Source organism: Pinus tabuliformis, chromosome 1_1, assembly GCF_031772625.1.
Source record: "Pinus tabuliformis cultivar Carrire ecotype Pingquan chromosome 1_1, CPIR1, whole genome shotgun sequence".
NCBI classification, from domain to species: domain Eukaryota; kingdom Viridiplantae; phylum Streptophyta; class Pinopsida; order Pinales; family Pinaceae; genus Pinus; species Pinus tabuliformis.
Window position 1 is genome coordinate 713,872,395 of NC_142297.1, and position 144,179 is coordinate 714,016,573.

The window sequence follows — 144,179 nt, forward strand, 5'->3', positions numbered from 1 at the left end:
CCTTGCGCAGTTTTCCTTGGGGTCTAGTGTTGTCACCTGTGTGAATTGGCCTCTTCAGACACTCACTAACCTCTTATCTAACTGCGCAATCCTGAAGGAGATAATTCCTTCTGCATGGATGAGTTTCCTATATAGGAAAAATCATCCAACTGATAGTACACTGTCCCTTCCTCTGATCTCAACTGAGTCTCTGACTAAACTAACATGCATGAGTTATTTATGAGAGAACATTCAGTTATCTAGAGAGCAGCAGTTACATGCATGCAAGCATTAACTAACTGAACTCACAATTAATTCCACAAACTATTGGAACTAATCTAACTGGACTTAACTCAGTTAACTGATCTAACTAATTACAACTCATCCTTATTTCTTTAACTGAAGGATAAATTCCTCAATCAATGGAGAAACTATTGCATGTCCCCACACAGACTTCATGTTTGATTTTCTACAACTAATTAACTCATGATGAATTAATTAATTATTTTACAAACAGCTGCTAAGATCAAATTCGAATTTTACTTCTCTATTTTAGTTCAAGTACTAACTAAAATAGGAATCCATCCCGAAATGTTATTTATAGCAATGCTATTTTTAACATTTCTATTTTTTGCTATTTCCAACAGAGTTGGTGTATATCCTAAAATGCTATTTATAGCAATGATATTTTTATCATTTCTTGTTTCCATTTTCAACACTCCCTCTCAACAAGAAAGGCATTCAACTCGAACCCGATCCTGAACCTTTGGAATGTTCTGCATGCAACACTTTTCTCAAGTGTTGTTGCTCCAGCAACTCTAGAAACAAAAAATATCCAACCTGAATCAGAATGATGCCTCTGTCATCAAAGTCTCTGACTGTTATTGCCTCTGTCGACTGAAAACTCTGCACCTCTGTGCCCTTCAATATCTGACTACTCTAGCCTCTGTCACTTTGATCTCTGACTGCATCAATCACACTGATTCCTCCTATTGCATCCGTGTTATTGCTGGTCCTATCTCCCAGCACTGCATCCGCACTACACCTCCTCTCATCATGTTGCATCGTGCTGCCCACTGCTGCACTGCAACTCATCTACTGAGAAGTAAGTAACTGATCTCTCAACTGACCTCCCTGTTGGGCTAGAAACACCCTCTATGTTGAAGCTCCCTCTACCGTTGCACACCTCTCTATGCCATACTGCACTGGTGCAACACTCCTGTGCCTCTCGCATTACTGCAGCCTGCTAGCTCTGCACTGTCTTGGGACTCCTGCATTGTAGCTCTCTAATATCTTACTATTCTAGCCTCTGTCACTTTGATCTCTGACTGCATCAATCACACTGATTCCTCTTGTTGCATCCGTGCTGTTGCTGGTCCTATCTCCCAACACTACATCTGCACTGCACCTCCTCTCATCATGTTGCATCGTGCCGCCCACTGCTGCACTGCAACTCAGTTACTGAGAAGTAAGTAACTGATCTCCCAACTGACCTCCTTATTGGGCTAGAAACACCCTCTGATACTAAAGCTCCCTCTGCCGCTAACAAGTACTCCCTCTCTGACCTCTGTGTTGTTGCAACAACTCCCTGCATCTCGCACCGTTGCACACCTCTCTGTGCCATACTACACTGGTGCAACACTCATGTGCCTCTCGCATTACTGCAGCCTACTAGCTCTGCATTGTCTTGGGACTCCTGCATTGTAGCTCTCTCTGTCGCTCCATCCGCATTCATCTCTACCCAATCAGCTAGTCCTGCTACTCCTTGTCGGGGCTCCCATAGCAAGGTCTAATCAAAGAGGTTGGGTACCCCAATGATCCTACCCCTATTCCAACCTTCTTGGGACTACCACTCCACATCGCCCCACCTCTGACCTGGAGGTATGGATACATAAGATCCCTCTGTCCACTTGGCTCGAAATTTCCCCCTACTGGAGGTCTCTACATAAGTAGATGCCTCCACTCGATCTCCTCTCAGCTTCTCTAATTGTGGCTACTCCACAACCTCTTGAAGTTTCTTCACCAATTGTGGCTCCTCCACAATTGTCTGAGATCCCTCTCAACCACCAAGTCTCCAATAGTTGCCTTGCTCCTCAAGGCTTTGCATGCATCTTGAACCTCAAGAGCATACAGGTTCTTGACTCGTGAACCGATCTGCTTCGCCTGTCTAGTGGTGATGTGTCGAAGGAAAACCTTTCCCTTACTAAAGACTACATCATAGCCTTTGTCTTCTAGGATTGTGATTGACACCCAATTTCTCTTCAGTCCTGGTAGATACTTAACATCGGTCAAGGTAATGCGAGCTCCATGCTCCCTCTGAAAAACAACCATGCCTACACCTGAGATACTATACTTTTCATCATTACCCATCGCTATGAGTATCTGGAGATCTTTCTCCTCTAAGGTACTGAACAAACTCTTGTCGCCGGTCATGTGGAAATAAGATCCACTATCAAGAAACCAACCACATCCCACCATGGACGAAACCATGCATGTGAAGAGGGTGAAATCCAACTCGAACTATGAGGTCAATGCCTCACCTTTAGATCCTTCCTTGGATCCCATCTTGGATTTCTTCAGTGGAAAATTTGTAGCGAAATGGCCCACTTCATGACAATGAAAGCATCACACTTTCGATTTGTCAAACTTCTTCCCACCATGGGAAGAACCGAATTTGGGATGGGACGCCTTCCCTTTTCCTTTCCTCGCCTTACTCGCTAAGCCTAGATTTTCCTCATCATCTTGCTTTGATGAGGATCCATCTCTGGTGCTTCTTCTTATCTCCTCCTACATTAGATCCGACCAAAGTCATTCCCAATTTGGCAGTTTTTCTCTTCCATTAATCGAGTCTTAGTAGCTATGCTAGCTCTTAGGAAGATCGAGGAGTGCAAGACTCACCATGTCATCATCAGTAATCATGAACCCTACGCTTCCAAGCTCATCCCTATAGGTGGTGAGCTTGTTCAGATACGTAGAGATCGTGTCGCCCTTTTCACACTTGATTTTCCAAAGCTTGTCTTTCAGCGCCAAATTCCTCTGATCGCTGCTATTCTTATATAGATCTTTCAATGTTTTCCACATCAAAAATAGTGTCTCCTTCCCATGGATACTTGAGACTATGTGGTCTCGAACTCCCTCTAGAAGGATCTCCTTGCTCTAGCCACACATTTCTTCCATTCCGCCAATTCAGTAGCATCAGTCAGCTTGGGGACTTCTTGATCAATGAATTCCTTTAGATCGTTATCCTATAATACTACTTCCATGCGATCCTTCCAGGCTATATAATTCGAACTACCATCAAGAGCATATTCGAGTCTTAAATTGTTGAACGCCATTAGTGAAATTGAGATGTGATAAGAACTCGATTTCTATATCCAGGAACCTCAAACTTCGAGCTTCTCCCTTCTTGTATATTGGTCTTCGCCTTGATCACCTTTGCTTTGATACCATGTAGAAATTTCACCGTAGATTAAACTGATTATGCAATGTACTAAAGCAAAATATTTAATCTACTTCTACAATCAAACTTGCGGAAGCTTCATCGATTTTGCGCAAGATCAAATAGAACACATATAACAAAGAAGAAGATTCAATCACACATAACACAGAAGAAATAACCCGAGGAAAGCCTCAGCCTAAAACCCCAATCTCTGTATTATCATACAAGTGGAAATATGTTCAGATTACAAAAAGAATCAGCTCACAAGTTATCCTGCTCTCTCTCCAATCCAATTGTTGCTCATAGACAGTCAAAGGCTTCTCAGAAACCTTCTCCTCTGCCCTCCAAGCCTCCTGTTTCCTTGCGCAGTTTTCCTTGGGGTCCAGTGCTGCCACCTGTGTGAATTGGCCTCTTCACACACTCACTAACCTATGATATAACTGCGCAATCCTGAATGAGATAATTCCTTCTGCATCGATGAGTTTCCTATATAGGAAAAATCCTCCAACTGATAGTACATTGTCCCTTCCTCTGATCTCAACTGAGTCTCTGACTGAACTGACATGCATGAGTTATTTATGAGAGAATATTCAGTTATTTGGAGAGCAACAGTTACATGCATGCAAGCATTAACTAACTGAACTCACAATTAATTCCACAAACTGTTGGAACTAATCTCATTGGACTTAACTTAGTTAATTGATCTAACTAATTACAACTCATCCTTATATCTTTAACTGGCGGATAAATTCCTCAATCAATGGAGAAACTGTTGCATGTCCCCACATAGACTTCATGTTTGATTTTCTACAACTAATTAACTCATGATGAATTAATTAATTATTTTACAAATAGGTGCTAAGATCAAATTCGAATTTTACTTCTCTATTTTAGTTCAGGGACTAATTAAAATAGGAATCCATCCCGAAATGCTATTTATAGCAATGTTGTTTTTACCATTTCTATTTTTTGTTATTTCCAACAGAGTTGGAGTATATCCTGAAATGCTATTTATAGCAATGCTATTTTTAGCATTTCTTGTTGCCATTTTCAACATTTATTGTAGTATTAAAATATCTTGCTTTCTCATATAAATATTTTTTTATTGAATCAAAAATTTAAAATATCTATTTAAAATAATTCAATTTAACATATTAATTTGGTAAAATAAAAATCATAATCATTTAGAAGAGATTTTTTCTTTCTGAGAGATCACATCAAATAATTTTTTGGAACCAATGTTTCGAACCCTCTACTGTGGTTGATAATCAAGGCAAAAGTGGAGTACCTGATCTAACATTAACTATATATATATATATATATATATATATATATATATATATATATATATATATATATAGGTGTAAATGCTTCAAGAAAACAAATTCATCCGTTAGAAAGTCAAAAAAATAAAAAATTAATTACTTTTTTTTTAAATATATTTAAAGTCAAAGTAAAAAGAAATCAAATGCTCAAAACAATCCTTATGTATTAAAGAAAAAATAAAATAAAATAAATAAATAAAAATATAAAACTTAAAACTTAAAAAATAAAAATAAAAATATTTGGAGAAAATAAAGGAAGTCAAAAGCAAGATCAATTCAAATTACTAAAAACAGGATCAATGAAAAAAAAAAATTATAATAATACAAATAAATAAATAAATAATCAAATTAAATATAAAGGAGACTAAAGAAATAGGCAATTTCCAAAACAAAAAAAACTAGGAATGGAGAGCAGGGATCCAGTTGCCGCTAATTTTCCAACCTTCATACCTATTCAAATTGTTATCCATCTTCTCAATACATATGTGGTGTTTATTATTTATTCATTTATTTGTATTATTATAATTTGTTTTTATTTATTTATTTATTTATATTATATTTCTTTATTTTTATTTTTATTTTTCCAAGAAAAATCGTAATTTTATTCATATTGAGTAAAATTACATGTTGTAGATGCTGTAATAGCATATGCTGTATCAAAACTTGTCCTGCTGAAAACAGGATCTAATAATAATTTAACTGTCTATCTATGCTTTCCTACCTTTCTTTTTTTCCACTTTCCGCCAGCCTTCATTGTTGGGCGTGGCTGTTACAATAGTCATTTGTGCTTCGTTTGTGGCAGCCAAGATTTCTTTTTCAGAATCTGAGCTTGTTGTAGAGTATGCTCGCTTGCTGCCTCCAATTTCTTGCCCTGGGGTGTGTTTCTCACATTGCTGTTGTGGGTTGCTTGTCTTTGGATCTATTGCATATTCAATCAGATTTTCATCATTCTGTAGGTTGTGTGGAAAGCTTTCTTTGCTGATTTCTGGATTATTTCTTCCATCTTCTGCTTCTTGAAGTATACTGGTGGTTTCTGTGTTCTTTTCCTCTTCTATATCCTCTGCCCATGTGGCTGAAAACTGCCATCCTTTCGGCTTTGGTGGCTGTCTTCTTTTCCTATTTTTTTTGTTTTGTGGGCATGCACTCTGAAGATGACCAGTTTGTCGGCATATGCGGCAGCGGAAGGCAGTGTTTTCATAATCAAGTGGCTGTGCCCATTGCTTTTCATTATGGAGTAAGAGAATGTGATCTGGTAAACCTTGACTGAGATCAACCTCCACACAGATCCTGGCAAAAGTATAGATATCCTTGGATAGGCGCTCATTGTCTACTTTTAAGAATGTCCCCAAGGCGTTGTCGATGCCTTCCAATACTTTGTAGTGCCAAAAGTGTAGAGGTAAGTTATATAATTTTACCCACACTGGCATTTTGGAAACCACCATGCTGTTTGGGTTGAAATCCGGGAACCAAGATGTCATAAAAAGGCCAGCATTACCCCAGAACCATGGTCCCTCGTTCAATGCATATTCCTTGTCCTTTATGGTGTCGAATTTGACAATAAAAAATCCCTTTGAACAGAGATGGATATCGCAGTTTGCTGTCCACGTGGAGTAAATCCATTGATGAAGGGCTTCCGGTTTGGGCCAAAAACCATTAAACCTACATATCACTGCTTTAGTTAAATAATCAGCATGTATTTCATTTACCTCAGGTATGGCGATTGTTAATGCAGGGTTCTGTGTTGTCTGCTCAACAATGTAGGCCCCTAGGATTGCAGCTTGTTGTTCTATTTTCCCTTGAGGTTCCATCTTCTCCTTTATTGCATCTTTGAAGGAAGAAAGTCCTTTTGAGCTTGTGCCGGAACAGCCTCCTCGGAGTCTTGTGCTAAGACAGATGGTTGAGTCATTGCCTATACCGTATTCTTTTAGCTTGCGCTCCTCCTACAGTACTTTCCCTGTGTAGAGCAGGAGTTGTTTGCATGGTGGGATTCCAGTCCTTTCTTGTATCCTCTGTTTGAGTGTTTTTGTCGCCTCCCATTTCCCTATCTTGATGCATATTGTGTTCCCTCCCATGGATCTGATAAAGAGAGTACTTTTTCTTCCTTCGAGCATATCCGATGCAGGTGCTTCAGGCTCCAATGTTGGGATGTTTTGTTGATCCGGCACAATCATCACATCTCTCTATTGCCAGCTCCGTTCTATGATCTGAGGCTGTGATCCAGAGCTGAGTGGAGACTTTTTGTTATCAGGCATCCAGATCTGGGTTTGGTGTAGACTGATTTGTTTATTGAGCATCAAATCCATTTGATCAGTGTTGTATCTGAGGTTTTTACCTGCATTTTGTTTGCCGTTTTGTTCTTCTTCAGCACATTTGGCCTGTAGTTCAGGCCAGAGGGGTATCTTGGCAGTTGCATGCCCCCAAATCTGTGCTGTATGCTGCGATCCATGGCCAAAAGGAGGCTGTTGGTGAATGTGCCTCCCGATCTGGTTTTGGTACAGGCTGTTCCGTCTGTTGTGTGCCAGATCTTTTGGATCCTTGACAGATTTGTGATTAAAGTGCCCTTTCGTAGTGAGAGGGATCATTCCAGGTCCTTGCAAAAGCCGTTCAAGATCTGCACTAGTGAAGGCGGGATCCAGTCGCCGCACTCCAGTTTGCTCAGGTCGAGTCGGTGTTAGAGTGCTACAAACTAAAAAGGACTGCCTGCAACCAATGTGGGCTATTACAGGGCTGGATCTGATTGCCATGATCACCATTGTTCGGAACCCTCGTTCTGGCAATCCAGTGATTGGATACCTCAGATCTGGTAGAAAGAAACTCCATTCCATCAAGCTGAACCACAGATCTGTCTCCACTCCTCCCCTTCAGTTGCTCGGTTCCCACAGCGAGTTGTTAATCTCCTCATGCGCCGAATTTGTCCGTGGATCTGCTTCTGGGATGCAACCAGAGAGAGAAACCCCTACTGCGTTTGTGGCAGATCGATATACTTTGCTTGAGGAGAGAGGTAACCCAGAGTGTGATTTCTAATCTTGTTGCTCTGATTTCCATTTCCATTTTAGATCCAACATAGATCTGATGCTCTTTTGATTTTTGATTGCTTCATCCTACATTGCAGTGGCCCGCGGATCCAAAACCCACTCAAATCTGTGCCTCTGTTTACCTTCGCTCGATCCATTTGGTGATGCTATGCCCCTTCTCTCCTCGGCGGCATCGATCAGGGAGAAATCTGAGGTCTCTGTCACTGCCATTTGCTCTCGGCCCATCTCTTTTTTGTTGCATGATGGCGCTGGTGCACTTCAAACCAACGCAGATCTCGCCGAGATAGGAACCATCGAAAGCAGCGATCTGAGTTATGGTCCTCTCCCTTTATTTTTTTCATTGATCCCATTTTTAGTAATTTGTATTGATCCTCCTTTTGACTTCCTTTATTTTCTCCATATAATTTTTTTATTTTTTTATTTTTTTCAATACATAACGATTATTTCTTTTTATTTTGATTATATATATATTATTTTTTTGACTTTCTAACAGATGAATTTGTTTATCTGATCTAACATTAACAATATCTATATATATATATATATATATATATATATATATATATATACATAGATATATTGTTAATGTTAGATCAGATACTTCACATTTGCCCTGATGATGAACCACAGTAGAGGGTTTGAAACGTTGGCTCCAAGAAATTATTCGATGTGATCTATCCAAAAGAAAAAATCTCTTCTAAACATTATGGATCACAGAAGTCTAAACTTAGAAAAAATCATAATCATTTTAATAAAAAATATAAAAGCGTTCTCACAATTAGAAAAAGTGGACACGAAAAAAGATATAATAAGTGGCATGTTTTGAGTTCTAAATTAGGAAAAACGCACACTAAAAAAAATTAATAATAGAAAAGTGCACACAAAAACAAGCCCTAAGAAGTGGAAGTGGAAGTCTTCAATTCTAGATTAGGCCAAAACTAAACAAAACAAAACGATCTTAGTAAAAAATATAACAACTTTTTATTGTTAGAAAAGTGATCACTTAGAAGTTATACTAAGCAATAAGTCTTGAATTCTAAATTAGACAAACAATAAACAAATATAAATTTTTCAACACACAAGAAGGTGTGAAGAGAGATTTATAAATTTTTCACACAAAGGAAGTGTAAAAAGATTCTGAGAAGAGGAGTAAGATAACTCTATTGGTAGCAAGGGTGTGACAACTACAAGGAGCCAAGGAAGGTGCATGAAAGGTTATAACACAAAAGGGTTGAGGTGAGTGCGCTCCTTGAAAACCTGTGATAGCACGCAATTAAGAAGGGAACACACGAGCAAAGATACATCACAACATGGAAGGAAAGTTAGCAAGCAATCCAAAGTGATGGTTAAACTAACAACACATTACAGAAAGATTCATACGTACATACACAGATAGCTATACATTCATGCGTAAGAAAACCAATACATATCTCATTTAGAGTAAACCAGATAGGATAGAATACAATACAACATATGCATAAAACGTGTTGGCTCTTGTTATATTAAGAAGTCTAAGTTCCAGTCATACAATACATCCATGTCCAACAACTAATTCTGATAGCGGAATGTTACAGCCACAACTGCCTACTCCTCCAAAGATATGTACTAGCTCTGTGAAGTGCAGAAGCCAAGGCTCGTTACAATACTGTCCAAGCTATCTCCAAGATAGTCTTATTGGAAGCTTGGCTAACCAAAAGCCTCTATAATGAGTTATGAGGGACTATTTATAGCAAAAGGTACGGTGACCCTTAACATTCCCCTTTGTGACAGTTCAACTACCCTCATGACTCTTCATCTACTCTATGACTGTAACATCCTACTATCAACACTTGACTTACACTTGACAAGACATTACACTACAATTCACATGTACCCATGTGAGAGAAATGGCTTGAGCAAGCCATGCTAGACATCACTGTGACTTAGACAACCATGGAAGTCCAACTCCTCAACATCCTCGCACTGATCAACAGTAACATACTGATGCCAAGATTGGTAGTCTGCGATCGTGTCCGGGTGCTCCAAGGTGACATCTTTCTATAACCTGACTCTTGCCTCCATAGCATCCCAGTACATTGCTTGGGCTCCTCTATCCAACTCGCCTGTAAGCATGTACATCATTGTCTTCAATGCAGTCAAACCAGAAACATACTTGCACACAATGTCTGCACTGATGGGCAAGTCTAGGCTGCTAGAAATGTGCATCAACTCGTCGAGGAACGAGTCAAGCTCTAGTCAGACCTGTGCCTTTGTCTTCGCCTGGGTGAGAGTCCCAACTGATGGGATCGCATGTGCATCACCAGAACATCCACACTCTTGAACACACGTGCATGGGAAGCCTGTATACTAGTGATGAGTTGTGGGAGCTCTTCATAGTTCTGGATCAAACTCCAGATATGTGCCTTTAGCTTGATTGCATTGGCCTTTATCATCTTAGGCAAGTGAAGTGGGGCTCCCTTGTATCTCATTGTAAATGTTTGCATGTAATCAATAGCAGCATGCAAGTTTGTCAAGATACGTGCTCTTCTAGCACATCATTGTTGCCATCCATTGAGATGGACGACTGCCTTATGCACAGTGCTAAACTTGGAGTACAATGCCCGTATCACTGTGTCAAGGGACAATACTTCATCTAGTATTGCCTTCTTCAGTTCAGCTCGGGTGAACGTTGTCACCAACTCTCCTCCTTGCTTGGTCATCTGAAGTTCTTTAGCCATTCGCTCATTTTCAGCTATCAGAAAGTGAACACTTGAGCTAGTGGCTTCAGCGTACACTCTAGTTGCATCAGCCAAGGCTATTGGATGTTTGCACACGTCAGACACGATCACTCGTTCCTAAACTTGCGCAGGAGATGTATGATCCTCCAGATTTGACACTCTGTGAGACTGCACAACCCTATGTTGAGACTCGTCGAATGAGATGTTGTGCATCTCTCTTTCCGGATGATCTCCAAGGATCTCAGTGCCTCCTTGGTCACTTGAGACTTGCTCATCATCTGAATGCGGTGAAGCGGGTAAGTTGACCTCTTAGTGGTGAGCAATGAGGTCGATGTCTTGTTCCAATTCCCGTTGCTCCATATCCGTATCCAACTGTTGAAGTGCTTCTTCTATCTCATGGGTGAAGTCCTGCTCCTACGATGGTTCACCATGTCTGCCTGATGCCAGTTGTTTTGATGAATCCACTACCTGTACGGGCATTGTTTCATATGTTTGCACATGTTGTGCCCCTTGTTGTACTTGTTGTTGTTGAGCTTCTCACTCCTCTTTGCGCAGCTCTTGTTCCTTCCAAAGTTGATCCTTCAACTCATGCAACTCCTTCTCTGCTTCTTCCATTCTTCTATTATTCCTCTGCCTTTGCGCGATTCGCTTGTCGCATTGTTGCCTCTTCACCTCTATAGCCATAGCTTCTTTATCCATAAGTGGATCTGCTCGGAACTTGCAGCTTTGCTCTTCCTCCATGCGATCGAAAATCTTCCTCTTGCCCTTGTCATGCACTGGTATGCTTGTCTCTGCTGCTAGTGCTGCTGGTGCTGGTGCTCTCTGAGATGTTGCCTAATGTTACTTCGCTAACCACTCCACAGCGAATCCAACCTGTTCATTGGGTCTGGAGAAACTATAGCAATATCTCCATGGGTCCTCCTTAACCCAATGAAATGCCCTGTGGATCTAGTTGAATTGTACTCTCATGAAGTGATCTTTCACAATATAATGTGGGTCATACGGATTGTAGCTTCAAAGGTCGAATGGATACTTCTTCATTAGTTCTGCTTCGACATTCGCTTGCTTGATACTCCAAATCTCGTATAACCCAATCCGCAATGGAAGAGTGGGCGAAGGTGCCTTCTTCTTCCGGTGCAATCTGGCTATCAATCCCATCGAGATGTGATATGCTATTTCCTACATGATTACTATGTCCAAGGCAAACTTTGGTAGAACATGCGAAGGCTTCTCCATGCTGAACATTCGTATGAAGATGTTGAACGGTGATGCATACCAGTCAGCAATGTCTATCAGTGCCTCCATTGCTTCCTTCGACATGTAGAGCGCATCCTGTTCAAATATCATCTTGTAAAATGGGATAACAAAATGATCAGACAGCCATGTAATTACTCCTCTCAAGCTGCAATCGAACAGCAACTTACAATATGTGTTCATAGCAGTCTCCATCGGTGACCATGCCCACTCCAAGCCTGGGAACTCCTGTTGGGCACAGATTGCATCTAAGATGTAGGAGGACATGTAGATTTTTTTGCATACCTCTGGGTGACTGTCGAGCTTCCGATACATGTTCCTTCAGCTGATGAGCCAACATGTCAGACTAGTTACATGGTTTACACTTTCTGGCCAGTTGGTCCAGCGCAATCACCCAAGTCTGCAGGAAGGTTTCCATGCTTTCTTGGCCACATAGTCGACATGAAAATATGACCAGTATTGATACACCTTCCACAGCATCTTCTTCTTATAGATCTGGTTGGGTGTCATCCTGAATCTAGTCAACTCCTTTACCCAGTTCTTCATAATGTCCCTGTAATTAGCACTGCTACTGGGTAAGCTGAAAGGAGTCTCCATGATAGTCACAAGTTTCGACGTCTGATACATCTCATCATAATGCTATGCCCAGAAGGTGGAAAGCTTTGTCCCGCTGGAACTGCTTAGAGCCATCATCTCAGGATCAGTGTGCAAGACCACCCAGTGTATCATGTTCACGCATGGGAACGCGAGGTATCCTCATGCAATCTGGTACAAGCCAGACTTGTGAATGTTCACATACACCTAACCATCTTCGAGGTCTTATGCAAAAGTGCCTGCAAACGCTTCATTGACCTCTTGCCATTTCAGCTTGATGTCTTTCTCTAGAACAACTTTGTATCTTCATATATTGGTAGACATGTGGACACCTCCTCAACTGCTGCTCCAGTTGCACTTCCGTCTGTGTCCTTTGATCCTGCTCTCTTGGAGACCATTGATCCTATGCTACTGAGAGGCAGATGAACACCTGAAATTTCTAGAGACAAAGCAACATGCATGGTAAGAAATCTGTCAGTGAAAACCAAATCAAATTCAGGGAATGGCTTAACACATACCTGGGGAATGATAGGCAAAGATTGTGAAATTTCTTCTGGGAGGCTGGGTAACTAGCTGCCAGAACTGCGCAAAAGGAAGTCTGAGCTTGTCTGGGAGGCAAGACTGGTTGTTGGATTTGCGCAATACACAATCCATGCTGACTGCTGGGATTGTGCAAAGCGTAATTCCAGCTAGCAATGACTGCAGGCTCAGGGACTACATTGCACAATATTTTGGGCCATAAGTCACTATCCTTCAGAAATGCGCAAAAAAGTCTTGGAGTATAGTGTCTTTGCAAAAATGCACATTTCTGGAGAGGAAGATAGAGCTTTCCTTCTCCAGATTGTGCGATGTTGTCTGGTGAGGTAGAGTCCGAGCCAAGGCTACCCAGACCCGCTGATGAGCAACTGAAAGCAAATCTGAAAGTGAATGCATGGCGAAACTAAGTGAAAGTAGAAGTGATTGGTCATGCATGCAAACATTGAATGAAATATTTAGTAAATAGATCAACATGCGTGTGGGTGAAGCAAGTCGCCGAATCGGCGACCGTTTGTGCAAAACAGTTTCATGCATGTGACAACAATGAGATAGCAACAAAACATGAAACATTGCTAGTACAAGATAGTATGCATGTAAATGACATCAAGTGTTCAAGGAAATCAATCAAACAACACTCACACAAGCAAAAACACAAAAAGCAACAAAAATGTTGAAAAAGACAAGTTGAGACCACTTACCCATGAATAGCTGAGCCAGATGTGTCGAAGAGTCTTGGATGTGTTGTGGGATGTCAGAGCTCCAAGATTGATGTGAAAGAATGAGCTTTGATGCATCGAATAAATAAGTTTGATCTCATGACGCGCATGCCACAAATCTAGGAAAAAGCGACACTTGGAGGAAAGTTTCTAAAATGAACTTTGCATGTAACCTCTAGCTGCTAAAAATAGCTCCCTGAATCAAGGGATGATTTTTGCATGTTGCCTTTTGTTATTCTGAGAAAAATCAAGCCATGCATGCAAGTCAAGTTTCCTTGGTCCCGGGTGGAACTGGTCAACCCAACTACTCATGCATGAGGCTGCTCAATTGTTGGGAGAAATGTGAATTTCAGAGTGGGAGTTGGGCTGGCTGCCTAGGAGATTTGCACAATTTCTGGGAAAAGCAGCTGACTGCTACCCAGGATTGCACAATTCATGGGCTGAGCAGGCCTGCTAGGAAGGATTGCACAGTTTTCTGGGTGAAGCCTGACTAGAAGGATTGCGCAATTCTGGAGCCAAGTAGGTTGCCAGACAGAATTGCGTAATTTCTCGAGGGAAGGTTGGTTTCCCTCCAGAATTTCGGAATTTATTGGGGGAGCTACTTAGTATGCAGTTGGACCAAGTCTAGATGAAAAGCTTGTGATGGGAATGCATCAAGCTTTGATCGACATGCTATCTTTGTACCAGAAAAACATTGAAGCTTATGTACTTGATGAATCAAGACAAGGTGCTATGAAACATTGGTAGGGAGGCTCCAAAACAAAGTTAAGGCAAAATTCTTGAGGCTGGTTGTAGCCGCCACAACACTTGGTGACACACTAGCAGAACTCCAACTCTCTGAATGGACCTTGTTCATGAAAAGCAAGTCTAACACCTTCGGAAGTATTGTTCAGTTCTCAGTTCATCTTGGTTTCACACTAGCTTGATTGTAAGATGTAGCATATGTCAAGCTCTTGGCTGATTGACACACATTCCGAGCTAAGGCAACACAGTTGTTTCAATTGGGGTTGAGGGGTATATTGGTGCACAAGCAGTATAGTCATCGGAGTCCTAGTTTCATCTCTGGTGTTGCTCCACTGCCAGCAGGCCTAGATAGTACCCCGGCGGAGTCATATAGGAACACAAGCATGGCTCCGCTGTCAGCGAGACTGGTTAGTACCCTGGTGGAGTTACTCGCATCACCTCTCTACGCAAGAATCCTTTCTCTTCTTTCGCCTTATTCATTTTTTATTTTGATTTTTTTCACTTTTGATTTTTTCTTTTTTCATATTTTCAATTGTGCATAGCACTTATTCATTTTAGAGGTAGAAGAGGGATCCTGAATTATTGAGAGCAGAAGAGGTTGTTCCAGAAGAGAATTAGTTTATTATATCTTTGACGTGCCTATTAAGCTTTTCCCCCTCACCTTACTCTACTTGACTGAGCTGACAAGGGTTAACCCAAAAACAACCGACTAGAGTAGGTGACACTAGTTAGCGCGCAAGTGTTGTGTTTTCACCAAGGTTCACTTCGAACAGTACGTATTTTCCATCAACGTATCATGGACTAAAAGTAACAAGTTCTTCATACAGAGGCAGGATGACAGATAACCAAGTAGTGATAGTTGTACAAGGCCTCTTGTACTTTACCCAGCTTGTTTCAAGAGTCATACATGGTTTCATGCGAAACTAACCTACGAACGAGACAAGTAAACAATAAAAGACAAAGCAAAGAAGAAGCAGAAGTGAAAGAGAAAACAAAGCGAGTAAGAAAACAAGCAAGGAAACAAACCAACAAACAAAGCAAGTAAGAAAACAAGCATGAAAGAAAACCAGCTGAAAGCAAACACTACTCCTACTCCTAAACTAACGGTGCATGGGCCTAATCACGTGAAGTGATATTTCCAATGTTGCCACTGGCTCATTGGTTGAGCCATGTTGGTGAAGGCTTGGTCCGCGATCAACCCAGTTGTGCGAACCAGCAGGAAAGAAAGATATAACAATGAATAGAAACGCACTTCATGTTTCAAAGTGCCCACAGGACATAAGTGAGTGCAAGCGCATGAGAAGCAGTTCATGGACTTATCATGGTGCTATGTGACACTACGTGCAACTTTGAGGCGTATGCACACTCTTGACTGTGCCATGCAAGCAAACGAAATAAACAAAGACAACTAGCGTCACGCACGTGTTCTTACAATGTAGGATTCCTCCAATGCATGAGCGATAGGATCGTGTAGTTCGAGTGGAGGAAGTATGATCTGTGTGTGAAATTGATCTTCAATGCATACAAATGAGTGATGAGGAGTCGTGGGTGGTTGAATAGTTTCCTGATTGGAAGTAAGACTAATCTCAAGAGAGCAAGGACTTGACATAACCATTAGCTTGCGCTGAAGTGCCTCGAAAGTCTTGGGTGTTTCAACTTCATCGTCAGATAAATCATCATAAACCGGTGGCTTCGAAAAATCAATTGCAATAGGATCGTGATCATGATAGAATATAGGGGTAAATGGATCACGACAACCATGATCAGGATAATCAATGATTTCATTGGCATCCTCATGATCTGATGAATCAAACAGAGGGGTAGATGAAAAGCAGACAAAATCATCCTCTGTGTTTCCGAAAAAGACAGATGAAAGATCAAGTGGATTTTCAATGAATAACTTATCCTCTCCATTGTTGAATGATGGACTGACATCCAATGTGTCCTACAACTGATCAACAATGGGTACATCCATGGATGAAGATACACATGCAAAATCATGGATGGCAGGTTCACCAAAGATGTCAGGAAATAATGGAGGGGGCTCAGACAGAAGGGAGTCATCCTTCACCGAGTGTTGATGCTCAAGCTCCCACTCACATTCTTCATGAACGACAATGCATGTTGGTTATGCAACACCAAATCTGTTAGTGGCTTGCTCCTCATTCACAACAAGTGTAGAGTCCGGAATGGAAGAACACAAGACAATATCATCTGTAGGAATAGCCGAGTGCGAAGACGGAGGTTGTGGAACAAAATGCATGTGACAACTCGATGGACTCACAACCAAATCTTCGCAAAAATTAAGTGAAGTGATGTTGGGAGGATGTAACAGCTGAACAAGTGTGTGAGCATGATCCTCAACATCACTTTGCAGTGGTGGAGCTGTTTGATGAGGGGATGGCAGACAGTCACTTGTGACAGTGACCATCTCTGTCTGGGATTGCCCAGCTCCATCACTGAAGAATGTTGAATGAGGCTTGATTTCAAACTTCTTCTTGCGATGATCAAGTTTCTTAAGGCAATACTCGAACAAGTTGCAAAGATAGAAAAATTTCAACTGGCTCTTTGGAGCTTGAAACTGCAAGTCACGAAAGCGCTGCCAAAAATCCATAGTTGGTTCATGAGGAGCCTTCCGTTGTTGTAACAATTTTTGGTCAAGATGGTCTGCATCAAATGATAGAAAGCTTCTTCAATAAGATCACAGAAGTGCTCAAGTGAGTGCATGTTGTCAGCCGGTAGGCTGCACAGCCATCGAAGTGGAGATTCGTGAAGTTTGTATGCAAGCAACAAGCTGGCCTGTTCGTCAAAACACCCATCTTCCTCATGAAGCATGGAAAGAAAGTCATGTAAGAACTCAAGCCAGGCCACTTCGCCTTCACCATAATACGTGTAAGTGGACAAGAGATCAAAGAACTCCCTCGTGATGGTGACATCTTCATGATTCAAAAAACAACGTGGAGGGAGAAGAGTGAAAGAATCCATGATAGAAATGCAAAGGTTCAAAACAAGATGAGAGGACACATCTTATCATCTAGCCCTTCTTATAGCACTAGAAATGTTGACAGTGCTAGACCTGCCAACGTGTCAGGGGATCTCCCCAGTAAGAAGTCCCAATTTGACCTCAGACTGTTTGGTGTAGGAGTCCCAGCAGTGGGTCGTATTGTAATGCCTTGACCATGATTTCACATAGAGGTAAGTAAGATAACTCTATTGGTAGCAAGGGTGTGACAATTGTAGCGAGCCAAGGAAGGTGCATGAGAGGTTCTAACACACAGAGTTGAGGTGAGTGCGCCCCTTGGAAACCTGTGATAGCATGCAATTAAGAAGGGAACACACAAGCAAAGATACATCACAACATGGAAGGATAGTTAGCAAGCAATCAAAAGTGATGGTTAAACCGACAACACATTTCAGAATGATTCGTACATACATACATACACAAATATCTATATCTATACATGCGTGTGTAAGCAAACCAATACATATATCATTTAGAGTAAACTAGATAGCATAGAATGCAATACAACATATGCATGAAACGTGTTGGCTCTTGTTATATTAAGAAGTGTAAGTTCCGGTCATATAATACATCCATGTCCAACCACTAGTTCTGATAGCGGAACGTTAGAGCCACAACCGCCTGCTCCTCCAAAGAGATGTACTAGCTCTACACAGTGGAGAAGCCAAGGCTCGTTACAATAATATCCAAGCTCTCTCCAAGATAGTCTTATCGGAAGCCTGTCTGACCAAAAGCCTCTACAATGAGTTATGAGAGACTATTTATAGCAAAGGGTCAGGTGACCCTTAACATTCCCCTTTGTGACAATTCAACTACCCTCATGACTCTTCATCTACTCTATTACTGTTACATCCCACTATCAACACTTGACTTACACTTGTCAAGGCATTACATTACAATTCACATGTACCCATGTGAGAGAAATGGCTTGAGAAAGCCATGCTATACATCACTATGACTTAGAAAACCATGGAAGTCCAACTCCTCAACATCCTCGCGCTAATCAACAGTAACATACTGATGCTAAGATCAGTAGTCCATGATGCTATCCGTGTGCTCCAAGGTGACATCTTTCTAGAACCTGACTCTTGCCTCCATAGCATCTGGGTACATTGATTAGGCTCCTTTGTCCAACTCATATGTAAGCATGTGCATCATTGTCTTCAATGCAGTCGGACCAGCAACATACTTGTGCATGATGTCTGCATTGATGGGCATGTCTGGGCTGGTAGCAATGCGCATCAACTCGTTGAAGTACGAGTCAAGCTCTATTTAGACCTGTGCCTTTATGTTAGGTCCCTATACTACTAGTGTAACCCCTTATTGTTATTAGGACAACCCCCTTATTATATTGTTATGGCCATGTAGTCCCCATATTGTTATTATTGTGCCCCATAAAAGCCCACTATTGTTATTATTGTGCCCTTACATTATTATTGTTATGTCAGCTCTAATTATATTATGATCCCTTAGACTCCTACATATAGAATGGAGGCCTTGTCATTTGTATCATCCAAGAATTGTTCATCTATGTAATGTAAAGGAGGTTTCCCCCTCGAAGAGGCTTATTTCTAAGGCGTTCATCTATCTTTCCTATCTTTTTGTGAGCTGGTTTTATAAAATTTGTTATCAGAGCTTTGGATTCTACGGTTTCGCTGCTCCAAACAGGTCATTGTGGCCTTTTCGCTATAACTGTTTTTCTGCAACGTTTCAGAAGCTAAAAAAAAACCCATTTGAGGTGAAATCGCACTGAACCTTGGGTCCAAATTTTAGATCTTGTATCGCTATAATTTTGGAGATATGATCTGAGGAAGTTAGGGTTTTTCCAAGTTCCAAAATTTCATCTAAAATAGGTCATTGTCGAATTTGCGCTATAAATTTGTTGAGACGAAGTTTCAGAAGCTAAAAAAGAAACCCATTTGAGAATACATCGATCTGAATTTCGGGCCCAAATTTCACATCATGTATCACTATATTTGCGGATATATGATCTAAGGAAGTTAGGCTTTTGGAAGACGCCCGAATTACAACCTAAGCAAGTGACCTAGGGAAAATTGTCATAACTATCTCTCTGAGCATCAGATTGAAAGTTCGTAAGAAGTTATAGAAATAGGACAGACTGTAGTTTTCTGTGTATATTTTTCAGATCCGAAGGTCAAAACAGTGACACATGGAACTCATACAAGTTCACTCTTTTGAAAAAGTATATAATCAAGTCATCTTGGGAGATTGTGTATAACTCTTTCTTGGAGAATTCAATTTCGATCAGACCGGTAGCATTGGAAGAAGGAAATAGAGGGCTACTGCAGGTCGTGATTTCAGCACTAGAAGATTAGATATTACAAAGTTACAATCATTTCAAGATCAAGCTCCGAAAATTAAGATAAAAGGAGATGAGGAAGTTTGATGGCAAGGATCCAGTAAATTGGATATTACAGATGGAGAAATATTTTGATCGACATGGTGTACCACTATTACAAAAGGTATGTATTGCATCTAATTATTTAGAAACAAATCAATTTTTATGGTATAAAGGGCTTTGTTCTCATAAACCACTTGTCACGTGGTCAATTTTCACGGAGGAAATGATAGCACATTATGAGGATACAAAGAGAAACACCTTCTTTAGCCTATTGATAAATCTCAAACAAAAGGGTTCAATGGAAAAGCACATTGAGGGCTTTCAAAAATTGAATATAAGGGTAAATTATATTCCAAAGAAGCAAAGGATTGATGTATTCATAGGGACTTTAAAGGATAGCATTCAACATGAAGTTCGTCTTTGGGAACCTGATTCATTGGAGAAGGCATTCAGGTTGGCAAGAAAAATTGAAAGAGAAATTATGGAAACAAGGAATTCTACCCCTCACAACTATAAAGATGGAAGTGTTGTTTCTCCTAGCCTTCCACAACCTACAAGGGTGACACCACAACAATTGGAAGAAAAAAGAGCAAAAGGACTTTGTTACAATTGTGATAACAAATACATTAAAGGTCATAAGTGTGCTAAGAAGAAATTATTTTACATTGATTGTGAAGAGGAGGAAGAAAAGGATCAAGAAACATCAAAAGAAGAGGATATACACCAGGAACCAACCCTGGAGAAAGAAGAAATGAATCCGACCATACCTTGTAAAGCATTGGAAATATTTACCACTCCTCAAACTCTCAAGATAGAAGGACATATCAAGAAGAAAAAGGTTCAAGAAGTGAAAGATCACATCGAGAAAGAAGAAATGAATTCGACCATATCTTGTAATGCATTGGCCGGAATTACCACTCCTCAAACTATCAAGATAGAAGGACATATCAAGAAGAAAAATGTTCAAGAAGTGAAAGATCACATCAATCATTAAGAAATTAATCCGACCATATCTTGTAATGCATTGGAAGAAATTATCACTCCTCAAACTCTCAAGATAGAAGGACATATCAAGAAGAAAAAGATTCAAGCAGTGAAAGATCACATCAAGTATCAACAACAAGTTCTCCAACTTTTAAAGGATAACACTACTTTGGTGCAGAATCGAATGAAACAATAGGCAAATCAAGATCGCAGTGAAAGAAGTTTTGATGTAGGCGATTGGGTATTTTTACCACTACATCTGAAGCAAGTTATTTATGAGAACGAAATGTTGGCAATACTACATGCACTTAAGAAATGGCGACCTTGCCTAATGGGAAGACACTTCAAGGTAAAAATGGAACATGATAGTCTTAAATACTTTTTAGAACAAAGATTATCTTTAGAGGAACAGAAAAAATGGGTCACAAATATGTTGGGTTATGAATTTGAAATCATCTACAAAAAAGGGAAGAAAAATGTTGTTGCATATGCACTCTCAAGAAAGGATGAGGACATGGAAGCATTTTTTGTGCTATTTCTATTATCCAACCAGATTGGATAAACGAAGCAAGGGATGAATGGAAGAAGGACGAAGAAGTGTGGCCACTCATTCAAAAGTTGCAGAAGATCCCAGTTCAAACAATATTGCCAAAACTTAACGAGTAAGGAAAAATAATATTGGAACCTAGAGTAGTCACAGGAACAAGAACCCGACAGCGACGAAATTGATCAATTTTAGAGTATCTCATCAAGTGGAAGAACTTGCCCACTAAATATTCCACATGGGAGGACAAGAATTTTATACAGAAGCATCAAGAACTACTCAAGTGTTGAGGACAACACTTTTTGAAGGAGAGGGGCATGTTAGGTCCCTATACTACTAGTGTAACCCCTTATTGTTATTAGTACAACCCCCTTATTATATTGTTGTGCCCATGTAGTCCCCATATTGTTGTTATTGTGCCCCATAGAAGCCCACTATTGTTATTATTGTGCCCTTACATTATTATTGTTATGTCGGCTCTGATTATATTATGACCCCTTAGACTCCTATATATAGAAAGGAGGCTTTGTCATTTGTATCATCTAATAATTGTTCATTTGTGTAATGTAAAGGAGGTTGCCCCCTCGAAGAGGCTTATTTCTAAGGCGTTCATCTATCTTTTCTATCTTTTTTTGAGTTGGTTTCATAATGCTTTATCTTTTCCTGTGTGAGAGTCCCAACATATGGGATCACATGTGCGCGCACCACAACATCCATACTCTTAAACACACATGCATGGGAAGCCTGTATACTAGTGATGAGCAGCGGGAGCTCTTCATAGTTCTGGATCTGACTCTGAATACGTGCTTTCAGCTCGACCGCATTGGCCTTCATCATCTTAGCCAAGTGAAGCAGGGCTCCCTTGTATCTCATCGTCCATGTTTGCATGTAATCAACAACAGCATGAAAGTTTGTCAAGGTATGTGCTCTTCTAGCACATCATTGCCATTCGTTGAGATGGAAGACTACCTTATGCAAGGTGCCAAACTTGGATTACAACGCTCGCATAATTCTGTCAAGGGACAATATTTCATCTAGTATTTCCTTCTTCAGTTCAGCTCAGGCGGACGCTATCATCAACTCTCCTCCTTCTTGGTCGTCTGAAGTTCTTTACCCATTCACTCATTTTCAGCTATCAGAAAGTGAACACTTGAGCTAGTGGCTTTGGCATACACTCTCATTGCATCGGCCAATGCTATTGGATGTTTGTGCACATCAGACAGGATCACTCGTCCCTCAACTTGCGCAGGAGATGTATGATCCTCCGAAGTTGACACTCTGTGAGACTGCATAGCTCTATCTTGAGACTCATCGAATTAGATGTTGTGCATCTCTCTTTCTGGGTAATATCCAAGGAGCTCAGTGCCTCCTTGGTCACTTGAGACTTGCTCATCATCTGGATGCAATGAAGCGGGTAAGTCGACCTTTTGGTAATGAGGCATGAGGTCGATGTCCTATTCCAATTCCCATTGCTCCATATCCGTATCCAACTGTTGAAGTTCTTGTTCTATCTCATGGGCAAATTCTTGCTCCTGCGATGGTTCACCATGTCTGCCTAATGCCAGATGTTCTAATGAATCCACTACATGTATGAGTGTTGTTTCATTTGTTTGCACATGTTTCACCCCTTGTTGTACCTATTGTTGTTACGCTTCCCTCTCCTACTTGTGCATCTCTTGTTCCTTTCAGAGTTGCTCCTTCAACTCATGCAACTCCTTCTATGCTTCTTCCATTCTTCTCTTATCCCTCTGCCTTTGCGCAATTCACTTGTCGTGTTGTTGCCTCTTAGCCTCTATAGCCATAGTTTCTTTCTCCACAAGTGGATCTGCTCAGAACTTGCAACTTTTCTCTTCCTCCATGCGATCGACAATCTTCCTCTTGCCCTTTTTGCGCATTAGTATGCTTGCCTCTGCTGCTGCTACTACTAGTGCTGATGCTCTCTAGTATGTTGGTTCATGTTGCTTCGTTAACCACTCCACAGCGAAGCCGACTTGTTCATTGGGTCTCGAGAAACTGTAGCAATATATCCATGGGGCCTCCTCGGCCCAATGAAGTGCCCCGTGGATCCAATTGAATAGCACTCTCGTGCAATGATATTTCACAATACAATGTGGGTCATACGGATTGTAGCTTCGGAGGTCGAATGGATAATTCTTCATCAGTTTTGATTTGACATCTGCTTGCTTGATACTTCGGATCTCATATAACCCAATCTACAAAAAAAGAGCAGGCCAAGGTGCCTTCTTCTTCCGGTGCAGTCTAGTTGTCAATCCTATCGAGGTGTGATATGCTACTTCTTGCATGACGAGTATGTCCAAAGCAAACTTTGGTAGCACATGCGGAGGCTTCTTTGCGTTGAACATTCATATGAAGGCGTTGGATGGTGAGGCAAACCAATTAGCAATGTCTATCAGTGCCTCCATTGCTTCCTTCAACATGCAGGGTGGATATTGTTCGAATATCATCTTGTAAACTGGGGTAACAAAATGATCGGGCAACTATGTGATTACTCCTCTGATGTTGCATTCAGACAACAATTTACAATATGTGTTCACATCAATCTCTGTTAGTGACCATGCCCACTCCAAGCCCCGGAACTCCTATCGAGCATAGATTGCATCTAAGATGTAGGCAGACAAGTAGATCTCTGCTTTCATTCCTCCAAGTGACTGTCGAGCCTTAAGTACCTATTCATTCAGCTGATGAGCCAACATGCCGGACCAGTTACATGGTTTACCCTCTCTAGCCAGTTGGTCCAACCCGATCACCCAAGTCTGCGGAAAGGTTTTCGTGCTTTCTTGGCCACATAGTCGACATTAAAATATGACCAAGTATTAATACGCCTTCCGCAGTATCCTTGACTTATAGATTTGGTTGGGTGTTGTCTTGAATCTAGCCAACTCCTTTACCTAGTTCTTCAGAATATCCCTGGAATTGGCACTGCTGCTGGGTAAGCTGAAAGGAGTCTCCATGTTAGTCATGGCTTTGACATCTGATACATCTCATCATAATCATGTGCCATAAGGTGGCAAGCTTCTTCCCGCTGACACTTCTTAAAGTCATCGTCTCAGGATCAGTGTACGAGACAATCTAGTGTATCATTTCCACGCATGGGAACACGGGGTATCTGCATGAAATCTGGTACAAGGCAGACTTGTGAATGTTCACATACACTTGACCGTCTTCGAGGTCTTCCAAAAAAGTGCTTGCAGATGCTTCATTGACCTCTTAACATTTCAGCTTGATGTCCTTGTCTATAAATAGCTTGGTATCTTCATAGATTGGTAGACACACGGACACCTGCTCAACTACTACTCTAGTTGCACTTCCGTCTGTGTCGTTTTCTCATGCTCTCTTGGAGGCCATTGATCATGTCCTACTAAGAGGTGGATGAACACCTAAAAGATATGGATATAAAGCAGCATGCATGGTAATAAATCAGTGAGCGAAAACCAAAGCGAATTTGGGGAATGACTTAACACATACTTGGGGAATGATAGGTAAAGATTGCACAATTTCTTATGGGAGGTTGGGTTACTGGCTGCCATAACTATGCAAAAGGAAGTCTGGGCTATCTGGGAGGCAAGACTGGCTATTGGATTTGTGCAATGTACAATCCAGGCTGACTGTTGACTGTTGGGATTGCGCAATGCGCAATTCCAGCGGGCAATGACTGTAGGCTCAGGGACTGCATTGCACAATTTTCTGGGTCAGCAGTCACTGTCCTTCATAAATGTGCAAAATAGTCCTAGAGGACAGTGTCTCAGAAAAAATGCACATTTTTGGAGAGGAAGACAGAGCCTTCCTTCTCCAGATTGCGCAATGTTGTCTGGTGAGGTAGAGTCCAGGCCAAGGCTGCCCAGACCCGTCGGCGGGCAACTGAAAGAAAATCTGAAAGTGCATGCATGGTGACATTAAGTGAAAGCAGAAGTTATTGATCGTGAATTCAAACATTGAATGAAAGATTCAGTAAACAGATCAACATGCATGTGGGTGAAGCAAGTCACCAAATCGGTGACCATTCGTGCAAAATAGTTTCATGCATGTGACAATAGTGAGATAGCAACGAAAACTGAAACAATGCTAGTACAAGCTAGTATGCATGTAAACAACAGCAAGCATTCAAAGAAATCAAGAAAACAACACCCACACAAGCGAAAACACAAAAAGCGACAGAAATGCTGAAAAAGACAAGTTGAGACCACTTACCCGTGAATAGCTGAGTCAGATGTGTTGAAGAGTCTTGGATGCGTTTTGGGATTTCAGAGCTCCAAGATCGATGTGAAAGAATGAGCTTTGATGTGTCGAATAAATAAGTTTGATCTTATGACGCACATGCCACAAATCTAGGAAAAAGTGACACTCAAAGGGAAGTTTCTAAAATGAACGTTGCATGTAACCTTCGGTTGCTAAAAATAGCTCCCTAAATCAAGGGATGCATTTTTCATGTTGCCTTTTGCTATTCCAATAAAAAAGAAAGCCATGCATACAAGTCAATTTTCCTTGGTCCCGAGTGGAGTTGGTCAACCCAACTACTCATGCATGAGGTTGCTCAACTACTGGGAGAAAATGTACATTTCTGGATGGGAGTTGGGCTAGCTGCCCAGGAGATTTGCACAATTTCTGAGCAGAGCATATGATTGTTACCTAGGATTGTGCAATTCCTAGGCTGAGCAGGCATGCTGGGAAGGATTGCGTAGTTTTCTAGGTGAAGCGTCACTGGCAGGATTGCGCAATTCTGGAGCCCAATAGGCTGCCAGATAGAATTGCGCAATTTCTGGAGGGAAGGCTTGTTTCCCTCCATAATTTCACAATTTATTGGGGGAGCTGCTCAGCCTTCAGTTAGACCAAGTTTGGATGAACAACCTATGAGGGGAATACATCAGGCTTTGATCGACAGGCTCTCTTTGTACTAGAAAAACACAGAAGCTTGTGTACTTGTCGAATCAATACAAGGTCCTGTGAAAGGTTGGTAGGGAGGCTCCAAAACGAAGCTAAGGAAAAATTTTAGAGGGTGGTTGTTACCGCTACGACACAATGACAACCCCATTGAGCCTTGGAAGGGCATTGAATGAGTGTGGGATGAAGGAGGGCTAGTAATAGCCATGTGTTTATAGTATTATGAAGTTATGAAGAGTGGCTTTGTAGCAAATCTCAATGGCTGAATGGAGAAGAAATGGAGGGATGATTTGCTAAAATAATTGTTTGGGGAGAGAGTCACAATGGTCTGGTGAGAATTCAAGAAGATTATAAAAAATAAAATAAAGTTGAAGATCAACACTCCCTTTCAATTAATGAAATGACCTATGTTTCAAGTATAGACCTCTCTCTATTTTCTTCAATGCGGCAATTCATTCATCTTTATCTAATGTTATAATGTGGTTCTTTCAAGTAATCTTAAAAATTATATTGTTGCTTATATTGCCTATATATATATATATATATATATATATATATATATATATATATATATATATATATATATATATAGATATAGATATAGATATAAAATTGTGTGTTGGGGTTCACATAATGTTGTAATGCATTTCTCTCAAGTAATTTGACGGTTCTCTCAAGTAATTTGGAAAAAGATTTTGTCACGCCTTATATTGTGCATATATATATGTGTGTGTGTGTTGGGGGGGGGGGTATTGGGGGTCCTCCTTGAAGGAGGATTTCATGAGATTCTTCTCCCCAAACAAGAAAGATGACATAGCCATGATGATCCATTCATAACTAGAAAATATTATTAAAAAAAAATGTTGCAGACTATCAATGCCCTTCCAAGTACACAAACCACATCTGTTATAAGAACCTGATATTCTATGTTACAAGGCATTCGAGCCCATTCTTCTATTGGGACGTCATCGCTTCGCTAGTGTGGATATGAGAATTAGAGTGAAATGAGGAGGGCACACTTGTAGATCTACGCCATTATGCAGAGCATTGCGAAGGCCCTAGTTTCCTTCTACCAGAAATACATGGACGAGCAGTCGAAGAAGGATATAAAGGATACCCTTATCAGGTATGACAAGACTATGCTGGTGGTTGATCCAAGGCACTATGATCCCAAGAAGTTCAGAGGTCGAGGTGCTCATGCTCCTTTCCATAAGTCCTACCATTTAAGTCCTATATGTCATGGTATTTTTGTTAGTGTTGTTGAGTCAGTTTTTCATATTATGGAATTCAACTTGATTGTTTTTATTTAAGGTCATCATAAAGTTTAGGGTTTTGGGATATTTGCATGTTTTCTACAACTTTTGCAAGCATAACAATTTTTGAACTTATGAGAGCCGAAAGAAATGCTTAGCTTTGTTTAAAAAAAATCCTGATGTTGTTTTCATGACCTTAAAAGGGATTTGCGGATCTAGAAGAAAATGGGGAGATAGATAGGTTCCGGGCAGGGTTATGTTGATTATCAATGGAGAAAAATGCAAGGAAAAATTTTGGCCTAATGTTGTAACCATGTATCTAGACTATTTTACTCACAAAAATGCCCATGAAATTGAAAAATATCACTATAGGTGCCCCCAAGAAGAGGGGTAACCAGTCTCATAAGCATTCATGATCTTGTTGTAGGCTTCAGTAGGAACCACAAATTAAGCAAAGTCTTTCGGTAGAAATCACATAAGAGAATTTATTATTTTTTTGCCGATGCGTTTCAAACCAAGACTTTGCTTAATTCATTATGGATCACAGAAGCTTGAATACAGAAAGGAACCACAAATGTTAAAACTAATTAATTGATTTGTGTGAAACTTAATTTTATTATTAAAATAATTTTAGTTTCAACATTATTTAATTTTGAAAATAAATATTAAAATACTACTAAAATAAAATTTATATTTGATTACCAATTTTTTTTATTTGGAGACTTGGAACGAGGCTATGATCATTTCTAGTACCATGATAATATAACATGTTAAGTCATGAGAAAATAGATATTATTATACACCAAAATTGTATTGAGATTTTTATATTAATGTAAAATAAAATTGAAACAAATAAAAAAAATTTATTAATTCCATTAATAAAAAATAATAATCTAGTGATCCAACAAATTTAATATACATTTATTTAATATAAAATAAAATTTAATAATAAAATTAAAAAACAACTTAAACTTCCTATAAACTAAAATGCCAAAAACAAAATTTAATAATAAAATTAAAAAACAACTTAAACTTCTTATAAACTAAAATACCAAAAACACATGCCTTAACATAGTGTTAGACTTCTTGTTTTTCACTAGAATAAAAATTAATATAAATATGTTAAATAAATTTAATATTTTTCAATTGAAATTTAAGATAACTATATTAAATAAAATAAATATGAATTTTTTATTTTTCACATAAAAATAAATTTTCAAATAAATGATAAATATATTATTATTTTTTTAATATAAAGTATACTTGGTTTAATATACATAAAACATTCCAGTTTTTCATTTTATCAATAATTAAGAACAATGATAGAGACGTTCCGTTAGTGGCAGTCTTTGATACGGAAAAGCCAGGCATAAAATCTAAACTAGCTAGAAGCAGGCCTGGAATTTCAAAATTTTTTTGCCTCTCAAATTAAAATTTGACGACGATTTTGTATTTTTTTTACCTTTCATTTTACGTTTTAACTAAATATGTGAGTGTCACGGAAAACTCTATTTTAACAATTTTTGTAAATTGATTCCACAAAAAATAAGTCATGAAATGGAAACTGATAATGATGGCTGATAATGACTGTTATTTATAATGATTCTTGTTAGATTGAAATTGCAGATTTGTACTCTATCAGATTTATAACTCATATTTATAAAATTTTTGCATGATTTAATGTGTAGATTACTTGAAATGAAGATAAAATGTGATGTGATTGATTTTTTTGGTAATGTAGCAGGTTTTGTCGAAGTAATTGTTAAAATTTGCGATGTGAAGGAAATTTGTAAATTTTAGTAAGATTTAGCTCAAATATTTGCTAAAGAGACGAAAATTTCTGCAAATGAAGGCAATTCACAGTAGCTATTACGAGATACGGTGGCAAGATAGCTAAATAAAATTAAAACTTGGTCATTTTCTTCGATTTGAGGCCATTGTTGTCCCTAGGGCTTAAAATTGACTATTGACCATGTTGTAATGTAGTCGAAAATTTGTGAGCTTCTGCTATAATTGTTATTGTTGGGAACATATTTTCGTGGATCTAAGTACCATATCTTCTTTTTGGAAATAAAACAGAACACGATGATAAATGTTCTCGTGGAGGAAAAATATTTTATTTACTGTGCCTATCTTCAAGTTTTGAAAGTTGAGAACATAGATTTACCTAAGTTCAATTTTGGTCATTTTATTTCTGGGATCTTGGTCTTGTATCGCGTGTATATTCCTAAAAATAGTGTCGTAAAACCTGCAAATCGCTTTCCAGTTGCCTCTCATAGGGCTTTTCAACTGTGAATACTAGACCTTTTAAAAGCCTAACCCTTTCTCTGAGAATGGAACTTCATTGAACCAGAGATTTCAAGGGGAACCACTGGTAGAAGAAGAGCATTTATTATTATATAGAAAAGTTAGTTTAAATTTGGAGATGGATTTCCTTCCTGTTGTTTCACCTTGTATTTTTAGGAGTCGCCACTATAATTTCAATGAAAAAATACAACCAATATGTCACTAACAACCTAAAATGTGCAGACCATGAACATTAGACCTGTATAATTCAACGTCAATCACAAGTAGACTTGTATTTCAACGCCTACCACAATTACAGAAGAAAAGCTCTGGCCAAGGCATGTCTGACTACTCGCTGGGGTTGTTGTCTATTGCTTAGACAGCGTTTCAACTAATTATTTGGTAAATGCCAAACTTACAGAACATTCTAAAAGATTTCTCTTTAAGTAAAAACGCCTTCAAGAAAAGACCACGAGGCACGATAAAAAAATCTTTAATATGACAAAGGAACTAATTATTTGGTAAAAGCCAAACTTACAGAACATTTTAAAAGAATTCTCAAGTAAAAACGCCTTCAAGAAAAGACCACGAGGCACGATAAAAAAATCTTTAATATGACAAAGGCTATCTGGTCAACTTACAGAAATTGGATTTTCATTGCCATCAGACACAAAGAACTACGATTAATACACAACTATTTCATATATATATATAACATTTAGCAATTTTTTCAACATATTTATTACAGAGACAATGGGTTGGCCATTCAGTGATTTGTTCACAATTCATATTGCGAAAAGACAGACAAAACAACATGTATTCAATCCAAGCACGTATTCAATCCAACCATTGCTCTGGTAAGAAATCGACTCAGGCTAAAAACGGAGCAAGAAAATAGATAAGGATTAATGCAATCTATTCATTGCATTAATTGAGTGCAAACAACACACCTTTATCCCAAAATTTGACAAGCAAAATAAATATCTACCCCAAAATTAAACCCGGATTTAAACTCTAGAAACAAAACAAATGAGTTCAATGTTAACCGCCAAAGCGGTAGAGGATTTTGCGCCCTGCCCAGGCTGCCCTACCTCTTGAGGGCATAGACAACATCCATGGCGCCGCTGTGACATGCGAACATACCACTTGGCACTATCGATAAAAAAAAGCCAGTGAGTGATTGACATACCTGCAAATAGTGACCGGTAGCAGATTCTGGGTCGCGTCCAAACAGCAACTATATCGAAACAGCTCATCTAAAATAGTAACAACACAGTAAGGACTCAGGACTCCAGGAGCATTACTGTATAGTGTGGGCAAGTTCAAAAACAAACATAAAAATACCATCTGCGGGAAGAGATATACTGGTATCATGTATGGCCGCGGCCCGCAAGTTGCAACCCAAACACAAACCTTTAACCAAGCGATGAAATTAATGAAAATTCATAGCGTTTTCGAATTTGAGAACACTCCAGAATCCTGATAAGATTAACTCGTACGCTTGACTTGACAAGAACTGCAGAATTTTACGTTAATGAAACCTAAAGCACTTAATTTCAGTAAACGTGGCCGAATGAGGATAAAGGCTGAACGGCGAAAAGAAAAACAATTAATTTGGAGAACGCATCGTATACTCCAGGCTGGTATGCACACAAGGGATTAATTAAGCCATAGCCCGTATGACTCAACCTAGTACAATAGTCACAGACTTCAAGAGATAGGTATTACAGGTATTATAAATTTTTACGTTTTTTTAATGAAGTTAAACGTCAAAACAACGGGTTGGGAAGGTATACCACGCGTCTAACTTGACGTGGAAAATTTTCTCTGTGCCGTCAAATACGTTCTAAAATGGAAATACGTCAAATTCCAGGCCTGGCTAGAAGTTCTTTTATATTTTTATAGGGAGAGGGGATAATAATCACTCTATGTAAAGGTATAAATTAATTTAAAGGTTTAAAAATAAATTATAGATGATTTTTATGGTATAAAATTTATTTAATATATTTTTTGAATTAAAAAATGTTAAAATATTTAAAAACAAAAATTAAATTTTTATTATAATAAAAAGTTAATTTATTATAGTATTAAATGATTTCACTTTTCTTCTATAAATATATTTTTATCTAATAAAAATATAAAATATAGCTCTTAAAATAATGCAACTAATTTATTGGTAAAATGAAAATGACACTACAGTTTTTTTACTAAAAAAATATAAAAATTTTCTAACCATGGAAAAGTGTATATAGAAAAGTTATAATAAGTGTTAGAATTCTAAATTAAGTAAACACTCAACACAATTACTATACTAGAAAATATAGCAAAAATTCTAATAATAGAAAAGTGTACATGAAAAATCTATAATAAGTCTTGAATTCTAAATTAGGTAAACACTAAACAAAATGACCTTGGTATCCCACATATAAACTATGCGCAAAAAAGAAAGTGTGAATAGAGATTCAGACACTAAAAAGTATGGAAAATATGTGGGCTAAACGGATGTTCAATTTATGGTTCTCGAAAGACTTTCTCCCACGGATTTCTGACACTGCAATTTTCATGTAACTATTTTAGCCATGTAACTATTTTAGTTCTCTGCTCTCAAACTTAGTGTTTGTGACTGAGTATGAGAAAAATTACCTGTGAACTTTGGATCTTTATCACTTACTATTACCTTAGGAAAGCCATGAAACCTATGTTTTTATTTTATCTATATACCAAAGTTGCATATATAACACCCAATGAAAAGGAACCTTTTTTATTAATAATATTCACCTAAGAAGAAGAATGTAAATATGGGTCTCTAAAGCCCTCATCCATGAGAGGGTTCTTTTGATATCCCTACACTTTATTGGGCTATTTTTCTCTCTTGATTATAGAAAAAGACAATGGAAGCTGAACATGACAGCTAGAAAGTAAAAATATCAGATTAACGATGATGATAATGAATGATCATATGTAAAGAGTGAAGGAAAACTTTTCTATTTATAAGAAAATGCTAGGGTGGGTCTAGATTTAATCAAACAATAAAATATTATTAAACCAAATCAAGGTCTATCAGCTATGAGTATTTTATTATATTTAGGATAGGAAAAGATTGATGAAATGGTAAAAAACCTTTATTTAGTGAACAAACTAAAAAATATTGATTAATTAAGTTAAATAAGAAAAGTTGTTAAACTAATTAATAAATAAAAATGACTTATTAATTATTTTAAGAGGATATGGTCAAAGCAAGTTAGTTTATTTAATTATTTATGGGTAATGCGGTCAAAATGTGTTAGAAATAGTCAATCAATCTGAATATCAATATATCATATCGAACCTAGCTCCCTCGAGCTACTGTGTTGCGCTAGCACTGCACATGCCCGTAGTTGAGCAGCTGCGTGCCCTCCCAGGCAGCCATTACCAGCGATGGGGGCTCAGAGACCCCCCCCCTCCTGAAGTCCTCGATTTCCATAAGATAGTGGTTGCATGCGGCAAACGGCCCCCTTCAGCACAACAACAGAAATTTGTAAAAAAGAAGGACTACATTCCCACGGTGGCCCTCCCTATGGAAGAAACTTGCCACTCAACATTGAATCTTGCTGATCGAGGCCTCATAGGGCAGTTTATTGGCCTCTGGCCCTCGCCCAGATCAGTTGAAGACTGGATCAAGAGAAACTGGTCCTCGTTGATCAAGGAAGGTATCAAATCTTATTTTGTAGGCAAGGGCTTCTTCGTGTTCATGTTTGAATCTGCCGAGGATCGGAGCCTCATCTTTAGGAACAAGCCTTATTTCATGGGGCCACAATGCTTATATCTAAACAAATGGTCTCCAGACTTTGATCCGACCCAGGATGTTCCCACTGCAGTCCCAGTACGAGTGCGACTTCCCCACCTTCCCCTGCACTGCTGGAATTAGAAATCTCTCCAGATCATTGGAAACTCCCTTGGTAAATACATCGATTAGGCTGCCAGGAAAGACCAGTACTCCTGTGCCCGAATATGCGTGGAAGTAGATCTAGAATAAGGACTACCAAAAGCAATAAAACTCACAGTCGTCAGATGGTCTCACATTCAAGAGCCGGACTACGAGCAGATTCCTTTTAAATGTAGACATTGCCATGGCTATGGACACTTTGCGTGATACTGCAAGAAAAAAGTTGAATAACTGAGTGATAAATCAAAGGGAGAATAGTGGACCTCAGTTCAGAAAAATGGACATGCAAAAGAAACTGGGAAAGGACCCAACAAGGGGAATAACTCGGAAGAACATGGAAATGAAAGAAGGAACCCCCAGGCCCTAGATGGGAACCCAAGTCTCAAAGGAAGCTCTTCACCAAATCCTCCACAAGTAGATTTGATTACTCCGCTTATATTGAAGATCCTCAAGCTAACAAAGATGGAGGTGGAGCTGCCTTTCCTGGTGTCTCTCAGGGTAGCCCCTCCATCCCCTCGTATGCAGATATAATAAAGAAAAAAGTGGCAAAACCCTCTGACTCCTCAGAGGAAGAGATCTATGAGAGGCCCTCGAAGAGAGCAGGCAGGAAGCCTCACAAAGTAGACAGGGAAGAGGAGGAAAAACACCTAAAAATGCAAGGCAACCAATCCACAATAGAAATGACAATCGGGAGAAACACTAGAGCAAGACCTTGCAAGGGAGGAATCCCAAATCCCTCGCCATGTAAATAATGCATATAGTCTCTTGGAACTACAGAGGTTTGGGGACCCAACCAAAAGTCGAAGCCATCAAAGATCTGCTAAAAATAGAGCCCTCAGATATCCTCCTACTCCAAGAGACTAAAATCGAAGGGCAAGCCCTTATGGATATCAGCAAGTCTAAACGGAAGAAGAATGCAGGCAAAGCAGTCAGCTCGAGGGGAACTTCAGGAGGTGTTGCAACTCTCTAGTCTGAAGATCATTTCCACCTGCTTAACTCTCATGAGACCCAGCATTGGATCTTTACCGAGCTCAAGCATCTAGAAAGTAAGTTAACTATAGCCCTATTCAATCTCTATGTTCCTATCATTTATGTTGAAAAACGAGAATGCCGGAATTCTCTCTCCGAATTTTTAGACCTCCACTCCCCCAACAACATCATCCTGGGTGGAGATCTCAACATAGTCATGAAGCTAAAAGAAAAAAGGGGGGAAACAACACCAAAGACCAACTGCTGCCTTTGGTGGAAGATTTAATGCAGCAAAGGGACCTTCTAGATTTTTCCCCTGTAAGAGGCAAATATACTTGGACCAATAAGAGAACTGGGATTGACCGCATATCTGCCCAGTTGGATAGATTCGTGCTACAAAGCTCCTTGTTACTGGAAAATCTTCTTATCTCTACAAAAATTCTTCCCAAACTCACCTCGAACCATCAACCAATTCTACTCCTCATGGCTCCTGAGGATGATCTTGGACCAATCCCCTTTAAATTCAGTCCTCTTTGGATTGAAAAAGAAGGCTTTCTAGACACAGTTCAATCTGCATGGGACACCCCTATTAATGGATCCCCAAACTATGTTTGGGAGAAAAAATTAAAAGCCACCAAAAAAGCCTTAAAAGAGTGGCTAAGAAACCTCCCCAAATCCCTCTCCCATCAAAGAAATGAAGAAGTTCAATTATTGGAAACTACGCAAATGGGAATGGAAGGTCTTTACATCACCACTGAAATTCTAAATAAAGAGGCTGCTCAACAAAGAAATACCCACCACTCATTCAGACAGAAGAAGAGTTCTGGAGACTCAAATCCTGTAGTCTGTGGCTCAAGGCAGGAGGTCGAAACACTTCGTTCTTCCATCGCCAGTACAAAGCCCGCCTATGAAACCATATCTCTGAGATCAAGAATGAAGAAGGATATATTTGTAATAAGATTGACTAAATTAAAATAGCAGCTAAAAATCATTTCAAAAATCTATATGGGCTTGGGAATGAAGGCAGTTTAGAAGATATCGAAGATCTCCTCTCCAACATCCCCCATCTCATCAATCAAGAGGACAATCAAACTCTCTTTGAACCTCTATCTGAAGAAGAAATCATCAAAGTTATATGGTCACTGGAATCAGACAAGGCACCCAGGCCAGATGGCTTCACAATTCACTTCTACAAAGTCTACTGAAAGATCATCAAAACAGATCTGCTAAAAATGATACATGGATTTTTTAGCAAAGCAAGGTTGGGGGAGGCATCAACTCAACCTTCCTAGCATTAATCCCAAAAGAGGTCAATCCAGAAACTTTTGGTAGGTTTAGGCCTATCTCCCTATAATGCCTCCTACAAAATCTTAGCCAAAATCCTTGCAAACAGAATCAAACCCCTGCTAGACAAATTAATATCCAGTCCCCAAAGGGGGTTTGTCAAAGACAGACACATCTTGGATAACGTCATTCAAGTTCAGGAAGCTATACATTCATGTAAAAAAAGGAAAGAAAAGGGGATGTTGATCAAGCTTGAATGGTCAATGCCTTCGACAGGGTCAATCACTCCTTCCTCCTCCAAGTTCTCTGATCCTTCGGCTTCCCTTCTCAATTTATCAATCTCATCAAAGCCTGCATCACAAATCCTTGGATTTCTCCCCTGGTCAATGGCCGCCCAGCATCCTTCTTCTAAGTCTAACCTGGCTTGAGGCAAGGTTGTCTGTTATCCCCATTCTTGTATATTCTTATGGCGGATTCTCCAGTAGGAAGTTTGCTGCGGAAATGAACACTGGTGGACTCCCCAAAATTCGGACTTCGAATTTTCTAAAGCTTATAAACCATGCACTCGTTGTAGATGACTCTCTCCTATTAGGCGGAGCCTCTATCAAAATAGCTACCTCCTTTGACACGGTTCTAAAAAAATTCTTCAGAGCCTCAGGAGCACTGATAAATGATAGAAAGAGTTCGATCTACGGATGGAATGTGAACCAACACAGTCTTAACAACATAGCCCAGATTCTTGGCTTTGAGTGTTTTGCTCATTGGGATAGCATCAAATGTCTTAGCTTACCTCTCACATCTGGAGTCAACAATAGAAATTTGTGGCATGGCATCATCAACAGCATTAAAGCTAAGATCATCTCCTAGGGAGGTTATTGGCTTACCAAGGGAGGGAAAACTATCTTATTAAAATCAGTTTTATCTGCCTTCCCCATCTACCAAGCCTTATTCCTTCTTGCACCGAAACATATCATGGAACAAATTTCTGGTCTTTTGAGAGATTTTCTTTGGAAAGGAGGCAAAGGCAATCATAGAAAACTGCATTTGGCAAATTGGGATCTGTTAAGCGCCCAACAGTGGACGAAGGACTCTAGATCAGAGACCTAGCCCTCTCTAATCTCACACTTGGCTATAAGCTCCTTTGGAAAATCTACTCTGACCCTTCACATCCTGTCAGTGAAATGCTCAGGACCAAATATGCACAGGGGATCTCTCTCAGGCATTTATCAGTGGAAGATACTCCCACAGGCACTCAAACATGGAATCTTTGTAGAAATAGTATTAGCAACTTCAGGGATCATCTGTACCGCATACCTGGTAATGGAAAAAAAAAATTATTGTGGGAAGACCGCATAATGAATTATGCTCCTCTCAATTCCCATGACGAGAACTGAGAGCTAAGTGGCTGGCTCCTCAACGCATGCTTTCATAAGTTGTTTAACATCTCTTCGTGGGACAACAGTGGGAATTGGTTTAACTGGGACTTCCCAATCGTGCCAGGGCATCTACACAGTCAACTTGAATTGCTCAAACCGCTTCTTATCAACGTTGCCCCTGTTCATCGTGACAGCCCAGACTGATGGGGATGGAGTGGCTCCAAATCTTACACCTCAGCAATGGGATATATTTCCCTACAGCCAAAAAAAGACAGACTTTTCTCTCCCACCATTTGGAAACAGGTTTGGAACATCACCGGGCTTCCCAAAGTAAAAAAAAAAAAATTGGATCCTCATGCACAACAAACAGCTAAAAGGAGATAATTTGTTAAAAGGAAATATAGCAGGACCACACAGATGCGTGATGTGCAGAAATGCTGGAGAAACAGCCTCTCATTTGTTCATAGATTGTGATTTTGCCAAAGAGATTTGGAATTTAATTCTTCTCGGATTGCAAGTTCACCCTCCCCAGCATAGCTCTGTGGCTAATCTCTAATCCTCTTGGTTCCAAAGCTATCCTCATAATATCCCTATCAATTCACTCTGGTACCACATTTGGCTCTCCATCCCCAAATTTATGTGTTGGGAAATCTGGCTTGCCCGGAACGACTTCACCTTCAACAACTCTCCTTGCAATCCTGCAAAATCAGCTACCAAGGCAAAAGCACTTCTCCTTGAATCTGTTCTACTGCAATCTCATAAATCAGACTCCTCTCTCCTCACTTTGAAAAGAACTGGTTGAATCTCCATAGCTCTCACCCTAAAGGCAATGCCCAGATCCTTCCCCTTCCCAAAATAAAACTACTATCTTCTTTGACGGCGCCTCCAAGGGTAACCCTGGGGCTGCGGGGGCTGGTGGAGTCATCTACTCCCTAGACAACTCCATAAAAGACTGCTTCTGTTGGGGGCTTGGTCCTCGTACAAACAACCAGGCAGAACTTCTTGGACTCACAAAAGCCTGCCAAATTGTCTGTGATAGAGGCATTAAAGAATGTCAAGTGTTCGGAGATTCAGAAATTCTCATCAAGAAGATCAACTCAAAGGACCAGTTCAACAACGCCATCCTAAACAGGTCTTTGAAAAGGTTAAATATCATTCTGCAGGACTTCACTTCCTTCAAAATTTTCCACATTCTCATAATCTTGAATAGTGAAGTGGATGTAATGGCAAACAAAGGACACCTCCTAGCACCGGGAGATCTCAATATTAACGACAATAGCCCTATCTTATCATGCATTCCTTAATTCAAGTTAAAGAGTAGATCAAGCTTAATTAAGATGTATGGAAATGTTGTATAATGTTAGTTGTTTAGGCTCTGGCCCAACCAAACCCCTTATAATAAAATATACCCATTTCAGTATATTAAAAAAAAAAGTGTTAGAAATAATTAATAAATAATAATTTAATAATTATTTCAAGGGATAAAGGTTAAATGATTAAGGAATAATAAATAAATATTGATTTATTTAATCATTCCTATGGATACCCACAAGGTCTTAGATAGATGGTGATCGGGTGCATTGTTAAGACACTCCTAGATGTTAAATCACTGGTTCAATTCCCCCGCCCTATTCGCATGTTATTCTTGGACATGGACATAATGTAGCCTCATGAATGCCAAACATAAACTAAAATAAATCCTTTGGATGGATGAAAATATGTTAATTATTTTCACAAAAATAGGTAAATATGAGAATAACATGAAATTAATTAAATGGATTCCTCTGTTAATTTCAAGTAGTTAAGCAAAAATAATTTAGGAAAAGTGGTTCTCTAAATTATTTATGACGGTGAAAGTGGGTTTCAATGTGTAAAACCCATACTACATGGCGTATTTCGAACATCCTAGTGGAAAATGGCTAGCTGATCACTTTAAAGGTGATAATAGATAGTTCCCCAGTGTACGAGTCTTAAGAGCACATCGTATGACCAAAATACATTGCACATTCACATTCACAAGAAACCAAAGGGGTAGTCAAATGGAGAAAGCATGAGAGAGCCACTGCAGCATAGGGAAGAAATATAACCAAAGGAGGAAAAACCTATTGGCTAGAGAAAGTCTCATTTATTATTTGTACATGACCTCGATGAGGCGGGGGAGGCATACTCATACCCACTGAGACAACTCAGTACAAATAATAATAGTGCATCCAAAAATGTGTGTGAGAGAAATATAGTACATGATACATTATGTGCATGCATCAATGAGTTAGAAAGTAATACAATGATACAAACGAGTCCCATATACATACGTGCTTGAAATACGAAGTCCATGGCTAATAGAATGAGTGTTATTGAATGGAGTACATGGGACCAAATGTCCCCAAGTTGATGTCAGGGGGAGATCTCAACTAAAGAAGCCCTACTGAATTAGAAGGGGCTCTGAAGATATGAATGGGCCAACTGAAGGAGGGGCTCGTGTAGTGGGCTCTGCGATTCGCATACAACCTTTGATATTTCATGACATCTGAAAAGATTTTTTTTTGTAAGCTTGGGAGTACCTTTATATTAATCATATGTAAAGGATGTTACAAAGTATATGCTCAATGGCCTCAACCTGCCCGAAGGAAACTAGGTCTATTGACCACCAATCAACATCATAAGCCATCCAAAACATAAACAATTTGAGTATGTCCATCCAATATTTATAAGCTACCATATCTATCACCCATCTATATTTACTACTGACAATGTAAATGTTATCTGACCAGATCATAAAAACAAAAGACATAAGAAACTTTAAGAAATATCATGACTTCCCGGTATTCAATCATCAGACGATGCTACCAGAGCACGGTCCTTTGCACTCATCCCTGGAATTTCATTTTTTTGCAGACTTTGTAGCTGTTTTTCCATGTGGCCAATGCCAACATTCTGATGGTACAATTGGACCTGTACTTACTGTATTTCCCATTAAATGTCCTTGATACTTGGCTCAACTTGTTGGGTTTGGTGGGGGCCTTCCAAGTTCTGGGTTTCCAATATGGCTCTCACTAGTAAGCTCTTCATTATCCAATATAGTTGGAATGACTGTTTGAATAGAGTCAGCCTTCCGCAGGTCTGTCCAAGGTCCATTACCAAAAGTGCCCATTCCTCTGTTGGAATCGATTATTCTGCCGCCTTGGCATTCAATTCTGCCTACCATTTCGAAATTTTGGACTTCACTTGCATTGGGGATCCAACACTGTAAGCATGCAAGAGATTTTCCATGTTCTCCTCCCCTGTTTTCTTGCCTCTTCTATGTTTGGGTTTACTAGATGAAGCCATCGACGCTTTCCCTTTCCTACTATTCTGATTGTTGTCACAACAGCACCCACGTGCCAGGCTCTACCTTCACCATGTTGTCTTAGACTGGGTCTCCAATGGCTGTAGTACCTCCTGCGCCCTCACATTAGTGAGGACTAGCAGTGTAGGAGTTGGAGGAGTTTGAAGTTTAGGTAGACCTGAAAGGGTGGTGCACACAGATGGTTGATTCAAATATTTCAGCCAAATGCAAACTTTACTGTCCATATATTTCTTGTGCGTGACAATTTTGGTTTCACATTTCCTATTCTGAGGAATGAAAACACTTAGAACCCCACCACCCTCAACCTTTGCCTTTGGTATGGCAGAAGACTCGACTTTCACCATATCATTGAAATGGCTCAGATACATTATGTCGCCTAGACTCTCTAATAGACCCCAGGCCCATCCAAGCCTCAGACACCAAGAATTAAATCAAGCATTTATAGAATTGACAGATCGGATGCTAGTTGATGAACCTGACTCCCCATACATGCCCCTCTGGGTCGGAATATTTCCAAAAAATGTCAGACTCTCTAATCAACCCTAGACCCCTCCAAGCCTCAAACGCCTAGAGTTAAATGATTCATTAACAGAATTTACAAACAGAGTACTAGTTATAGACCCCAACTCCCCATACATGCCCATCAGGGCCAGTAGATTTCCATAAAAGACTAAAATCAGCATACCATATGTTAACAATGACAGACTTAACCCAATCCCAATTAGCCCATGCAATAACATCACCAAACCCTACCATTATGGCTTCATTCCTTGCAGCAAGACCACCATTTCATGAACTAAGAAGGCATGTGATACATACATGTAGCCATGCCTTGTCGTCATGTCATTAACGTCGCCTTGGATGCTCAGGTTGTGTCCCAGGTTTCCAATCCCATAAGAAACCTTTACCACTGCTCAACAGCTCCAGAGGTGAAACCACAATAACGTTTGCATGCAAAAAGCCAAACTCACCACTTGTAAAACTAATGTTACCATGCCCGAGGTTTGATCTACCACTTGGTTACAAGACGTCATGTCCTTTAATGCCTTGAGCGTGTAGAGGCGTTGGGTGGGTCGCCCAGTTGCCCTACCCCACAACCATTCAATTATTACTTCGATCCTTGGGAGGGTCTTTCCTCCCTTCACACCCCGATTGGGGGCCTTGATTGTCACTCATGTCTCTTTTCAGAATCTCCAGCAAGGTCGCCATCCCTTCATCTTGGGTTTCCCTATCCCCGGAGACGTCTAGATCCTTTCTAGAGTTGTTGCACCCCCAGTTAGCCATAAAATCAACAGCTATATTAACTGAGCATCGTACATGTACAAGAATGATGTATTCTATGTCTGAGATAATGTCTCCTATTTCCTGGATTAACCTCATTGTTCTCCAACTCTTACTTATCTTTTCCTAGTGTATTCCTTGATGAAGCTTTTTTATGGTGTTTATAACCAGGGTGGAATCTCCTTCAATGACCAGTTTTTGTATTTGTTCCCTTCTTGCGATTAATAATCCATGATTAATTGCATTGAATTCTGCCTCATTGTTAATCACAATGCCATAGTTTGATGCAAACAGTCAGACTACCTGGCCCTGGTAGTCTCTAAAGATACCTCTGAATCCCACCTCTCGAGGGTTACCTTTGGATACGCCATCAAAGTTCATTTTTATTAACTCCTCTGAGGGGCATATAAATTTCGAAGGTGATTGGATGACATCTAAAAATATAAAAATAGAGATAAGATTTTATTTATTTATGGGTGTAAATTAATTAATTTGTATGAAAAATAATATATATATATATATATATATATATATATATATATATATATATAATTAAAAAAAATTATATTTGATAAGCAATTATTTTATTTATTTTTAAAATATCATTTTCATTAAATAATTTGAGAAAAATTCATATAATATCATTATTATTTTAAATTTATTTGTATGTCCAAGTACGTTTTACTTTTGATTTCTCTTTCCATAACAACTCTCTAAATCATGGAGATTTTGTACTCCATTATGTTAACATATCTCAATACATTGAGGTTATATTTTGCGTTCAAATAAATAAAAACACTATGATTACACAAAAATTATGGAATGTGAAGAAACATTTTTGTTATGGTTTTGGCAATAAAAGTTAAATGTTACATTATACTATATTATTGTGGCTAATACTAATAATAGTTACTTGTAATATTATAGCCAATTGATTTGAATAATATTATCATATTATTTTTCACCTATAACAATATATTTTGGAACCAAACCAACAAATGCTTAAGGAATTTAGTGATCTAATTTAACTATATTTATAATATATAAACATAATCTTCCAATGAGTCAGAAACATCATGGTAATTGACACATTTTATATCATTGATATGTTACAATGATAATAGTCCCATGCTCTAGAAGTTAATTGGGTTGTACATATTTCTGTCTCTATGTAAACAATAATAATGGTGACGGTAGTGAGGTTTGTATAACAAACAAAGTTTGTATCAAACAACAACAAAGTTGCAACCCATCCTTCATAATAATAGTTCATTCACTCTCCATTTTATGAAATGTATCAAGCCTCATGAGATTCAAACAAGAATGGACTTATTTGCATAGAAGTTGCTCCATCACATGTCATTTACACTTCAATTGGTAGCTTCCAAACCACATGCAAGAAAATTTGTAGCAAATTGGAGACTTGCTACGAAACCATGATCATTTCTAACACCATGTTAATGTAACATGTTAATACATGGGAAAGTAGATATTATTTCATAAAAAAATTGTGGTAAGTTTTTATATTAATTAAAATAAAATTGAAATAATTAAAAAATAAATTATCTATTCTAATAATGTATTGCTCTAACCAACTTGATATTGAAGAATTGAATAATAAATTAGATATACATTTATTTGATATAAAATGGAATTTGATAATAAATTTAAAAAACAATTAAAACTACCTATAAACTTAAATGCATAAAACAAATGTCTGCAAACATTAGTGTTAGACTGTTAGACTTCTAGTTTATCAGTAATAATAAATTAAATGTTAATATAAATATGTTTAAAAAGAAGTATAAATAAAATAGGTTGAAGTTTAAGATAAATTAACTAGATAACTATGTTAAATAAAATAAATATTAAATTTTCATTTTATCACGTGAAAGTAAATTTTAAAATGCATATTAATTTTTTTATTATTTTGTTATATTTTATTTTGAATCATAATTTACGGTTAATAAACCTAAAGTATGTTTGATTTTAGACTTTTGTGATTCATACTGATTTTGATAATGAGTTTTAGGTCGATGTTTCGAACCATGGTTTATCCTAAAGACAAAAGAGAAAAAAACACTTAGTCAGAATGTTTAAATAGCAAGAATGCATATGGTTCCAGAGTTACCTATTAAGAATTCGCTGTTAAGAATTAGTCGTTAAAATTAGTTGAATATATTTATTATTATTTTGTTATGTTTTATTTTAGTTTATTAATATTTTAGTTAAAATAATATTGAATTTAGATGATTTAGATTAATATAATAAGAATTGAATATTTGTAAATATATAATTAAAAATAAATTTAATATGGTTATTAAAAAATGAATAATATTTCACAATTATATTTAAATATTAGATAATATTTTAATATTAGATAATGTTTTAATAGAGTTGAAAAAATATATATTACAATATATATATATATATAGATATATATAATACAATTTACTAAAACATTCAAGTTTGTTTATCCATAATTAGAAACAATTATGGAGTCACGGTTTAAACTTTGAACCCAGCGCGTTTCACGGTTTAACCATATAGGCGGTTATCTCGACAAATATTACTCTATAAGGATCAAAACCTTGAAGACTTTAATGATTTTTCATCAAATGTTTGGTATTTTCTTTACAGGCTTGGGTGACTTTTGATGAAATGTTTGGTATGAAAATAACAGAAAGTGGGAAAAGGAAAAACCCTTTGACATCTTTATATGGATTACAGTAACCACAGTACTGTTAATGGCATATGGAGTATGGAGGTGTAATTTTTGTTTCCTACTAATAAGATCATTAGATTTTTTTTTAAACAAATATACATAGTTTAAATCAACACAGTTATTAAAGTAATTTATTTATAATTTTTTTTTATATTATTTAATATTGTATATTAAAATATTTTATTTAAAGTGTTTTTTATTACATAAAGAATAGAACTAATTATACATTTTTTTATGAGGAAGTATTTGAAATGTTTTATATTTAAAAAAAAATTGATTGATATAAAATTATTTTATTTGAGATGGATATTGAAATATTTTATTTATAGTTAGCGATAATATATATTTATATATCTCTTTTATATCAAATTGAAAATGTAATTTTTTTTCTTAATATTAGAATTTAAATATTTATCTTTAAGTGAGAATGAAATATCTTTATTATTATTATTTAATATAAACATTGAATTTTTTTTTAATTTAAAAATTACACACTAAACTAAAAATATAAGATTTGTATTTTTTCTATTAAAGTCACAATTACCTTCCCGGCTGCGGGTGTTAATTAGCGCAATGAATGAGGAGGCGGCCTTATTAAATGGCAAGTGGCCGCTCGCTCCAGCCAAATGGACCGAAGCCTCGAGAAGCCATCACCTCGGTCCGGCCAACAGTTATGCGAGCATTAATGGTAGGGGGAGAACAGCTGGTTGCAGAGGTATATTGGTCGTTTGCCTTGGTTTGCCGATGAGAGGTGTTCCGTTGGAAGGTGCGGGAAGCGCCATTGTCTGTTGGAAGCTCTGTATGGTCTCAATTGTGAATGGTGCGTTCGGCTCTTGGATGACTGCACCGTGGGTGCATGAGCCAAGACTCAGACCTCGGCCCTCGGCTACGGAGGCCCTGGTCTCAACCCTGGATTGTCAGAGAATTTACGGCTCTATGCTATGGTTCAGTGTATTGAGTGTCATTCTGCTCTTTTTAAGCAAAGTCTCTGAGCGCCTTCGACCTCTAGAAGCTCTGAGTGTCGCGGTGTTTCAGTTCCTCTGCGCCCTTGTTAGAGATTTGGCCCTTCGGCGCTTTGGTCATACCTGGTTCTGGTCTGCTCAGCTCTCTGGGAGTAATTTACCCCGTGCAGCTCCTGAAAAGGCTCGGCTTTCGACCTGTGTGGTAAGCATTGCTATTCGAATTCGTGTTCCATTACCTATTTCTCATCTGTTGTATAAGTTGTCGCACGGGTTTAGAATCCTCGGTGGCGCAAAGCACTCGCGGCCTCTGGGCAGAATTGGTTATTTGTTGATTACAGGATGCCGCATGAGAGGTTACGTGGCACTTGCAGGCGGGGAGGTTCAAGAGGCTGTGCCAGAGGTCGGGCTTCATCGCCACGTTCCTCGGCATCCTTCGACTCTCCGTCGGAGGAGATTAGCTCACCAGGAGCTCGAAGAGGGCGCGGAAGAGGCAGAGGGCGGGGAAGAGCCGCGGTGTGTCCGTTTGGTTCGCACCCATCAACCCACTTCAGGTTCCCGTGTGCTCTGGACAACGCAATCTACTATGTTTCAGTGCGCATTGAAAAATGCGACCATGCAGATAGACCAGAAGCCCCAGCAGAGCCTCGGCCACCCTCGCCTGTTCAGGGTCCGCGATTACAGCCTGCGGAAGCCTCGGGTGCGGTGGCGAGGAATAGAGCGGGAACAAGCGAGCCTGCGAAGGACGACGCGCCATACACAGACTCGAGTGCTTCAGACCCATATGCCTGTACAGTGGTGGAGGAGCAACCAGATCCATATGCCTGTCCAGTGGTGGAGAAGCAACCATCCACCTCCGTGGATGCCTAGGCACGTTGCATGGTCGTTCTGTGTGTTATGGAAACACTTTGTTCAGTTTCAGGATGTCGAAGTAGCAGCTACAGTAAATAATGGGAGTCAGTCTGTGATAGTTTTCGGGTCGCACCACTCAGTTTTTTGTATGTCGATTATAATGTCTGTGTCTGTCATGTCAGGTTTTTTGAATGTGGGATTTGCAAGGTCTGTAAACTCCTCCCTCGCCTCGGCAGGGAGTGGAAGTATAGCACCTAGGTCCAGTTCTCTATTGGTTCTAGCTTGGGGTCAGCGGACAGTTTCATAGTCCCTCTTTTTCTCCGGCTCAGTTTCAGTCTCAGAATGTCAAACTGTTCATGTAGCCAACTCTTTGTGGCGGATGTAACTCTCTCTGTAATCTTTTTTGTACTATAATAGAATTAGCATGATTTACAAAAAAAAAAGTCACAATTACCTTATTTTTAAATAAAAAAATCATACTGTTTAATATAAATATTGAAATATTTTATTTATTATTGAAAATAAAATAATTTTATTATTTATAAAACTACATATTTCTCTTTTTTATTTATTAAAAAATTTATTTTTATTTAAAAAAACATATCTATTATAAACTAAAGTAATTATTATACATCTCCCTTATATTAAAATTAAAATACACCTCTGGATACAATAAATTAAATAAATATTTTAAAGAATCAAATAAATATTATACTACCTTAAAATATAGGTTGTAATAAAAAATTCAATGTTACTAAACAAAACAAGATTTGGGGCCTCAGGGTGGGGTCGTGGCATTGACTACCAGTTAAAGGGGCAGGGAGTGGTGGTACCCAAGTGAAAAGGCATTGTGTATGGCTGACAAAATGCTTTGTCCTCATAAAATAGTTTGGATTTAATAAAACCAGTAGAATTGTCCTGCTTACAACCATATTAGATCTCAATTTCATAATCTTTGTTCCAATAGTGACCTTCCTAGCCTTTTATGAAATCAAAATTATAGTGAGCTCGGAAGGCTTCTCTCCAAGCTTTTTGAGTATAGGAATAAAATCTTAAATCAAACTAAATAATTTGTTTCTTAGGTCTGGACGTTAATAATCATCATCATCATCATCAATAATTTATTTATTTTTATATTTTTCATATATATTTTTTATATCAATATATAAATTTTAATGGTTAAAGATGGAGGTTAAAAATATCATAAGTATTATATTTTTCTAAATTTTAATAATCAAAATTTGAAAATTAATATTAAAAAATCTTATATAAAAAATTTAAATAATAAAAATTTTAATTTTTAAATAATACATTTCCCTAATGACCTATCTATTAAGAATCAACAACTAAGAAGAACCAACAATGAATATTTAATTGTGGGACCCCTCCCATAATTGTGCCCATGACTTCAGTCTAGATGTTGTCATACCCATCATGTAGCCTCCTCTAAGTGTGCCCTTTGTCACTCATTTTTGTCCTAGTTGGTCATTTCAAATGGTCAAATTTGGGTGCCATGTGTCACACCAAAATAACATCACGTCAACCTTTGGTCCACACCATTACCATGTTGGTTGCGGACCCGATCATTGGCTTTAACCCCACACAATTTAGATTTTCCCCATTTTAATTATTTCGAAGTAATCCAACATTCCTATGCACCTAGGGAATTCAATAGTTGTCATCAAAACGTGGACCCCCTCCCATTGTTGACCTAGAGAGGGGAGTCTGTTATCACTATTTCTACTCCAAGTTCCACAGTATCCCATCAATGGCCACTATGCTCTCCATGATTCCAATGATTGTGATTGAAATGTGAACTCCCTCCCCCCACCTCTTGCTAACTTGGCAAGGGGTTTTCCTCTATTGGATCTTCATTTTTCAATAAGCGAGAACCCTCCACCATTGATTCATTTAAGGGTCCACTCCCGATGCTCATGCATACACTCCTCAGCCCTAGTCATAGCGTGAAGTCATATGGCTTAATGAGGGTTAAGCCCTTTTCCTCCATAGCCATAGAATTTATCCCTATGGAATTATATATGTGTATGTATAAATTTAGAGTTAGGCCTCTACCCTTAGCACTTAACTATAGTGCTTGACCACATGGGTTATGGGATTAAGTCTCGTCCTTCAACTCTCAAGGATTTCAGCCTCACAATATATATATATATATATATATATATATATATATATATATATATATATATATATATGTTCATATACATGCCTATGCATGTATATGAACATAGTGTTAATTTCTTCTAAGCTTTCGACCATGTTGACATTTACATATAAATTAAAATTAACAGGTCTGCAGCTCAACCTTGGTCATCCTTCCAGAGCTCTTACACACGATACCAAGACCTAGTATCAATATATTCATGATAGATTTTGATAGTTATTTATATTCAAACAGGGATTTAACAACCCTTTCAAATTCAGACCATTTAGGCCATCTACTAGCACATAACAATCAGGAATTCATATGCCATTCAAAAAAAGAAATTAGCATAAAAAATCTCAGTATTATTTACTAGCATTCACCCATTATTTCATTAAAACACAAGTAAAGACCCTCGCTAATACCTTCTTCTTTTTTAAATAACAAATACATTTTCATTTACCTATGTATATTAATGTTATAGAATTCAACTCCCGGATGTGGTTGTTTAGGCACGCAGGTACTATGCAGCGACCTTGGGTTGGCAAGTGGCGAGGCCACCTAGCCACCCACGCTTCCACTCAGAAGCATATACAGAAAGCCACCGCCGATATTAATGGCACATTAATGAACTGTGCGAGTCGAGGCTTCATCAATTTGGTTTTTAAGATGGCCTCTTCAAACCGTCTTCCCCCCGATCCACCTCCTCTGAACTACAATTGTCTCCCTGCTGCTGCAAAGCCAAACTCGTGCATGACAATGGGGAGACGCTGCCAAGTTCTGCGCTGCACTGAGATGGTGGTTGGTGCACATTTATCATAGAGTCTTCTATGCTGCCTACAGACCGGTTCTTCAGTCTTGAATCTTAGGAACTGGTTCTTCGGTCTTGAATCTCTGCTTTGAACCGTTGATTATAGGTCCTTCTGTTCCCATTGACCACTCATTCTTTGGCACTACTCCTTCTTGTCCTCGTTCGCTCAATTTTGCCCAAGTGAGCATGCCTCATCTGTGTCATCGAATGTGCTGCAGGAAAGGTAGTAGTAGAGGAATATCTCCCCCCTCCTTGTCCCTCTCTAACTCGTCCCCCTCTGACTCATCCTCCCCTTCGACGGCTCATTTCTTTGGACGCTACCCAGCCACTCACAGCGGTCGAGGGTGGGCTCAGACTGCAGGTCCTCAGCCTATTGATGCTACTCCCCAGCCTCATGTTGCCTCTGTATCATCTCTGCAGCCCAGTCATTCTGCAAAATTTCAATTTCGCTACACGCTGGAACGTCCCTGCATAATAGCGACTATCTTGGTGGCAATTAGAGAGGAGCCACAAAACTCTGAAGACCCAACCCACAATACTCAGGTGCAGAACACCACCAGCAAGAGAAAAACCCTTGGAAGTAGCTCAAGGATGCACAGAAGCAAGGAAACAACGAAGGGACGCACAAAAGCAACGAAGGGACGCACCAATCCAGGTTGCTTCAAGAACATGGAAGAAACTCTGAGAGACAAACAAGATGCAGAAGATGACATGGAGACATGCAGGTGTCTGAGAGTGGAAGAACCTCCTCCTCCTAACAACACCTAGCTGGTCAATGTTTTTCAGGTTCTGGGTTCCCGGCTCCCTACTATGGGTCTATTTTGGTGTTTTTTTTATATAATGTTATTAATTTTGATGATTGTTCAAAAAACTATTCCACTCTAGCACTACAGGCTGTTACCCCTACATGGGCAGCAAACTCTTATAGTTTTGGACTAGTTTCATTGTGCAAACAGTCTCTTTCCAGTCTTTTGTTGTTAAACATGGCATAATTTGGGGCTTGCTCTGCAGAGGTCGATGCCTCCTTGTACTACTTTTGTTACATTAATAGAATTAGTCCAATTTAGAAAAGAAAAAAAATTATTATAGAATTATATATATATATATATATATATATATATATATATATACACACACACACCATATGTGGGCTAAACATCATTGAGATGTTCAATTTATTGTGCTTAAAAGGCTTTCCCTCGCGGATTTTCTCAAACTGCAATTTTCATGTAATTATTTTAGTTCTCTGCTCTAAGACTTAGAGTTTGTGACTGAGTATGAGAAAAAATTCCTGTGAACTTTGGATCTCTATCACTTACCATTACCTTATGAAAGCCATGAAGGTTATGGCTTTATTTTATAAACACTTTTTCCACTTGTATTGTTCGATGTAAATTTCTAGGCAGAAGAGTAAAAAATATAATTTTATATGGTTGGTGATGTATTCTCCTAACAAGAAGAAAAGAGTAGAAAAAGATGTTAAAATCGTATAATCTTTAGCTTCAATCCTTAGATCTGCATAAAACACTTATAAACTTGCAAAAGAAACTAAGAAGATCAAAAGATCTATATAGAAAAGTTGCATATATAACACCCAATGGAAAGGAACTTTTTTTATTAATAATATTCACATAGGAAGAAGAATGTAGACACGGGTCTCTAAAGCCCTCATCCACAGGAAGATCAAAAGATCTATATACCAAAGTTGCATATATAACACCTAATGGAACCTTTTTTATTAATAATATTCACATAGGAAGAAGAATGTAGACATGGGTCTCTAAAGCCCTCATCCACAAGAGGGTTCTTTTGATATCCCTACACTTTAGTTGGCTATTTCTCTCTCTTGAAAATGGAAGTTGAACTCATGGAGGGGAGCTCGAAAGTAAAAATATTAGATTAATGATGATGATAATGATCATATGTAGAGAGTGAAGGAAAACTTCTCTATTTATAATAAAATGCTAGGATGGGTCTAGATTTAATCAAATAATAGAATATTATTAGACCAAATCAAGATTTATCAGTATATTTAGGATAGGAAAATATTGATGAAATGGTGAAAAACCTTTATTTATTGAAGAAACTAAAAAAATGATGATTAATTAAGTTAATTAAGAAAAGTTGTTAAAGTAATTAATAAATAAAAATGACTTATTAATTACTTTAAGAAAATATGGTCAAAGCAAGTTAGAAATAATTATTAAATATTCATTTAATAATTATTTCACGAAGAAATGAAGAATAATAAATAAATAATATTTAATTTAATTATTTATGGGTAATGTGGTCAAAATGTGTTAGAAATAATTAATAAATAATTATTTAATAATTATTTCAAGGGATAAAGGTCAAATGTTTAAGGAATAATAAATAAACATTGGTTTATTTAGTCATTCCTATGGATATCCACGGGGTCTTAGATAGACGGCGATCGGGTGCATTTTTAAGACACTCCTAGAAGTTAAATCAGTGATTCAATTCCACACCCTATTCGGGTATTATTCTTGGACATGGACATAATGTAGCCTCATCAATGCTAAACATAAAATAAAATAAATATTCCTTTGTATGGGTGAAAATATGTTAATTATTTTCACAAAAATAGGTAAATACGAGAATAAAATGAAATTAATTAAATTCATTCCTCAATTATTTTCAAGTGGTTAAGCAAATATAATTTGGGTTCCTAAGTTATTTTCAAGTGGTTAAGCAAAAATAATTGGAGTTGTCTTTAGTGCGACTTTTTGGGAGTCTTTCTGCTGGGTTTTTTCCGTTCTAGTTTCTCTAAAATATGGCAGGAATTTATTGAAATCACAAGCTTGATGGGTAATCCCTGTACAATCGAAGTTCCCTAGGGGTTTTTCAAGGTGTTGAATCCATATATATAGTTAAAAAATCAGATTAAATAACACAAATCAAAATTTCACTTCAAAATTGTTCCGCCAAATTTTGGCACTGGAAAGTCCAAAAAGTCGTACTAAAGACAAATTTTTAGGAAAAATGGTTCTCTATATTATTTCTGAAGGTGAAAGTGGGTTTAATGCATAAAACTCATAGTACATGGTGTATTTGGATCATCCTAGTGGAAAATGGCTAGTTGGTCACTTTAAAGGTGATAACAGATAGTTCCCCAATGTACGAGTGTTAGGAGCACATCGTATGACCAAAATACATTGTAAATTCACATTCACCAGAAACCAAAGGGGGAGTCAAATGGAGAAAGAATGAGAGAACCATTGTTTCATAGGTTAGAAATATAACCAGAGGAAGCAAAACGTATTGGTCAAAGAAAATTCTCCTTTATTATTTGTACGTGACCTCAATGAGGCAAGGGAGGCATACTCATACCGCCTAAGATAACTCAGTACAATAATAATAGTGCGTCCAACAATTTGGGTGCGAGAAAAATAGTACATGATACATTATGTGCATGCATCAATGGGCTAGAAAGTAATACAATGATATAAAAGAGTCTCATATACATATGTGCTTGAAATACAAAGGTCATGGCTAATACAATGAGTGTTATTGAAGGGAGTACATGGGACCAAATGTCCCCAAGTTGATGTCACAGGGAGATCTCAACTAAAGAAGCCTTACTAAACTAAAAAGGCCTCTGAAGATATGAATGGGCCAACTAAAGAAGGGCCTCATGCAGTGGCCTCTACGATCGACATACAACCTAACCTTTGATATTTTGTGACATCTGAAAATATAAAAATAGAGATAAGATTTTATTTATTTATGGGTGTAAATTAATTAATTTGTATGGGGAGATCTCAACTAAAGAAGCCTTACTAAACTAGAAAGGGCTCTAAAGATATGAATGGGCCAACTAAAATGGGCTCATGCAGTGGCCTCTACGATCGACATACAACCTAACCTTTGGTATTTCGTGACATTTGGAAATATAAAAATAGAGATAAGATTTTATTTTTTATTTTTTTACAGAAACGGTTATGATATTTCATTAAATGTTTGGCAAAAATCCATAATTCCGGTTACAAATAGCGAAGCTTGTTTCTAGGCATCTCTTTAACAAGCGGGACATAGCACCTATGCTTGTGAATCGCCTCTTTTTACAATTTATCAAATGAACTCTTGCTGCTGATTTCCCGAGCTTATGAATGCATACAAACTGATTCAATAAAAATCAGAAGAACATAGAAGTTTAGGGAACTGGGTCCCAAGAGGTTTCATTATCTCTGAGAATTGTTTTGGAAGCTAACTAGACTGCCTTATTTGCCTCCATGCCTGCTTCTTTGTTGTTGTTTCTCAAGATATGAAAAAATTTCAAATTTAGGAGCTTTGTCATGCCTTTAATTCTTGTGATTGTCCTTGCAAGTCGTAGATCTGCTAAAGATGTGTTGGTCGCCATTGCTTTGATGATGACCTGGGAATCACCGAAAACTATTGCCTCCATGTGTCCCAGCTCTTTGAGCAGTTTGATCCCTTGAAAAAGGGCCATCGCTTCAGCTTGTATGCTTGAGGAGTGGCCCAGTCCCCACGCAAATCTATGTATAGATGTTTTTTTTGGATTTATAATGAGCCCTCCTGCGCCAGCCATTCCTGGATTTCCTTTGGCTGCCCCATCAAAGAAGAGAGAAGGGAGTGTTTGTTTGGACATCCAAGATTGGAATTCTTCTTCGTTTTTCTTGATTTGCCAATTTTGGAGAGATATAGATGAGGTTTTTGAAAATTGAGATTGAGGGTTACTCCCAACTCAATATCCTGCTGGCTTAGATTTGTGTCATCACTTTTGTCTCTTATCCACTAATTTAACTGACCTTTCACTGTATTTGCTACTAGTCTAAAATCTTGTTCCTTGTTTCTGAAAATCCTTCTATTCCTCTCCAACCAGGTTTGCCAACTGATGAATTTAGGTAGAGCAGTCCATGCTACCTTAACTATCTTGTTTTTTGGATTTGGGCCTGGATACCTGGCCATCCACCCAACAAACAGGTCCGGGACAGAGTGGGGGAAGGTGAACATAAAATTCGATGATCCAAGAAGCTCATGCCAGATTAGTCCTGTGAATTTGCATTCTAACGTGAGATGAAGAGCAGATTCCGAACTTTCCTTGCATAGTGTGCATCTTGATGGCCCTAGAATGCCCCTTTTCTGTAGCCTGTCGTCTGTTAGAATTTTTGATTGCATATCAGCCAGCAGAAGTGGTTAATTTTTGGAATAGTAGGGAACTTCCAAATGCCAATCCAGGGGGAAGGATTAGGAGGCACGTGAGGTCTCTCCATGCATTTGGCATAGCCCCGAGCCACCGTATAGCCTATCTGTTTCTGTCTCCAGCCTCTCGTATCTTTCCTTCTTGCGTGCGACGGAGCCAACCCATGCAACATCATTAACAGGGCATCAAACTCTGAGTGCAACGCAGGTGGGATTGCGATCTGTTTCCAGCCCGACCAGCTATCTCCACTCCAGTTCGATATGTCCCAGAGCATTTTGATATTGGCTTTGTCCATCCACGTCCTCAGCTTGATCTTGAGACCCGAGTCTACCAGCGGAAGCCTGTTCATGATGCTATCATCCCACAGACTGATGTTTTTACCGTTTCTTGGTATCAAGTAAGTGTGGTTTCTTATAAGAGGGCAAATTTTAATGCTTAGAGTGCTAAAGGGGGTTCTGATTTGATTTTTGGGCTGCTCCAGACACTGGAGTCTTTTTCCTCTGTAATATTTCCTCCACAGAGCTAATTGAAACCATCATGGATTTGGAACTATGATTTTCCAAATCAATTTGGCTCCCATAGCTAAGTTTTGCATACTAATATTTTTGAAGTTCAATCCTCCCTCCTGAAGCGGTCTGGAGACTATTTCCCAATCGATAAGAGGAATTCTCATCTCATTATGTTTACCTCCTTTCCAGAAAAATTTCCTAATTAGCTCCTCCATCCTCTTAATGATTCCCACAGGCACCAAAAGAACAGAGAATTGGAATAACGGCAGGCTGCTAAGCACGGATTTGATGAGCACTAATTTTCCAGCAATGTTGAGCCAGGAGGATCCCCAGGCCTACATTTTTTCTTTAAATTATTCTATCTGTGGAAGCCAATCCTTGCTCAAAGCCCTCTTATGAAAAATAGGCAGCCCAAGGTATTTAAAGGAGTTCCAAGATGCAGAAGCTACAAAGCTTAGACATCTGGCTATAGAACTTGCAGAAGCAGCAGAGATATTCCTGAAGTATATATGACATTTACTCTTGTTTAATTCACTACCAAAAACTTTACAGTAGTCCTCCAGCACTTCTTTAAATTTTATTGTAGAAGGATGAGTTGCAGCCCCCAACAGAAAGGTGTCATCTGCAAAGAGGGCGTGGTTGATACTCTTAACCCCTCTTGCTATGCACAGGCCAGCTATATCTTGGTCTTGTTGCTTCTTATCTAAATAGAAGTTGAGGACAGAGGCCTGCAGCACAAAGAGGAGTGGTGAGAGGGGGCACCCCTGCCTCAGCCCTCTGGACGCTTTGAAGAAGTTAGCAGCCCTGCCATTCACTAAAGGAGCAATCCAGGGTTTCGAAAGCTCTGATCCACTTGATAAAATTTTGACCAAACCCAAGCTTGTGCAAAACATCAAACAGAAAGTTATGTCTTACACGATCAAATGCATTAGCTAGATCTATTTTAATAACCATACCTTTTTATTTTCAATGGAGGCTGGAATGGATTGCCTCTTGGACCAGGATGAAATTATCTACTAGCTGTCTGCCATGTATAAATCCACCTTGATTCTCCGAGATGATTTTGGGGAGAATTTTCCTCAGCCTGTTTGTTATTACCTTGGTAATCACTTTATATCCAATGTTACATAAGGATATAGGGAAAAATATATTAAATGAGTTTGCACCTTTTTCTTTAGGAATGAGGGCGAGAAAAGCTGAGTTTATGCAGCCTCCAATTTTTTGACAGTCTTGGGACTTCTGGATCATTTTAAAGAGCTCCTTCTCAACGATCTGCCAGCAGGTCTGAAGAAATCTGGGTGTGAAACCATCAGGTCTCGGGGCTTTGTCAGGATCCATTACAAAGAGGGCTTCCCTAACTTCATTTTTGCTGATTTTGCCTTCAAGGGCCTGATTCATTTTAGTGGTGATGAGGTTGGGAACAACATCTAGCAGATTGTCATTTTGGCTAGCCTCCATGTCTTCGCTGTACATCTTCTCAAAGTGATTTGAAGCTACCTTCTTAATGTTTCCAAAATCCTTTAAGGTGCAGTTATCTTTTTTGATTTTAGAGATAGAATTTCGGCTTTTCCTGGCTTGAGCTTGCTTGTGGAAAAAAGAAGAGTTTCTATCGCCAGCTTTGAGCCATAAACTCCTGGACTTGAGCCTCCAGAATTCTTCTTCTGCCAGACAAGCCTTATGGAATTTATGTTGTAACTGATACTCCTTGTCCAGCTCTTCTTTGGTGATTTCAACAGCTTCTAGATGGAGGTGTTGCTTTTCTAGAACGCTTTGAATTTTTTTTCTTTCATCAACAGGATTAGGTAAGGTCTTAACCCAACCTTTCAACATAGCTTTTACTCTTCGAAGTTTTTCCTCCCAAACAAAAAAAGGGGAACCCTTGACTGGATCTTTCCAACAATCTCTGACCTTTTGCATGAAGTCTGTCTCTTTAGTCCATAGAGAGCTAAATCTGAAAGGGATAGGCCCCAGGTCTTTAGAAGTCAATAGCTCTAGGCTAATGGGCTTGTGATCTAATACATTGCTATGGAGAATACACATTCTTGCCTCTAACCCAAGAAGCAGGAAGGAACTTTGAACAAAAAATGCATCAAGTCTTGCCGCTATGTGACCCAGCCCAACTCTCTTATTTGACCATGTGAACGTGCCAGTAACTGGCTTGATATCTAGTAGGTCCCAGTCTTGCATGAGGTCTTCCACCCATTCTCTTGCCGGATCTCTAACGATGCTACCTCCTCTTTTTTCTGTTGAGAGGAGGGTGAGGTTTAGATCTCTGGCTATGATTATGTTTTCCAGATTCTCTAGATCTGCCAAGCTTTTGATGGAGTCCCAGCAGTTTTTTTCTCACCTGCATTGTTAGGAGCATACACATTGAATAGACAAATAATCTCCTTAGATTCTAAATGCTGCATTTTTAAAAAATCCAATGGGTATTCAAGGACTCAGAGATTAATGAAAACTTATTGGTGTTCCAGAGCAACCCAAGCCCTCCCGATGCTCCATGGGCAGAAATTGCATGCGCTCCACTTTTATTCCAAAATTTTTTGCTTGCTTGGAGGAAATTTGTGTCCTCCAATTTAGTCTCCTGGATGAGGAGGATATCTGGGGCTTCCAATCTTATTAAACTATTCATTGCTTCTTCCTTAGTTGTGGTGCCCATTCCCCTACAATTGCAGGAGACTATCTTCATCATTTATTTTTGCTATGGTGAGCTCCCTTGGAGCCCGGGATTGAATCCTCGTCATCTTCGGGGTTTTTGCCAGGAGTTTCTCTAACGTTGGCTGGCTGCCCTGAAGCTTGTCCTTATAAGTTTATTGTTTTCTTTTTTCCTTAGCAGACTTGTGTCCCCTTGTAGATCTTCTAGGAAAAGACTGTGATCCACCTATTTCCCCTTCTTCCTCCAATTCCTCGGACTCTTGGGTTTCCTCCTCCTCTTCTGATATCCTCCCTTTGGATCTCTCTGATGCACTTTTGGTGAGGGGGGAGGCTTTAGCTGGAGAGGCCTCCTTTGGAATTTTTGTCTCCTGAGTGGTCATGATTTCAGATCCAAGAATCTTGAATTTATTCCCTTGGCTTTCCATGGGTGGTTTCTGGGTAAGATCTGCTTGAGGAGCTTTAGCTTTTATATTTGAATTCTTCTTGTGAGAAGTTTTGGAGTGCTTTGCCTGATTCCATCTATCTTCCCTCCCTTTTTCTTCCACCCCTTTGGACGGGCAGTCTATGGCAAAGTGTCCATAGATGTGGCACTTCCGGCATTTAAATGGCAGCTGTTCATAATCCAGTTTCTGTAAATGAATCAAGGGACCTACAATTATTTTGAGGACTTCCGGTAGTCCGACCTCCAGATCTACCTCCACACAGATTTTGGCACAGTCATACTGATCTTTGCTATTAGCCTTGTCTATAAATTTGCCAAGGGTATGTCCTATGTGCTTCAGAGAGTCCCAGTTCCAGCAGTGAACTGGAAGGTTGGGGAGTCTCACCCACATTGGTACCGTTGTAGGCACATCCACCGCCGGATCGAAGTCTGGCGTCCATTTATTTAAATACAGACCTTGAGGGCCCATGAAGTAAGGGCCATTCCGGAAAATGAGATCTTTGTCCTCTTTTGCAGAGAACTCAAACAAAAAATATCCTCTTCCGAGGAAGTAAGAGGTTACCTTGTCTTTTATCAAAGGTGCCCAGTTCCTGGCAACCCAGTTCTCAGTTGATTTCGGGGAAGGCCAAAGTCCTGTAAACTGACCAACCAGAGCTCGATCTGCCAGAGACAAGGCTACTTGGATCGGTCCTTCTGGCGGAAGAGCGATCTCAGGGATATCTTCTAGTTTTTTCACAAACTTTGCAGCTTCCATGCATTTCTTCTTGGGCAGAGAGGCCAACAAGGTTTTGAAGGCCTCAGCGGCAGAAGGCGGAGGAGGAGAGGGAGGCCCCTATGGGGGAGTCAGCGCCTCCATGGTGGGCTAGCAGACCTAGCCAGGCCGGCCGCGGCCTGCACCAAAGCCTTCAGCAAATGCGCGCGCAGGTTTCAGAACCTGCAGAAAGCGGATCCTGCAGGTTTCAGTGCGCGCAGATTGCGGATCTCGCAGAAAGCTTACTTAGCGAATTGAGATAAGATTTTATTTATTTATGGGTGTAAATTAATTAATTTGTATGATATATATATATGAAAGAACAATTATATTTGATAATCAATTATTTTATTTATTTTAAAAATATCATTTTCTATAAATAATTTGAGGAAAATTCATATAATATCATTATATATTTTAAATTTATTTGTATCTCCGCCATTATGTTATACTTTTCATTTTTCTTTCCCTAACAACTCTCTAAATCATGGAGATTTTTTTACTCCATTAAGTTAAAACACATCGATATATTGAGTTTATATTTTGCATTCAAATACGTAAAAATGTTATGATTACATAAAAAAGTTCATTTTTCTTTCCATAACAACTCTCTAAATCATGGAGATTTTTTTACTCCATTAAGTTAAAACACCACCTAGATATATTGAGTTTATAATTTGCATTCAAATACATAAAAATGCTATGATTACATAATTTTTTATGGAATTATTTTTGTCAAAGATTTAGCGATAAAAATTAAATGTTACATTATGCTATATTACTGCAGCTAATATTAATAATAGTTATTTGCAATATTATAGCCAATTGATTTAAATAATATCATCATATTATTTCTCGCTTATAACAATATCTTTTGAAACGACACCAACAAATGCATAAGGAATTTGGTGATGTAATTTAACTATATTTATAATACATAAACATAACCTCGAATCAGCCAAAAACCACATGGCAAATGACACATTTTATATTTTTAACATGTTACAATGATAATAGCCCCATGCTCTAGAATTCAATTGGGTTGCACATATTTCTATCTCTATGTAAACTAGAACAATGGTGGTGGCAGAGAGGTTTGTATCACAAACAAAGTTTGTATCAAACAAGAACAAAACTACAACTCATCCTTCATAATAACAGTTCATTTACTCTCCATTTAATGAAATGTGTTAATCTCATGAGATTCAACCAGGAAATGGCTTATTTGCATAGAAGTTGTTTGATCACATGTCATTTACATTTCAATTGATAGCTTCCAAATTAGTTGCAAGAAAAATTGTACTTGCTATGAAACCATGATCATTTCTAGTACCGTGTTAATCTAACATGTTAAGACATAGGAAAGTAGATATTATGGCATACCAAAATTGTGTTGATCTTTTAATTTATTAATCCTACCAACTTGATATAGAAAAATTAAGTAATAAATTAGATATACATTTATTTAATATAAAATAAAATTTGGTAATAAATTTAAAAAACAACTAAACTACCTATAAATTTAAATATTTAAAACAAATCCCTATAAACATTGACATAGTGTTAGACTTAGACTTCTTGTTTCTCACTAGTAATAGATTAAATATTAATATAAATATATTAAATTTTTTTTAATAAAACTTAGTTTAAAATAAACTAACTAGTAATATATTGAAGTTTAAAATAACTATGTTAAATAAAATAAATATTAAATTTGTATTGAAGTTTAAGATACTTATGTTAAATAAAATAAACAGTAAATTTGTATTTTATCATGTAAAGATAAATTCTAAAATAAATGATAAATTTATTAATAGAGTTTAGGCTTCTGTGATCCATATTAGGTTAGAGAAAGATTTCGGCGAAAATCACATGGAATGTCATTTGTCGACGCGTTTCGAACCAACCAGTGTGGTTCATCGTCAGAACAAGTTGAAGAAACAGATCTAGCTTAGCATGTTATATAGACCGAGCAGAGCCTCCAACGGCTAGTTTGACCAACCGCTAATATTGACCAAAGGACCAGGATCAAAATAATAGTTTATTAATAAATAATCAAAACTTAAAGGTCAATTATTTTTAAAAGAAAATTAGTTGCAACGGACCGCTTCTAAGAATAAATTAAGTGAGAATAAGAGTTAAAAGTGAATGAAATAACTAACTGAATAAAAATAAAATAATAATAACAAATTAAATAAATAAATAGATATAAAAAACCCGAAATAAAAATAATAAAAATAAAATAAATACACAAACAAATAAAATAAAAATAAATAAAATAAAAATGAAATAAAATAATAATAATAAAAATAATAAAAATAAATAACTAGATATGAATAAGAGTTAAACGTGAAGAAAAAAAAAATAAAAATGAATAATAATAATAATAATAAAAGTAAAAATAAAAATAAATAATAAAATAAAAAGAATAACAATAATAAAAATAAAATAAAAATAAGAATAAAAATAAATAAAAATAAAGTAATAATAAATAAATTAATTAATTAATTAATAATAATTAATAATTAATAATTAATAATAATACTAATAATAATAATAGTTAAAAGTGAATAAAAATAACTAACTGAATAAAAATAAAATAATAATAAAACACGAAATAATAATAAAAAATAAAAATGAAATAAAATAGTAATAATTAAAATAATAAATAAATAAAATTAAATAACTAAATGGGAATAAAACATAACTAAATGAATAAAAATAATAATAAAAATAAATAAATGAATAAAATAAATAAAAATAATAAAAATAAAAAATAAAATAAAACTAAGAATAAAAATAAAAATAAATTAATTAATTAATTAATAAAAATTAATAATAATAATAATAATAATAAATAAAATAACTAAATAAGAATAAAAATAAAAGGGAAAAAATTAGATGTATAGAGTAATGTATACAGCTAAATAACATAAAAATTGCGTGTTAAATAATAGAGGTAATAAAGAAAAACAATATAGGCAGAAAGGAAATAAGTTACACTGAGGCCCTTAAATAAAATAATCAAAAAAATAGGAAAGGCGATTAGAAAAATATAAATAAATAATAATGACAATAAAATAAATAAATAAGTGAAAATAACAATAAAAACCAAAGAGGACGGAAAAAACGACTAGGAGGAGAGGGCTGGGACCCAACACCTACTGACTTTCCAACCATCCTCTCTATTGAGATTGCTAGGTCTCTTTTCGATCTCCAGCGCTTCCCTGAATTTTCGATGATGGAAATGTGGAACCTTAGCAATAACACTCGCTTCTTCGATACAAACATGATGATTGGTTTTCTCCGCATGTTCAGACAAAGCGGAAGACTTAAATCTCCTATGCTTCAGATCCGCTGCGTGCTCACTAATCCTCTGATTAATGGAACGACCAGTCTCCCCAATACAGGGGGTCCCACAAGAACAAGGGATCAAATAAACACCTTTCATATCTTTAGGGTCGATGGGATCCTTCACTGATCTAAGAGACGAACGAATGGTGTTCAGGGGCCTGAAGGACACCGGGATACTATGTCTCTTGAGAATCCTACCAATTTTATCAGTGGTCCCTTGAACATAAGGTAGAAGGACACCAGGAACACGATCTTTTGGCTCTCTTTTCACCAGAGAATTCTTGGAAGCTTTAAGGAAAGCCCTATGACCTATGTATCTACTGTAACCATTCTCCACAAAGACATCCAGCAAATGGGATTTTTCCTTCTCAAAGCTCTTCTTGTCCGAGATCCTCAGGGCCCGAGTAGCAAGGGTACTAAGAACCCCCATCTTTGACAAGAAGAGCTCACACTGAACAGTAAGTCTTGAATTCTAAATTAAACAATAAATAAACAAAACGAGCATGGTACGCCACATATAAATTCTGCGACACACATGAAGGTGTGGGGAGAAATTTATAAATTCTGCACACAAGGGAAGGATGTAAAAATATATTCAGAAGAAGAGTAGGAGCAAGAGAAAGCATGGAAAATACGTGGGCTAAACTTCATTGGGATGTTCAACTTATGGTGCTCAAAAGCCTTTCTCCCAAGGATGTTCAACTTATGGTGCTCAAAAGCCTTTCTCTCAGATTTAGAGTTTGTGATTCAGTATGAGAAAAACCGCCCATCTCACACGCCCTTCTACCACCAAACCAGACGCACGTTCTGGCAGTTTGGCGTTATCGGCCATCTGTGGACGTTAACTGCTTATGGTGACGGGTTCTTGTGCTACCAGACTTTCCTACGGCCTTCAACTACTGAGAGGATATTTCTGGTGTTCAATCCTCTCTCTCACAACGATCGATGGATGGTGACGGCGCCGGACAATGACTGCAGCGGGGGAAGTCTCTCGGAGATTGCCGGAATCGCGTTCGATCAGAAAAACGTTGTACCCAAGCTCGTCCTGTGCCAGAAGTCGATTCCGTTCGATTATCATTCTGAAAGAACCACTTATGTTTACAACTTCAAAGAGTCAAGGGAAATTAGCAGTAAGTTAAAAATTGGCCCACCCTTAGATTGTAATGGTCAAATTGTGAATGGGCGTCTATTGTGTTGGGTGATGGACTGTGTGCAGATTTGGTCCATTCCATACATGGTGTTGCTGTTTGACTTGGAAGAAGAGGCGTGGTTGGCGCCAATCACGGTGCGCCACGAGTTGTCCGCTCCAGTGTGTATTGCAGAGCATGAAAATGAGGTGTGTCTGGTAGGCGGCGGCAGCACAAATGGGAGGATGGATTTAAGGGTTTGGAAAATGGATAAGCTCCTCAAAATTTTCAGAGCAGAGGAATTCATTCCAGCCCCACCTTCTAATTCGTTGTGGAAACGTCATGATCATTGTGTAAATTTAGAATTATATAATATTAGGGGGGAATCATTATCCATCATTAAGGACAGAGCTAACTATAGTGGATTAGAAAAGAGTATTAAAAGTGTTATGAAGAATGTGAGAGGTGTTGATAATAGCGATGTGAATGTTAAAATCAACTTAGTGAATTAGAAAACAGTATCAAAAGTGTTATGAAGAATGTGAAAGGTGTTGATAACAGTGTTGTGAATGTTAAAATCAACTTAGATCCATCTTAACTCTAAATCTACCAAGCATGGCAGGATACATTCCTTTGCTTTGGCAGAGCTCGCAGATAAATCTAAGCATCACATCTGTATTGATGAGGCCTGATGCAGGAGCATCTGGTCGACAGGGCGCAGACCGAGAAGAGGCAGACAAGGTTTCTGAAGAAGATTGGGAGAAGTGAATATTTCGACAAATGGACAGCAAGACTGTCAGAGTTTTTTATTTATTTATTTTGTTCTTCAAAGGTTAACTACAGCATTTAGTTTATTAGCTTAAATTTCTTTTTTAACTTGTTCTGTTTCAATTGTAGTAACAGGTCCTAACTAGAGTTGTTAAGGGCCTGTAGTTATAGGTTTTAAACTTGGATTGTTAAGAAATTAGATAAAAAGTCCATAAATCAATGTAAGCATTAAACCCTTACGGGACAGAAGAAACAGACAAACTAACAAATAGCCAAGTCACGTAACTGGAAGTAACTGTCAAGTAAACTGTAATATGGAACTAACAAACAGTTGTCTAACTGCTGAGCTATTGTATAAGAAGACAGAAAAGATAAACGAGAGGGGTTCTGGAGTGTAACATTTGAAAAGAGTAATAGCAGAATACATTTCATTCCTTCATATATTGTTCAGTGCACATATAAATTTCCAGATTATGAATTTTGTGTCCTCGAAGATAAAACATGCATGCACAGTAAATCCTATTCATTCCATTTAGCACAAACAAGAACCGTGACAGAGTTTCACGAATCCACGCATATTCATCCATATCCAATTCTGTTTACATCCACATATTGCAAGTAGCTATTATAACCAAGTCTCGTTACTCCGAAAGGCAAACACACATATATATATACTTCTGTTCATGTAAATACATTGCAGGTCGACACAGTAACAGAGAAATCCAGCTCCAAACGTTTCACGACCAGCCGAAGCCGAGGTCAAGTGGAAAACGAAAGGAGTCAGGCAAACAAAGCAAGAAACAACGGTCCTCAAACCACTGGTAAGCAACAACACCGAGTCCCAAGTTATTACATTTACTGTGTGAACATATTGCCGGGTATAAAACTACCAACGGCCAAGCAAACGAGAACCCAGAAAACTTCCTAACCACTGCTACAGATTGACCGAGCAACGAAAGAACAAAGGACCGAGTCATTAACCGAAAGCAACCATAGAAACCCTCTAAATTACAGAAGTGGGTTGATACATTACGCAGACCTGACTCATTATCAAATACAGACAACCATAACAAACAAATACAGTGAAGGCTAAGAGCCACAGAAGAGGGTAGATTAGGAACAGAGCTACCCGGAGGATAGACGGTCGAACTTCCTGCAAGGCCACGGGACCGGTTACCTGCAACCACCACAACACAAAATTGTTAGGGTCATGGTCATATCCAAGATCATGCAACAGAAACAGTTCAGTGAAATCATATAGAAAGAACAGAGAGTAGAGACCCGTGTATGGCCGACGGGGTGGAGCCATACCTGCTGTAACCAGACCCATAAGTCGCAGAAGCACAGTGACAACCTGACCACAGAGGAGCTGTGAAGGGTTAGCAGAAATTCGAGCCGAGAACAGAAGCATTTAGCATGGAACAAAACCCTCACCTGAACAAACGGAGCTGAATGTTGGGTTGGAACCAGAGACGGAGTTGAATCCCTGAGTTTATCACCGAGACGGAGCCGAACACCTGAACAAAACCCAGATACAGAGCCGAATACCAGAGCAGAGCCACAGAGAGCAAAACCATACCGTGAAAATGACCAAATGAGCGCGAACTAGCCGAGGAAAAGGGCAAAGGATAGAGTTAGGGTTTGACAAATCCCGAGACGGACAGGTGTAGCGTGGAGAGGCGGAGAAGTACAGTGGGTTGATTAAATATCACCTAACTCATGGAATCACAATCAAACCATATTCATTAACCAAATAATAGCGCAGGTCCACATAGGATTTGGGAGTGTGGGACACGTGGGCTGGGTCCCCATCAAGGCCCAAGTTGTTGCTAGGGTTAGTCATTTCCATCATTGTAAATTGAGGGAAGTCTTAGAAATTGAAAAAAGACCAATAATTTGAATAGAGACAATGGTTGGAATATTACTAGAAGTTGGGTCCCTCTCATGTCCTCCTAGTTTTTTAGTTTTTTTTTTTTGTATTTATTTTATTTACTTGTTTATCTATGTAGGTATTGGTGTCCTTTTTATAGTATTTGTTGTTGATTTATTCTTCATTAGAGTTTGTTTTCTTGACCCTTCCTGTTTTCTTAAGAATTTTATCATGTGATTTATTCTTAACTCCTTTTAATATATATATATATATATATATATATATATATATATATATATATATATATATATATTATTTATTTATTTATTTATTTATTTTTACTTGTGTATATTTTTGTTTTATTTTATTTCCATTAATTATTTTTATTTATTAAAGGATCTTGTCTTTTTAATTCATTTTTATAATTCTTGACTTCCCTTTTTGATATGGACTCTGATTGTTTTTAATATTTGATTTAATAAATTAATTTAAATATTATTTTTCAAAAATTAGTCGTTTAATATAGCCGTTACTTATTAGTATTTGTTTTTAATAATTAATAAACTAATATCATAATTTAAATATTATTTTTCAAAAACTAGTTGTTTAATATAGTCGTTACTTATTAATATTTGTTTTTAATAAATTAATAAACTAATATCATAATTTAAATATTATTTGTTTTTAATAAATTAATAAACTAATATCATAATTTAAATATTATTTATTCAAAAACTAGCCGATTAATATACCCATTACTTATTAATATTTGTTTTTAATAAATTAATAAACTAATATCATAATTTAAATATTATTTTTCAAAAATTAACCGTTTAATATAATCGTTACTTAATAATATTTGTTTTTAATATATTAATAAATTAATATCATAATTTAAATATTATTGTTCAAATATAGTCGTTACTTGAAAAAAAATTGTTTCCACATTGCTAGCCTTTGCCATAGTCTACTTCTTCATCTGGTCTTGATGATGAACCATAGTCGTTGGTTCGAAACGTATCACCAAAAATTTCTCTTATGTGATTTCTACTGAAAAAAATTTGCTTAATTCATTATGTGATCCTTGATGATGAACCACAGTCGTTGGTTCGAAACGTATCACCAAAAATTTCTCTTATGTGATTTCTACTGAAAAACTTTGCTTAATTCATTATGGATCATAGAACCCTGAATACATAAACATGAAATTAATTAAATGGGTTCCTCGGTTATTTTCAAGTGGTTAAGCAAAAAATTTTTAGGAAAAGTGGTTCTCTAAATTATTTCCGAATGTGAAAGTGGGTTTTAATGTGTAAAACACATACTACATGATGTATTTCGATCATCCTAGTGGAAAATAGCTAGCTAATCTGATGCGGGTGCATCTAACCTGGGTCAATTGTTTATTAGAGGAGTTAGTTTGTAAAGTTAGGATTTAATTAATTAATGTATTTTTCTAATAGTTTTAAGAGAGAATGATGATTATTGTAAATAGGAGAAGATTCGATAATATTGTGGAAGGTTGGAGAAGATTATGGATTAGTTAGCTCTTATCTAGGGATAAGAGATTAAATGAGAAATGTTAGGGATCATGAGAGATATTTTGGGAGTTAGTTTAGGGATCTAGAACCCACCTATGAGGCATGTATTATGTGAGTGAGTGTGAAGAATGAAGAAGTTAGTTTAGGGATCTAGAACCCACCTATGAGGCATGGAATTATTTCTGAATGTGAAAGTGGGTTTTAATGTGTAAAACACATACTACATGATGTATTTCGATCATCCTAGTGGAAAATAGCTAGCTAGTCAGTTGTTTATTAGAGGAGTTAGTTTGTAAAGTTAGGATTTAATTAATTAATGTATTTTTCTAATAGTTTTAAGAGAGAATGATGATTATTGTAAATAGGAGAAGATTCGATAATATTGTGGAAGGTTGGAGAAGATTATGGATTAGTTAGCTCTTATCTAGGGATAAGAGATTAAATGAGAAATGTTAGGGATCATGAGAGATATTTTGGGAGTCAGTTTAGGGATCTAGAACCCACCTATGAGGCATGTATTATGTGAGTGAGTGTGAAGAATGAAGAAGTTAGTTTAGGGATCTAGAACCCACCTATGAGGCATGTATTATGTGAGTGAGTGTGAAGAATGAAGAGACATTATTATTTTGTTTATTAATTAATTATTTTTAAGTTTATATGCCTACCTACTGTGTTTGGTAGTTTGGTTTTCAGTTTGATGTGTGTGTTTGAAATATGGATGTTTGGTACTACTGTGTTTGGTAGTTTGGTTTTCAGTTTGATGTGTGTTTGAAATATGGTTATTTGTACCTGCATCATAACTTTGGTATCAAAGAGAGTTATGAAGCTCAGAGATTTGATGGCGTGATTGTTCGTATGGATAACTGCGAGTTGTGCACATCACATTGTTGCATATCGAATGGATGTGATAATTGTGCAAATAATTCTGGGATCAAAACTCGCATATCACATGTGGGATTGATTGTTTGAATTTATCATATTCCAGTGATATGATAATTCATATATTTGAAGAAAATCCTTTCAACGTATTCCGAAAATGAAGATGCGTTTAATATGAATCTCACGAAATCGCTTAAAGGCTATGAGATCGTGTCGGATGGAGTTGTTCATAGATAGAGATTCTATGTCAGGGTTTGTAGAGAGACCAATAGTTCTCCTAGCCAAAGGACTGTAATAGGATCGTGACAAAGGAGATTGAAAATCAAATTAAGTGCACCGAATCTGAGGTTGTTGTAGATCAGCAGAGAAGCTCGAGGCCTTCAATTTGAGCCTTTAGTTGACTATTATCGCTTGATATTTTCGAAAAAAAAAATTCTGAAGAGGAGGTTAAAGTTGTTGGCACTCAATTGCGCCTTCGCTAGCTGGAAATGAATGAGCAGTGTTTGAATCATGGGAAAATCATTACCAGGAAATCGTTGTTCATCTATTCAAAGATCGTTGAGGGAATATGCCTGCGTGTTAAGAGCCATGGGGTTATTTAAAAGCGTGACTAGATTAAGATACCAATGATTCGTTGTTGTCCAAGATCTATTTTTTAGCCAATTCTTTGTTGTGTGTGCATAAACAAGAATCTTGTTTATTGGACGTCCGGTCACTCTAGCAAATATTGTTCTGGATACGTGTCATTACACAACATCGCCATCCTTGTGCAATTGTGTTTCCTGCATCACAATTTGGAGGAAATCAGGTTGATCTAAAAATATCTGTCGAGAAGGAAGTAATAACAGACACGCGTTGCATGGTATTTATATGTTGCGAATAACCACATAGGTTATTGGCCAACTCATTGTTTGATATCCTTTCTCTTGGTTTTGTCTATGCCCAATTGAACGTTGGAAGCGTTATTACTGAGATCGCTTGCAGGCTTCATATCTTTTTATAGCGATAGTTTGAGATCACCTCAATATCCTTGCCTTTATAAGCGTGACACATTTTCCATCTCATTGCACGCTCAGAGAAAGTGTGTGTGAGACTTTGTTGCTTCACATCACTGATGGAGACTGAGAGGAGGACAATAATGAGTCCTTGAGCTTTATCTTCTCTATCATCGTAAACTGTGTCAGGCTTGTAGATTGAAACTACCACATTAAAGAAACATCTACAACAGAAGGCCAAACAGGGAACTAGAGAATATAAAGTTTAAGAAGCAAGATAGAACCTAACGAGCAGTCGATCTGTCGAAAGAGAAGAAACCGATTTAATGAATTTTTGCTTTAAATAATTGAAAATATATCAGTATATTGGTAGTAAGTAGGAATTCAATTTTCCATGAAAATTGGAGATTGTATTATTTCATGTAGTTGTAGAAAAATTTTCCAAGAGGAGTAAACAAAAATCTCAATCTTTGATGTTATGAGTGCTTACTAGGAATAAGTGCTTTATTAAAGTGGATTTTTATGGTGGGTCTATAGGTAATGAAGTAAAAAGAGTCAAAGTACACCAAGGTCCATTGATGTAAAAGTTAATTAAAATTTTGGAGTCAAAAGTGTCATTGATTGTAATGGGTGCATGATCAGCGGAGCCTGACACCCAATGTCGGGTCATTGTAAAGACGATTTGAAGAGTTACTACAGTTGTTGTTGCAGCAAAAATGAGCAAGAAGTGTTCAAGAATAACGTTCAAGTGAAGTGAACCATTTTCCAAGTTCAAAAGAGATAACTTGGTAAAGTGATTCAATTGCAGATTATAGTGAACAAGGTGAAGTTCATGAAAGGAGAAGCATATGAAGATGTAGATTCCAAAGAAAAGCCATGATGATGCCATAGCAATTGGCATTCGTGATGACAAGAAACAGATTTTTGAATTCAAGGTATGGCTTGATGTGTTGCTAAAGCTATTACAAAGACAAATACATGGATGGGTAATAAAACGATCAGTTAAATGACCAATTAAACAATTGATGGAAAGAAGACAGAAGTGTAAACTGAAAGTTTTGGAATCAGAGAAACTCTAGACAATATATATATATATATATATATATATATATATATATATATTTGTGAACCAGAGAAAGGATCATTGCTTGGTGACAGCGATGATGAAATGAATGTGGATTCGATTCCCATAAATGGAACCATAAATTATTCTGAAAAAACAACGATTGAAAATTATTGTGCAGATTGAAAAGAGGCCAGAACAACCTAAGTATGATGAATGTATGGATATGGAAACCAAGAAGCAAATTGAAAATATGAGGAAGAGTCAATGGACAACTTGAAGGATTGTATGCTACATAAGGAAGGGATGCTGGAAGGCATAAGAGAGACCTCCAAGTCTCATGATTTTGAAACTAATACTTGTTTTATGTTTGCAAGTAGTGGAGAATCACAATAAACTGAGAGTACACTGGAAATTAAGGATACTCATGAACCATTGGAGGAACCTATGCAAGTCTACAAAGGCATAGATATGGAGTTTTTTGCAGCAAAAATGAATTTTTTAGAGGATTGGTTGGACAATCCAAAGAACAGTTGTGAAGCAAATGAAATGATGGTGGACTATAACAATTTCATAGAGGATGAGGACGAGGTTTCAATGAATAAAATCCAATAGCAAAGTGACAACAATGATGACGACTTCCAACAGAAGAGGCATAGAATGATAGAAGATGAATGGTATCCTAGTGAATTCATGGAGGACGAGAGTCATTTTCAACAAAGAATCGGTGATTTTTACCATCAATAAGATATGCTGGACATGGAAATTGAAGAGATTAGAAGATTGATGGTGAAAGTGTCCCAAAAGAGACATATTGCACGAAGAAAAGAAGATTGAAGAAGCTTGTTGATAACAACAGAACAAGCATATCTCAGCAAGGAGAAGGGATAATTGAAACATAAAGTTTGGAATCCTGGAAGACAAGGAAGGACAGCCACAGAACACATCAACAACATAACAAAGTACATGATCAGCGACAAACTAAAGTTTGGGCTCCATGAGGATTTTTTATCATCTTATAACAAGTTATGGTCAGGAGACCATGAATTCTTTTTACCTAGGGAATCTGATGCAGACGCATCTAACCTGGGTCAATCGCTTATTAGAGGAGTTAGTTTGTGAAGTTAGGATTTAATTAATTAATGTATTTTTCTAATAGTTTTAAGAGATAATGATGATTATTGTAAATAGGAGAAGATTCGAGATTAATGTGGAAGGTTTGAGAAGATTATGGATTAGTTAGCTCTTATCTAGGGATAAGAGATTAGATAAGAGATGTTAGGGATCATGAGAGATATTTTGGGAGTTAGTTTAGGTCTCTAGAACCTACTTGGATTCTAATCCATTTGTATAAATTGAGGTGAGCCTATGAGGCATGAAGGCATGTACTGTGTGAGTGAGTGTGAGCAATGAAGAGGCCAATAATTGGGCCAATAGTTCTCCTATAATTATTTTGTTTAATAATTAATTATTTATGAGTTTATATGCCTACCTACCGTGTTTGGTTTTTAGTTTTATGTGTGTGTTTGAAATATGGTTATTTGTACCTGCATCATGATCGCTTTAAAGGTGATAACAGATAGTTCCCCAGTGTACGAGTGTTAGGAGCACATCGTATGACCAACATACATTGTACATTCACATTCATCAAAAACCAAAGGGGAGTCAAATGGAGAAAGAATGAGAGAGAACTACATCATAGGGAAGAAATATAACCGAAGGAAGCAAAACTTATTGGTCAGAGAAAAGTCTCCTTTTTTGTTTATACATGACCTTAATGAGGTGGAGGAGGTATAGCCATACCCATTGAGATAACTCAGTACAAATAATAATAGTGCATCCAACAATTTGGGTGTGAGAAAAATAGTACATGATACATTATGTGCATGCATCAATGGGCTAGAAAGTAATACGATGATATAAAAGAGTCCCATATACATACACGCTTGAAATACGAAGGCCATGGCAAATATAATGAGTGTTATTGAATGAAGTACATGGGACCAAATGTCCCCAAGTTGATGTCAGGGGAGATCTCAACTAAAGAATCCCTATTGAACTAGAAAGGGCTCTGAAGATATGAATGGGCCAACTGAGGAAGGGGCTCATGCAGTGGGTTCTGTGATCATCATACAACCTTTGATATTTCATGACGTCTAAAAATATAAAAATAGAGATAATATTTATTTATGGAAGTAAATTAATTAATTTGTATGATAAATATATTTGATAACCAATTATTTTATTTATTTTAAAAATATCATCTTCGTTAAATAATTTGAGAAAAAATCATATAATATCATTATATATTTTAAATTTATTTGTATGTCCACAATTATGTTTTATTTTTCATTTTTCTTTCTATAACAACTCTCTAAATCATGGAGAATATTTTTACTACATTAATTTAAAACACCTCGACACATTGAAGTTATGTTTTGCATTCAAATAAATAAAAATGCTATGATTACACAAAAAATATGGACTGTGAAGACACATTTTTGTCATAGATTTAACGATAAAAGTTAAATGTTACATTATACTGTATTATTGCGGCTAGTATTAATAATAGTTATTTGCAATATTATAGCCAACTGATTTAAATAATATCATCATATTATTTTTCACCTATAACAATATTTTTTGGAACCACACCAATAAATGCATAAGGAATTTGGTGATCTAATTTAACTATATTTATAATTTATAAACATAATCCTCGAATAAGCCAAAAATATCATGGTAAATGACACATTTTATATCTTTGACATCTTACAATGATAATAGCCCCATGCTCTAGAAGTCAATTGAGTTGCACATATTTCTATCTCTATGTAAACCACAACAATGGTGGTGGGAGTAAGGTTTGTATCAAACAACAACAAAACTACAACTCATCCTTCATAATAACAGTTCATTCATTCTCCATTTAATGAAATGTGTCGGCGTCATGAGATTCAAACAACAAATAACTTATTTGCATAGAAGTTGTTCGATCAAATGTCATTTACACTTCAATTGATAGCTTCCAAACCACTTGCACAAAAAAATGTAACAAATTGGAGACTTGCTACGAAACCATTATCATTTCTAGTACCATGTTAATATAATATGTTGATATAGGAAAGTAGATATTATTGCATACCAAAATTGTGTTGAACTTTTAAATTTATTAAAAATAAAATTGAAATAATTAAAAAAAAATTATTGATTCCATTAGTAAAAAAATAATAATTTATTGATCTACCAACTTGATATAGAAGAATTGAGTAATAAATTAGATATAGATTTATTTTATAATAAAATTTGATAATAAATTTTAAAAACAACTAAAACTACTTATAAACTTAAATGCCCAAAACAGATACGTGCCAACATTGACATAGTGTTTGACTTTGACTTAAACTTATTGTTTTTCGCTAGTAATAAATTAAATGTTAATATAAATAAGTTAATTTTTTTTAATAAAACTTATGGTAATAGATACGCAAAAGGAGGGTATAAAATCTAGACGAACCGAAAGTTATTTAATTTTTATATATAAACAGGGAACAATCACTTTAATACACCAATGCATGTAAAGGTATAAATTAATTTTAATATGCAAAAATAGATTATAGATGCTTTTTTGGAACAGAAAAGGTATTATTATTTTTTTTGGTCAATTGAAAAGCGGTTAATGTTATTTAAAAATAAACATTTAATCATTAAATTAATGGTTAATTTCAGTTTTGAAGTTTGTTTATATTTTCGTCCACTAAAAACTAATAATATATATCTATAAATAATATTTAAATTTTAACTTTAATTTTATATATATAAATAAATATTATTTTAATAATAATTCAATAAATTATTAATATAATTTTAATTATCATAATATAAATAATAATAGTATATAAATCAATTATATTTAATTTAAGAAAATATTATTTTATGTAGAAATTTCATCGTAGATTAAACGGATTATGCAATGTACTAAAGCAAAATACTTAATCTACTTCTACAATCAAACTTGCGGAAGTTTAATTGATTTTGAGCAAGATCAAATAGAACACATATAACAAAAAAGAAGATTCAATCACACATAACACAGAAGAAATAACCCAGGGAAAGCCTCAGCGTAAAACCCCAATCTCTGTATTATCATACAAGTGGAAATATGTTCAGATTACAAAAAGAATCAGCTCACAAGCTATCCTGTTGCAATCCAACTGCTGCTTATAGACAGTCAAAGGTTTCTCAGAAACCTTCTCCTCTGCCCTCAAAGCCTCCTATTTCCTTGCACAGTTTTCCTTGGGGTCCAGTGTTGTCACTTGTGTGAATTGGCCTCTTCACACACTCACTAACCTCTAATCTAACTGCGCAATCCTGAAGGAGATAATTTGTTATGAAACCAGCTCAAGAAAAGATAGAAAAGATATATCAACGCCTTAGAATTTAGCCTTTTCGAGGGGGAAACCTCCTTTACATTACATAATTGAACAATTCTTCGATGATACAAATGAAAAGGCCTCCTTTCTATATATAGGAGTCTAAGGGGTCATAACATAATCAGAGCCGACATAACAATAATAATGCAAGGGCACAATAATAACAATAGTGGGCTTCTATGGGGCACAATAGTAACAATATGGGCACTACATGGGTACATCAATATAATAAGTGGGTTGTACTAATAACAATAAGGGGTTACACTAGTAGTATAGGGGCCTAACATGCCCCTCTCCTTCAAAAAGCGTTGTCCTCAACGCTTGAGTAGTTCTTGATGCTTCTGTATAAAATTCTTGTCCTCCCATATGGAATCTTCAGTGGGTAAGTTCTTCCACTTGATGAGATACTCTGAAATTGATCGATTTCGTAGCTGTCGGGTTCTTGTTTCTGTGACTGCTCCAGGTTCCAATATGATTTTTCCTTCCTCTTCAATTTCTGGCAATATTGTTTGAATTGGGATCTTTTGCAACTTTTGAATAAGTGGCCATACTTCTTCATCCTTCTTCCATTCATCCCTTGCTTCGTTTATCCAATATGGTTGGATAATAGAAATAGTACAAAACAATGCTTCCACATCCTCATCCTTGAAGAGTCTTCCCATTCGATAAGGTTGCCATTTTTTAAGTTCATGTAGTATTGCCAACATTTCTTTCTCATAAATAACTTGCTTGAGATGTAGCAGTAAAAATACTCAATCACCTACATCAAAATATTTTTCACTACGATGTTGATCTACCTGTTGTTTCATTTGATTTTGCATCGAAGTGGCGTTATCCTCTAAAAGTTGGAGAACTTGTTGTTGATGCTCGATGTGATCTTTCACTGCTTGAACCTTTTTCTTCTTGATATGTCCTTCTATCTCTAGAGTTTGAGGAGTGGCAATTTATTCCAATCCTTTACAATATATGGTCGGATTCATTTCTTGATGCTCGATGTGATCTTTCACTTCATGAACATTTTTCTTCTTGATATGTCCTTCTATCTTGATAGCTTGAGGAGTGGTAATTTCAACCAATGAATTACAAGATATGGTTGGATTTATTTCTTCTTTTTCAATGTGATCTTTCACTTCTTGCACATTTTTCTTCTTGGTATGTCTTTCTCTCTTGAGAGTTTGAGGAATGGTAATTCTTGCCAATGCTTTACAAGATATGGTCTGATTCATTTCTTTTTTCTCTGGGGTGGGGTCCTGGCGTATATCATCTTCTTTTGATGTTTCTTTACTCTTTTCTTCCTCCTCTTCATATTCTATGTAAAATGATTTCTTCTTAGCACACTTATGACCTTTAGTGCATTTGCTATCACAATTGTAACAAAGCCTTTTTTCTCTTTTTTCTTCCAATTGTTGTGGTGTAACCCTTGTAGGTTGTGGAAGGCTAGGAGAAACAACACTTCCATCTTTATAGTTGTGAGGGGTATGCTTCCTGGTTTCCATAATTTTGCTTTCCACTATGTCACAAAGCCCTTTTACCATTTCCAATTGTTGTGGTGTTGCTCTAAAGAAGGTGTTGCTCTTTGTATCCTCATAATGTGCTACCATTTCCTCCGTGAAAATTGACCACGTAACAAGTTGTTTATGAGAACAAAGCCCTTCATACCATAAAAATTGATCCGGTTCTAAATATGAAGATGTAATACATACCTTTTGTAATAGTGGTACACCATGTAGATCAAAATATTGCTCCATTTGAAGTATCTAATTTACCGGATCCTTGCCATCAAACTTCCTCATCTTGCTTTTTCTTGATTTTAGGAGCTCGATCTTGAAACGACTGTAACTCTGTACTTTCGGATCTTTAAGTTCTAAAATTGTGATCTGTAGTAGCTCTCTCTGTGCTCTTTCCAATGCCACAAGTCTGATCCAAATTGGATTCTCCAAGAAAGAGTTATGCACAATCTCCCAAGATGACCTGATTATAGACCTTTCCAGAAGAGCAAACTTGTATGAAGTGCCACGAGTCATTGTTTTGACCTTTGGCACTGAAAAATATATACAAGAAACTACAGTCCTTCCTCTTTCTGTACCTTCTTACAAAATTTCAATCCGATGCTCAAAGAGAAAGTTATGACGATTTTCCCCAAGTCACCTGTTTGGAATGTAATTCAGGAGTCTACAAAAAGACCAACTTCCTCAGATCATATCTCTGCAAATATAGCGCGAAAAGCTTTGAAATTTGGATCCGAGATTCAGCGCGATTTCTTCTCAAATGGGTTTTTTTTTTTAGCTTCTGAAACGTCGCAGAAAAAAATTTATAACGAAAATGCCAAAATGACTTGTTTGGAGCAGCGAAACCCTAGAACCCAAATCTCTGATACCAAATGTTATGAAACCAGCTCAAGAAAAGATAGAAAAAAAAGATCAACGCCTTAGAATTCAGCCTCTTCGAGGGGGAAACCTCCTTTACATTATATAATTGAACAATTCTTCGATGATACAAATGAAAAGACCTCCTTTCTATATATAGGAGTCTAAGGGGTCATAACATAATCAGAGCCGACATAACAATAATAATGTAAGGGCACAATAATAACAATAGTGAGCTTCTATGGGGCACAATAGTAACAATATGGACACTACATGGGTACATAAATATAATAAGTGGGTTGTACTAATAACAATAAGGGGTTACACTAGTAGTATAGGGGCCTAACATAATTCCTTCTGCATTGATGAGTTTCCTATATAGGAAAAATCATCCAACTGATAGTACATTGTCTCTTCCTCTGATCTCAACTGGGTCTCTGACTGAACTGACATGCATGATTTATTTATGAGAGAATATTCAGTTATCTGGAGAGAAGTAGTTACATGCATGCAAGCATTAACTAACTAAACTCACAATTAATTCCACAAACTGTTGGAACTAATCTAACTGGACTTAACTCAGTTAACTGATCTAACTAATTACAACTCATCCTTATCTCTTTAATTGAGGGATAAATTCCTCAATCAATGGAGAAATGGTTGCATGTCCCCACATAGACTTCATGTTTGATTTTCTACAACTAATTAACTCAAGATGAAGTAATTAATTATTTTACAAACAGCTGCTAAGATCAAATTTTACTTCTCTATTTTAGTTCAAGGACTAACTAAAATAGGAATCCATCCTGAAATGCTATTTATAGCAATGCTATTTTTAACATTTCTATTTTTTTCTATTTCCAACAGAGTTGGTGTATACCCTGAAATGTTATTTTTAGCATTTCTTGTTTCCATTTTCAACACTCCCTCTCAACAAGAAATGCATTCAACTCAAACCTGATCCTGAACCTTTGGAATGTTCTACATCCAACACTTTTCTCCAGTTTTGTTGCTCCAGCAACTCTAGAAACAAAAAATATCCAACCTGAATCAGAATGATGCCTCTGTCATCAAAGTCTCTTACTATTATTGCTTCTGTCGACTGAAAACTCTGCACCTTTGTGATCTTCAGTATCTAACTGCTCTAGCCTTTGTCACTTTGATCTCTGACTGCATCAATCACATTGATTCCTCCTACTGCATTTGTGTTGTTGTTGGTCCTATCTCCCACCACTGCATCCGCACTGCACCTCCTCTCATCATGTTGCATTGTGCTGCTCACTGCTACACTGCAACTCAGTTACTGAGAAGTAAGTAATTGATCTACCAATTAACCTCCCTGTTTGGCTAGAAACACCCTCTGATGCTGAAGCTCCCTCTGTCACTGAAAAGTGCTCCCTCTCTGACCTTTGCGCTGCTGCAACAACTCCTGCATCTCGCATCGTTGCACACCTCTTTATGTCATCCTGCACTAGTGAAACACTCATGTGCCTCTTGCATTACTGCAGCCTGCTAGATCTGCACTGTCTTAGGACTCCTGCACTGTAGCTCTCTCTTCCACTCCATCCGCATTCGTCTCTACCCAATCAGCCAGTCCTGCTACTCCTCGTCGGGGCTCCCGTAGCAAGGTCTAATCAAAAAGGTTGGGTATCTCAATGATCCTGCCCTTATTCCAACCTTCTTGGGACTGCCACTCCACATTGCCCCACCTCCAACTTGGAGGTATGGATATATGTCATCCCTTTGCCCACTTGGCTCGAAATTTCCCCCTACTGGAGGTCTTTGCATGAGTAGATGCCTCCACTTTATCTCCTCTTAGCTTCTCTAGTTGTGGCTGCTCCACAACCTCCTAAAGTTGCTTCACTAATTGTGGCTTCTCCACAATTGTCTGAGACTTCTTCTGTGGTTGCATGTTGATAGGTAATTTACTCTCCCTCTCAACCACCAAGTCTCCAACAATTTCCTTGCTCCTCAAGGCTTTGCATGCATCTTGAACCTCAAGAGCATACAAGTTCTTAACTCGTGAACCGATCTGCTTCACCTGCCTAGTGGTGATGTGTCAAAGGAAAACCTTTCCCTTACTGAAGACTACATCATAGCCTTTGTCTTCTAGCATTGCGATCGACACCAAATTTCTCTTCAATCTTGGTACATACTTGACATCAGTCAAGGTAATGCGAGGTCCATGCTCCCTCTGAAAAGCAACCGTGCCTACACCTAAGACACTATACTTTTCATCATTACCCATCACTATGAGTGTCTGGAGATCTTTCTCCTCTAAGGTACTGAACAAACTCTTGTCGCCGGTCATGTGGAAAGAAGCTCCACTGTTAAGAAACCAACCACATCCCACCATGGATGAAACCATGACGAAGAGGGTGAAATCCAACTCGAACTGTGAGGTCAATGCCTCACCTTTAGATCCTTCCTTGGATCCCATATTGGATTTCTTCAGTGGATAATTTGTAGCAAAATGGCCCACTTCATGACAATGAAAGCATCGCACTTTCGATTTGTCAAACTTCTTCCCACCATGGGAAGAACCAAATTTGGGATGGGACGCCTTCCCTTTTCCTTTCCTCGCCTTACTCGCTAAGGCTAGATTTTCCTCATCATCTTGCTTTGATGAGGATCCATCTCTGGTGCTTCTTCTTATCTCCTCCTACATCAAATCCGACCAAAGTCGTTCCCAATCTATCAATTTTTCTCTTCCATTAACAGAGCCTTGGTAGCTATGCTAGCTCTTAGGAAGACCGAGGAGTGCAAGACTCACCATGTCATCATCAACAGTCGTGATCCCTACGCTTCCAAGCTCATCCCTACAGGTGGCGAGCTTGTTCAGATACGTAGAGATCGTGTTGCCCTTTTCACACTTGATTTTCCAAAGCTTGTCTTTCAGCGCCAGCTTCCTCTAATCACTGCTATTCTGATATAGATCTTTCAATGTTTTACACATCGAAAATGATGTCTCATTCCCATGGAAACTTGAGACGATGTGGTCTCGAACTCCCTCCAGAAGGATTCTCCTTGCTCTAGCCACACATTTCTTCCATTCCGCCAATTCAGTAGCATCAGTCGACTTGGGGAATTATTGATCAATGAATTCCTTTAGATCGTTATCCTATAATACTGCTTCCATGCGATCCTTCCATGTTGTATAATTCGAACTGCCATCAAGAGCATATTCAAGTCTTAAACCGTTGAACGCCATTGGTGAAATTGAGATGTGATAAGAACTCGATTTCTATATTCAGGAACCTTAAACTTCAAGCTCCTCCCTTCTTGTATATTGTTCTTCGCCTTGATCACCTTTGCTTTGATACCATGTAGAAATTTCACCGTAGATTAAACTGATTATGCAATGTACTAAAGCAAAATACTTAATCTACTTCTACAATCAAACTTGTGGAAGCTTAATCGATTTTGAGCAAGATCAAATAGAACACATATAACAGAGAAGAAGATTCAATCACATATAACGCAGAAGAAATAACCCGGGGAAAGCCTCAGCCTAAAACCCCAATCTGTATTATCATACAAGTGGAAATATGTTCAGATTACAAAAAGAATCAGCTCACAAGCTATCCCGCTCTCTCTGCAATCCAACTGCTGCTCATAGACAGCCAAAGGCTTCTTAGAAACCTTCTCCTCTGCCCTCCAAGCCTCCTATTTCCTTGTGCAGTTTTCCTTCGGGTCCAGTGTTGCCACCTGAGTGAATTGCCTTCTTCACACACTCACTAACCTCTGATCTAACTGCGCAATCCTGAAGGAGATAATTCCTTCTGCATGGATGAGTTTCCTATATAGGAAAAATCCTCCAACTGATAGTACATTGTCCCTTCCTCTGATCTCAACTGAGTCTCTGACTGAACTGACATGCATGAGTTATTTATGAGAGAATATTCGGTTATCTGGAGAGCAATAGTTACATGCATGCAATCATTAACTAACTGAACTCACAATTAATTCCACAAACTGTTGGAACTAATCTAACTGGACTTAACTCAGTTAACTGATCTAACTAATTACAACTCATCCTTATCTCTTTAACTGAGGGATAAATTCCTCAATCAATGGAGAAATTGTTGTATGTCCCCACATAGACTTCATGTTTGATTTTCTACAACTAATTAACTCAAAATAAATTAATTAATTATTTTAGAAATAGCTGTTAAGATCAAATTCGAATTTTACTTCTCTATTTTAGTTCAGGGACTAACTAAAATAGGAATCAATCCCGAATGCTATTTATAGCAATCCTATTTTTAGCATTTCTATTTTTTGCTATTTCCGAGAGAGTTGGAGTATATCCTAAAATGTTATTTATAGCAATGTTATTTTTAGCATTTCTTGTTGCCATTTTCAACATTTATTCTAGTATTAAAATATCTTGCTTTCTCATATAAATATTTTTTTTTGAATCAAAAATTTAAAATATCTATTTAAAGTAATGCAACTTAACATATTAATTTGGTAAAATAAAAATCATAATCATTTAGAAGATATTTTTTCTTTTTGAGAGATCACATCAAATAATTTTTTGGAGCCAATGTTTCCAACCCTCTACTATGGTTGATAATCAAGGCAAAAGTGGAGTATTTGATCTAACATTAACAATATATATATATATATATATATATATATATATATATATATATATATATAGGTGTAAATGGTTCAAAGAAAACAAATTCATCCGTTAGAAAGTCAAAAAATAAAAAAAATTAATTACTTTTTTTTATATATCTTTAAAGTCAAAGTAAAAAGAAATCAAATGTTCAATACATGAGGTTATATATATAAAGTCAAAGTAAAAAGAAAACAAATGTTCAAAACAATCCTCATGTATTGAAGAAAAAAATAAATAAATAAATAAATAATATAAAATATAAACAAAATAAAAACAAAAATATATGAAGAAAATAAAGGAAGTCAAAAGCAAGATCAATACAAATTACTAAAAAGAGGATCAATTAAAAAAAATAAAAAAATTAATAATAATAATAATAATAATAAATTATAATAATACAAATAAATGAATAAATAATCAAATTAAATATAAAGGAGACTAAAGAAATAGGCAATTTCCAAAACAAAAAAAAACTAGCTAATTTTTCAACCTTCATACCTATTCAAATTGTTATCCATCTTCTCAATGCATATGTGGTGTTTATTATTTATTCATCTATTTGTATTATTATAATTTGTTTTCATTTATTTATTTATATTATTTTTCTTTATTTTTTTCATTGATCCCATTTTTAATAATTTGTATTGATCCTACTTTTGACTTCCTTTATTTTCTCCATATAATTTTTTATTTTTTTATTTTTTTCAATACATAACGATTGTTTTGAACGTGTGATTTCTTTTTATTTTGATATGTTAGATAAGATACTTCACCTTTGCCCTGATAATGAACCATAGTCGAGGGTTCCAAACGTTGGCTCCAAGAAATTACTCGATGTGATCTCTCCAAAAGAAAAAATTTCTTCTAAACATTATGGATCACAGAAGTCTAAACTCAGAAAAAATCATAACCGTTTTAATAAAAAATATAAAAGCGTTCTCACAATTAGAAAAAGTGGACACGAAAAAAGATTTAATAAGTGGCATGTTTTGAGTTCTAAATTAGGAAAAACACACACTAAAAAAAATTAATAATAGAAAAGTGCACACAAAAACAAGCTCTAAGAAGTGGAAGTGGAAGTCTTCAATTCTAAATTAGGCCAAAACTAAACGAAACAAAACGATCTTAGTAAAAAAATATAGAGACTTTTTATTGTTAGAAAAGTGAACACTTAGAAGTTATACTAAGCAGTAAATCTTGAATTCTAAATTAGACAAACAATAAACAAATATAAATTTTGCGACACACAGGAAGGTGTGAAGAGAGATTTATAAATTTCGCACACAAAGGAATTGTAAAAAGATTCTAAGAAGAGGAGTAAGATAACTCTATTGGTAGCAAGGGTGTGACAGCTGCAAGGAGCCAAGGAAGGTGCATGAGAGGTTATAACACACGAGGGTTGAGGTGAGTGCGCTCCTTGAAAACTTGTGATAGCACGCAGTTAAGAAGGGAACACACGAGCAAAGATACATCACAACATGGAAGGAAAGTTAGCAAGCAATCCAAAGTGATGGTTAAACTAACAACACATTACAGAAAGATTCATACATACATACACAGATAGATATACATTCATGTGTAAGAAAACCAATACATATTTCATTTAGAGTAAACCAGATAGGATAGAATACAATACAACATATGGATGAAACGTGTTGGCTCTTGTTATATTAAGAAGTGTAAGTTCCAGTCATACAATACATCCATGTCCAACCACTAACTCTGATAGCGGAATGTTACAGCCACAACCGCCTACTCCTCTAAAGATATGTACTAGCTCTATGCAGTGCGGAAGCCAAGGCTCGTTACAATACTGTCCAAGCTATCTCCAAGATAGTTTTATCGAAAGCTTGGCTGACTAAAAACCTCTATAATGAGTTATGAGGGACTATTTATAGCAAAGGGTGCGGTGACCCTTAACATTCCCCTTTGTGACAGTTCAACTACCCTCATGACTCTTCATCTACTCTAAGACTGTAACATCCTACTATCGACACTTGACTTACACTTGACAAGACATTACATTACAATGCACATGTACCCATGTGAGAGAAATGGCTTAAGCAAGCCATGCTAGACATCACTATGACTTAGACAACCATGGAAGTCCAACTCCTCAACATCCTCGCATTGATCAACAGTAACATACTGATGCCGAGATTGGTAGTCTGCGATCGTGTCTGTGTGCTCCAAGGAGGCATCTTTCTAGAACTTGACTCTTGCCTCCATAGCATCCCGTTACACTGCTTGGGCTCCTCTGTCCAACTCACCTGTAAGCATGTGCATCATTGTCTTCAATGTGGTCGGACCAACAACATACTTGTGCATGATGTCTATACTAATCGATAAGTCTGGGCTGGTAGAAATGCACATCAACTCATTGAGGAATGAGTCAAGCTCTAGTCAGACCTGTGCCTTTATCTTCACCTGGGTGAGAGTCCCAACTTATGGGATCGCATGTGCAGCACCAGAACATCCATACTCTTGAACACACGTGCATGGGAAGCTTGTATACTAGTGATGAGTTGCGAGAGCTCTTCATAGTTCTAGATCAAACTCTAGATACGTGCCTTTAGCTTGACTGCATTACCCTTTATCATCTTAGGCAAGTGAAGTGGGGCTCCCTTGTATCTCATCGTACATGTTTGCATGTAATCAATAGCAGCATGCAAGTTTTTCAAGATACGTACTCTTCTAGCACATCATTGTTGCCATCCATTGAGATGGACAACTACCGTATGCACAGTGCTAAACTTGGAGTACAATGCTCGTATAACTGTGTCAAGGGACAATACATCATCTAGTATTGCCTTCCTCAGTTCAGCTCGGGCGGACGTTGTCACCAACTCTCCTCCTTGCTTGGCCGTCTAAAGTTCTTTAGCCATTTGCTCATTTTCAGCTATCAAAAAGTGAACACTTGAGCTAATGGCTTCAACATACACCCTAGTTGCATCAACCAAGGCTATTGGATGTTTGCACACATCAGACATGATCACTCATTCCTAAACTTGCGCAGGAGATGTATGATCCTCCAAAGTTGACACTATGTGCTATTGCACAACCCTATGTTGAGACTCGTCAAATGAGATGTTGTGCATCTCTCTTTCCGGATGATCTCCAAGGATCTCAATGCCTCCTTGGTCACTTGAGACTTACTCATCATCTGAATGCGGTGAAGTGGGTAAGTCAACCTCTTAGTGGTGAGGAATGAGGTTGATGTCTTGTTCCAATTCCCATTGCTCCATATCTGTATCCAACTGTTGAAGTGATTCTTCTATCTCATGGGCGAAGTCCTGCTCCTACGATGGTTCACCATGTCTGCTTGATGCCAGTTGTTCTGATGAATCCACTACTTGTACGGGCATTGTTTCATATGTTTTCACATGTTGCACCCCTTGTTGTACTTGTTGTTGCTGAGCTTCTCACTCCTCTTTGCGTAGCTCTTGTTCCTTCCAGAGTTGATCCTTCAACTCATGCAACTCCTCCTCTGCTTCTTCCATTCTTTTATTATCCCTCTGCCTTTATGCGATTCGCTTATCGCGTTGTTGTCTCTTCGCCTCTATAAACATAGCTGCTTTATCCCCAAGTGGATTTGCTCAGAAATTGCAGCATTGCTCTTCCTCCATGTGATCGACAATCTTCCTGTTGCCCTTGTCGTGCACTGGTATGCTTGTCTTTGCTGCTAGTGCTGCTGGTGTTGGTGCTCTCTGAGATGCTGCCTCATGTTACTTCTCTAGCCACTCCACAGCGAAGCCAACCTGTTCATTAGGACTGGAGATACTGTAGCAATATCTCCATGGGTCCTCCTTGACCCAATGAAATGCCCTGTGGATCCAGTTGAATTGTACTCTCGTGTAGTGATCTTTCACAATACAATGTGGGTCATACGGATTGTAGCTTCATAGGTCAAATGGATACTTCTTCATCAATTCTGCTTCGATATTCACTTGCTTGATACTCCAAATCTCGTATAACCCAATCCGCAACGGAAAAGCGGGCCAAGGTGCCTTCTTCTTCCGATGCAATCTGGCTATCAATCCCATCAAGATGTGATATGCTATTTCCTACATGATGACTATGTCCAAGGCAAACTTTGGTAGAACATGCGGAGGCTTCTCCATGTTGAACATTCATATGAAGATGTCGAACGGTGACGCATACCAATCAACAATGTCTATAAGTGCCTCCATTGCTTCCTTCGACATGTAGAGCACATCATGTTCAAATATCATCTTGTAAAATTGGGTAACAAAATGATCGGACAGTCGTGTGATTACTCCTTTGAAGCTGCAATCAGACAACAACTTACAATATGTGTTCATAGCAGTCTCCATCGGTGACCATGCCCACTCCAAGCCCGAGAACTCGTATTGGGCACAGATTGCATATAAGATGTAGGAGGACATGTAGATTTTTTTTGCATACCTCTGGGTGACTGTCAAGCTTTCGATACATGTTCCTTTAGCTGATGAGCCAACATGTCGAGCCAGTTACATGGTTTACCCTCTCTGGCCAATTGGTCCAGCGTGATCACCCAATTCTGTGGGAAGGTTTCCGTGCTTTCTTGGCCACATAGTAGACATGAAAATATGACCAAGTATTGATACGCCTTCTGCAGTATCTTCGTCTTATAGATCTGGTTGGGTGTCATCTTGAATCTAGCTGGATCCTTTACCCAATTCTTCTTAATGTCCCTGGAAATGGCACTGTTGTTGGGTAAGCTGAAAGGAGTCTCCATGATAGTCACAGGTTTCGACATCTGATACATCTCATCATAATCCTGTGCTCAGAAGGTGGCAAGCTTCGTCCCGCTCGCACTGCTTAGAGTCATCATCTCAAGATCAGTGTGCGAGACTAACCAATGTATCATGTTCGCGCATGGGAACGCGGGGTATCCGCATGCAATCTGGTACAAGCCAGACTTGTGAATGTTCACATACACCTGAACGTCTTTAAGGTCTTCCGCAAAAGTGCCTACAAATGCTTCATTAATCTCTTGCCATTTCAGCTTGATGTCCTTCTCTAGAACAACTTTGTATCTTCATATATTGGTAGACATGTGGACACCTCCTCAACTACTACTCCAATTGCACTTTTGTCTGTGTACTTTGATCCTGCTCTCTTGGAGGCCATTGATCCTATGCTGCTAGGAGGCAGATGAACACCTGAAATGTCTGGAGACAAAGCAACATGCATGGTAAGAAATCTGTCAGTGAAAACCAAATCAAATTCGGGGAATGGCTTAACACATACATGGGGAATGATAGGCAAAGATTATGAAATTTCTTCTAGGAGGCTGGGTAACTGGCTGCCAGAACTGCGCAAAATGAAGTCTGAGCTTGTCTGGGAGGCAAGACTGGCTGTTGTATTTGCGCAATACGCAATCTAGGCTAACTGCTGGCATTGTGCAAAGCATAATTCTAGCTAGCAATGACTGCAGGCTCAGGGACTAAATTGCACAATTTTTTGGGCCATAAGTCACTATCCTTCAGAAATGCGCAAAACAGTCCTGGAGGAGAGTGTCTATGCAAAAATGTACATTTCTAGAGAGGAAGAAAGAGCTTTCCTTCTCCAGATTGCGCAATGTTGTATAGTGAGGCAGAGTCCGGGCCAAGGCTGCCCAGACCTACCGACGGGCAACTAAAAGCAAATCTGAAAGTGAATGCATGGCGAGACTAAGTGAAAGTAGAAGTGATTGGTCATGCATGCAAACATTGAATGAAAGATTTAGTAAACAGATCAACATGCGTGTGGGTGAAGCAAGTCGCTGAATCGGCGACCGTTCGTGCAAAACAGTTTCATGCATGTGACAGTAGTGAGATAGCAACGAAATATGAAACAGTGCTAGTACAAGATAGTATGCATGTAAATGACAGCAAGTGTTCAAATAAATCAAGCAAACAACACTCACAAAAAGTGACAAAAATGTTGAAAAGGACAAGTTGAGACCACTTACCCGTGAATAGATGAGCCAGATGTGTCAAAGATCCTTGGATGTGTTGTGGGATGTTAGAGCTCCATGATCAATATGAAAGAATGAGCTTTGATGTGTCGAATAAATAAGTTTGATCTCATGACAAGCCTACCACAAATCTAGGAAAAAGAGACACTTGGAGGAAAGTTTCTAAAATGAACTCTGCATGTAACCTCTGGTTACTAAAAATAGCTCCCTAAATCAAGGCATGCTTTTTACATTTTTCCTTTTGCTATTCTCAGAAAAATCAATCCATGCATGCAAGTCAAGTTTCCTTGGTCCCAGGTGGAACTGGTCAACCCAACTGCTCATGCATGAGGCTGCTCAATTGCTAGGAGAAATGTGAATTTCAGAGTGGGAGTTGGGTTGGCTGCCCAGGAGATTTCCACAATTTCTGGGCAAAGCAGCTAACTACTGCCTAGGATTGCATAATTCCTGGGCAGAGCAGGCCTACTGGGAAGGATTGCGCAGTTTTCTGGGTGAAGCCTGACTGGAAGGATTGCGCAATTCTGGAGCCGAGTAGGCTGCGAGATAGAATTGTGCAATTTCTGGGGGGAAGGTTGGTTGCCCTCCAGAATTTCGCAATTTCTTGGGGGAGCTACTCAGTCTGCAGTTGGACCAATTCCGGATGAAAAGCCTGTGACACGAATGCATCAAGCTTTGATTGACATGCTATCTTTGTACCAGAAAAACATTGAAGCTTGTGTACTTGATGAATCAAGACAAGGCGCTGTGAAACGTTGGTAGGGAGGCTCCAAAACAAAGTTAAGGCAAAATTCTGGAGGGTGGCTGTAGCCACTACAACACTTGGTGACACACTGGCAGAATTCCAACTCTCTAAATGGACCTTGTTCGTGAAAAGCAAGTCTAACACCTTCGGAAGTATTGTTCAGTTCTCAATTCATCTTGGTTTCACACTAGCTTGATTGTAAGATGTAGCATATGTCAAGTTCTTGGTCGATTGACAAACATCCCAAGCTAAGGCAACACAGTTGTTTCGATTGGGGTTGAGGGGTATATTGGTGCACAAGCAGTATAGTCGTCAGAGTCCTAGTTTCATATCTGGTGTTGCTCCGCTGCCAGCGGGCCTGAACAGTACCCTGACGGAGTCACATAGGAACACAATCATGGCTCTCCTGTCAGCGAGACTAGTCAGTACCACGGTGGAGTTACTTGCATCACCTCTCTATGCAAGAATCCTTTCTCTTCTTTCGCCTTATTCATTTTTTATTTTGATTTTTTTCCCTTTCATTTTTTCATTTTTCATATTTTCAATTATGCATAGCACTTATTCATTTCATAGGCAGAAGAGGGATCCTAAATTATTGAGAGTAGAAGAGGTTGTTCTAGTAGAGAATTAGTTTATTATATCTTTGACGTGCTTGTGAAGGTTTTCCCCCTCACCTTACCCTACTTGACTGAGCTAACAAGGGTTAACCCAAAAACAACCGACTAGAGTAGGTGACACTAATTAGCACGCAAGTGTTGTGTTTTCACCAAGGTTCACTTCAAACAGTACATATTTTCCATCAACGTATCATGGACTAAGAGTAAAAAGTTCTTCATACAGAGGTAGGATGATAGATAACCAAGTATTGATAGTTGTACAAGGCCTCTTGCACTTTACCCAGCTTGTTTCAAGAGTCATACATGGTTTCATGAAAAACTAACCTACGAACGAGACAAGCAAACAATAAACAACAAAGCAAAGAAGAAGCAGAAGTGAAAGCGAAAACAAAGCAAGTAAGAAAACAAGCAAGGAGACAAACCAACAAACAAAGCAAGTAAGAAAACAAGCATGAAATAAAACCAACTGAAAGCAAACACTACTCCTACTCCTAAACTAACGATGCATGGGCCTGATCACGTGAAGTGATATTTCCAATGTTGCCACTAGCGCATTGGTTGAGCCATGTTGGTGAAGGCTTGGTCTGCGAGCAACCCAGTTGTGCGAACCAGCAAGAAAGAAATATATAACAATGAAGACAAACACACTTCATGTTTCAAAGTGCCCACAGGACATAAGTGAGTGCAAGCGCATGACAAGCAATCCGTGGACTTATCATGGTGCTATGTGACACTACGTGCAGCTTTGAGGCATATGCACACTCTTGACTTTGCCATGCAAGCAAACGAAATAAACAAATACAACTAGCGTCATGCACGTGTTCTTACAATGTAGGATTCCTCCAATGCATGAGCAATAGGATCATGTAGTTCGAGTGGAGGAAGTATGATCTGTGTGTGAGATTAATCTTCAATGCATACAAATGAGTGATGAGGAGTCGTGGGTGGTTGAACAGTTTCCTGATCGAAAGTAAGACTAACCTCAAGAGAGCAAGGACCTAACATAACCATTAGCTTGCGCTGAAGTACCTCGAAAGTTTGGGTGTTTCAACTTCATCGTCAGATAGATCATCATAGATCAGTGGCTTCGAAAAATCAACTGCGATAGGATCATGATTGTGATCGAATATAGGGGTAAATGGATCATGACAACCATGATCAGGAAAATCAATGATTTCATTGGTATCCTCATGATCTGATGAATCAAACAAAGGGGTAGATGAAAAGCAGACAAAATCATCCTCTGTATTTCTGAAAAAGACAGATGAAAGATCAAGTGGATTTTCAATGAATAACTTATCCTCTCCATTGTCGAATGATGGACTGACTGGTGAGCTCCAGTATTGTAGCAATAATGCTACAACTCCTGGGGCTTCCTGTCTCTTAATTTTATCAACCCGGTAGTTCGTACAAACTTGGAAGCGACGGTGCTGTATCCACAAGTACTAGCTCTTGTCGCAGCTGTCACTTGGTCAGCTGGCACAAGTCCGCTAGGGCTCAAGACAACATCTATATGCTCTCAGAAGAAGCTTTCTAAATGATGGACGGAGGCTATCTCGAAGGAAATTAATTTATTTTGCAAAAATGAACTGAAAGCCAAAAAGAAACACAAACCCTGGCAAACCCTAGCAAACCCTAATTCTACCAGCTAGTCCTACTGATGCAAAGAAAAGAATGCAAACAACGAAAAGAGATGCCATTACTTCTAGGAAGGTAAAATGCATGTGTCTACGTTATCACTATCTGAAGAAAACATCTTTTTTTATTTTTGATTAAGTTGTTGAAATTATCATGCATGTGCTTCTAACTAGTTTTCCACTGTGCAGGGATGGATCAAGGGATGAAATGCTTTGGGAAAGGTTGGGATGGTACAGAAAGGGTCTAAGGGATACCTGACATCCTCTCTGAGAGTTTCACAAGGTCTGGATGACATGCAACCGTGCTTATGAACTTCTACAGGAAGTCTGCAGGGGTTTCTACAGGAAGTTCTGTAAGTCTTCTACAGGATGTTCTGTAATTCTTCTACAGGATGTTTACGAATTGGATTTTTGAGGATGGATGGTTGATGGAAGATTCATGGATGGTTATGGAGGTAGGATGGGGGTCTGAAGTGACCTACGAACTGATGGATGGAGTGGTGAGATGATGTGGAAGGCTGACTTGGCTTGGAGGTAGTTGAGACAACAATGGAGAAGAAGGTAAGGTTACTTGGCAAAAGATAAGATGGGAGATGAGGGAACAGACTTGGTGATGGAGGGGCTGATCTGAACGAGGCTCAAATGAACGAGGAGGTGATGAAGATGCCCTGCACAATGCTTATTCAAACAAATCAATGAATTCTTACAAACAAACCAAGTCCTAGCTAACTCAATCCAACTATCAATGAAATGAATAAACAACAGCTTTGTTTGCAAAGAGAACCATATATATCACGTGAGCAAGAACATGCCAAAAGGTCTAAATGCATAACAAACTCCTACCAATCTATTATAAACATGAAAAGCTACTTGAACCATCAAAAGAAACCTAAGTAACAAAGCACGAATTAAGTCTAAAGAGCAGATTTTATTTCAAGAACGCAACAAACACATAAAGATAAACAAGGGAGGTACTGGGCGCTTGAGATGGGCCCAACCCCAAGAACTACAGCCTCCCAAGAACGATTTAGAGCTGGTGCAAAGCTGGATCCATCTTTATTAATCAAGAAATGAAAAGTACATCAAAACTGTCCATAAGAAGAGCTTGAGAATGAGCTGAAAGAAAAGCTAATCCATGGCCTAAAAATCAAACTACAAGCTAGCTAACTAATGGCTAAAACAAAATGACTAACTAGCTACAAAAATGACTACCCACTAGCTAACCAAAATGAGGCCCCAAGCCTTCTTATTTATACAATTTGAGGACCCAACAGTCCTCCTAAAAGTTAGGGACTTGGCTGCCCAAGACTTGTAGTTAACAGCAGTCCAACTTGACTTGCTTGGCTGCCCTTGAGCTCATTGATTTGGTGGCCTTTGAACTCCGAGCTGATGGTGGAGAATTCGAGGTAAGGGTCCATAAATGAGGGGGACACCTTCCTACAAATCCTCTAGCTTGTTCTCCCACGAATTTGGCTGCCAAGTGCTCATTAAGACCTTCAATTTTGTCTCCAAGTTGACCAACAAGGCTACACAAAGCACCCATTAGACTTGTTGGCATAATGACTAACCAAATTCACTCTATTAACATAAAAATAATCAAAAACATGCAATAAACAAATGAGAATGGTGGACTAAGCCAACTTAGGAGGTTGAATGAGCCCAAATAATTGTACATTTTTGGGGCTCATCACTGACATCCAATGTGTCTTGCGACTGATCAACAATGGTTACATCCGTGGATGAAGATACACATGCGAAATCATGGATGGCAGGTTCACCAAAGATGTCAGGAAATAACGGAGGGGGCTCAATCAGAAGGGAGTCATCCTTCACCGAGTGTTGATGCTCAAGATCCCACTCACATTCTTCATGAACGAAAACGCATGTTGGTTATGAAACACCAACTCCGTTAGTGGCTTCTTCCTTGTTCACAATAAGTGTAGAGTCCGGAATGGAAGAACACAAGACAATATCATCCGGAGGAACAACCGAGTGCGAAGATGGAGGTTGTGGAACAAAATGCATATGACAACTCGATGGACTCACAACCAAATCTGCGCGAAAATTAAGCGAAGTGATGTTGGGAGGATGTGACAGCTGAACAAGTGTGTGAGCATGATCCTCAACATCACTTTGCAGTGGTGGAGCTGTTTGATGAGGGGATGGTAGACAGTCACTTGTGACAGTGACCATCTCTGTCTGGGATTGCATAGCTCCATCACTGAAGAATGTTGAATGAGGCTTGATTTCAAACTTCTTCTTTGTATGAGCAGATTTCTTAACAAAATACTCGAACGAGTCGCAAAGATAGAAAAATTTCAGTTGGTTCTTCGGAGCTTCAAATTGCAAGTCACGGAAGCGCTACCAAAAATCCATAGTTGATTCATGTGGAGCCTTCCGTTGTTGTAACAGTTTTTGGTCAAGATGGTCTGGATCAAAATGATAGAAAGTTTCTTCAATAAGATCACAGAAGTGCTCAAGTGAGTGCACGTTGTTAGCCAGTAGGCTGCACAGCCATCGAAGTGGAGATTCGTGAAGTGTGTATGCAAGCAGCAAGCTGGCATGTTCATCAAAATACCCATATTCCTCATCAAGCATGGAAATAAAGTCATGTAAGAACTTAGGCCAGGCCACTTCGCCTTCACCATCATACATGTAAGTGGACAAGAGATCAAAGAACTCCCTTGTGATGGTGACATCTTCATGATTCAAAAAACAACATGGAGGGAGAAGAGTGAAAGAATCCATGATAGAAATGAAAAGGTTCAAAACAAGATGAGAGGACACATCTCATCATCTGGCCCTCCTTCTAGCACTAGAAATGTTGACAGTGCTAGACCTGCCAACATGTCAGGGGATCTCCCCGGTAAGAAGTCCCAATTTGACCTCAAACTGTTTAGTGTAGGAGTCCCAGCAGTGGGTCGTATTGTAATGCCTTGACCGCGATTTCACATAGAGGTAAGTAAGATAACTCTGTTGGTAGCAAGGGTGTGACAATTGTAGCGAGCCAAGGAAGGTGCATGAGAGGTTCTAACACACGGGGTTGAGGTGAGTGCACCCATTGGAAACCTATGATAGCATGCAATTGAGAAGGGAACACACAAGCAAAGATACATCACAACATGGAAGGATAGTTAGCAAGCAATCCAAAGTGATGGTTAAACCAACAACACATTTCAGAATGATTCGTACATACATACATACACAGATAGCTATACATGCATGTGTAAGCAAACTAATACATATATCATTTAGAGTAAACCAGATAGCATAGAATGCAATACAACATATGCATGAAACGTGTTGGCTCTTGTTATATTTAGAAGTGCAAGTTCCGGCCATACAATACATCCATGTCCAACCACTAGGTCCGATAGTGGAACGTTACAACCACAACCGCCTACTCCTCCAAAGAGATGTACTAGCTCTACACAGTGGAGAAGCCATAGCTCGTTACAATATTGTCCAAGCTCTCTCCAAGATAGTCTTATCGGAAGCTTGTCTGACCAAAAGCCTCTACAATGAGTTATGAGAGACTATTTATAGCAAGGGGTCGGGTGACCCTTAACATTCCCCTTTGTGACAATTCAACTACCCTCATGAGTCTTCATCTACTCTATTATTTTTACATCCCACTATCAACACTTGACTTACACTTGCCAAGACATTACATTACAATTCACATGTACCCATGTGAGAGAAATGGCTTGAGCAAGCCATGCTAGACATCACTATGACTTAGAAAACCATGGAAGTCCAACTCCTCAACATCCTTGCGCTAATCAACAGTAACATATTGATGCCAAGATCAGTAGTCCACGATGTTATCCTTGTGCTCCAAGGTGACATATTTCTGGAACCTGAATCTTGCCTCCATAGCATCCACGTACATTGATTAGGCTCCTTTGTCCAACTCATCTATAAGCATGCACATCATTGTCTTCAATGCAGCCGGACCAACAACATACTTGTGCATGATGTCTGCATTGATGGGCAAGTCTAGGCTGATAGCAATGCGCATCAACTCATTGAAGTATGAGTCAAGCTCTATTTAGACCTATGCGTTTATGTTAGATCCCTATACTACTAGTGTAACCCCTTATTGTTATTAGTACAACCCCCTTATTATATTGTTGTGCCCATGTAGTCCCCATATTTTTATTATTGTGCCCCATAGAAGCCCACTATTGTTATTATTGTGCCCTTACATTATTATTGCTATGTCGGCTCTAATTATATTATGACCCCTTAGACTCCTACATATAGAAAGGAGGCCTTGTCATTTGTATCATCCAAGAATTTTTCATTTGTGTAAGGTAAAGGAGGTTGCCCCCTTGAGGAGGCTTATTTCTAAGGCATTCATCTATCTTTCCTATCTTTTTGTAAGCTGGTTTCAGAACATTTGGTATTAGAGCTTTGGATTCTATGGTTTCGCTGCTCCAAACAGGTCATTGTGGCCTTTTCACTATAACTATTTTTCTGCAACCTTTCAGAAACTTAAAAAAAAACCCATTTGAGGTGAAATTGCACTGAACCTTGGGTCCAAATTTCAAATCTTGTCTCGCTATATTTTTGGAGATATGATCTAAGGAAGTTAGGGTTTTTCCAAGTTCCAAAATTTCATCTAAAACAGGTCATCGTTGAATTTGCGATATAAATTTGTTGATACGAAGTTTTAGAAGCTAAAAAAGAAACCCATTTGAGAAGACATCGATCTAAATCTCGGGCCTGAATTTCACATCTTTTCTCACTATATTTGAAAATATATGATCTAATGAAGTTAGGATTTTGGAAGACACCCGAATTACATCCTAAACAAGGGACCTAGGGAAAATTGTCATAACTATCTCTCTGAGCATCAGATTGAAATATCATAAGAAGTTATAGAAATAGGACAAACTGTAGTTTTCTGTGTATATTTTTCAGATCAAAAGGTCAAAACAGTGACACGTGGAAGTCATACAAGTTCACTCTTTTGAAAAAGTATATAATCAGGTCATCTTGGGAGATTGTGTATAACTCCTTCTTGGAGAATTCAATTTCGATTAGACCGGTGGCGTTGGAAGGAGGACACAGAGGGCTAATTCAGGTCATGATTTTAGAACTAGAAGATCAGATATTACAAAGTTACAGTCGTTTCAAAACCGAGCTCCCAAAATCAAGAAAAAGTGAGATGAGGAAGTTTGATGGCAAGGATCCGGTAAATTGGATACTACAGATGGAGAAATATTCTGATCGACATGGTGTACCACTATTACAAAAGGTATGTATTGCATCTAATTATTTAGAACCAAATCAATTTTTATGGTATAAAGGGCTTTATTCTTGTAAACCACTTGTCACGTGGTCAATTTTCACGGAGGAAATGATAGCACATTATGAGGATACAAAGAGAAACACCTTCTTTAGCCTATTGATAAATCTCAAACAAAAGGGTTCAATGGAAAAGCACATTGAGGAATTTCAAAAATTGAATATAAGGGTAAATGATATTCCAGAGAAGCAAAGGAATGATGTCTTCATAGGGACTTTAAAGGATAACATTCAACATGAGGTTCGTCTTTGGGAACCTAATTCATTGGAGAAGGCATTTAGGTTGGCAAGAAAAATTGAAACCGAAATTATGGAAACAAGGAATTCTACCCCCCACAACTATAAAGATGGAAGTGTTGTTTCTCCTAGCATTCCACAACCTACAAGGGTGACACCACAACAATTGGAAGAAAAAAAAGAACAAAAGGACTTTGTTACAATTATGATAACAAATACATTAAAGGTCATAAGTGTGTTGAGAAGAAATTATTTTACATTGATTGTGAAGAGGAGGAAGAAAATGATCAAGAAACATAAAAAGAAGAGGATATACACCGGGAACCAACCCCAGAGAAAGAAGAAATGAATCCGACCATACCTTGTAAAGCATTGGCAATATTTACCACTCCTCAAACTCTCAAGATAGAAGGACATATCAAGAAGAAAAAGGTTCAAGAACTGAAAGATCACATCGAGAAAGAAGAAATGAATCCGACCATATCTTGAAATGCATTGGCCGAAATTACCACTCCTCAAACTATCAAGATAGAAGGACATATCAAGAAGAAAAATGATCAAGAAGTGAAAGATCACATCGATCATCAAGAAATGAATCCGCCCATATCTTGTAATGCATTGGAAGAAATTATCACTCCTCAAACTCTCAAGATAGAAGGACATATCAAGAAGAAAAAGATTCAAGCAATGAAAGATCACATCAAGCATCAACAACGAGTTCTCCAACTTTTAAAGGATAACACTACTTTGGTGCAGAATCGAATGAAACAACAGGCAAATCAAGACCACAGTGAAAGAAGTTTTGATGTAGGCAATTGGGTATTTTTACCGCTACATCTTAAGCAAGTTATTTATGAGAAGGAAATGTTGGCAATACTATATGCACTTAAGAAATGGCGACCTTGCCTAATGGGAAGACACTTCAAGGTAAAAATGGATCATGATAGTCTTAAATACTTTTTAGAACAAAGATTATCTTTAAAGGAACAGAAAAAATGGGTCAAAAATATGTTGGGTTATGACTTTGAAATCATCTACAAAAAAGAGAAGAAAAATGTTGTTGCATATGCACTCTCAAGAAAGGATGAGGACATGGAAGCATTTTTTTGTGCTATTTCTATTATCCAACCAGATTGGATAAACGATGCAAGGGATGAATGGAAGAAGGACAAAGAAGTGTGGCCACTCATTTAAAAGTTGCAGAAGATCCCAATTCAAACAATATTGCCATAACTTGTCGAGTAAGGAAAAATCATATTAGAACCTGGAGGACAAGAATTTTATACAGAAGCAACAAGAACTACTCAAGCATTGAGGACAACACTTTTTGAAGGAGAGGGGCATGTTAGGTCTCTATACTACTAGTGTAACCCCTTATTGTTATTAGTACAACCCCTTTATTATATTGTTGTGCCCATGTAGTCCCCATATTGTTATTATTGTGCCCCATAGAAGCCCACTATTGTTATTATTGTGCCCTTACATTATTATTGTTATGTCGGCTCTTATTATATTATGACCCCTTAGACTCCTACATATAGAAAGGAGGCCTTGTCATTTGTATCATCTAATAATTGTTCATTTGTGTAATGTAAAGGAGGTTGCCCCCTCGAAGAGGCTTTTTTTTGTGTAAGTCAGCTTGTTATATTAAAAAGAAGTATTTATAGTACAAAAAGTCTGCTCCTGCAGACAGAGGGCTGCCAGACTGCAAGCCCAACCCCAAAATTGACCAAAAGAGACACCCATACTACCACGAGCACACCACGCAGGGTGGCAGAGCAAAAGTGCTTTACTAAAACAAACAACTAAACACCTGCCTAACTGAGGCAGCAGACAGACATCAGCAGCGACAAACCAACTAACCGGCAGAGCATAAAGGACCATAACAGACCAGCCGAATGAACCCAAAAACCAGCCGAGGCAAAAACCAGCCCCATTACATCTTGAGCACAAAATAATTCCTGGATGCTTCCGGAGCTGATTCAGACATCGAGATGCCTGCCTGCGCAGGCTTGGGATGATTGCTTTGATAATCGCCCGCCGGTTCTTCCTTTTGGTTTTCGACCTGCCTTGCATCCTGACCAATGGTTTGCCTTAAGAGTTTGATTAACACCGTGAGCTTCTTTGTAATGATATCTACTTGTTGCTCCAGCGCGCTTATCTTGAATTCCAGGCTCTCCAAAATCGCTATGTGTTCCTCAGACTTAGCCTCAGTGATGTGCTGGACCTTACGCATTTGCTCCGCATAGTTGCCCTGCATGCTTAAGGCTTTGGCTAACAGTGTTTTCATTCTCCAGCTTTCAGCTTGTGTCCTCACAAATTGGGTAGCCCGCGTGGTGACAGTTCCTGGATCCTGGAGCCAGTCCACCTCCTCTTCCATTTCTTGCTCTTTCAGCTTCTTTTCTTCCTCAGTTACCATAGCTTCCAGGTCGTTAATCTTTCGCTTATTCCTCTGCGACGTGCGAGTTTCATACATCTCTCTGGCCATCTTAAGATCTCTATTAGCAGAGGCGTTACGACTACCTTCCCCTGCCATGATCGTGCTTTCACTCACTGTATAGTTCTGAGTACTTTCAGCAGAAGAGAGGGGTTCTGGCCTATAACACGATAAAACAATGCTTTTGCCCCCGCCTTTGGTTGTTATTAAATAGAAGTTGCCTGGGAGATTACCGGCTGAAGACCGCCTTTTCCTTTGCAACTTGCAGGTCATATCATAATTACTTCTGCGTGATGGAGAATTGTTTTGGTAGTGGCTCGTATTCTTTCCCTTACGGTCACTTTTTCTCTCCTACTTCAGCGTCTGCCAAGTGTCCCACTCCTTGACATGGCGTAGGCGGCGCATATCCTTATTAATCATACCTGATAATATACCATCTTTCTTCTGCTCACGCCATGAATGCGCCGGATTCGCTTGTCCTTCTTTCCTCTGCCAATCTTTAATGGTGCCTGCATTGCCAGCATGTCTCATCATAGTATGACGTCGTTATAGCCTTCCCACATATCATTCTCATTCATCGTCACCCAAATCTTGCCTGGAGAGCTGGGTGCACTTTTCTTTTAATTCCGGGCAGGCTACATTCTGCCAACAGCTGTCCCACATAGTATTTGGGTGCTCGATTCCATAGTTCGCCAGATGGTCCGCAACCATATTAGCTTTCCGTCGCACAGCCTGAAAAATCAGACCTTTCATCTCCCCCAGCAATACTGCGATGTTGTCTGTAACCTTGGCAAGTCTCCAATGTTTAGTAACCTTGCTTGCTTTAGCTCCCACATAAAACTTTCTTGCCGCTGTGCTTGCCAGCTCTGAATCTCCCTCAACCATCGCTGCGCCAACTTATGCATCTCTGAGGATTCTGAGTCCTTGTTCCATGGCAGCAAACTCCATCTCGTTATATGTTCCTTCCCCTAAGGCTCTACTGTAGATGTGTTGAATCTCCCCGTCACTGTCCCTTATGATGCCCCCGATGCCCGCCAAACCTGGATTACCTCTGGACACTCTGTCGAAATTCAGCTTGAGAAAGCCTGAAGGTGGACACTTCCAGCCAATTGACGCAGTGTTCGGTTCCTGTTGGCAGTTCGTAGTGACCATGCTTCTGCCGACATCCAATTTGAAAGCTTTTAAAATGTGTAAGTCTCTAACCGAAGCTTGGTTATCTGGTTCTACTCTGCATCTTACCAGGATTAATTGTCTTACATTTTGGGTAATTGTATCTAGAGAATGATTTATGTCTCTATATTCATTCTGAAAAATTCTTCTATTCCGTTCCTTCCAAATGGTCCAGGTTATAAATCCTGGCAAGGTTTTCCATATGCTATTAATTCTTGAATTACTTGAATAACCGCTCTGCCAATTCATAATGGTGTCCTGGATAGAGTCCCTGGTTCTATCTGTCTTTTGCATAATGTTTTCCGCCCAGTTCCACAGGTGACAAGCCCAATCGCAAGTATTGAAGAGATGATTCATCGTTTCTTCATCCAAATTGCACATGGGGCATCTAGATGGGCCATGAAACCCTTTCTTGCGGAGATTCTCCCAAGTGAGGGTTTTCCTTCGCATCAGGAGCCAGAGGAAGGTTTTAATCTTAGGCCAAAACAGAGAATCCCAAACCTTATTGCTCCATTGAACCACCTCCATTTGCTCTGGATTTTCGAGATGATCTCTGGCTTCCCTGAGCGTGAAGTTGCCACTACCTTTCATGCCCCATCTTAGCTGGTCTTTTTCATCAGCTTTCCTTATCTTCCTTTTGTTTAGCAGGTTGAGCAGATCTCTTATTTTGTTATTTCCCTCAGTTGAACTTTCTGTGTCGTTGAACATCCAATCTCTCCATTCCTGGTCCCTACTACTGTGATTCCAGTACTGATGGACAGTGTTTCTTCCCCTCTCCTGACATTGTCTCTGAAGGGCTGCAAACTCTGGTCCTTCAAGCTTCGGGAATTGCTGCCAAGCATCTTCCCAGAATAAAGTTGTTTCCCCATTTCGAATTTCCCAAAAGCTGTGATCCTGCACAATGTCGCGATTTCTTCTTGCTAAGTTCCAAATAGGAGATCCTTCAAGAACCTCCTGCAATCTGATTAGATCCTGAATGTTGCACTCTGGGGCATACTTTTCCTTCCAGTGTCTAGCCCACGGGAGATTGGGTTCCTTCAACCATCTCCACCAAAGCTTGGCCCCACAAGTCATGTTGATCGTAGAAGGGTCCACTAGATTTAAGCCTCCTAAATCTTTAGATTTGCAAAGTTTATTCCATGCCACCAGTGCCCATTTTTTTTTCTGCATTGCCAGTCCAAACGAAAGATCTTTGGATCACTCTTATCTGTTGTAAGACTCCTTTTGGGGCAGGGATAATAGAGAGCAGGTATTGCGGAATGGCTTGCAATACTGCTTTGGTTAGGACTAATCTCCCAGCGAAATTGAGGGCTCTATGAGTCCAGTGTTGACATCTCTTCTCCATTTTAGCCAGAATCTTCTCCCAATGTTTCTTTTGCCAGGGTTTATCCGTAAGGGGAGCACCTAGATACTTTGAGGGGAGGCTACCTCTACGGAAGCCTAGAATGCTAGATAAATGTTTTTGAATGGCCAAATGCGTATTGAAAAAAAATATAGTAGATTTCGAAAGATTAATTTCCATACCTGAGGCCTCACTGAAGAGATTTAGAATTTTTTTAAATCCCATGGCTTCTTTGATAGTCGGCGTCCCATGCAGCATTGTGTCATCCACAAATTGCTGGTGAGTAGTCGCTGGAATTGAAAATAGGGGCTGTAATCGTTTGATTTTTCCTTCATCTTTTGCTTTGTGGATGAGTCTGCTTAGACCTTCCATTAGGATAACAAAAATGAAAGGAGATAGAGGGTCTCCTTGTCTGATTCCATGGGAGGGAGAGAAAGGGTCGGACGGGGATCCGTTGACTAGGATAAAAAATTTAGTGGATTTAATCAGGGCCAATATCCATTTAATCCAATGTTTATCAAAGCCAAAAGCGTTCAATATGGCTTCAAGGTATTTCCAGTTAACCTTATCATAGGCTTTAGATAGGTCTAGTTGCATCAACATTCCTGCTAATTTCCTGGTCTGAAGAGTGTGAACCATTTCCTGGGCTAGTAAAATATTGTCCAATATTTGTCTTCCTTCAACATACCCCGACTGCTCTTCTGAGATAAGGCCCGAAAGAATGGGTTTCAATCTGTTGGCGATAACTTTAGATATAATCTTATATATCACATTGCATAAGGCTATAGGTCTAAATTTCTCTGGGGAGTTGGCCTCTTCTTCTTTCAGAACTAGTGCGAGGAAGGTAGAATTTAGCGACTTAAGGATGGAGCTGGAGCACCTGGAATCTTCCACTACTTCCCATATTTCAGTCTTAACAAAACTCCAGCAGGCTTTATAAAAGTTGATGGTGAAACCATCAGGCCCAGGTGCCTTGTCATTCGGCATGCTCCTAACAGCTTCTTCCACTTCATCCAATGAGATTTCCCTACTAAGAGCTAGGTTTTGCTCATTGGTGATTATTTTAGGAATGGCCTGAGTTAGTTCCTCAATTGCTTCAGTTCTGTCTACTCCCGGCTCCTGAGCTATATTATTAAAGTGCTTTGTGAGCAGTGTTGCTACTTCTTGATGACTTTGGAGAGTTTCCCCTTTTTCATTGTTGAGACAGAGAATTTTATTGGCCCCTCTGTAATCCAGCGCTGACCTATGAAAAAACTTGGTGTTTTGTTCCCCTTCCTTTAGCCATTGTATCCGGGACTTTTGTTTCCACAAAGTCTCTTCTTGTTGACAGCGGAGCTGCCACTATTGCATCAAGACTTTTTCATGTTCTGCTGAGTCATGGTTGCTATTCCCACTAGTCCAATCCTTGTGAATCTGTTCTAACTTTTCCTCTATTATGGTTTTCTCCTTGAATGTGTTCCCAAACTCAGTTGCATTCCACTCTTTGATTTTGTTTTTGATGTTTCTTAATTTGCTTTTCAGTTTATACATTTTGGTTCCTCTTATGTCCATTGTTTCGTACCACCATTTCTCCACTAGTTGAATAAAATTAGGGTGATTCAACCAAAATTTCTCAAATCTGAAAGGCTTGTTTTTTGGGGGTTCCTCGGATGGCAGCTACCAGAGAGATTGGCCAATGATCCGATCCTCCACTTGGAAGAATGTCAGATTCCACTATTATTCCTTCTATTAGTATGCTTTTAGAAATAAGAAATCTATCTAAACGAGAGGCTATATGTTCCTCACCTCCTCTTCTATTAGTCCATGTGAAAGTTCCACCCTTTGGCTGGATGTCCACTAGTTTGGCAGAACCAGTGAAATCCGCGAAGACCTCAGCATCCTTATTGAGTTTTCTAATCCCTCCTTTCTTTTCCAAAAGTGAGGTTATCATATTAAAATCTCCACCCATGATGATCTTCGTGCTGGGATATCTGAGCTTTAGATTTAAAAGAGAGCGGAGAAATGAGAATTTTTCTTCTAGCTTTTGAGGTCCATAAACATTTGTGCATAAATAAGTTTCAGAGTTACCTATCATTTGAGTTTCCATGGCTATAAACGATCTTGTTGCTTCTGTTGAGAGGATATTTATCACACGGGAGTCCCATAGAGTTACTAAACCTCCCTCCCAACCTTGACTGGCGACTTCCATATATTCTATGTGTTTACCAAGCCTTTTGCTGATATTCACCATGTTGTTGCTAGCACACTTGGTTTCCTGTACAAACATGATATCTGGTTTCTCTTTTTGGAATTTTCTCTTTAGGAGTCTTTGTTTCGCTTGGCTATTAAGCCCTCTTGCATTCCATTTGAACTAAACAAATTATTGGTAAGGAGGGAAAGATTCTAGAGCTTTCATCTTACCAAAGTTTAACATTATGATACCCAGTTCCTGCAGTACTTCGCTGTTTGTTCTGCGGCCTCTCTTCCTTCTCTGTTTCGAGCTGGTTGAAGTGCATAAAAGGCTCTTTGAATGGATGTCTATTCCTTTCGCTATGCCTAATTTCTTATTTTGCCTGTCCAGCTCTGCTTTCTACCTTGCAATGAATAGTTCATTGATCTTTTTAATCTCCTCTTCCGAAATGTTTTCTATTCCTTGAGTTTTCCAGTTTTCTGCCATGACTGGTAAGTTAACCCCTTCCTGCTCTAAAACCTCATTTAGCTCCATCTCCTCACTTCCACCATCACTGGTTAGCATATCTGCATCTTCATCTAACTCTTATGTTGACCCCCTGCATCTGAACTACTGAATTAAGAGGATGTTCCTCCCCTTCTTTGGTTGTATGATCTGTTGTTTCTTTGTTCCCTTCATTAGTATTAGATTCCTTATTTTGTTCTTCTGATTCCGTATCTGTTTCTAAGATTTCAAAGGCATTGTTGGTATTGCCTTGTGCTAAACCTGTTCTGCTTGTTCTTTTTCTATTTGCCCTTTGTCTTGCTTTTGGTCTTATGAAGGCATCCCTGCTCTTTACTGCTTGCTCTTTCTTAGGCTCTTCCCCTATCTTGTTTAATGGACATTCTCTTACTAAATGTCCATGTTCGTGACACTTTCTACAGCGGAAAGGGATTTTCTCATAGTCAATGGCTTGGAAATAGTCTTCATCCCTGTATTCCAACCACAATCCTTCGTGTAAAGCTCCTGAAACATCCATCTCCACACATATCCTCGCACAAGAAGTGTATCTTCTTTGCAGCGTGGCTTTCGAGGATTTGATGAAAGTTCCTAATTGATCTCCTATCTGCTTTAGAGCTGAAAAGCCCCAGTAGTCTATTGGAAGGGAGAAAAGGCGGATCCACACTGGGACCTGTGTGAAAGTTTCTCTTTCTGGCACGAAGTTGGGTTTCCAGGGTCTCATGTAGAGACCTGCTGAAGCGAAGAAGAAGGGTCCCCCATCAAATACTCTATCCTTGTCCTCTAAATTCGTAAAAACAACAGTAAAAAAACCTTTCGCTCCTAGGTGTATTTTAACATCACCTTTGGGTTTCCATTGCTACTTGATCCATTGACATAACGCTCTTTCTGTTGGCCACAGTCCCATGAACTTGCAGATAAATACATGTTTGGACATATGTTCTCTGTAGGCTTGTATCTCTAGATCTGTGATCACTACTCTTAGGGCTTCTGCTTTTTTGGGTTTGCATGCTCCTCGTGCTACTCTATCATTGCTGGGGTTTGGTTCGATCCCCTTTTCCTCTTCTTCTTTTGATTGATTCCCTTCCTCTCATTCCCCTTCCTCCTCTGCTTGTTTATCTTTGTGGATTGTGTGTTTCTGCCCTGCGTTTTCCTTCTTCCCGCTGTTCGCCTTTCCAGTGCTCTCTTTTCCTTTCATTCTTGGGTTGCTGGTTTCCTCCCTGTTCTCCTTTTGTTTCTTCTCCTTGCCTGTACCGTCTTCTTGCTGAAGCTTTCCATACCCTATTATCTTCACTCCCTCCTGCGCTGCTTGTTTCTGCATGACTATTTGTCTGAAGGATGGGGTCCCAATGGACCCCCCGTTTACCATTTGTCAGGTCAATCCTTGTCCTCTTCTGTGCAGTTCTGCTATTCTGATCCTGTGCACTTCCAGTTCCGATCCTGGTTCTGCAGGCTTGAAGACCTAAACCCTAAACTTCGAGCCAACTCCGCTGCCGTTCAATCTCCCAAGTTCTACAAAAAAAATGGTTGTGCCCCCTCGAAGAGGCTTATTTCTAAGGCGTTCATCTATATTTTCTATCTTTTTGTGAGTTGGTTTCATAACACTTTATCTTTTCCTGGGTGAGAGTCCCAATAGATGGGATCACATGTGCGTGCACCACAACATCCATACTCTTAAACACACATGCATGGGAAGCCTGTATACTAGTGATGAGCTACAAGAGCTCTTCATAGTTCTGGATCTGACTCTGAATACGTGCCTTCAGCTCAACTGCATTGGCCTTCATCATCTTAGCCAATTGAAGCGGGGCTCCCTTGTATCTCATCATCCATGTTTGCATGTAATCAACAACAGCATGCAAGTTTGTCAAGAGACGTGCTCTTCTAGCACATCACTATTGCCATTCATTGAGATGGAAGACTTCCTTATGCAAGGTGCCAAACTTGGATTACAATGCTCGCATAATTGTGTCAAGGGACAATACTTCATCTAGTATTTCCTTCTTCAGTTCAGCTCAGGCGGACGTTATCATCAACTCTCCTCCTTGCTTGGTCGTCTGAAGTTCTTTACCCATTCACTCATTTTCAGCTATCAAAAATTGAACACTTGAGCTAGTGGCTTCGACATACACTCTAGTTGCATCGGCCAATGTTGTTGGATGTTTATGCACATCAGACAGGTTCACTTGTTCCTCAACTTGCACAGTAGATGTATGATCCTCTAAAGTTGACACTCTGTGAGACTGAACAACTCTATCTTGAGACTCATCGAATTAGATGTTGTGCATCTCTCTTTCCGGCCAATATCCAAGGAGCTCAGTGCCTCCTTGGTCACTTGAGACTTGCTCATCATCTGGATGCGGTGAAGTGGGTAAGTCGACCCCTTGCTGGTGAGGCATGAGATCGATGTCCTATTCCAATTCTCGTTGCTCCATATCCGTATCCAACTGTTGAAGTGCTTGTTCTATCTCATAGGCGAAGTCCTGCTCCTGCGATGGTTCACCATGTCTGCCTGATGCCAGCTGTTCTGATGAATCCACTACCTGTACGAGCATTGTTTCATTTGTTTGCACATGTTTCACCCCTTGTTGTACCTATTGTTGTTGCGCTTCCCTCTCCTGCTTATGCAGCTATTTTTCCTTTCAGAGTTGCTCCTTCAACTTGTGCAACTCCTTCTCTGCTTCTTCCATTATTCTCTTATCCCTTTGTCTTTGCACGATTCACTTGTCGTGTTGTTGTATCTTAGCCTCTATAGCCATAGTTGCTTTCTCCACAAGTGGATTTGCTCGGAACTTGCAACTTTTCTCTTCCTCCATGCGATCGACAATCTTCCTCTTGCCCTTTTTGCACATTGGTATGCTTGCCTCTGCTGCTACTACTGCTAGTGTTTATGCTCTTTAGTATGTTGCTTCATGTTGCTTCGCTAACCACTCCACAGCGAAGCCGACTTGTTCATTGGGTCTCGAGAAACTATAGCAATATATCCATGGGATCTCCTCGACCCAATGAAATGCCCCATGGATCCAACTAAATAGCACTCTCGTGCAATGATATTTCACAATACAATGTGGGTCATACGGATTGTATCTTCGGAGGTCGAATGGATACTTATTCATCAGTTCTGATTCGACATCCACTTGCCTGATACTTCAGATCTCGTATAACCCAATCTGCAATGGAAGAGAGGGCCAAGGTGCCTTCTTCTTCCAGTGCAATCTAGCAGTCAATCCTATCGAGGTGTGATATGTTACTTCCTGCATGACGAGTATGTCTAAGGCAAACTTCGGTAGCACATGCGGAGACTTCTCTGCGCTGAACATTCGTATGAAGGTGTTGGACGGTGAGGCAAACCAATTAGCGATGTTTATCAGTGCCTCCATTGCTTCCTTCAACATGCAAGGTGGATACTGTTTGAATATCATCTTGTAAACTGGCGTAACAAAATGATCAGACAACTATGTGATTACTCCTCTAAAGTTGCATTCAGACAACAACTTACAATATGTGTTCACAGCAATCTCCATCGGTGACCATGCCCACTCCAAGCCTGGGAACTCCTGTCGGGCATAGATTGCATCTAAGATGTAGGCGGACATGTTGATCTCTAATTTCATTCCTCTAGGTGATTTTCGAGCCTTTAGTACCTATTCCTTCAGCTGATGAGCCAACATGCCGGACCAGTTACATGGTTTACCCTCTCTGGCCAGTTGGTCCAGCACGATCACCCAAGTCTGCGGAAAGGTTTTCGTGCTTTCTTGGCCACATAGTCGACATGAAAATATGACCAAGTATTAATACACCTTCCACAGTATCTTCGACTTATAGATTTGGTTGGGTTTCGTCCTGAATCTAGTCGACTCCTTTACCTAGTTCTTCAAAATGTCCCTGGAATTGGAACTACCGCTGGGTAAGCTAAAAGGAGTCTCCATGTTAGTCTCGGCTTTGACATCTGATACATCTCATCATAATCATGTGCCCATAAGGTGGCAAGCTTTTTCCTGCTGACACTTCTTAGAGTCATCGTCTCAGGATCAGTGTACGAGACAATCTAGTGTATTATGTCTGCACATGGGAACGCGGGATATCTACATGCAATCTGGTACAAGGAAGACTTGTGAATGTTCACATACACTTGACCATCTTCGAGTTCTTCTGCAAAAGTGCCTGCAAATGCTTTTGACCTCTTGCCATTTCAGCTTGATGTCCTTGCCTAGAAATAGCTTGGTATCTTCATAGATTATTAGACACGTGGATACCTGCTCAACTACTGCTCCAGTTGCACTTTCGTCTGTGTCCTTTTATCATACTCTCTTGGAGGCCATTGATCATGTCCTGCTAAGAGGTGAATGAACACCTGAAAAATCTGGATATAAAGCAACATGCATGGCAATAAATCAATCAGCAAAAACCAAAGCAAATTTGGGGAATGATAGGCAAAGATTGCACAATTTCTTCTGGGAGGCTGGGTGACTGGCTGCCATAACTGTGCAAAAGGAAGTCTGGGTTGTCTGGGAGGCAAGACTGGCTGCTGGATTTGCACAATGCACAATCCAGGTTGACTACTGACTGTTGGGATTGCACAATGTGCAATTCCAGCTGGCAATGACTACAGGCTTAGGGACTGCATTTCGCAATTTTTTGGGCCAGCAGTCACTGTCCTTCATAAATGTACAAAACATTCCTAGAGGATAGTGTCTTGGAAAAAATGTGCATTTCTAGAGAGGAAGACAGAGCCTTCCTTCTCCAGATTGTGCAATGTTGTCTGGTGAGGTAGAATCCAGGCCAAGGCTGCCTAGATCCACTGACGAGCAACTGAAAGCAAATCTGAAAGTGAATGCATGGTGACACTAAGTGAAAGCAAAATTTATTGATCATGAATTCAAACATTGAATGAAAGATTCAGTAAATAAATCAACATGCATGTGGGTGAAGCAAGTCGCTGAATTGGCAACCATTCGTGCAAAATAGTTTCATGCATGTGACAATAGTGAGATAGCAACGAAAACTGAAACGGTGCTAGTACAAGATAGTATGCATGTAAACGACAGCAAGCATTCAAAGAAATCAAGAAAACAACACTCACACAAGCAAAAACACAAAAAGCGACAGAAATGTTGAAAAAGACAAGTTGAGACCACTTACCCGTGAATAACTGAGTTAGATGTGTTGAAGAGTCTTGGATGTGTTTTGGGATGTCAGAGCTCCAAGATCGATGTGAAAGAATGAGCTCCGATGTGTCGAATAAATAAGTTTGAGCTCATGACGCGCATGCCACAAATCTAGGAAAAAGTGACACTTGGAGGAAAGTTTCTAAAATGAACTTTGCATGTAACCTTCGGCTACTAAAAATAGCTCCCTGAATCAAGGGATGCATTTTGCATGTTGCCTTTTGCTATTCAAATAAAAAGAAAGCCATGCATGCAAGTCATGTTTCCTTGGTCTCGAGTGGAGCTGGTCAACCCAACTCCTCATGCATGAGGTTGCTCAACTGCTGGGAGAAAATGTGCATTTTTGGATGGGAGTTGGGCTAGCTGCCTAGGAGATTTGCACAATTTCTGGGCAGAGCATATGACTGTTACCTAGGATTGCGCAATTCATGGGCTGAGCAGGCATGCTAGGAAGGATTGCGTAGTTTTTTGGGTGAAGTGTAACTAGCAGGATTGCGCAATTCTGGAGCCCAACAAGCTTCCAAACAGAATAACACAATTTCTAGAGGGAAGGCTTGTTTCCCTCCAGAATTGTGCAATTTCTTGGGGGAGGTGCTCAACCTTCAGCTGGACCAAGTCCGAATGAACAACCTGTGAGGGGAACACATCAAGCTTTGATCGACAGGCTCTCTTTGTACTAGAAAAACACTGAAGCTTGTGTACTTATCAAATCAAGACAAGGTATTGTGAAAGGTTGGTAGCGAGGCTCCAAAACGAAGCTAAGGAAAAAATTTGGAGGGTGGTTGTTGCCACTACGACACAATGACAACCCCATTGAGCCCTGGAAGGGAATTGAACGAGTGTGGGATGGAGGAGGGCTAGTAATAGCCATGTGTTTATAGTATTATGAAGGTATTAAGAGTGGCTTTGTAGCAAATCTCAATGGCTGAATGGAGAAGAAATGGAGGGATGATTTGCTAAAAGAATTGTTTGGGGAGAGAGTCACAATGGTCTGGTGAGAATTCAAGAAGATTATAAAAAATAAAATAAAGTTGAAGATCAACACTCCCTTTCAATTAATGAAACGACCTATGTTTCAAGTACAGACCTCTCTCTATTTTCTTCAATGTGGCAATTCATTCATCTTTATCTAATGTTATAATGTGGTTCTTTCAACTAATTTTAAAAATTATTTTGTCGCTTATATTGCTTATATGTATATATATCTATATATATATATATATATATATATATATATATATATATATATATATATATATAGATATATATATATATATATATATATATAGATAGATATATAAAATTGTGTGTTGGGGATTACATAATGTTGTAATGCATTTCTCTCAAGTAATTTGGAAAAATATTTTGTCACGCCTTATATTGTGCATATATATATGTGTGTGTGTAGGTGGGGGGTCCTCCTTGAAGGAGGATTTCATGAGATTCTTCTCCCCAAACAAGAAATATGACACAGCCATGATGATCCATTCATAACTAAAAAATATTATTAAAAAAAAATGTTGCAGACTATCAATTCCCTTCCAAGTACACAAACCACATCTATTATAAGAACCTGATATTCTATGTTACAAGGCATTCAAGCCCATTCTTCTATTGGGACGTCATTGCTTCACTGGTATGGATATGAGAATCAGAGTGACCACCCATCCTTGAGATTCGTCTTTTGGGACCAAAATCTCCGCCCTAGCTCTCTTGTAGGACCACTGTCCGCAGCAAGACGCTTGCACTTAGTGCTTGGCTATCTGGTCATCACCAGACTTAGCCATTTTTTGTTTTTTTCTTCTGCCTGTCCCTATAGCACAGATTTTTCCCCCCTTTCCCTCTTTTTCTCTGGAAGCCCTTCCATTTAGGGGAGGTAGTTAGGGTTGCAATCACAGCAACTATCTTTTTCCCCAACTTCCTCCTTGAGAAGTTGCCAGCTCTTAAAAGAAAACATTTCTTATCTTTTTTTAAAAAAATATTATTAAATTTCAAACAGATAATGATATCATATTCATTTTTTATTTTACCACAATAAAGTCAAATATTTACATTTATCCCGGGGCATTACAAAAAAGTATGGAAAATATGTGGGCTAAACATCATTGGGATGTTCAATTTATGGTTCTCGAAAGACTTTTTCCCATGGATTTCTCAGACTGCAATTTTCATGTAACTATTTTACTTCTCTGCTCTCAAACTTAGAGTTTGTGACTGATTATGAGAAAAAATTCTTGTGAACTTTGGATCTTTATCACTTACTATTACCCTAGGAAAGCCATGAAGGTTATGGCTTTATTTTATCTATATACCAAAGTTGCATATATAACACCCAATGGAAAGGAACTTTTTTTATTAATAATATTCACCTAAGAAGAAGAATGTAGACACGGGTCTCTAAAGCTCTCATCCACGAGAGCGTTCTTTTGATATCCCTACACTTTATTGGGCTATTTCTCTCTCTTGATTATAGAAAAAGACAATGGAAGCTAAACATGACAGCTAGAAAGTAAAAATATTAGATTAACGATGATGATAATGAATGATCATATGTAGAGAGTGAAGGAAAACTTTTCTATTTATAATAAAATGTTAGGGTGGGTCTAGATTTAATCAAATAATAAAATATTATTAGACCAAATCAAGGTCTATCAGCTATGAGTATTTTATTATAATTAGGATAGGAAAAGATTGATGAAATGGTAAAAAACCTTTATTTAGTGAACAAACTAAAAATATATTGATTAATTAGGTTAATTAAGAAAAGTTGTTAAACTAACTAATAAATAAAAATGACTTATTAATTACTTTAAGAAGATATGGTCAAAGCAAGTTAGAAATACTTATTAAATAATGATTTGATAATTAGTTCACAAAGAAATGCGTAAACATTAAGGAATAATAAATAAGTAATAGTTTATTTAATTAGTTATGGGTAATGCGGTCAAAATGTGCTAGAAATAGTCAATCAATCTGAATATTGATATATCATATCGTAACTAGCTCCCTCGAGCTACCGCGTTGCGCTAGCACTACGCATGCCCACAGCTGAGCAGCTGTGCGCCCTCCCAGACAGCCATGACCAACGATGGGGGCTCGAAACCACCCCCCCCCCCCCCCCCCCACCACCCCCCACCCTCTTGAATTCCTCGATTTCCAGAAGATGGTGGCTACATGTGGCAAACGGCCCCCTTTAGCACAGCAACAAAAATTTGTAAAAAAGAAGGACTGCATTCCCATGGTGGCCCTCCCTGTGGAACAAACTTGTCGCTCAGCACTAAATCTTGCTAATCGAGGCCTCATAGGGTAGTTTAATGGCCTCTGGCCCTTGCCCAAATTAGTTGAAGATTGGATCAAGAGAAACTGGTCCCCGTTGATCAAGGAAGGTATCAAATCTTATTTTGTAGGCAAAGGCTTCTTCGTGTTCGTGTTTGAATCTGCCAAGGATCGGAGCCTCATCTTCAGGAACGGGCCCTATTTCATGGGGCTACAAGGCTTATATCTAAACAAATGGTCTCCAAACTTTGATCCGACCCAGGATGTTCCCACTGCGGTCCCAGTATGAGTGTGGCTTCCCCACCTTCCCCTGCACTGTTGGAATAAGAAATATCTCTAGATCATTGGCAACTCCCTTGGTAAATACATCGATTAGGCTGCCAGGAAAGACCAGTACTCCTGTGCCTGAATGTGCATCGAAGTAGATCTGGAAGAAGGACTACTAGAAGCAATAAAACTCACGGTCGTCGGATGGTCTCACATTCAAGAGCTGGACTATGAGTAGATTACTTTTAAATGTAGACACTGCCATGGCTATGGACACTTTGCGCTATATTGCAAGAAAAAATATGAAGAACAGAGTGATAAATCAAAGGGAGAACAGTGGACCTTAGTTCAAAAAAATGGACATGCAAAAGCAGCTGGAAAAGGACCCAACAAGGGGAACAACTCAGAAGAACATGGACATGAAAAAAGGAACCCCCAGGCCCCAGATGAGAACCCAAATCCCAAAGGAAGCTCTTCACCAAATCCTCCAGAAGCAGATCTAGTTACTTCGGCTCAAATTGAAGATCCTCAAGCTAACAAAGATGGAGGTGGAGCTGCCACACCTAGTGCCTCTCATGGTAGCCCCTCTATCCCCTCGTATGCAGATATAAAAAAGAAAAAAGTGGCAGAACCCTCTGACACCTCAAAGGAAGAGATCTATGAGAGGCCCTCGAAGAGAGTAGGTAGAAAGCCTCACAAAGTAGTCAGGGAAGAGGAGGCGGAACGCCTAAAAATGAAAGGCAGCTAATCCACAATAGAAATGACACTCGGGAGAAACACTAAAGCAAGACCTTCCATGGGATGAATCCCAAATCCCTCGCCAGGTAAATAATGCGTATAGTCTCTTGGAACTGCAGAGGTTTGGGGACCCAACCAAAAATAAAAGCCCTCAAAATCTTTTAAAAATAGAGCCCTCATATATCCTCCTACTCTAAGAGACTAAAATCGAAGGGCAAGCCCTTATGGATATCAGCAAATCTAAATGGAAGAAGAATGCAGGCAAAGCAGTCAGCTCGAGGGGAACTTCAGGAGGTGTTGCAACTCTCTGGTCTGAAGATCACTTCCACCTACTTAACTCTCATGAGACCCAACATTGGATCTTTACCGAGCTCAAGCATCTAGAAAGTAAGTTAACTATAGCCCTATTCAATCTCTATGTTCCTGTCATTTATGTTGAAAAACGAGAATGCAGGAACTCTCTCTCCAAATTTTTAGACCTCCACTCCCCCAACAACATCATCCTGGGTGGAGATCTCAACATAGTCATGAAGCCAAATGAAAAAAGGGGGGAAACAACACCAGAGGCCAACTGCTACCTTTGGTGGAAGATTTAATGCAGCAAAGGAACCTTCTAGATTTTTCCCTGGTAAGGGGCAAATATACTTGGACCAATAATAGAACTGGGACTAACCACATATCTGCCCGGTTGGATAGATTCCTACTACAAAGCTCCTTGTTACTGGAAAATCTTCTTGTCTCTACAAAAATTCTTCCCAAACTCACCTCGGACCATCAGCCAATTCTACTCCTCATGGCTCCTAAGGATGATCTTGGACCAATCCCCTTTAAATTCAGTCCTCTTTGGATTGAAAAAGAAGGTCTTCTAGACACAATTCAATCTGCATGGGACACCCCTATCAATGGATCCCCAAGCTATGTTTGGGAGCAAAAATTAAAAGCAACCAAAAAAGCCTTAAAAGAGTGGCTAAGAAACCTCCCCAAATCCCTCTCCCATCAGAGAAATGAAGAAGTTCAGCTATTGTAAACTACGCAAATGGGAATGGAAGGTCTTTACATCACCCCTGAAATTCTAAATAAAGAGTCTGCTCACTAAAGAAATGCCCACCACTCATTCAAACGGGAAGAAGAGTTTTGGAAACTCAAATCCCATAGTTTGTGGCTCAAGGCAGGAGATCAAAACACTTCGTTCTTCCATCGCCAGTACAAAGCCCGCCTATCTCGAAACCCTATCTCTGAGATCAAGAATGAAGAAGGACAGATTTGCAATAAGATTGATCAAATTAAAATAGCAGCTGAAAATCATTTCAAAAATCTTTATGGGCTTGGGAATGAAGGCAATTTAGAAGACACCAAAGATCTCCTCTCCAACATCCCCCATATCATCAATCAAGAGGGTAATCAAACTCTCTTGAAACCTCTATCTGAAGAACAAATCATCAAAGTTATATGGGCAATGGAATCAGACAAGGCACCCAAGCCAGATGGCTTCACAATTCACTTCTACAAAATCTGTTTTAAGATCATCAAAACGGATCTACTGAAAATGATACATTGATTTTTTAGTAAAGCTAAGGTTGGGGGAGGCATCAACTCAACCTTCCTAGCATTAATCCCAAAAGAGGTCAATCCAGAAACTTTTGGCAGGTTCAGGCCTATCTCCCTATGTAATGCCTCCTACAAAATCTTGGCCAAAATCCTTGCAAACAGAATCAAACCCCTGCTAGACAAATTAATATCTAGTCCCCAAGGGGGGTTCCTCAAAGGTAGACACATCTTGGATAACATCATTCAAGTTTAGGAAGCTATCCATTCCAGTAAACAAAGGAAAGAAAATGGGATGTTGATCAAGCTCAACGTGGCCAATGCCTTCGATAGGGTCAATCACTCCTTCCTCCTCCAAGTTCTCTGATCCTTCGACTTCCCTGCTCAATTTATCAATCTCATCAAAGCATGCATCACAAATCCTTGGATTTCTCCCCTGGTCAATGGTCGCCCAGCATCCTTCTTCCAATTCTATCGTGGCTTGAGGCAAGGTTGCCCGTTATCCCCATTCCTGTATATTCTTATGGCAGATTCTCTTAGCAGGAATCTTGCTGCAAAAATGAACATTGGTGGACTCCCTGTAATTTGAACTTCGAATGTTCTAAAGCTTATAAACCATGCACTCTTTGCAGATGACTCTCTCCTATTAGGCGGAGCCTCTATCAGAATAGTTACCTCCTTTGACACGGTTCCAAAAAGTTACTGCAGAGCCTCAGGAGCACTGATAAATGATAGAAAGAGTTCTATCTACGAATGGAATTTGAACCAACATAGTCTTAACAACATAGCCCAGATTCTTGGCTTTGAGTGTTTTGCCCATTGGGACAGCATCAAATATCTTGGCTTACCTCTCACATCTGGAGTCAACAATAGAACTCTGTGGCATGGCATCATCAACAAGATTAAAGCCATGATCATCTCTTGGGGTGGTTATTGGCTTACCAAGGGAGGGAAAACTATATTATTAAAATCAGTTTTATCTGCCCTCCCCATCTACCAAGCCTCATTCCTTCTTGCACCGAAACATATCATGCAACAAATTTATGGTCTTTTGAGAGATTTTCTTTGGAAAGGAGGCAAAGGAAATCACAGAAAACTGCATTTGGCAAATTGGGATCTTGTTAAGCGCCCAACAGTGGACGGAGGACTCCAGATCAGAGACCCATCCCTCTCTAATCTAGCATTTGGCTACAAGCTCCTTTGGAAAATCTACTCTGACCCTTCACATCCTATCAGCGAAACACTCAGGACCAAATATGCGCAGGGGATCTCTCTCAGGCATTTATCAGCGGACAATACTCCCACAGGCACTCAAACATGGAATCTTTGGAGAAATAATATCAGCAGCTTCAGGAATCATCTGTACCACATACCTAGTAATGGCAAAAAAATTTACTGTGGGAAGACCGCATAATGAATTGTGCTCCTCTCAATTCCCATGACGAGATCCGAGAGCTAAGTGGTTGGATCCTCAGTGCAGGATTTTGTAAGTCGTTTAACATCTCTGTGTGGGACAACAGTGGGAATTGGTTTGATTGGGACTTCCCAATCGTGCCAGGGCATCTACACAGTCAACTTGAATTGCTCAAACCGCTTCTCATGAACGTTGCCCCTGTTCATCGTGATAGCCCAGACAAATGGGGATGGGGCGGCTCTAGCTCTTACACCTTAGCAATGGGATATATTTCCCTCCCACCATTTGCTCTCCCACCATTTGGAAACAGGTTTGGAACATCACCGGGCTTCCCAAAGTTATAAAAAACAAAAACAAACAAACAAACAAACAAACAAAAAACAAAAATAAAAAAAATTGGATCCTCATGCACAACAAACAGCTAAAAGGAGATAATTTGTTAAAAAGAAACATAACAGGACCACACAGATGCGTGATGTGCAAAAATGTTGGAGAAACAACCTCTCATTTGTTCATAGATTGTGATTTTGCCAAAGAGATTTGGAATTTAATTCTTCTCAGATTGCAGGTTCACCATCCCCAGCATAGCTCCGTGGCTGATCTCTACTCCTCTTGGTTCCAAAGCTATCCTCATAATATTCCCATCAATTCACTCTGGTACCACATTTGGCACTCCATCCCCAAATTTGTGTGTTGGGAAATCTGGATCGCCCGGAACGTCTTGACCTTCAACAACTCTCCTTGTAATCCTGCAAAATCAACTACCAAGGAAAAATCACTTCTCCTTGAATATGTTCTACTGCAATCTCATAAATCAGACTCCTCTCTCCCCCCCTTTGAAAATAACTGGCTGAATCTCCATAGCTCTCACCCTAAAGGCAATGCCCAGATCCTTCCCCTTCCCAATCCACCTTGGAGAATTAGAGAACCAGATGATACCTTTCAAGTATGGTGGAGGTCCCAAAATAAAACTACTATCTTCTTTGACGGTGCCTCCAAGGGTAACCTTGGGGCTGCAGGGGCTGATGGAGTTATCTACTCCCCGACACCTCTAGAAAAGACTGCTTCTATTGGGGGTTTGGTCCTCGTACAAACAGCAAGGCAGAACTTCTTGGACTCAAAAAAGCCTGCCAAATTGTCTATGATAGAGGCATTAAAGAATGTCAAGCGTTCGAAGATTTAGAAATTCTCATCAAGAAGATCAACTCGAAGGACCAGTTCAACAACACCATCCTCAACAAGTCTCTGAAAAGGCTAAACATCATTTTGCAGGACTTCACTTCCTTCAAAATTTTCCACATCCTCAGAAGCTTGAATAGTGAAGTGGATGTAATGGCAAACAAAGGATACCTCCTAGCATCAAGAGATCTCAATATTAACGACAATAGCCCTATCTTATCATGCATTCCTCAATTCAAGTTAAAGAGTAGATTAAGCTGAATTAAGATGTATGGAAATGTTGTGTAGCGTTGGTTTTTTAGGCTCTAGCCCAACCAAACCCCTTATAATAAAATATACCCGTTTCAGTTAAAAAAAAAAAAAAAAAAAATTGTGTTAGAAATAATTAATAAATAATAATTTAATAATTAGGATAAAGGTCAAATGATTCAAGAATAATAAATAAATATTGGTTTATTTAATCATTCCTATGGATATCCACAAGGTCTTAGATAGACGGTGATCGAATGCATTGTTAAGACACTCCTAGATGTTAAATCATGGGTTCAATTCCCTGCCCTATTTGCGTATTATTCTTGGACATGGACATAATGTAGCCACATGAATGCCAAACATAAAATAAAATAAATCCTTTGGATGGATGAAAATGTGTTAATTATTTTCACAAAAATAGGTAAATATGAGGATAACATGAAATTAATTAAATGGGTTCATTTGTTACTTTCAAGTGGTTAAGCAAAAATATTTTAGGAAAAGTGGTTCTCTAAATTATTTATGACGGTGAAAGTGGGTTTTAATGTGTAAAACCCATACTACATGGCGTATTTCAATCATCCTAGTGGAAAATGGCTAGTTGATCACTTTAAAGGTGATAACAGATAGTTCCCCAGTGTACGAGTGTTAGGAGCACATCGTATGACCAAAATACATTGTACATTCACATTCACAAGAAAACAAAGGGGTAGTCAAATGGAGAAATAATGAGAGAACCACTGTAGCATAGGGAAAAAATATAACCAGAGGAGGAAAAACCTATTGGCCAGAGAAAGTCTCATTTATTATTTGTACATGACCTCAATGAGGCGGGGGAGGCATACTCATACCCACTGAGATAACTCAGTACAAATAATAATAGTGCATCCAAAAATGTGTGTGAGAGAAATATAGTACATGATACATTATGTGCATGCATCAATGAGCTAGAAAGTAATACAATGATACAAATGAGTCCCATATACATACGTGCTTGAAATACGAAGTCCATGGCTAATAGAATGAGTGTTATTGAATGGAGTGCATGGGACCAAATGTCCCCAAGTTGATGTCAGGGGGAGATCTCAACTAAAGAAGCCCTACTGAACTAGAAAGGGCTCTGAAGATATGAATGGGCCACCTGAAGGAGGGGCTTGTGCAGTGAGCTCTGAGATTGGCATACAACCTTTGATATTTCATGACATCTGAAAATATATTTTTTTGTAAGCTTGGGAGTACCTTTATATTAATCATATGTAAAGCATGTTACAAAGTATATGGCCGATGGCCTCAACCTACCCAAAGGAAACTAGGTCTGTTGGCCACCGATCAACATCAAAAGCCATCCAAAACATAAAAAATTTGAGTATGTCCATCCAATATTTATAAGCTACCATATCTATCACCCATCTATATTTACTACTGACAATGTAAATGTTATCTGACGAGATCATAAAAACAAAAGACATAAGAAACTTTAAGAAATATCATGACTTCCCGGTAGTCAATCATCAGATGATGCTACCAGGGTAGGGTCCTTTGCACTCGTCCCTAGAATTTCATTTTTTTGCAGACTTTGTAGCTGTTTTTCCATGCTGCCAAGGCGAACATTCTGATGGTACAATTGGACCTGTACTTATTGTATTTCCCATTGAATGTCCTTGAGACTTGGCTCAACTTGTTGGGTTTGGTGGGGGCCTTCTAAGTTCTAGGTTTCCAATATGGCTCTCACTAGTAAGCTCTTCATTACCCAATATAGTTGGAATGATTGTTTGAATAGAGTCAGCCTTTCACGGGTGTGTCCAAGGTCCATTACCAAAGGTGCCCATTCCTCTATTGGAATCGGTTATTCTGCCGCCTTGGAATTCAATTCTGCCTATCATTTCGAAATTTCGGACTTCACTTGCATCGAGGATCCAACACTGTAAGCATGCAAGAGATTTTCCATGTTCTCCTCCCCTGTTTTTCTACCTCTTCTATGTTGGGGTTTACTAGATGAAGTCAGTGACGCTTTCCCTTTGCTACTATTCTGATTGTTGTCGCGACAGTGCCCACGCGCCAGGATCTACCTTCACCATGTTGTCTTAGACTAGGTCTCCCAACGACTGCAGTACCTCTTGCACCCTCACCTTAGCGAGGACCAGCAGTGCAGGAGTTGGAGGAGTTTGAAGTTTAGGTAAACCTGAAATGGTGGTGCACATAGATGGTTGATTCAAATATTTCAGCCAAATGCAAACTTTACCGTCCATATATTTCCTGTGGGTGACAATTTTGGTTCCACATTTCCTATTCTGAGGAACGAAGACACTTAGAACCCCGCCACCCTCAGCCTTTGCCTTTGGTATGGAAGAAGACTCGACTTTCACCATATCATTGAAATGGCTCAGATACATTACGTCGCCTAGACTCTCTAATAGACCCTAGGCCCATCCAAGCCTCAAACACCAAGAATTAAATCAAGCATTTATAGAATTGACAAATCGGACGCTAGTTGCTGACCCTGACTCCCCATACATGCCCCTCTGGGCCAGAATATTTCCAAAAAACTTCAGACTCTCTAATCGACCCCAAACCCATCCAAGCCTCAGATGCCTAGAGTTAAATGATTCATTAACAGAATTTACAAACAGAGTACTAGTTACAGACCCCGACTCCCCATACATGCCCATCCGGGCTAGTAGATTTCCATAAAAGACTAAAATCGGCATACCATATGTTAACAATGATAGACTTAACCCAATCCCAATTAGCCCATGCAATAACATCACCAAACCCTACCATTATGGCTTCACTCCTTGCAGCAAGATTGCCATTTCATGAATTAAGAAGGCCTGAGATACATACATGTAGCCATGCCTTGTCATCGTGTCGTTAACGTCACCTTGGGTGCTCAGGCTGTGTCCCAGGTTTCCAATCCCATGAGAAACTTTTACCACCGCTGAACAGCTCCAGAGGTGAAACCCCAATAACGTTTGCATGCAAAAGGCCAGACTCACCACTTGTAAAACTAATGTTACCATGCCCGAGGTTTGATCTGCCACTTGGTTACGGGACGTCATGTCCTTTAATACCTTGAGCGTGTGGAGGCGTTGGGTGGGTCGCCCAGTTGCCCTGCCCCACAACCATTCAATTATTACTTCGATCCTTGGGAGGGTCTTTCCTCCCGTCACACCCTAATCGGGGGCCCTGATTGTCACTCATGTCTCTTTTCAGAATCTCCAGCAAGGTCGCCATCCCTTCATCTTGGGTTTCCCCATCCCCGGAGACGTCCAGATCCTTTCTAGAGTTATTGCACCCCCAATTAGCCAGAAAATCAATAGCTACATTAATTGAGCATCGTACATGTACAAGAATGATGTATTCTACGTCTGAGATAATGTCTCCTATTTCCTGGATTAACCTCATTGTTCTCTAACTCTTACTTATCTTTTCCTAGTGTGCTCCTTGATGAAGCTTTTTTATGGTGTCTATCACCAGGGTGGAATCTCCTTCAATGACCAGTTTTTGTATTTGTTCCCTTATTGCGATTAATAATCCATGTTTAATTGCATTGAATTCCACCTCATTGTTAATCACAATGCCATAGTTTGATGCAAACAGTCGGACTACCTGGCCCTGGTAGTCTCTAAAGATGCCTCTGAATCCCACCTCTCGAGGGTTACCTTTGGATACGCCATCAAAGTTCATTTTTATGAACTCCTATGAGGGGCATATAAATTTCGAAGGTGATTTGATGACATCTAAAAATATAAAAATAGAGATAAGATTTTATTTATTTATGGGTGTAAATTAATTAATTTGTATGAACAAAAAAATATATATATATATATATATATATATATATATATATATATATATATATATATATATATATATATATAACATTAAAAATATATATATATATTTGATGAGCAATTATTTTATTTATTTTTAAATTATCATCTTCATTAAATAATTTGAGAAAAAATCATATAATATCATTATTATTTTAAATTTATTTGTATGTCCAAGTTCGTTTTACTTTTCATTTCTCTTTCCATAACAACTCTCTAAATCATGGAGATTTTGTACTCCATTATGTTAACATGTCTCAATACATTGAGGTTATATTTTGCATTCAAATAAATAAAAACACTATGATTACACAAAAATTATGGAATGTGAAGAAACATTTTTGTCATGGATTTGGCAATAAAAGTTAAATGTTACATTATACTATATTATTGTGGCTAATACTAATAATAGTTACTTGTAATAATATAGCTAATTGATTTGAATAATATTATCATATTATTTTTTAGCTATAACAATATATTTTGGAACCAAACGAACAAATGCATAAGGAATTTGGTGATCTAATTTAACTTTATTTATAATATATAAACATAATCTTCCAATGAGTCAGAAACATCATGGTAAATGACACATTTTATATTTTTGACATGTTACAATGATAATAGCCCCATGCTCTAGAAGTTAATTGGGTTGCACATATTTCTATCTCTATGTAAACCAAAATAATGGTGATGGTAGTGACGTTTGTATAACAAACAAAGTTTGTATCAAACAACAACAAAGTTGCAACCCATCCTTCATAATAATAGTTCATTCACTCTCCATTTAATGAAATGTGTCAGCCTCATGAGATTCAAACAATAATGGACTTATTTGCATAGAAGTTGTTCTATCACATGTCATTTACACTTCAATTGGTAGCTTCCAAACCACATGCAAGAAAATTTGTAGCAAATTGGAGACTTGCTACGAAACCATGATCATTTCTAGTACCATGTTAATACATGGGAAAGTAGATATTATTTCATACAAAAATTGTGATCAATTTTTTATATTAATTAAAATAAAATTGAAACAATTAAAAAAGAAATTATCTATTCTAATAATGTATTGCCCCAACCACCTTGATATTGAAGAATTGAATAATAAATTACATATACATTTATTTGATATAAAATGGAATTTGATAATAAATTTAAAAAACAATTAAAACTACCTGTAAACTTAAATGCATAAAACAAATGTCTGCAAACATTAGTGTTAGACTTCTAGTTTATCCTAAATAATAAATTAAATGTTAATATAAATATGTTAAAAAAGAAATATAAATAAACTAGATTGAATTTTAAGATAAATTAACTAGATAACTATGTTAAATAAAATAAATATTAAATTTTCATTTTATCACGTGAAAGTAAATTTTAAAATGTATATTAATTTTTTTATTATTTTGTTATATTTTATTTTGAATCATAATTTACGGTTAATAAACCTAAAACATGTTTGATTTTAGACTTTTGTGATTCATACTGATTTTGATAAATTCTTTTGGATTAATCACATCATGAGTTTTTGGTCGATGTTTCGAACCATGGTTTATCCTAAAGACAAAAGAGAAAAAATCACTTAGTCAGAATGTTTAAATAGCAAGAATGCATATGGTTCTAGAGTTACCTGTTAAGAATTGGCTTTTAGGAATTAGTCGTTAAAAATTAGTTGAATATATTAATTATTATTTTGTTATGTTTTATTTTAGTTTATTAATATTTTTAATTAAAATAATATTGAATTTAAATTAGTTAAATTAATATAATAAGAATTGAATATTTGTAAATATATAATTAAAAATAAATTTAATATGGTTATTAAAAAAATGAATAATATTCAACAATTATATTTAAATATTAGATAATGTTTTAATAGAGAGTTAAAAATATATATATTCCAATATAAAATTAATAAATTATATATATATATATATATATATATATATATATATATATATATATATATATATATATATAGATACTAAAACATTCGAGTTTGTTTATTCATAATTAAAAACAATTATGAAGTCACGGTTTAAACTTTGAACCATATAGATGGTTATCTCGACAAATATTACTCAATAAGGATCAAAACCTTGAAGACTTTGGTGACTTTTGATGAAATGTTTGGTATGAAAATAATGGAAAGTGGGAAAAGGAAATACCCTTTGACATCTCTATATGGATTAGAGTAACCACAGTAGTGTTAATGGCATATGGAGTATGGAGGTGTAATTTTTGTTTACTATTAATAAAATTATTAATATGAACATAGTGTGAATTTATTCTAAGCTTTCGACCATGTTGACATGTACATATAAATGAAAATTAACAGGTTTGTAGCTCAGCCTTGGTCATCCTTCCAAATCTCTTACACATGATACCAAGACCTAGTATCAATATATTCATGGTAGATTCTGATAGTTATTTATATTCAAACAGGGATTTAACGACCCTTTCAAATTCAGACCATTTAGGCCATCTATTAGCACATAACAATCAGGAATTCATATGTCATTCAGAACAAGAAATTAGCATAAAAAATCTCAGTATTATTTACTAGCATTCACCCATTATTTCATTAAAACATAAGTAAAGACCATCGCTAATACCTTCTTCTTTTTTAATAACAAATACATTTTCATTTACCTATGTATATTAATGTAATAGAATTCAACTCATGGATGCGGGTGTTTAGGCACGCAGGTACTATGCAGCGACCTTGGGTTGGCAAGTGGCGAGGCCACCTAGCCACCCACGCTTCCACTCAGAAGCATATGCAGAAAGCCACCGCCGATATTAATGGCACATTAATGAACTGTGCGGGTCAAGGCTTCATCAATTTGGTTTTTAAGATGGCCTCTTCAAACCGTCTTCCCCCCGCTCCGCCTCCTCTAAACTGCAATTGTCTCCCTGCTGCTGCAGAGCCGAGCTTGCGCATGACAACGGGGAGACGCTGCTAAGTTCTGTGCTGCATTAAGATGGTGGATGGTGCACATTTATCGCAGAGTCTTCTATGTTGTCTACGGACTGGTTCTTCGGTCTTAAATCTTAGGCACTGGTTCTTCAATCTTGAATCTCTGCTCTGAACCACTGATTACAGGTCCTTCTGTTCCCATTGACCACTCATTCTTTGGCACTGCTCCTTCTCGTCCTCGTCCACTCAATTTTGCCCAAGTGAGCATGCCTCGTCTACATCATCGAATGCGTTGCAGGAGGGGTAGTAGCAGAGGAAGATCACCCCCCTCCTTGTCCCTCTCTGACTTGTCCCCCTCTGACTCATCCTCCCCTTCGACGGCTCATTTCTCTGGACGCTACCCAGCCACTCGCAGCGGTCGGGGGTGGGCTCAGAATTCAAGTCCTTGGCATGTTGATGTTGCTCCCCAGCCTCTTGCTGCCTCTATATCATCTTTGCAGCCCAATCATTCTGCACAATTTCAATTTCGCTACACGTTGGAACGTCTCTGCATAATAGCGACTATCTCAGTGGCATTTAGAGAGGAGCCACAAAACTCTGAAGACCCAGCCCACAATACTCAGGTGCAGAACACCACCAGCAAGAGAAAAGCCCCTAAAAGTAGCTCAGGGACGCACAGAAACAGCGAAGGGACGCACCAATCCAGGCCGCTTCAAGAACATGGAAGAAACTCCTAGAGACAAACATGATGCAGGAGATGACATGGAGGCGTACAGGTGTCTAATAGTGGAAGAACCTTCTCCTCCTAACGACACCTAGCTGGTCAATGTTTTTCAGATTTTGGGTTCCCGGCTCCTAATACTATGGGTCTATTATGGTTTTTTTTTATGCAATGTTGTTAATTTTGATGATTGTTCAAAAAAATGTTCCACTCTGGCACTACAGGCTATTACCCCTGCGTGGGAAGGAAACTCTTATAGTTTTGGACTGGTTTCCCTAGTGTGGGCAGTCTCTTTCCACTCTTTTGTTGTTAAACATGGCAGTATCTATATATATATATAGATACACACACCATATGTGGGCTAAACATCATCGAGATGTTCAATTTATTGTGCTCAAAAGGCTTTCCCTTGTGGATTTTCTCATACTGCAATTTTCATGTAATTATTTTAGTTCTCTGCTCTAAGACTTAGAGTTTGTGATTGAGTATGAGAAAAAATTCCTGTGAACTTTGGATCTCTATCACTTACCATTACCTTATGAAAGCTATGAAGGTTATGGCTTTATTTTATAGACACTTTTTCCTCTTGGATTGTTCGATGTAAATTTCTAAGCAGAAGAGTAAAAAATATAATTTTATATGGTTGGTGATGTATTCTCCTAAAAAGAAGAAAAGAGTAGAAAAAGATGTTAAAACCATATAATCTTCAGCTTCAATCCTTAGATCTGCATAAAACACTTATAAACTTGCAAAAGAAACTAAGAAGATCAATAGATCTATATAGCAAAGTTGCATATATAACACCCAATGGAAAGGATCTTTTTTTATTAATAATATTCACATAAGAAGAAGAATGTAGACACAGGTCTCTAAAGCCCTCATCCACAGCAAGATCAAAAGATCTGTATACCAAAGTTGCATATATAACACCCAATGGAAAGGAACTTTTTTTATTAATAATATTCACATAGGAAGAAGAATGTAGACATGGGTCTCTAAAGCCCTCATCCACAAGAGGGTTCTTTTGATATCCCTACACTTTAGTTGGCTATTTCTCTCTCTTGAGAATGGAAGTTGAACTCATGGAGGGGAGCTCGAAAGTAAAAATATTAGATTAATGATGATGATAATGATCATATGTAGAGAGTGAAGGAAAACTTCTCTATTTATAATAAAATGCTAGGATGGATCTAGATCTAATCAAATAATAGAATATTATTAGACCAAATCAAGATTTATCAGTATATTTAGGATAGGAAAATATTGATGAAATGGTGAAAAACCTTTATTTATTGAAGAGACTAAAAAAATAATGATTAATTAAGTTAATTAAGAAAAATTGTTAAAGTAATTAATAAATAAAAATGACTTATTAATTACTTTAAGAAGATATGGTCAAAGCAAGTTAGAAATAATTATTAAATAATCATTTAATAATTATTTCACGAAGAAATGAGGAATAATAAATAAATAATATTTATTTAATTATTTATGGGTAATGCCGTCAAAATGTGTTAGAAATAATTGTTTAATAGTTATTTCAAGGGATAAAGGTTAAATGTTTAAGGAATAATAAATAAACATTGGTATATTTAATCATTCCTATGGATATCCACGGGGTCTTAGATAGACGGCGATCGAGTGCATTTTTAAGACACTCCTAGATGTTAAATCACTAGTTCAATTTCCCACCCTATTCAGGTGTTATTCTTGGACATGGACATAATGCAGCCTCATCAATGCTAAACATAAAATAAAATAAATATTTCTTTCGATGGGTGAAAATTGTTAATTATTTTCACAAAAATAGGTAAATATGAGAACAACCTCATCAATGCTAAACATAAAATAAAATAAATATTCCTTTCCATGGGTGAAAATATGTTAATTATTTTCACAAAAATAGGTAAATATGAGAATAACATGAAATTAATTGAATTCGTTCCTCAATTATTTTCAAGTGGTTAAGCAAAAACAATTTGGATTCCTCGGTTATTTTCAAGTGGTTAAGCAAAAATAATTGGAGTTGTCTTTAGTGTGACTTTTTGGGAGTCTTTCCGCTGGGTTTTTCGGTTCTAGTTTCTCTAAAATATGGCAAGAATTTATTGAAATCACAAGCTTGATGGGTAATCCCTGTACAATCGAAGTTCCCTAGGGGTTTTTCAAGGTGTTGAATCCATATATACAGTTAGAAAATCAAATTAAATAACACAAATCAAAATTTCACTTCAAATTGTTCGCTAGATTTTGGCACTGAAAAGTCCAAAAAGTTGTACTAAAGACAACTTTTTAGGAAAAATGGTTCTCTAAATTATTTCTGAAGGTGAAAGTGGGTTTAATGTGTAAAACTCATAGTACATGGTGTATTTCGATCATCCTAGTGGAAAATGGCTAGTTGGTCACTTTAAAGGTGATAACAGATAGTTCCCCAATGTATGATTGTTAGGAGCACATCGTATGACCAAAATTCATTGTACATTCACATTCACCAGAAACCAAAGGGGGAGTCAAATGGAGAAAGAATGAGAGAACCATTGCAGCATAGGGAAGAAATATAACTGGAGGAGGCAAAAATTATTGGTCAAAGAAAATTCTCCTTTATTATTTGTACATGACCTCAATGAGGCAAGGGAGGCATACTCATACCGACTAAGATAACTCAGTACAATAATAATAGTGCGTCCAACAATTTGGGTGTGAGAAAAATAGTACATGATACATTATGTGCATGCATCAATGGGCTAGAAAGTAATACAATGATATAAAAGAGTCTCATATACATATCTGCTTGAAATACGAAGGTAGTGGCTAATACAATGAGTGTTATTGAAGGAAGTACATGGGACCAAATGTCCCCAAGTTGATGTCACAGGGAGATCTCAACTAAAGAAGCCTTACTAAACTAGAAAGGGCTCTGAAGATATGAATGGGCCAACTGAAGAAGGGGCTCATCCAGTGGCCTCTACAATCGACATACAACCTAACCTTTGATATTTTGTGACATCTGAAAATATAAAAATAGAGATAAGATTTTATTTATTTATGGGTGTAAATTAATTAATTTGTATGAAAATATATATATATATATATATATATATATATATATATATATATATATATATATATATTTCCCAGATGCATGCATCGAGAGCCCCGTGGAATTTCGTTTTCAAGGCCATTTGCATGCGTTTTACGGCTACTTGACACACTCAAGCTGGGGTACCAACGTAGACCTAATAAATGGTCTAAAAGGATGCATAAGCAGGCTCAGACTGATTCAGAATCATTCGGGGCATGTAGCTCAGCGGTAGAGCATTGGGCTTTTAACCTAATGGTCGCAGGTTCAAGTCTTGCTATGCCCATTTGCCACTTTTCTATATATATATATAATCAATTATTTTATTTATTTTAAAAATATCATTTTCTTTAAATAATTTGAGGAAAATTCATATAATATCATTATATATTTTAAATTTATTTGTATCTTCCCCATTATGTTATGCTTTTCATTTTTCTTTCCCTAACAACTCTCTAAATCATGGAGATTTTTTTACTCCATTAAGTTAAAACACATCGATATATTGAGTTTATATTTTGCATTCAAATAAGTAAAAATGCTATGATTACATAAAAAAATTCATTTTTCTTTCCATAACAACTCTCTAAATCATGGAGATTTTTTTACTCCATTAAGTTAAAACACCACCTAGATATATTGAGTTTATAATTTGCATTCAAATACATAAAAATGGTATGATTACATAATTTTTTATGGAATTATTTTTGTCAAAGATTTAGCGATAAAAATTAAATGTTACATTATACTATATTACTGCACCTAATATTAATAATAGTTATTTGCAATATTATAGCCAATTGATTTAAATAATATCATCATATTATTTCTCGCTTATAACAATATTTTTTGAAACGACACCAACAAATGCATAAGGAATTTGGTGATGTAATTTAACTGTATTTATAATATATAAACATAATCCTAGAATCAGCCAAAAACCACATGGTAAATGACACATTTTATATTTTTAACATGTTACAATGATAATAGCCCCATGCTCTAGAATTCAATTGGGTTGCACATATTTCTATTTCTATGTAAACTAGAACAATGGTGATGGTAGAGAGGTTTATATCACAAACAAAGTTTGTATCAAACAACAACGAAACTACAACTCATCCTTCATAATAACAGTTCATTTACTCTCCATTTAATGAAATGTGTTAATCTCATGAGATTCAAATAAGAAATGATTTATTTGCATAGAAGTTGTTCACTCAGAAATCATTTACACTTCAATTGATAGCTTCCAAATCAGTTGCAAGAAAATTTGTAACAAATTGGAGACTTGCTATAAAACCATGATCATTTCTAGTACCTTGTTAATGTAACATGTTAAGACATGGGAAAGTAGATATTATGACATTACCAAAATTGTGTTGATCTTTTAATTTATTGATCCTATCAACTTGATATAGAAAAATTAAGTAATAAATTAGATATACATTTATTTGATATAAAATAAAATTTGATAATAAACTTAAAAAACAACTAAACTATATATAAATTTAAATAGCTAAAACAGATCCCTGTAAACATTGACATAGTGTTAGACTTAGACTTCTTGTTTCTCACTAGTAATAGATTAAATGTTAATATAAATATATTAATTTTTTTTTAATAAAACTTAGTTTAAAATAAACTAACTTGAAGTTTAAGATAACTATGTTAAATAAAATAAATATTAATTTTGTATTAAAGTTTAAGATACTTATGTTAAATAAAGTAAACAGTAAAGTTTAAGATAACTATGTTAAATAAAATAAATATTACATTTGTATTGAAGTTTAAGATACTTATAAAATTTGTATTTTATCATGTGAAGATAAATTCTAAAATAAATGATAAATTTATTTTTATTTTATTTTAAATTATAATTTACTTTTACTAATAAATCTAAAACATTCCAATTTATCATTTTATCAATAGTTAAGAACATTTGTGGAGCCAAAAATAAATGCAAAGTAAAGGTATAGATTAATTTTAATATTCAAAAATAAATTATAGATAATTTTTCTGAGTATAAAATTTATTTAATTTCATTATTATTATTTTTTCCGTTTTAAATTGAAAAATGGTTAATGTTATTTAAAAATAAACATTTAATTGTTTAATGGTTAATTTCATTTTTGAAGTTAATTTATATTTTTAATCACTAAAAACAAATATCAAACTTAAATTGAAATTTTAAAAAATTAAATATATATTTATAAATAATATTTTAATTTTATTATTTATATATATATATATATAATTTTGATAATAATTTAAAAAATTATTAATAGAATTTTAATTATCACAATATATAATAATAGTACATAAATAAATTATATTTAATTAAAAAACCATTATTTTATTAAAATATTAAAATATCTTGTTTTCTCACATAAATATTTTTATATTAAATTAAAAATTAAAAATATCTTTTAAAATAATACAACTCAACATATTAATTTGGTAAAATAAAGATCACAATCGTTTTAATAAAAAATATAAAAAAGTTCTCACAATTTAAAAAAAAAAGAAGACACGAAAAAAGTGGCATGTTTCGAGTTATAAATTTGGAAAAACGCACATTATAAAAAAATTAATAATAGAAAAGCGCACACTAAAAAAGCTCTAAGAAGTGGAAGTGGAAGTCTTCCATTCTAAATTAGGCCAAGACAACACAAAACAAAACGAACTAGTAAAAGAAATATAAAAACTTTCTACTTTTAGAAAAGCGAACGCTTAGAAGCTATACTGAACAGTAAGTCTTGAATTCTAAATTAAACAATAAATAAACAAACGAGCATGGTACGCCACATATAAATTCTGCGACACACATGAAGGTGTGGGGAGAAATTTATAAATTCTGCACACAAGGGAAGGATGTAAAAATATATTCAGAAGAAGAGTAGGAGCAAGAGAAAGCATGGAAAATACGTGGGCTAAACTTGATTGGGATGTTCAACTTAGGGTGCTCAAAAGCCTTTCTCCCAAGGATTTGCTCACACTGCAATTTTCATGTAACTATTTTAAATCTCTGCTCTCGGATTTAGAGTTTGTGATTGAGTATGAAAAAAACCGCCCATCTCACACGCCCTTCTACCGCCAAACCAGACGCACGTTCTGGCAGTTTGGCGTTATCAACCATCTGTGGACGTTGACTGCTTACGGCGACGGGTTCTTGTGGTACCAGACTTTCCTACGGCCTTCAACAACTGAGAGGATATTTCTGGTGTTCAATCCTCTCTCTCACAACGATCGATGGATTCTGACGGCGCCGGACAATGACTGCAGCGGGGGAAGTCTCTCGGAGATTGCCGGAATCGCGTTCGATCAGAAAAACGGTGTACCCAAGCTCGTCCTGTGCCAGAAGTCGATTCCGTTCGATTATCATTCTGAAAGAACCACTTATGTTTACAACTTCAAAGAGCTGACGTGGAAGAAGATACCAGAGTCAAAGGAAATTAGCAGTAAGCTAAAAATTGGCCCACCCTTAGATTGTAAGGGTCAAATTGTGAATGGGCGTCTATTGTGTTGGGTGATGGATTGTGTGCAAACTTGGTACATTCCATACATGACATGTCACGTCGTTCTTGGGAAGATTTGGGCACCTTATCATTGGCAACGCAGTATGATTTGGTGAGGGCGACACTATAAAGATTTGTTTGTCTGGAACCTTGAGCTGCAGATTCTTGAAATATTTTGGATCCGACTGACATGTAGGAAGTTAAATAATTGACGCCGCCCCTAGTTGAACCCACCCATCTTCAGTTTGCGTAGTCCTTCCATTAATAAGTATTCATCTTTTAGGCACATCACATCATGAGCAATGTAATTTACACCTAATGTGCTCACGTTTGGCATTAGCCGTCAGTCCTTGATATGTTGCCTCATGCAGTTAATAGGTTGAACCAATAGTGTTTCTTTTTTTTAAAAGAAAGGCCATCTTTGGTGTAGTTCTGGCTTGTAATGGGTTTCATTATTTATTTTATGCTCTCTTTTTATCTATACCTCCATTGACGGACCCACAATGGTTTGAAACAATATATTTTTGGATATATATAGAATGACTCAATTTAGGATAGTCTTCTGATATGTTTATAGCAGTGCCATATCAACCATATAGGCAGTTATCTCGACAAATATTACTCTATAAGGATCAAAACCTTGAAGACTTTAATGATTTTTGATGAAATGTTTGGTATTTTCTTTACAGGCTTTGGTGACTTTTGATGAAATGTTTGGTATTTTCTTTACATGCTTTGGTGACTTTTGATGAAATGTTTGGTATGAAAATAATAGAAAGTGGGGAAAAGAAAAACTTTTGACATTTAAGTATGGGGGTTTTACACAATGCATTATATTAGATATCATTTTGGGATTCAACTGCGTTAAGTAAGATCATTCACGTATGACCATTTGACTAATTTCTCATTGCGTTAAGTAAGATCATTCACTGCGTTAAGTAAGATCATTCACGGGGCTTGCACCCGGTAACCAGGACTTCCCAGGAGGTCACCCATCCCAGAACTCCTCTGGCTCAAGCGCGCTTAACTGTGGAGTTTTTCCCCACAATCAAGCCCACTTAGCTTGCTACCTCATTTGCAAAACCTTAGCAAGTATTGTGCCTCATGAACCATTCAATTACAGATCCCTTGACTCTTTTTTGAATTTAAGTATGGGGGTTTTACGCAGTGCATTATATTAGATATCATTTTGGGATTCAACTACGTTAAGTAAGATCATTCACGTATGACCATTTCCATGAGAGGTAGTCGTAACTGACTAATTTCTCATGATTTTTGAATAGTTCACTTAGCACTCATTGCATCGGGTGATGCTCACAGGGGTGAAGAAGTGGGATTGAAACTAGTGAAATGTGGAGAACGAATCACATAGCATCAATCATCACTTCCGGGGCTTGCATCTTTATTTTACATGGATTACATGGATTACAAGAACCACAATATGGAGGTGGAAATTTTGGTTATTACTAATAAAATTATTAGTTTTTTTTGGAAAAATATACAGAGTTTAAATCAACATAGTCACTGAAGTAATTTATTTATAATTCTTTTATATATATTATTTAATATTGTATATTAAAATATTTTATCTATAGTTTTATTTTTATTTTTTATTAATATTCTATAAATGTTATATATAAAGAAAAGAATTAATTATACATTTTTTATTAGGAGAAAGTATTTGAAATTTTTGCATTTAATTATTTCATTTTTTATTAGGAGAAAGTATTTGAAATTTTTGTATTTAATTATTTTTTTAAATCGATATAAAATTATTTTATTTGAAATAGATATTGAAATATTTTAGTTATAGTCAGTGTTAATATATATTTATATATTTATTTTACAGCAAATTGAAAATATAGGTTTTTTTTTCTTACTTTCAGTTACTTTATCTATATAAAAAAATTGATATAAAATTATATTACTTAATATCAACATTTAAATATTTATTTTTAAGTGAGAATGAAATATCTTTATTATTATTTAATATAGACATTAAAATATTTAAAAAATAAATAAAATTTACCCTAAACTGAAAATATAAAATTTATATTTTTTTCTATAAATTCTCAATTACCTTATCTTTATATAAAACCATATTATTTAACATAAATATTAAAATATTTTATTTATTATTGAAAATAAAATATTTTTATTAGTTATAAAATTACATATTTCTTTTTTATTTATTAATATTTTTGTTCTTATTTAAAAAAAACACATATCAATTATAAACTAAAATAATTATTTTACATCTCCTTTTATACATCTCCCTTATATAGCTCAGGCATGTCCCATTTTTTTGTGATTTTATCTTAGTCAAAATGTGCTTGTGTGGTTAAAGATTTTCCAAACTTTTTGTATTATTTAAAGTTAGTGTCTACAGAAAGTTAAACTTTTTGTATTATTTAAAGTTAGTGTCTGCGAATGTCAGTTTGACTCATCACTGTTATCAAAGAAAACCATGCCACCTGGAATAACTCGATGGTGGTCCCTAAGGGAGCAGGGTTTCACTCCTGTGAGATGCCTCTGAATCTACGCAAACCATGCCACCTGGAATAACTCGATGGTGGTCCCTAAGGGAGCAGGGTTTCACTCCTGTGAGATGCCTCTGAATCTACGCAAAAGAAGGGTATAAAATCTAAACGAACTAGAAGTTATTTTTTATATTTATATATAGAGGGAACAATCACTTTAATACACAAATGCATGTAAAGGTATAATTTTTTTTTTGTAAGCGAGTACAGGACCTTTACATTTTCCAAAGTAATACATCAATCGCCTGCCTCTGCAGGACTCCAACTTGGGTGGGGGGAGTGCCAGCCATCCACCCCTACCATTACACCATGCACGTCATGTGCATGTAAAGGTATAAATTAATTTCAATATTCAAAAATAAATTATAGATGATTTTTACGAGTACAAAATTTATTTAATTTAATTATTATTTTTTGTTTTAAATTGAAAAATAAATGGTTAATTTTATTTTCAAAGTTTATTTATATTTTCGCTTATTAAAAAATAATAATATAAAATTTAAATTGAAATTTTAAAAAATTATATATATATATATATATTTAAATTTTAACTTTGTTTGTTTTGGCCAGTTCAAGTGGTGATGGTTATGGAGAGTCTTACGAAACTTACAAAAAAGATATTTAAATTTTAACTTTAATTTTATATATATAAATAAATATTATTTTAATTATAATTTAATAAATTTTTAATTATCACAATATAAATAAGGGCTACATAGTAGTTAGTATTTGCCACTTAATTTGAATATAGCTTAATTAAACTAAAAATAACAAAAAAAAAAAATTCATCACAAAAATAAAACAACTAATAAAATATTGTATTGTTGAATGTCATCACAAAAAATTAAATATAATTGACTAATATTGTTTATATTAACATTTAATAAATATAAATATTTATTTATTCATTTTATTTTTTATTAATATGTATAATTTTTTTAAATTAAATTTAGTAAAATATGTTTTTAATATAATTATAAGTCATCCCAAAAAACCATAATTCATGAAAATGGAACTAATAGAAAAGAGAAACAAATAATATAAATAAAAAAATAAAACTAAAAGCAAAAAATTTATAACTACTAGAAATAGAAGTTACTAAACGACCCATAATAAGATCTTCAATCTTCTTATAAATAAATAAATCTAAATAATAATAAAAATTAACAAAATTTGAATTCCTAATATCAAATTATAAATAAGTGATATAAATATGTGATCGAAAACAAACTAATACACAATAAATTATAAAGGACATTATAGGGCATTTGTTTAGAACTCACCATTTTCAGGCTGGTGTAGTCCTTCATCTGTTTGGCAGATGATCTATGATGTAATTTTTAAATTTTGAGGCTGTGATCTAACCGCTGTATGTAGCAAGAAAAAAAGCAAACCCTTGTGGAGTAGTTTTTTGTTTTTTTTCATTCACATTACATGTGAGATCACTACAAGTCCGCAAATAAAAACTATATCCCTATGGGAACTCAGTCATACAACTTTGCATTGAGCGAAAACTCTTAACATCTATAATAACGTATGTCTTCATAAGTCTGACATACAATCAAGATTGTTTCTACAGTTTGTAACATATATTACTATGTGTCCAGTTTTAAAGATAATTTATGTTTCTGTTTTTATGGAAGAAAGGCAATCCATTGGTGAGTGTTGGTATCAAAACTCACTTTGAGAAAGTACCCTGTGGTGCTGAATATTTATATTTTTTGGATTATTGTTTTGCGTTTCTTTGTAATCTCATCCATCAATCTCATGTTTTCTCTTTATTCTCGCTCTAATTTGATTTAATCGCATTTCACAAATCAAATCAAATTTAAATTTAATATTTATATGGAAAAAAATTATTTAGAAAAAATCAATTAATAAATTATTTTTAACTAATTATTTAAATATTAAATAACATTTTATGTAATAAACAAATCTTACACATAAACAAGGTGTTCCCAATAATAATACACTACTAGAGGAAAGGGTAGTTTAAGACAATTAATATTTTTGTCTTAAATATTTAAATTGTCTTAAAAATGTCTCAAACGAAGTGAAATATAATTGTTTTAAGAGAAAATGTTGTAAAGTAACTGAAATACAATTGTTTTAAAAGGGTAGTTTAAGACTATTTTTTAAGACAATTAATATTTTTGTTTTAAATATTCAAATTGTCTTAAAAAAATGTCTCAAACTAAATGAAATACAATTGTTTTAAGAAAAATGTTGTAAAGTAAGTGAAATACAATTGTCTTAAAAATTATTGTTGTAAATCTAGTGGAAGACGTTTTATTAAGCGAGTTACTCTAGCGCTTAAAAATATCAAACACATGTTATATTCGTGGAGAGGTCTTTGGACGCATTTTCCCTAATCACCCTTGTAAGGGGGATTTGTCCTTTCTTTCATTCTCTATGATGAATCAATGGAGGGTTTGTATGGCAGCAAAAGTCAAGTTCTAATGCTATTTTCAACCCATCGTATACAAGCCTTGAGCTTAAGAAAGAACCCAAGCTCTATTGTTTAACACGGAAACTAGAGAGACACTGACAGAGAGGAACATTAGGGACTAAGCATTGACCAATGCTGGCAGTGGATTCCATTCAATGCTTTAGTCAAAAGAAGATTGCCATAGCCATGACATATTCCAAGCAGGGTTGAAGTTTGATCCAGATCAATGAAAACCCCATTGAGCCCTGGAAGGGCATTGAACGAGTGTGAGAAGAAGGAGGGCTAGTAACAACCATGTGTTTACTGTATTATGAACATATCAATAGTGGGTTTGCAGCAAATCTCAATGGATGAATGGAGAAGAAGTGGAGGGATGATTTGCTAAAAGAGTTGTTTGGGGAGAGTGTCACAATGGTCTGATGAGAATTCAAGAAGATTATAAAAAATCAAATAAATTTGCAAATCAACACTTCCTTTCAATTAATGAAACGACCTATGTTTCAAGGACAAACCTCTCTCTATTTTCTTCGGTTCGGAAATTCATTCATCTTTACCTAATGTTATAATGCAGTTCTTTCGAGAAATTGAAAAAAACAAAAACAAAAAACTTTTGTTGCTTATATATATATCTATATATATATATATATATATATATATATATATATATATATACACACACTTGTGTGTTGGGGTTTACATAATGTTGTAATGTAGTTTTGTCAAGTAATTTGACGGTTCTCTCAAGTAATTTGGAAAAATCTTTTGTCGTGGCTTATATTGTATGTGTGTGTGTGTGTGTGTTGGGGTCCTCCTTGAAGAAGGATTTCATGAGATTCTTCTCCCCAAACAAGAAATATGACATAGCCATGATGATCCGTTCATAACTAAAAAATATTATTAAAAAACAATGTTGCAGACTATCAATGCCCTTCCAAGTACACAAACCACATGTGTTATAAGAACTTGAGATTCTATGTTACAAGGCATTTGAGCCCATTCTTCTATTGGGATGCCTCCGCTTTGCTGGTGTGGATATAAGAATCAGAGTGAAATGAGGAGGGCACACTTGTAGATCTACGCCATTATGCAGAGCGTTGCGAAGGCCCTAGTTTCCTTATATCAGAAATACATGGACGAGTAGTTGAAGAAGGATATAAAGGATACCCTTATCAGGTATGACAAGACTTTGCTCGTGGTTGATCCAAGGCGTTGTGATCCCAAGCAGTTCATAGGTCATGGTTCTCATGCTCGTTTCCATAAGTCCTACCATTTAAGTCCTACATGTCATGTTATTTTTGTTAGGGTTGTTGAGTCAGTCTTTTATATTGTGGAATTCAACTTAATTATTTCCAGTTAAGGTCATCATAAAGCTTAGGGTTTTGGGATATTTGCATGTTTGTTGCAACTTTTGCAAGCATAACAAGTTTTGAACTTATGAGAACTGAAAGAAATGCTTAGTTTTGTTTTAAAAAATCTTGATGTCATTTTTACGACCTTAAAAGGGATTTGCGGATCTAGAAGAAAAGGGGGAGATAGATGGGTTATGGGCAAGAGTATGTTGATTATTAATGGAGAAAAATGCAAGGAAAATTTTTGGCCTAATGTTGTAACCATGTATCTAGACTATTTTACTCACAGAAATGCCCATGAAATTGAAAAATATCACTATAGCTACCCCTAGAAGTGGGGTAACCAGTCCCATAAGCATTCATGATTTTGTTGTAGACTTCAGTAGGAACCACAAATGGTAAAACTAATTAATTGATTTGTGTGAAACTTAGTTTTATTATTAAAATAATTTATATTTTAATAATAAAACTAATTTATATTTGATGGTACAACTAATTAATTGATTTGTGTGAAACTTAATTTTATTATTAAAATAATTTTAATTTGAGCATAATTTAATTTTGAAAATAAATATTAAAATACTACTAAAATAAAATTTATATTTGATAACCAAACTTTTTTTATTTGGAGACTTGGAACCACGCTATGACCACTTCTAATACCATATTAATGTAACATGTTAAGTCATGGGAGAATAGATATTACTATACACCAAAATTGTATTGATATTTTTATATTAATGTAAAATAAAATTGAAAAAAAAAAAATTATATATATATATATATATATATATATATATTAATTCTATTAATAAAAAATAATAATCTACTGAACCAACAAATTTAATATAAAATAAAATTTAATAATAAAATCGAAAAACAACTTAAACTTCCTATAAACTAAAATGCCCAAAAACGCATGCCTTGACTTAGTGTTAGACTTCAGACAAGGCCCAACTATCAGAGTTCTACCTTCATAATTTGGCCCTTCCAAATGTAACCTCATGGGACCCCAACACAACAGTAGGGGATATGCAGCTGATGGTGATGACCTCATGGTTAAACCATGAAGAAAAGAGAGCGGAAGAGGTCAGAAATGTCACGAACCGAGAACTACATGAACCACTGCTGATTAGGGCAGAGCCAGGGGACCCCACAACATTGATATCAACCCACCAGCACCTAGCAACCAACTCTCAGGCTTTATTAGAGTACATGGATCGGCAGGCTCGGGCCATAGCACACTTTGAGGATATGGAGCGATTATTAGGGGACAATTGTGTTCATGCTTGCACCCGTAGGTGGAACACATTGTCCCACAGCCTCAAAATCAGGGAATATCACACTCCAACTAGAATGAGGGAGGCCTTGGCACGAGTGCCTCTCTACAAGAAGTCTATGCAGAACCTCCAGGCCAGCTGGATCGGCCTCAAGCTAAGTCCACCTTTGCTTTTGGGACTGTTAGAAGGAAGCACATAAGAAGAATAGCATAAGCAGTGGGAAGAGGTGGAAAGGAAGGCCGAATTCCATGACAGTGAGGAAGATACTACTTCAAAAGCCTGGGATGTGAGGGTGGCGATTAAAGCAATGAAAGACGAGGAGCTGGACTAGTTGCTCAGAGGATGAGCAACCCTTTTTGCAGGGGGGTGATGATGAGCCCCAAATTTGGTAACTTGTTGGGCTCATGTGGCCTAATTATCCTTGTTCAATCCTTCATTTTTCATAGCTTATGCATTATTTTTCAGTATGTTTATGTCATTTGTACGAATAAGGGTAGTCACTCTTCCTAGGTGGCTAACACGTGCTCATTTCAGGTTTTTTGACACATGTTGGAGTAGAACCGAGCAATCATGGGCTAGAAGACAGCCAAGCTTGGGGTGAGGATTCGTAGGGGGGTTGTCTATGGCATTAAATAGCCTTCCTCGGGATCTTCACCCCCAACTCCGAGCTCCAAAGGCCACCAAAACCGGATCTAGAAGGCAACCAAGCAGATTTTGGAGGGAGTTTTCTACTCACAATTTGGGCAGCCAAGTCCCATAGATTTAGGAGGCCAGCTAGGGACCTCTTGGTGTATAAATGTTAAGGCCTTAACCTTCATGAGGGACTTTTGGAATCCATTGCATATTTTTCACTACAGTACTGTTGGCTATACTTTTTTCTCTTGTAGCCATTTTTGGCATGACTCTTGACTTATGACTATTTTTTGGATAATGAGAAGCAGTCCGATTTTATCTCAACTCTGAGTTTTCTCTAGGAGCCATAGCTCTCAGGGTTGGGCCCAACCTGAGAGCCTAGGGCTTCCTTTTTGTACTGTTACCTTTCATTTTTGCATCGTTGTTCTCCTTTTATGCATTTGAAATGTATTTCTGTTGGGCAGATTTAGTTGTGTTGGTTAAATAGGTCACTGTTTATGAATAGAATTGCTTCAAATGTTTAAAATGGATTGGTAGGATAATAACTAGAAGAAGCTCCAAAAAAGGGTCAACCACACTCTCTATTTTACCTCATCCTTATTAGATCAGGGGCTGGAACTGAAGAAACAATGCTGCCCCAACAAAAACACTAGTTTGCTTGACCATGCAATCCTTAGTGTATTGTTTTCATTTGCAGAAGTTAGTTATGGGATCAGATCTCTGAAATGTGTCTTTGCATGATTGATGTACATGGTTTCCTTTCCAAATAAAGCCGTTGTTCATTCGTTTTATTGACAGTTAGATTAGATTAGCTAGGACTTTGATTATTTGTAAGACGTTGTTGATTCGGTTAAATGTACATTGTGCAGGGCATCTCTAACACTCTCTCATCCGCCTAAGCTTCATCAGAGCCATCTATTCCATCTCCTAGCTAGGTCCCTCGTCTCACATCTTTCCTCTTGCCCACGTAACCCTACCTTTCTGTGCAATCATTGTTTCAGCCTTCTTTGAGCCAATTTAGCCATCTACACCCTCTCACCACTCCATCCACCAGTCCCTGGGCCACTACCAGACCCCTATCCTACCTCCATATCCATTCATGCATCTTCCCTCACTCACCCATCCTCCAAAATCCAATTTTTAAACATCATGTAGAAATTTCTGAACATCCTGTAGAAATCCCTGAACATCCTGTAGAACCCGTGCAAACTTCCTGTAGAAGCTCACAAATGAGGTTTCTTGAGAGCCAAAATTTGTGAAACTCTCTGGAAGGGTGTTAAGGACTCCTTAGGCCCTCTCTGAACCTTCCCGACCTCTTCCAAGCATTTCTCCTCCCTGATCCACCACTGCATAGTAACAAGCCAGTTAAAAGCACATGCATGATAATTCTAATAACTTATTCAAAAATACAAAAAGATGTTTTCTTGAGATAGAGGTAGTCTAGACATATGCATTTTCCCTTCATAGAAGTGATGGAATCTCTTCCAGTAGTTTGCATTCTCTCCTTTGCACCAGTAGGACTAGCTGTTAGAATTAGGGTTTGCTAGGGTTTGCGTTACTTTTTGGCTTTCAGTTCTTTCCGCAAGTAGATTAGCTTTCTTTGGGTTAGCTTTCATCCATCAGTTAAAAAGCTTCTTCTAAAGGCTCATATAAGTTGGCTTAAGCCCCTAGCGAACTTGTGCCAGCTGATCAAGTGACAGCTGCGGCAAGAGCTAGTACTTGTGCATACAGCACCATCGCTTCCAAGTTTGTTACGAACTACCGAGTTGATAAAAGTAAAGACGGGAGTCCCAGGAGTTGCAGCATTATGCTGCAATACTGGAGCCCACCAATGGTATAAATGGCTTTATTCTTGTAAACCAATTGTCACGTGGTCAATTTTCACGGAGGAAATGATAGCACATTATGAGGATACAAAGAGAAACACCTTCTTTAGCCTATTGACAAATCTCAAACAAAAGGGTTCAATGGAAAAGCACATTGAGGACTTTCAAAAATTGAATATAAGGGTAAATGATATTCCAGAGAAGCAAAGGATTGATGTCTTCATAGGGACTTTAAAGGATAACATTCAACATGAGGTTCGTCTTTGGGAACCTGATTCATTGGAGAAGGCATTCAGGTTGGCAAGAAAAATTGAAAGTGAAATTATGGAAACAAGGAATTCTACCCCTCACAACTATAAAGATGGAAGTGTTGTTTCTCCTAGCCTTCCACAACCTATAAGGGTGACACCACAACAATTGGAAGAAAAAAAAAGCAAAAGGACTTTGTTACAATTGTGATAACAAATACATTAAAGGTCATAAGTGTGTTGAGAAGAAATTATTTTACGTTGATTGTGAAGAGGAGGAAGAAAAGGATCAAGAAACATAAAAAGAAGAGGATATACACCAGGAACCAACCCCAGAGAAAGAAGAAATGAATCCGACCATACCTTGTAAAGCATTGGCAATATTTACCACTCCTCAAACTCTCAAGATAGAAGGACATATCAAGAAGAAAAAGGTTCAAGAAGTGAAAGATCACATCGAGAAAGAAGAAATGAATCCGACCATATCTTGTAATGCATTGGTCGGAATTACCACTCCTCAAACTATCAAGATAGAAGGACATATCAAGAAGAAAAATGTTCAAGAAGTGAAAGATCACATCGATCATCAAGAAGTGAATCCGACCATATCTTGTAATGCATTGGAAGAAATTATCACTCCTCAAACTCTCAAGATAGAAGGACATATCAAGAAGAAAAAGATTCAAATAGTGAAATATCACATCAAGCATCAACAACGAGTTCTCCAACTTTTAAAGGATAACACTACTTTGGTGCAGAATCGAATGAAACAACAGGCAAATCAAGACCACAGTGAAAGAAGTTTTGATGTAGGCGATTGGATATTTTAACGCTACATCTTAAGCAAGTTATTTATGAGAAGGAAATGTTGGCAATACCACATGCACTTAAGAAATAGCGACCTTGCCTAATGGGAAGACACTTCAAGGTAAAAATGGATCATGATAGTCTTAAATACTTTTTAGAACAAAGATTATCTTTAAAGGAACAGAAAAAATGGGTCACAATTATGTTGGGTTATGACTTTGAAATCATCTACAAAAAAGGGAAGAAAAATGTTGTTGCATATGCACTCTCAAGAAATGATGAGGACATGGAAGCACTTTTTTGTGCTATTTCTATTATCCAACCAGATTGGATAAACGAAGCAAGGGATGAATGGAAGAAGGACAAAGAAGTGTGGCCACTCATTCAAAAGTTGCAGAAGATCCCAATTCAAACAATATTGCCATAACTTGACGAGTAAGGAAAAATCATATTGGAACCTGGAGCAATCACACGAACAAGAACTTGATAGCTATGAAATCAATCAATTTCAGAGTATCTCATCAAGTAGAAGAACTTGCCCATTGAATATTCCACATGGGAGGACAAGAATTTTATAAAAAAGCATCAAGAAAAACTCAAGCGTTGAGGACAACACTTTTTGAAGGAAAGGGGCATGTTAGGTCCCTATACTACTAGTGTAACCCCTTATTGTTATTAGTACAACCCCTTTATTATATTGTTGTGCCCATGTAGTCCCCATATTGTTATTATTGTGCCCCATAGAAGCCCACTATTGTTATTATTATGCCCTTACATTATTATTGTTATATCGGCTCCGATTATATTATGACCCCTTAGACTCCTACATATAGAAAGGAGGCCTTGTCATTTGTATCATCTAATAATTTTTCATTTGTTTAATGTAAAGGAGGTTGCCCCCTTGAAGAGGCTTATTTCTAAGGTGTTCATCTATATTTTCTATCTTTTTGTGAGTTGGTTTCATAACACTTTATCTTTGCCTGGGTGAGAGTCCCAACAGATGGGATCACATGTGCGTGCACCACAACATCCATACTCTTAAACACACATGCATGGGAAGCC

At 37.6% G+C, this 144,179-nt stretch overlaps 1 non-coding gene across 1 annotated transcript; it reads left to right on the forward strand.

Annotated features, from left to right (window-relative positions):
- Positions 1-128,681: 128,681 nt before the first annotated feature.
- On the forward strand, positions 128,682-128,753 carry TRNAK-UUU (transfer RNA lysine (anticodon UUU)). The gene has a single exon. It is a non-coding gene; the product is annotated as a tRNA-Lys (tRNA).
- The last annotated feature ends 15,426 nt before the right edge of the window (positions 128,754-144,179 follow it).